Here is a 144179-nt window from a genome sequence, read left to right as displayed (position 1 = left end):
CATGGCTACACTCGCAGTTTTAACTCCGAGAGCTATCACAAATGCGAGTGCCTGGTGTTGATCCCAGCACTTCTAAATTTTCTGAATTCCCTGCTTACTGAAGGGTGAAATTAGACTCACGCTCACAACTTCCAGCTTACAGAAAGCAGCTCAGAGCAGGTAGCGGAAGGTATGGTGCACAGAGGATAAAAAAGATGATTGTGGGTGCAGAGAAATGTATTCCAGCAACAGACTTTGTTGTAGCAAAGTTCAGACTGGGAATTTGCATAAGGAAATTCTTTATGAAGGTACTCGTATTAACAACCTGAATTGCACTCTTAAGAGATTACAGCAGTTAGGGAGAGGTAAATGAGCTCTGTCAAAACAGGAACAGCTCTAAGTGATTCCCCAAAGCAGGATCGGGGCATGCACTGTGGCAGACTTCCTCCATATTCTGGCACTGGCTAGGGAAATTATGGAGGTGTTTCTCTTCTGCTTCAAAGCAGAGGGTCTGGCAGCAGTTCTTACCCAACAGTGTGGAGTTTGAAAGAATTTGAGTCAGAGCAGTGTTGATGCAAAGAAAAAATAAAGAAAAAGAGTTAAGGCTGTAGTTCAGCCACCACCAAATCACCTCCAGTTTCCCAGGTTCAAAGGCACAGGAGATGATGTGGTCATGTCCCTTCAACAGCCTCTGAGCATCAGAGAGATTTTAGGAGGAACAGAGCAGGGACAGGAGGGCCGACCCATGGGGTCACCTACAGTGGAGCACTGTGCTCAAGATGCATCTTCCTGTCAGAGCACCTTTGGGAGCCCTGTAGCCACACTTCTGGGAGCCTCAGCAAGACTGCAGCTCTTCTCCAGACAACCCTATGAGAGCCATAAAGGCAGCTGTTTCTTCCACTAAGTCTCACTCAAACATCAGCAAATCTTCGGAGCAGAATCCGCATGTCCCAAGTAAGTCAGGACCCAGGACAAATGGACAGTTGGAGAAGACCACTTATGCACAACACAGGGTTGGGGCATGGAGGTCTTTCATACCGTGCAGATTTGGCTGTTACCAAACAGTTTCAAATATTTGCCATTCCTTCTAAGTGTCAGAAGTTGCATACAGATACACATATAGAAAGTCCACACAGAGAGCTCTCTGATCTTCCTAATCTTCTCCCGTTTCTCAGAGAAGGTTATGTCTTACAGACCTCTGCAGTACACTTCTGGCCCGAAGGAAGTACAGCGGGTCTGGCAAGTATCAAGGGTTTAAAGCACTGCAGCCAGCTGCTCTTGCTGATCCCAAAACCTTCTCAATTCTGCCTGATTTCTGTTTCCTTCGTCCAGATCTGTGAGGGGGAGGCAATAATGACTTGACGGGTGTCCTGCTATGGTATGTGGCCTAGCAGATCAACTCCGATCAGCCTTGCCCAAGGGTCTGCCCCTGCACCAGGTTACCGATCTCACTGGAGGTGTAACACAGCAGATTGTGCACCTGTCCTCTGCTGAGTCTGGCATGCTTTGCTTAAACTGACCATACTCCTCATGAAAGAGTGAAATTGGGATGAGAGAAGTAGTAGAGCCTGTTTTTCTATGTAAGTAGTGTGAGCTGTAGAAAATGGACACTGGTAATGGATATAGTCGATGAATCTATGTGGTTGTTATAGAAAGGAAGAACCCCTGTTCTGAAGCCGTGGATGAAACAGGCTCAGAGAGAACAGACCTGATGGTGCCTATGCAAGACCCAGAGTAAGCACCACTGCAGACCCTAAGAAAGATATTTTTCACACATGGGGTGAACCACATTTGCTGCGGACAGAGGAGACTGCCTCAGGGTCCGTGGCTGTGCACTAAGGACAGGATTAAAGCACTGTGGGCTGGCACTGCCCCACGCTCCCACACCTGCAGGGAGCTTCCCTGAGATTCTTGCTCTTTCACGTCTTGCCTTTTAAAATTTCATCAGTGCTCTTGTGTGGTGCTTTCTGCTCTCAGGCTGCAAAGAAAGCATTCTCTGCTGTAAAAAGAGTCAGTCTGTTTAAATGTTTAAATCTTTTTTTTTTTTTTTTTCTCTCTGCTGAAATGAATGAATGTAAAGCATCACCCAGTGACACTCCCTACCGCTGAATCCATCGGCACCCTTTGTGTTTTCCTGGACATATTTTCCTTATAAAAACCAGTTCCATCTTCTGCGCTGCTATGTGAAAGGCTCAAACAAATGTCACAAAACTGACTGACAGACTGTACAGGCAAAGCAGAGAACCTGACTGTGTTCAGGGGCTGTCAAGTGCACAAAGTAAACAAAAGAATAGATCTGTGTAATTTTTCCTCACAAATCTCTTTCAACTACAACTCTTATTTTAGACGTTACTTGTGAAGGAAAGCATAACACAATGTCAGCGTATTTTAAATGTAAAGAGTCTCATTAGTTTTGACAAATATGTTTCTCTGATAAATTTTATTATAACTATCAGAGGCATAAAGCCTAAACAATATTGTGTTTTTAGTAACCTAAACAACATTGTGTTTTTAGTAACCATTTGAAAGTTACAGCTTCCTAAAACTACCACAACCACTGAAGAACCATAATGTATTATTGTAATGTCCTGGTTTTCTCCTTCCTCAAAGCCTATCTCCAGCTCTTCCCCCAAGTTATCTCTGTTAGAGGCTCAGCAGCCTTCCTATTCCATGCACAACCAGAACAGAGCACTAGGATCTTCCATGCTTTTGCTCAGCTGGCATCTCCCTGCTTGATGAGGTTGTGCTGAATACAAATATCTGGGTGAAGTATACTCGGGTTTTGCAAAAATCACCACCACCATGGATGACAGAGCTTACACAGCTTCCTGCTGCAAGACAGACTGCCTGCAGGGCCAACAGAGCCACCCTCCTCAACTGGGATTTACTCTCCTGCCCTGCCAGCGGACTCTCAATCCAAGCCAGCAAGAGCAAGAGTTGCGTATGTGGGTTAGATTTTAAATCCCTCTTTCTGACAGCATGATGCAGCTGTGTGCTGCAAGCACGTCTGACAGACATTGGACCCAGGGGAAGATCAGCTCTGAAAAACCCTCCCTGGGATATTTTTGCTCCCTTTACTTCATTCTCCACATTTCTTCTAACTCCTGGGGTGGGTAATTTTCCTCAGCCAAAAACCAGACAGAAGGGGAGAAAAAAAGGGAAGAGAGAGATACGTCGCAGTGAGTGGGCAGCCAGGCCACAGGTGGGCATGGCACACATAAGGGGCGCAAAGCAGCTTATTTCACAACGAGCCAGGGAAGGGAGCACGGGTTTTGCAAATGCTACGGGTCGTAGCAGGCTCGTCCAGCCTCTGCCACAGGGCAGGAGCAGCCGTGTGGGGCAGCTTTGCTGCGGGCAAGGTGGGAGAGGAGTGCGCCATGCCTGGGAGCGCCCAGGGGAAGGCGCCCGGGCAGGGAAAGCAGCTTTCCACGGGGTTCATAACCTCTTGTGCAACTAAACCAGTACAAATCAGCAACGCCCCCACAGCACGCCTTTGCCATTTGCTAACAATGAAAATGGAGCAAAACATCAAATGTTTGCACCCACAGCTTTCTCCTTGGCAACCCACTGCCTGTGCACGGCTCTTCTGCCTCTGGGCTGAGAGGGGTGGAAGGTGGCTGCTGGGGAGGCTGGGGCCATCCGGCTCCTGTCCACTGGCCCAAGCACCCCAGTCCGTCAGCTGCTGTACACCAGGAAGAACTGGCCCTGTGTCCCCCTCGCACCCTTCTGCCAGCCGGGGGGAACTCTGCTCCTTTGCCACATGTGCCGGGCAGCCATGCCGACAGCCACTGGCACCTGGTTTTAGATGAACGCGCTCGCAGCATGGCTATGCTCAAAACATTGAGGATTTCTATATTTCTGATTAGAGTATTCAAATTGTTTTAAGTTTAAAGGTGGGAGGATCTATTTATTTTCATTTTATTTTGTGTTTTTCCAGTTCTACCTGGAATTTAGATTTAGATAATGTGCAACCGAACGTGTACAGGTATCCGAAGGCTCAAAATGCACAATGCAATACTATAATATAGCTCTTTGTTATGCTAATCATTTCTTCCCAGCTGCTCCAGCAATAAGCGCCAGCCCAACCTATCAAAGGGGAACAAAACCTCTAGGCAAGCTTTCTGCTGCAAGGTCCCTTACCTCTGCGCTCAAGGAGCTGGGGCTGCATCTCTTCCGGCACCTGTAAACCAAGTCGAGAGGTAAAACAACACAATTTAATATTGCAGCTCCAACGCCACTGGGAACATGAGCTAGGAATTAAAAAGTGATACCCCTCTTGACAGTCAGGTTGCCATGATTTACATTTTTCTCTCAGGTCCCCTCCCCCTCCACATGCATCTTCTCAGCACTTCTGAGCAAAGGGGAAAAATGAGGCAGTGTGGGAAAACACCCAGTCAAACCTCAGAGGCTCTGCTGAGGTTCTGATTTTGGCACCCACCAGGGTAGCGCTATGTGATCATGAAGGATTTTTAGTGCGCGGGTGTCAGATTCATGACAGCCATAAAATGCTGTGGTTGCATTATTTAAATTAAAATTAAGTTTCCAAATATTTTTTTTTTAAAAAAAGGTTTCATATATTCAAAACGAAAATAATAAAATTATCGGCCTGGTTGCCTATTATTTATGTTGATGTTCAGTTAAAAGAGTTTGTCTTGTCCCTGTGTTTCTAGAGCCTAGAAAGATATTTTATTGATAGCACATGGAAATATTCAAAGGGAAAAGGGAGCTTTGGCAGCTGGAAAGGGACTACTGGGGGCCACCGGCAGCTTGAGAGGCTCAGAAGACTGCTGGATATGTGGGGCAAGCTTGTTAGCTGAATGTCTTCTTTATAATGGTCACTAGTGATATACCTCAAAAGCCGACATCACACTGTCGTCTTTAAGCCTCAGAATTAGCAAAGGGGCACTTTCAATGGGTGGATAAATTCATACAACAAAAATTCTTGTCTCAGCCTTCGCGCCAAATAAGGAAAATGATCTGACAGTGCCCTACTCATGTTTTAAGATTTTCTTCGTGACTGTGATGACTATACAGGTTATTTTAAAGTTCTGGTATTGGAGCAATTCTGCAACGAAGGTACATTGCAGGACTGTGATAACACTACACACCTTACTTCTCATAGGAAACATGAAATGAAATTTGCCTGTATTACACTAACTAGTCTGTTGGTAAACCAGAATCCAGTCTGTTATGCAGAGGAAGGGGTCAAAGAAGGAATAATACATATTCAGCCTCCACAGGTAAAATGTAGACTGCTCAAGATTTAAAAATTGGTCAAACTGTATTTTCAGGATAATAATAACATTAACAGAAATTGAGAAATGTAGTTTGCTTTGGTCATACTTGTTGAGACTCACAGAAGATAAATTTGAGGAAAACATAATATTGACAGTACATTACACTTACAGGGTAGCAACGCTTAATGTATGTGCGCTGTCTGATGATTTGTAATAAAAGGACAACTGCATTTTGAGCCAAAACCACGCTACTTTATTCAAAGGAATAAAGGGCCCCATGGCAGCTGTATGGCTAAGAGGATGTGGCTGGTAAGTGGGGCCTACTCACAGAAATAAGTACAGAGGATTTCACCCTGAAAAAGCAATGGATGGAGGGGAAAAAAAAAATTTACAAGGGTTTTTAGGGTTGATGAAGGAGTAGAGCACAGGTTTTACACATATACTGAGACAGAAATGATTTTGAAGACGGGAAATAAAACTGGATTTGAAAATAACCTGCTGCTCAACTCCAACTCCCACTGGCAGAGGCTTTCCCTAACTAAAGGGGTAAACACAGAATAGCTGGTACCACGCTGTATGGGGTGGAGGGTGGGGATTGCCATATGAAACTTGTTCTGATTAAGAAAACTGGGACTGGGGGGGTAAGACCAAACCAACAATGACCAAAGCAGAGGGTGGTCAGCTGACACCACCAGGCATAAATTCTCCAAAAATCAATAACACAGCATCCTCTCACACCAGCCGAGACTCTGATTGCCTATCACCTGGCTGCAAAAAGTCTCTGAAACACCAGCCAGCAAACTGCCAGAGAGCATCTGACACCAGCCATAGTTCAGAAGTAAAAATGCTGTATTGGAAATAAAAGGTGGTGAGTGGACAGCGGAAAAAATGTTGTGGGGTCCCTCGGAGCTAGATGGTTACGGAAGAGGCATGGCCGCTGACCACTGCCACTCTGACACCCTCCTTTGCAATAGCTAGAGCCTGCAGTTGTTTCAGGAGGCAGACATGCCCATGGCATGGAAAGGTGAGCCTAGCAGGGTATTCCACAGGGAGGTAGCACTAAATGGATGGACCTTGAGCAGACAGACCATTTATCTCCTTTCTGCAAGGCTAGTATGACGGGTTAGATGCTCTCTCTGCAGTGAATTGGAGAATGATGTTATATTAATTGAGAATTACTAGCCATGCAAGAAAAGTTATTTTTCAAATTCAGTATCTCCCTGTTTGGGGGCTTTTGCCAGGTTTGGGGCTTTTTTGCTCATTGTGGGTACTTCTGAGTGTACGCAGACCACACATCTGTGACTTCTCCTTGCACTCCCTGCATTCCTCAGAGGTGGAATTTGAGCACAGAGATTAAAAGGAATTAATGTACTTACCTACCTGGCCTTTCAGCTGGATCTGGTGAGAAAGCTTTGCATACCTTGCAGTCTGCACCACTTTTGCAAAGCTGAGAAACTGAAACTCCGCCTTCCCCAGCGTACACTCACTTCCCTGCTATGACTTGAAGACTAGGAAGAGCAACAACAGGCCAACTACAGCCCCAAAGGCAACCATTTTCACATGGTTATTCCCCTGTTGTTTACTCTAACTTTCCACACCTGACCCCAGGCCCCCTGACATGCAAAGCCACTGACCCAAATGGTAGATTCAGTCTGCTTTTACAGGCACAGCTGCTTTGCTTCATGCTCTCTCTGGAGAGCCAAGAGGAGTGAAGGTCTCATCCTAACACCACTCAGCCTGGTTTGCGTCCAGTTCTCCAGTACAGACCTGGCTGGCCCAGTACACCTCGCGTTAGCAGCCTTAAACTGAGTGGGATTAACTGCTGCAAAGGCTCTCGGCACCCTGCCACGGCTGTGTTTACATTAGAGAAAATGGACCTCACAGAGACAGTTTGCAAACACCACAAGACGAACTTTTGTAAACTCCCTTGGTTTAGTCATCTTTCCCCATCTGTCAGAGAAGTTAAAGTGAGATTGAAAAAACACAGGAAATTACTGTGTATTCCAAGTAGTTGTGACTGAGCGGCTTGGCTGTTACATGGGATGCCTTGTGGAAGATTCACATCTCCTAACATTTCCAGCAAGATCCTCTCCAGTGCTTCCCTGGCTGCGATCTTTTAGCAGGCTCTGCACACCCCGCCAGGAAAAGCCTCTGGGGTGCTTCTTGCAGCTGCAGAAAACCTCATACGAGTACTGAGGAGCCCAAAAGGCTACCTCCAAGAAGGCGAGGGCAGCCCCTTTCTTCGAGGTGGCGAAGCAAGGGATAGCTGACGAAAAAGGTTAGGTCCCTTTGGGAGGCTTCCATGTGAGAGTTACATTCCCTGAATAAAAATGCCAGATGAAATCCTTTACCCCACAGCGGTTTAAACCCTTCTCTGATGTGACTGGCTGGCTCTTTTTGTGATAAAACTTCTTTTATCAAGGTCTCTGGTATGTGTAAGCAGCAATTGCATTTGCTACGCCTCTGGCTACAGCCTGTATCTCAAGAGGGCAACGAGTCTAACACAGGCTGGAAATCACCTTCACATCTCTGCTTCGGCCATGGCCCTTTAATCACCAGATCGCTGCCATAGTGGCAATCTGAGCTACCAGCAGCTGGAAAGGCCATTTAGCTGGGTGGGTCCAACAGGCATGGCCTTCAAGATGGGCCACAAAGCAGCCGAGACACACTGCAGCCTGGTTAGTTTGTTTAAATTCCCCCTGCACCTCTGAACCAGCTCCCTGCTTCCCCTACACGGACCTGAAGGCACCCAGCATATCACCTCGGCAGCGTGGCGTGGTCTTCAGTGAAAGGAGAGTCAGTAGATGAGAGGGGTAAAAGGAGGATGGAGGGTGCACAGGAAGATTAAATGTGAAAAAAACATCTCTTTACCACAACTTTGCTTTGGGGTGTAACACCTTCAGGACTGAAAGAAGCACTTCATTTCTGCAGCTCAGCCTGCGTTTGTTTTCTCTGTGGAGCCAGCTGCTACGCTGGCATTGCAAATCGGTGCCAGCTGAGGCTATTTGAGTGCTGGGGATGCTTAAGTAACTGTGTTTAAACTGTTTCAACAGATTAGCTAATCCAGTAAAAATAGTAAAATTTTACCAAAAGTATTAAGTATATATGAAGCACAATGACATTGTGCCACATGTTTTGAAAAAGGAACGTAATTTTTTCAACTCAAATGAACTATGCACTTCCAAGGGCAATGTATTGCCTGGTGAAAAGCGATCCTGAAGATAAAATGACACTTCTGTTCTTACCAACAGTAAAATAGACCTGACAACAAAAACATCTTTTTCCATTGCTGTTTTCCATGTATTATTGAAGTACCATTATCAACTTCAGCCTTACACCCCAGGAGCAAAGTATCTTATGATAGAGAGTCTCCCTAGAGCGAAGCTCTTCTGTCCAGTTCTTCCAGGCAGGGGGGCCAGGATCAGGTTCGGGAGGATTCATTTCATAGCTATGCGTGGGACATACAGATGAAAGGCATTTTAGCATAATCTCTGAAAAGAAGTATTTCTTGAAAATTTGTGATACTAGCAAGATGCCTTAGTACTGGAGTGTGCAGTGGGGAAAAGGCCTATCACGTTTACACTCTTCACATGCTGTAAATCAAACCAAATTTAAACCATGAAACCCATACAGCCTAGCCCAGGCTGGAAATCCTATCAAGGTCTACTGCATTTCTGGCATTTGGACAAGGGTGTTTCCAACTCCCTTTTCTAACTAGAAATATCTCTGCCTCTTCTGAAGCAAACAAGATAAATCAGTGGACTCCCGAGTCCAATACATCTACTTTCAGTATTTTCTATTATTTTGTGAGGCAGGGTCCAGAGCAAGGCATAAGACCACTTAGGTCTTAGGCCAACCTTCATTAGATGACATTTCATCCTTTACAGACCCACGTGACACCCAGTAAGACTGTCCAGAAGCTGTAACAGGTTAATTTCTAGGTGTCCCTGGAACTAAAGCAGCTGCTAGAGAGGCCAGAGCAGACAGAGAGTTCTGCTGATCCATCACTTCAGCTGGTGCAAATTCAACTCAGACAACTCTGCAATGGGTTATGTGTGCAGGCTTGTTCTTGAAGACGAAGGAGCCCCTTAGGGTCAAAAAACTTTCAGCCCTCCTGTAAGTGTTAGCTGATTTGTGGTTTGGGCAGCATTTGGCCAGGCATTTTCTTTGGCTACATGTGCAAGTCTTCAGAGAAGTCTGTTGCTTCTCGTGCACCTTCAGACTGTCATAAATGCTCCTGAAACCCTAAGAAGGCTGAGCTCCGTCCTGGACTCAGCTTGAGGTGCAGAGTCAACCACAGTGTAACCTCTTCAGGAGGGAGCAGTTTGATTAAATGGCATTTTCTTGAGTGGGGGAGGGAAACATGGGGGGAAGGACCCAGTAGCCATTGGAGATGTGAAATTAAAATGAATTTTGGTCATTTTAATAAATATATATCAAGGAAATTTCACTTTACTACAACAACACATTCGTATACAAGCATCTAATATTTAAGCTTAAAACATCAAGTGTTTATCAAATATTGCAAAAGAGCAGACATTACTAGACTATCTGGGTATAACACAAGAAAAATCATTTTAAAAAAATTGGTCCTTGTGGACAAATGTCTAAATGATGATCCTACTCATACACTGTATGAATGAGATCTATATTTAATATTATTATTAATAATAAAAAAAGCTTCTGTCTTGGAGAAATCAGGTGGGACTTATACTTTCTTTCTTTGTTATTCTTCACAATGATAACCCTTACAAACTTATCTGTTCCAACTCACCTGACTGCATAAAGGTTATCATTGGTCTGCATCCTACTCTCTTTGTGGTCACTCTGCCTGGGAGGGTGAGCTTTTTCCTGTGACCACTGGGCTTACTCATGAAAACTGTCCAGTTTGCAAACGTGACTGTGGGGTGCACACCACCACCGAAAACAATGGCAGTCCCGGAGGACTCCAGCTGAACCCGTGAAACCCAGAGCAGGAAGATTCTGACCCAGAGTCCCGGCTGACTCCAAGACGAAGCTGAGTGCAGCCCAGGGCGGTGTCCCCCTGGGGACCCTCGTGCCCTGCGCCGAGCTGGCCGCTCCCCCAGCACAGAGGTGAATTTCACCCTTTGGACAAGAACCAAGCAGAGAAGATGTCGTTTGAGTGCATGATGCTGTGGGAACAGGCAGCTATTATGAGTCAGCCGTGGCTTGGATGTGGCTATTTTGCTGAGCACATCCTGCCAGTTGTTATGGGGACTGTGGGAACTAATTAATTTGGTGGATCCAAGACTCAAAATACTCTCGGTCCAACCCCGACTAATGTCTTCTGGGCATTTTAAACAGCACGCTTTTGCAGATGGTCTACCTAGGGCTGACTAAATGTTGTCCTTAGCTACTGAAATCTCAGCTCATTTCTCCAAAATGTTCTTTTTCAAAATTAAACCCCTTACATTCATTCAGATAAAATCCTGTTTATCGCCACATTATGGATTAACATTGTGCTTTTTGCTTTCCTTTCTTGTCTTTTTAAATCAACAGCAAAAGTCATAGAAAACTCCGGCATGCTTTTGCAATCTAAAAGAGAGAAATTATGCGAAACAGAATAAAGTATAAAACATGCCACTGGTTCATGAACTTCATTATACGAAGAAGGAAAAAAAAGAGCCCCAGCAACAGACAGTTGCCATAGTAACACTCAAGCATCGAATGCTTGTTTACAAGAGACATCTCTCTATTGTTTCTTAAATCCCTTCCTAAGGATGGCAAATCAAAAAGCAATTGAGCATCAAAAAGGAAGAACAGAGATGTTTGAATAGGAAGTTGAACTCAGTACTTCAAAGGTTAAAGGTTTCTAATAATATTGATCCACCCTGTGGGGTTGTGTTTTTTTTTTTTTGTTTTTTTTTTCTCTGTTTAGGTTAAATCCCTGCTGTATCAGTGATTTATACTTAATTTTCACGCTGGCAAAAATTAAGACAAAAAGTAAGGCACCAAAAAAAAACCTGCCCTGTATAACAACAAGCCTCATTAGTTGTTACAGCCGAGGTGAAAACATGCAAGTACTTGGGCTGCATGTTGCGTTTCTGATCAAGATCCCATAAACAGGTTATTTCTTTATGCTATGTCCTATTTTGTCAGTTGAACAAGACGCTGAATCCAGGAATTCAAGAGTATCAGTACAAACGTAAGGATGGTTTATTCCCAGTCCATGAAGACGGTCCTTTGTCAGAACAAATACTGAGTTACAAGGAGCACATCGCCCTTGCTGGTAGCATCAATTTGTTTACCAGACTTCTAATTCCTTGGTAAACATAATGGAGGTTCTTCTTAATTAATGGCAGACTTCTTGGGGGCGGGGATATATAAAACAATATGTTTTCCCCATCTGGCTGATTGGTATTTTCAGTAACGAAAGCTACACCATAGCTGTACAGACTACAGTGCTAAGCAGTAACGCAACTGCGTTCTTTATGAAGTCTCCATATTTATAAATAGCCCGCTGATGCAGATCATAGAGACGCTTTATGCAATCTGCTCTCCAGTCATTTAGAACTACATGTAACGTTTGTGGCATGATTGTATCATTTGTAGAAAACTATAAAAAATCCATTCAAAATAAAAATTTGATAGACAAACGAACATGCTGCGCATGCTTCAACAGAGCAAGAAAGATGCCTCATATTTTACTTCCTTTGCTGCAGCACATTTTATTACTTGGTAAAGGTTCCTTTTTCCTTAAGGATTTTTTCCAAGATTCACTTATGCTGCTCTTCTCATTACATCCAGTCTCAAAATAGTCGTAAAATTTGCCTTTACACTCGAGAGCATGGGTGCCTCTTACAGGTTCACAGTTTAGGACGACGCTCTCTCGCTCAGGTTCATTACCTCCTTTCTCATCATTAAATTTTGCCTTTTCCTGATTAGTGTGAGACCTGGCATTAGTGATGAATATTTCATTAGCAGGTATCTGGTCATCACTCCTGTAAGAAGAGGCACTGCCAATGTCATAATCCACCTGCTGGGAACAGCTTGGCAAAGAAATGGAGGGGGAAGAGGAGGAGGAGGAGGAAGAGGAGGAGGAAGAAGAGGAAGTATTTTCTGTACTAGCATTAACAGAGTAGGGTAGATTTAAATAGTGACTGCCGCACTCTTGATAGAAGCAGCACGTGTGGAGCTTCTCGTACTCCTCCTTTGCCATCCGAAGGCGTTTTCTGTATGGACAGTCCTGAGGCACAAACCACTCTTGCGGTGAGGTGCTGCTGAAGGAGCAGGCGGAGAAGCACCAGTTGTTCTGCATGATGATTTCTCCGTGGATTCTCTTCATTAGGTTGTTGATGAGGACAGATCTCCGCAGGTAGACTTCAGGATCATCAATGAATTTCAGCTTTTCCAAAGACATGTAAAGAATATGGGCCCGCTCCTCAAACACGGAGATTGTCTGAAAATGCAAAAGACAGAATATATGGAACTGAAGGCAACCCGTTTCGTTCCAGGCCAGGAGAAAGAAAATGAAGCAAAGTATTCCCCCTGCACTGCTACTTTTCCCATTCGCTTTCTGAGGCGCCTAAAACTGGTTTTTCATTTTGCACACCCATGAAGCCGGGAACCTGCTTTTTCCTGGCCACAGCATTCACCCAGGTTTAGGAAGTAAGTAGCTGAGCATTACACCCCTGAGGCAATCACAAGGCACGAATCCAGGATGGGAGAGTGAGATCCAGATGCACACATCTGGCTCTTTATTTGCATTTGGGGTTAGAACGTAAAATCGGTGTGCAGTTTTGCTCCAGTGATGGCTGGGGACTTTTTGAGGTAAATTGACCCAATTCCATCATCCCCTGTGGGGCTTCTACGAAGCTCAGAAGCCAAGTGAAGGTCCCCTCCTGCAGCCTCAGGGTTGGCAAGACGCAGCCAGCAGCCCTCGCCTCACGCTGCAAGCGTTGGAGCATTTCATCCGCTGCCAGTGGAAGAGGCCCTCCAGCGAGGAGGTCGCCATTTGCCAAGCTCCCTTACACTGCTCTTGTGTACAGAAGTGCAGGAAGGGAGGGAGGCAGGGAGAAACCCATCTCTCCAAGCATCCCAGCATCTGGAGAGCAGCTGTTGGCCTGCGTCCTACACCCTGTGCTCTACAGGACTGGTGGGAACGCAGATAGGCAGGGACAAGGTCAGGAAACGAGGAGTGGATAGGGATTTGCAGAAATCCTGGCTCGATGCCCACAGATTTGTTCTCCCTTCCATGGTCCTTCCAGGACTCCCTTTCTCAGCACTGGCAGCACGAGCAGGTTACTGCCCCCGGGAGGCCCCGGATTCTGCGCTGTAATCGCTACCCTGGGAATCAAAATAAGAGAGGGGGCAATGCATGCTACTGTAAGCACTATTAACTAATTTTCATTTTTAGTAAGAATTTGGTTTGCGTAGGAGGAGAGCAGCACAGCACAAAGAGAGACTGCTCTAAATCCCCCCCATCTGTGGCTTGATCATTCTTCCCTTTCCCACATGGTTACAGCATTTTTGCAGAGTGGAAGTCGTAGCTATGAAGACTGAAAGAGCTTAAAGCACAGCTGCTTTTCACATCCATTCAGCTCTCCTCGGCCCTCTAGCTCTTTCCACAGCCTGGTCCTGTCTGCAGGGCTTAGAAGCAGGCCAGTGCCTCGTAAAAACAAAAGTGGGCCGTGCTTTCATGTGAGTTCACAGCCGAAGCTCTTCTTTGTTAGAGAGAGTAATTTTCTGTAATAAATGACTCATTTTAAATCATATTAAGCCTATAGGTTAATTTGCATCCTTTATACCTGCTGCAGCAATAGTCAGTGAAGCCATAAAAGCCTGGAGCAAACCAGTAAGCCTTGAACTGTGATCCTCCTGGAGATACATCCTGGAGGGTCACCAGTAGGAACAAGTTGTCAAACTACAAACGTCTGCCAACAGCCCTCCGGAGAGGGGCCCTGGGCCCTCCCGTCATACACTCTATGGGACAAGGAATCTCAGAACATAACTCTTTCTTTACCGGGCAGCAGAGGTAAGAAATTCACAGAAATCTAGTGGGCATCCTCCCTTCCCCAGAGCTCAGTGCTGCAAAGTAGAAAACACACTCGTGTCGACCAGAAGAAACTGGTGACCCAGGGTTTCTGCCGCGATACACATCTACAACAGCACAAAATGATGTCTGGGACAGGTCTGTCTTACCAATGCCTCCACAATTGTTTTTTTATGCTGTTAGAAAGGGGTAAGTAACTATTCCTCCTCTTTGCGAGGAAAATAATCACCGATACAAAAATCCAACAATCTAGCCGAGAAAAAAAATGGTTGAAATCAAGAGCGATGTGACATGTGACATGACATAGGAGACACTCGCTAACAAGAGCACATTTTTTGACACCCTCGGTGCTATTTGTTCATCACTCTGGAAGCAGGCCGGACACCTTCTGGAATTAATGGTGGGGCAGGTTTCCACCTTCCTGGTCAGGTACTTATTTCCAGCCAACACTATTTGTAGCTGAAAATTCTTTCGGCTACTCTAAGGTCCTTGGGAAGCGAGCTCGGCGTTACTGCTCGCTTCTCCCCTGTGGAAATCCCTCCAGCGAAAACAGGATCCCACTGGGCAGACCTGCCCACCCAGTGCCCGCAGCAGGGACCAGGCACTCTGTTCTCCCCACAACTCAGAAGGCTGCCTCTGCGACGCAGGGAAAGAGAAGGTATAAACTCGTTCCGCATCTTGATCTGTTTTATCTTTCTGTCTCTGGGGCGCTTGTGGTACCACCGCCTCCCATAAGCTGGGTGTAAATCAGATCCTATGGCGGCCTCTCTATCGCCAATAGTACTTGGGTAGCACCGGGCCGCCGTGGGCCAGGTACGATCCAGCAAGGTAAGGATGGGATCTCAAGGCACGCGCTATCCTTAAGCACATCACTCCAGGCGCTCAGTTCCCTACAGGACTGAGCCCTTAATGAATGAGAGCATAAAATCTTCCATTAAAAAAAAGTTAGATTTCAATTTTTGCATTCACTGGCCTAGGAAATGTTTGCCCTAATCCCTCCCCTGACAGTATTCATTAAAAAAAAAATATGCTTTCATTTACTAATCTGTTCTTTTGGAGTTATTAGCTTTTTAATAAACAGGATTAAATACTGAAGGAGCTTGTACTCGCTTTCCAAGTCATTCTGTTTTTCTAGAGGATCTGTAAGCCATTTGGGGTACCTGGAACCTATTACTATTTTCTCCCCTAGAAAAAGTTTGGAATGAGTGGGGAATCGTGGGCCCTTTTTATTGATGTTCTTCCTTTCTGTCGTTCTCATGCTGTTATGGAGCTGTTTCTGTAAGCACGATATAAACTAGCTAAGAACAAAATAATCTGGAAAAAAAAAAGTTATTCTCAGCATTTCCATTTACAGTTGTTACAAATGAAGGAGCGGCTTTGCTTCTTAAGCAATTCGATGACAATAAAACAATAAATGCGAACAAGTGACAACTATTCGTTTCTGAGCAAACAGCTGGATCTTTCTCCTAATTTCAGCAGAGTGTTTCAGCCTTCTGGAAATGGGTCAATCGGGTGTTACTAAGCGTCTGAAACTCGGAGTAAAAATAACGACTATTAGAAAACATACTTTATGTGTACAGCTGCTGAGCGGTGGATGAAAATCCTCTTCTTCCACATATTTCCTTTTAAAGTATGTGATCTTGGATGTTGTTACAGGATTTGAAATTCCCCTGTAATGCGATCCTGCGGGTAATAAATCAGATATGACAAATGACATGCGGTTTGCCGGAGGTTCTCCAAACAAAATACTTTTCGTTTCCCTTCGCGCTACAGGAGAACTCCACCGCGTATTTTCCCATCTATCGGCAGCGATCGGGAATAAACCCTCACCTGAGTCCGGCACGGCTCGCCGGCCGCGCCCGCGCGGGGGGCTCCGGGCACCGGGGCGGCCTCGGGCACCGGGCGCCCCCTCCGCGCGCTCGGCGTCGGCAAAACTTTCGCCGCGGCCGGCCGCGGGCGCCTTCCCCGGCGCGGCCCCCGCTGCCCGGGCGCCACGGCGCCCCGAGAGCCCCGCGCACCTGCGGCCCCGCCGCGCTCGCCCGCGGGGGAGCCCCCGCCTCCCGCCCGCCCCGGTCCGCGGACAAACCCCCGCGTCCCCCGCCGCGGTGCCGGGGGGCGCGGCGGGGCGCGGTGCCTACCTGCGGCGGGGGGCCCGGCGGCCGGCGGGGCCGGGGGGGCCGGGGGCGGCGGGGCCGGGGCGGCGGGGCCGGGGCGGCCGCAGCAGGGCGGCTGCCAGAGGGCGCGGTAGGCGGCGAGGTCGGCGGCTCCCTCGGCGGCGATGGGGCGGCCCAGCCGCTGCATGGGCAGCACCAGGGTCATCGCGGGCGCCGGCACCTGGAAGCGAAGCAGCGCGGTCAGCGCCCGGCGCCCCCTCACCTGCCCCCGGCGCCCCCTCACCTGCCCCCCGCCCCGCGGCGCCCCCCGGCGCCCCCGCCTCGGCCCGCACCAACTGCCCGCGGGTGTATCTCGCACACACGCACCGGCGCTGGGTTGCGTTTTTTTTGTTTTTTTTTTCCCTTCTCACGGCAGGAAGGAGACCGGAGCCCTCTCCCACAAAGGGCGCGGGGTCTCCAGCCCCGCGAGTTCGGGCGCGCTGCCCCCACGCCGCGCCCCACACCGCGCCCCCCCCCGGGCCCGCTCCCGCCGCCCCGGCCCCGCCGCCGCCGCCGTCCCGTCCCCGCGGCGCTCACACACCGGCACGGATCCGCTCACTCGCTTCCCATTCTCTGCCGGCGGTGCTGGCACGGCGCGCTCGGCACCGCCGGGGGTGCGAGTCTCTGCGTGTGCGTGTGTGTGCGGTGGGGGGGTGTGGGTGTGCGTCGGGGTGTGCGCGTGTGTGTGCGTGTGTGTGTGTGCGGCGGGGTGTTGCGTGTGCGTGTGTGGGAGAGCGAGCGAGCGCGCCCAGCAGTTGGGGATCGCGTTTCTTTCTTCTTTCTTCCCTCCCAACCGAAGCAGACAGCAGAGACTTAGGTAGTTGTTTCCACTAGCCCCGATCGGACTGAACTGGATCTGCCTCCAGTCAAAACACTGCGAGACTAAGACAGAAAATTGGCTCCGGTTTCAAGCCGTGAGTTGCAGTCCCACCGGAGCCAAGCACAACATCGGCGGAGCAGGCGGAATATTAAGCAGGAGCGGGGACTCCGGGGCCAGCGCCAGGCTGCGAGCTGCCTCCTGCCGCGACAGCAGGCGGGAGGGGAGGGGAGGGAGCAAACTTTCTGCGAGGGGCAAGGGATGAGTTCATAGTCACCTACTTCTTGGCAGAGGAGCGCGGAACAATGCGCCCAGACACGGCCCGGCCCCTCCCTCTCCTTCTTCCTCCTCCTCCTCCTCCTCTCTCCAAGAAAGCGGGACGCAGTTTCCCCTCGGTGCAGCCCCCCCGGAGGAAGATGAGGGCCCGAGCGAGCAGCGGGAAGGAGGGGCCGCAGGTGGGCAGGTGGAATTTCAGCAACTGCTTGTGTTAGCAGCCGAGCGCTCTCTAACAAGAGGAAAAAATAAACCGCAGCAGAAGAGGGAGGAAAAATAAATCATTCACATCTGCCACTTGTTTTCTTAAATCCTGGAAGAATGCACAAGGCTGCTACTTTATGAAGAAATGGGCTTCCAGCGTGCGCTAACCCTCTGTTCCTTGGATGTGTGCGTGCGTGGCTCTGCCCCACGCTCCTCAACGGGCAGAAAATGGGAGGCGAAGGGGAATTCCACAGGCGTGCAGTTTGCCCTAGTAAAGGCCACCAGACCTCGCTGCAATCGTGCTGAAGGGAGCCTAAACCCCTTCCTCAGAATCGGTTCACTGGTCATGTGCTCATGTGGCCCTCAGCCCTTTTCCTGCAGTAGCCCATTAAGGCCATCTTGCTTTTCCTGGGCAAAGAAGCGATGACAGGCGCAAGGGCAAGCCACTCAACTGGCCCACTGGAAGCTATCCCTGACACAGACAATACTTATTCCCCACACCTTTTGTTACCAGCTGAGTACCCACACATGGAAAAACCGGTCAAAACAACAAGTGGGTCAGTCTGCTGACCTAAGAACAGGGCCAAAAAGTGGCCCAAGAACAAGCTAAAATCTCATATATTTTGTGGCTGAAAAGATTACGCCATCATTAGAAAGCACCCATGGACTCTTCTCATTAATCTGCACGGAGGAATCACTCACAGAGAGACATCAATCTTCTCATGTTGGCATGATGTCAACACTCAGTGTTTGTCCTTAGAGAATAAGGGTTGGAAGACGCTCACTGCTGCTTTAGGAAAGTCAGGATTTCTTTGCTCGTAATGAATTCAACATCTCTTTGTGGAATTTTTTATGAGAATTGGAGATTTCGACTGTGCATTTTTTTTTACCATATTTCATCACAAATAGGTCTTTCTATGCTTAAGCAGAAACGAGGGAGGGAGGGAGGGAGGGAGGGAGGGAGGGAGGGAGGGAGGAAGGAAGGAAGGAAGGAAGGAAGGAAGGAAGGAAGGAAGGAAGGAAGGAAGGAAGGAAGGAAGGAAGGAAGTGTTGGGATGCCTTCTGCACAGTTCTCTTGATTTATCTTGAAAAACTGAGTTCTCTGGACAGCTAGTAAAGTAAATGAACTGATTCTGCTATTTACAACATGCAAAATTAATAGAGGCAGACCAGTTAACTTCTATAAATGGCTACTGTCCATGCTCATTCTCTATGTTTTCAAACTGTATAAAAACCAGGCATAAATAATAGAGCTTCCCTAGGAAAAAGAAAAAAAAAAAAAACCAACAACAAACTCAAACCAAAAACCCAAGCAGAAATCCAATGCCCCAGACCAAGCTTGTAGGTCTCAGCATGTGTTACAAATCTGTATAGGTGGTACTGAGGTACAAAATAAGTCCCACTGTATAGCGAAGGAATTGCTTCGGCACACAGAAGCTGAGAACTAGGCTTTTAAAAGGCTGTGACTCTAGGCATGTCAGTTGTTCCCGTTTGATTTTTCAGAAGCACCAATTTCCAGCTGCTGCAAATGAGTGGGAAGGGAGCTGCGAGTACTCAGAACGTGAGAACAGTCAGCCTCCTCAAAGGTGAAGTTGGACATGGCAGAACTGAAAGCCTGAAGTATGAGATGAGATGGTATTTACTGCAAAAGTACTACTGGACCTGAGTCCATAAACAGGACCTCTGGCATCGCTCCTGGAGAGCCAGCCTACTGTTTTTCCCCATTAAGGGTGGCAAAATCCACTCCGGAGTATCTTGCCAGAAGTCACGCAGCAAACCAGTGTCAGAGCCAGAAATAGAACCAGATCTCATCATCCACCAGCCGTAAGCCCAACCCATTTATATTACATTATCGTGTGCAATGGAGGGATTTCATCCAAAATCCCGTTTGTTTCAATGAGACTTTGCAGAACAGCACACGCATTGTTACATTTCCATTAACGCCACTGGAAATAAAGGATGAAAGATGTACATTTGAGCATACAATACATTCACTATACAAAATTACAGCAAAAGGTTGACACTTGGGGCTGGATTCAATTTTGAAAAATCCATTTGGGAGCCTTGTGAGGGCTTCAGTGGCATGGAAGCCAGGCACAGTTTTTTATTGAACCCAGCCCTCCATCCTTAGGCTACCACAATTTTTCCATTTTGTCAGCCAAATGCATGCAGTGTGAGGACACCCTGAGGCATCTACAGCAGCCTGAAGGTTAAAATGTCAAACTTTTTCCGTATGCAGTTTTACACAGTAAGACTACTATACATTGCTATGTTACTCCATTTGCTGGGGTTTTCACTCACTATTCCTCCAGAGCTATTATGATGTTAATGAGAGAACTGTAATGATGCCATTCACATTATAACAAGCCTGATGCGATGTCAGTGAAAAGGGCTCTTTATACAGTTCCAGAATGCCTCTAAAAACGCAAACTTAAATATAAAATGCCTGTGACAATAATACTGCAGGTCCCACCAAGATCAATAAAGACAAGGGAATAGACTTAAGATGGCTATTCCATTCTTAACTCCTGGGTTTGTACCCAAGTACCGCAGCAGTTTCAGTCTTTATCATATATTCTGGAGCGTTTCCATTGTGTAACAACGTGATTTGAGAGGAGAATAGCGTTTCTTAACTGTACTATACCATTGTTAACATCTGGATTGCAGGGCTTAGAAAACAAAATTGCCATCATTTTGGTAGCTGTTACCTTTCTGGCATTATAGAAAATTTACACTGCAGAAGCAATCAGAAATCCCACTGCACGAGCACTGCATGCAGGCTGTGCAGACCTACAATCTAAGCAAGCGACAGCCAGAGAGAGGAAGGGGAAAGGCACAATCATCCACCCAGACTGGTGTACATACATTAAAAACTATAAAAGCCAGCTATATCAGATGTAAACAATTCCAGGCTAACCTCGTTGTAAACTATCTTCTCCTTATGGTTGCTGCAACAAAGTTTCATATCGCTAACTTAGCTGAGGGAAGCAGGGCATCATCCTGTGGGCAAGAGCATCGCAGAAGAGGGCATAAAAGCTCCCCTGGGAGCTGCAGATAAACGCACAAGCATCACTGGCAAGACAGCAGAGCCATACAGTAGGGACAATGGTGGAGGGATGACAGCTAAGACGGAGCTGTGACAGCCCAGCATGTGAAAATTAAAGGCTAGATGCAGGCAAAGGAAGAAAGGCAGGAGATAGATTGGCTCTGACCACAGCAGTGGACAGGGAAGAGGATGTTAGGAGCTTGTGTTTAAATAGATCAAACTGGCTGATATGTCACAAGTTCAAGGAGGAGGAAGTTACAGAGATGGGAGATAGCAAGGGCCTTGATTAAATTGTTTATTGTCTGGATAGTTATGCATGGAGCTGTAGTAACATTATGAATGAAGCTGTGGAAACACTGAATCACGGCACACTGGGGCAGCTCAATCACAGTAAATGAAAGCAGAGTCAAAGATGATCCCTGTACTCAGGGCTCTGGAGGCAAGGAAAGCAGCAAGGGAAGCAGCAAGGGCGCAAGAAGTGGAAAAGCATCTAGAATGGGCCATGTGGAATTAAACTGAAAACTGAACTTCCAAGAGACAGGCCTTGGGTTGGGAGCAGATAGAGAGATCTCCTCCTTCTCTTGGTGATATAAAATAGCTGAGAACTGCTGCAGTGTCTCAACATGCCCATGCAGAGTGGTCCCTGGTCTGCAGTGAGGGAGATGCTGAGCCACAAGCCAGAGGAAAGAGGGGAATGAGGACAGGCGGCAGCGAGACAGTGCGGGCCCTGGGCAGTGATGGTTTTCTGTTCATTCAGCTGCACCTCGTATCAGAAACTAGTATAATACCATCTAACATAAGCATGCTACAAGAGAGAAATGAAGGGGTTAAGGCTGGCTGAAATAACTAGACTGGTAGAACAACGGGTCTGTGTGCCAGCAGGGTCAATTCAGCTCTTCATCCTTCTCAGGTATAGATAAACTATATACCTGCCAAGACTAGTGTTTTTCCCTGTATTTCTTGGCCTTCACTTCAGGGAATTTTAAGGAATCCACTGTTTTTTTATTTTTTATTTCTTTTTTTTTCCCCTTCTTTTTCTAGAGCTGGACTTACTGTTTGGTGGAAAAGGAATTAACTTGAAATCAGAAATTGATTTCTGTGTCAAGATGCAGCCCTTCCATGAAAATGTTTCAGAGGTATCTTCACTTAACTTCTGTCCTAATGTAGATTATACAACTCCAGATGCTTGAGTGTCTCTTTCTCAAGACAGAATTCCACACAAATATTTCTCTAACTTTCCTAATTACCACATGCTAATTTTTTTCTTTTCATGCTTTTCAGTTGAATTCTTCCCAGAAAGACTTTTTGGAGTCTCTGTCCCAGTTTATGAGAGTCCCCTGATTTTCTTAGCATTTCTTCAGAGAAAAAAAAAAAAATTAAAAGTTCTTTTGAATTCTTAACTGTTGTGCTTTCTCCTGTTTCTGGTTTCTGTAAAGCAGAATAAGAGGAGGTTTCTATATTGTCAGAAAAGAGGTTTCCTCTTCTACTTTTTTGTAGGTATGTCACCTATCAGTAGCCTTGGTAGCCTATATGCAATGAACTCTTAAATGGTGGTTCTAACAGAGTTTGTCCCAGAATTTATGCAAATATATGAAAATACAAGCAAATTTAATTTGCTTTTTTTTTTTTTTTTTTTTTTTTTTTTTTTTTTTTTTAATTGCCACAGGGCTCTGGCAGATATGAGAAAAGGTGACATCAAGTTTACTGCAGCCATCTCCTGAAGGCTGTTTTGCCTGCCTGCTCTGGGAGAACAATAAAGCCCCATGGTATTTATTTCAGTAAGCATAAATATTTTTTCCAGTGTTCTGAGCCAAAACGTCTCATATGCTCTCTGCCTCCACCCCGCTGGTGGCTGTGTGGCCCTGCTAGACATATAAAGCTCTGTCCAGGATCCACTTAGCTCAGTGGGAGTTTAGTTTGCAAAACACTCTGGTATCCTGAGGGTAAAAGGTGCTCCTATTGCTGCAAACTATAACTGACAGTATTTCTGATTAGTTAACCTTTGTAATGGGTTTTGACACTGAATAGGTGCTAGATGTTGTTATTGGGACTGAGGTCTGAGAGAAAAAGGGGTCCCAGCAGTCCGGTAGGGCTGCGAAACTGTGAAAAAGCAAAGCCCTTCTGTTACATACTGAGACTTCCCAAATCACAAGGCAGTTCTCGTGACTTGTTCTTTAAAAGAGGTACCAATTAAAACCGCTTCCCCACTTAACTTTCACTCCGGTGCAGCAGCACATGCATGTCACTGGCACCGTAAATTAGATGGTTTATGAGGTTAATTATATTGCCTTCTTCACTTTTTGTCTGCTGAAGAAAGTAAACAAAACAAACAAAAAAGTGTTTTGGAACAAAGAGCAAGTTGTCTTCCACTTTGCTGTGTGCTACTTTCCACGAAGAATGAGAGCTATTATTATTCTTTTACAAGTTTCCTTCTAAGGGAAATAAACACCAAAGGTAGGATTCCAAGGAAATGACTCACAAATATTGGCAACAGGCTCTGAAAATTGGATCCAGTCTTTGCAAAAGCCTTTAGCAGAATACTAACCCCTCTTATTGCAAAATAAACTTTTCCCAGTCAAGCTGCACATCAGCTCTGCGCGTGTGCATGCTCATGTGTGTGCGCATTGGGAAGCCGAGAAGGGAACAGAACCCATTTCTCACGTCTCCCCCTCTTCCCTCTGGGGCACCGCTTTTGATGCCATTTTTAGCTGGAAGCTGGAAATCTTTAATAACCGACTGAGTCATCCTCGGGAGAGGGAGGGAAAGGGATGCGCCTCACCTTGCCGAGCAGCGTGCTGCCTGGTGGCCATCCTCGCCTGCGGAGACCCCTGGGAGAACTGGGCCGGGCGGCTGATTTCCTACAAGCTGACCTACAAGAGCTGGCAGGAACCTTTATCCTACAGCTGTAAAAATGAGGGGCAGAGTGGGGAAGGGATTTTTTTTTTTTTTCCATTCCCCTGACAATGCATTGAATTCAGCAGGGCATCAGCCTCTAATAATCTGTTTTCAGTCACTGAGTTACCTTTTCAGATGTGCAGAAGGTAACCATGCACCGTGACTCATATTTTATTTCTTAATCAGGAACCCCAGGAACCAGGAATGCAGACACTGAAAAATCAGACAGCTGAGCAAAATCAGTGTGGCAGGATTACCATCTGCAAACAGAACAACCTACTTTGCATATTTATTTCTCAGCTGTTTAAAATTTTGGATCATAAATGCATATTCTCTATCACTTGTAATGCACACGTTCTAAAATGCTCATGCTCTCTCATGTTGGTTTGGGGGGTTTGTTTGTTTGTTTTGTTTTTGACGATGTAAATCTGGTTAGACAAGAGCGACAAAAATTGCAAACCTTACACTGAATTCCTTTGTCGCTTGGTTCTACTTAGACAAGCCTTTTAAATGAAAGAAGCTGGTCCCCTTATTCATTTCCTTTGCAAATTCCTATTTAACCACTCCAAATCGAGATGAAACAAACGGGGATGCTGGTCCAGAGTCAGATTTTCTTTAGAAAGTCCCTTTACAGTGTGCCTAAAACCGACTGGCAGCCAAGTACCTACTTAAGACGCTAAAGGTTGCATTAGTGGAAGCTTTGCGTCTGGTTCAAGGTCTCCAGCATTGCCAGGTAGTTTCTAAAGCCTGTAATTCACTAAGTGCCCAACAGACACTTCTTCCAACAGGACCTCTAAGTAGGACTGATGTTTATATAGACTGTCTGAGACATCTGAATTTTGCTGAACCCCAGCCATCACTCAACCAGTTATAACCAGCTGTCAGGGTTGGAAAGAAAACCAGGATAAACCAGTGTGGTGTCACTTTCCCCAATATGCTGGCAGGGTGGCACAGCAAGCTGGGAGGTAGGAGCTCCTCAGACCCCACCTCACTGCAGTGTTAATGGGTGAACTTTAATCTCCGTAATTGCACATCAGTCATTTTTGTGACATGAAGAAGGGATCAGCTGGGAAGTGGTGGCTGCTGCAGGGAAGGAGATGCGGAGGGACAAACACCGAGGCAAGGAGGGGGAGAAACAGGAACAAGAGTGGAAAGAGGGAGGCAAAAAGTAGCAGAGTCTTGTTACTTCCCACGCTTTTCATCCTGTAATCTGTGGACTTCATAAAGGAGAAGAAACGACCCATCGCTAGGAATAAATTCATTATGCTAGCACATGATAGAAAAAACGTAGTTATGTATTATGTATTTTTTTGCCAAGTTGAACCAGATGATCCTTTAGGTCCCTTTCAACCTGGAATTCTATGATTATCCACAAGTCAAAAATCACAATAATCAACTGGCCTACACCCATTCTCAGACTCTTGCAATGCTCAGCTTTTCTCGTTTTCCAGAAGCGCCCCCGAGATGGCCAGAGCAGTTGCAGCCATGTGAGGTCAGCCAGGATCTGATCCAACTCGGGCACTGCTGCTTCTCCCCCTTGCTGCTCCGCAAAGACTGAACAAAGGGAAATAGCACGGTCCCACCATCTGGGTTGAAGTGCCCACAGGAAGCATTTTCCTAGGGAGAGATACTGGGAATCACTCTCACGTATTTTGTACAGGTTAGGAAGAATATGTTTAGTTACAGGATAAAGGTCTCCGAGCCGCAACAGCATGGCAAGTCTGCGGTGAGGAGCTGGGAAGGGAAGAGACGAGAGAGAGTCCACTGTTGTATGGGACATAAGGGGTTGATTTAAAAACCAGAATATGCTTTCTTTTCATAATAAATGTTTGCAATGCACATAAAATAAATCAGAAAAAGAGAAATGTCTAAATAATGAAAACATTATAAAATTATGGTACCAGTTGAGCATCCATTTTTTATGCATGACATAGCTCATGAGGCAACTGGGCAGCACAAATGGCCCGTGATTGGTAAGAGACACTTTTGGCAGGAATGGATTAGTCGTTGACCTCTGCACGCTGGGGACACCTTCCTAAAATCAGGCTTTCTGGGGTAGCATTACAAATTGCAGTGTTAAGACAAAATATTTTGATGCAGTACTTCATATCTGAATGAATTATGGGCTTCTTTGAGACTTACAGCATTCAGATTCACTCTTACTAACATGACTGTGTCCATTCATTTCTCAGTGTCCCTGTTTTCAGATTCCAACATTTATCATCTATAAAAGCAAACAAGCAAAAAAAAGATCAGTTTTATCAAAAAAGGCTTAATTTATATTTCAATTTACAATGCAGACCCAAAAAGACTAAGTTTTTTAAAAATAAACCACTTTAAGTTCAGTTTTTACTCTAAGTCTAGCATATTGATTTAATAGCTAAGGAAAAGTCACTTCAGAACCACGGAAAAGTAACAGAAAATACTTGTCTCATATAAAATGATTATGTAACCAAGGAAAGTGAAGGAAAAAAAGAAATCTTGTACAGACAAAATTGAGGTGATGAAAGCAGCTGAGGTAATGAGAGAGTTTATATAAGCAGCTCACAGACATTTATAAAAAAAGCATTCCTCTGCACAATTTGTCATTGCACAAATGGAGACATAGATTCTATGATTTCCACTGTCCTTGGGCCGATAATATTTTGCTAAGATCTGCATTCAGTTATTTAGCTGGTGCTACAGAGAGTGATTATTCCTTTTACTTGAACAGTAGCATTAAAAACTTGAAGTTATTCTGAGAATTAATTTTCATTTAGAGAACTGTTTTGAGGCGTATGTCCTCATCAAGGCTGGGACTCGTAGCTCTCTGATCTACACAAGTGGTTCTTCCTTTAGCACTGGAAGCTGGTCTTTATTAGCACTTCTTTTTTCAGGAGTACTTCTACTGACATGAGTAGGGACTATTTATAAGGATAGTGCCGTCCAACGAGGATGATGTTGCCAGGGACCAGGAAGGGCCACGTGTCCTGGAGGAGTCTCCTGTACACGGTCCTGGCACAAGGAGCAGATAAGGGTCTGGAGAAGGGGAACGCACAGGTGCATTCAAGCTAGAGCAACCCAGCTCTCTGCAGGAAGGTACCCCTCAGCTTCAGGTGAAAGGAGTCCAGGTAACCAAATGCTGGGCCCAGCAATGAGGAAGATGGTTTATGTTCCTCTGTCACAGACCTGGGTCGTGTCTCATGTCCTGAAAGGAAGACAGTGTTGATGTGTGGGAGGGACAGCATTTTAAGAGCAGGATCTGGTGCAACAGCAATTACCCAAAGCCATTCCTGCTTGCCTGCTCCAAAACCCCCTTGTAGCTACTGCACAGCTGTGTCAACCCTTTGACTTATCCATATGGCGTGTGCTGGACTACATCTAAGCTCCAAGCAATTGCTTTAGTTTAAACAAACCTGTGCAGCAGTATGCATGGTTTCAGTGAAATACACTCTTCCCCAAGTTTCAAAAAGCAGAAAGAGGAAGCTATGGGGAAGCATTTGTGTATTCCTTTACATTTTCACATTGTGTACAATATCTTGATACTCACTCCGGTGCTCATATCCACTTTCACCTTCATCTCCAGCAGCAATAGCAAAGGCATTGTATATCCAGTCCTTCTGAAGCAAGCTCTCTGGAGCTGAACTGGGACTTTTTTTTTGCTGAAAGGAGAGACATTTTTAAACTTCACTATCAGTTCATCCATCAAACCACAAAGAAAAAACTGAATAATGATCAGCTCCAATTCAGTTATTCAGTTGGTTCATTTTTGTCATTGCAATGAAATTGTAATATGAACTCTGAAATAAAATTTAGATATCATGTTAAATCTCTGAAGTATTTTTCAGCTCCAGCTTCGCTGCTGTTCCATGATAATGAGATAAAGATTCATTTCCTTCCCGTGTCTACTTCTGCTCAGCGCACTCTTGTTCACAATCCCTCTCTGTTACGCATGCTCTCTGCTCTTCACAAAAGGAGGAAAAGACTTTCCTCTCCCTGCTTCCAAGGACCAGATGGTGTCAGCCCAGCTCCCATTGAACATTTCCTCAAGCTCACCTCACTCCATGAATAGTTTCACTGAGTGCAGTGGGACTACTCAGCCTGAATGAAGCTGGCCGTGAGAAGAAAGGTCCAATCAGTCCAAAGACAAAAACAAGCTCACAGCAGCATCGCAGGGTGCAGCTCTGAGAGTCACCAGCCCAGCTTGAGGACAGCCAGAAGCAAGGTGCCAAGTTTCTGTTACAGCCTGGGAGAAGTTTGTGCAAGGTTACTGGAGGATTACACAGAACTGGAAGGGTGATTCGCTGGCAAAAGTATGCTCAAGCAATTTATTATTATGAGCTGGGGAAATACACCCCAGTTGTCTTTAATCAGAGTACATCACAACCTCTGAAGGATATATCATCTTAAAAAAGAAATCCCCTAAAAATCTGGATGCTGAGAAATGTACCATTCAATTACTAAGTAAATTATATGAGCCTCCTGTGTGTGGTTCTGCTCTCAAAAAGCATTAGCAGCTTCCCACTACTTTACAGCAATGAAAGCAATTTCTTTACTTAGAGAAGCACAGTAAATCAGAAATAAAAGGTTCTCAAGAAAAATATCTCGGCAGCAATTCCTAATCTAACGAGCACAAAAGGAGTTAAAAAACAGCAGAGCATAGCCAACGATTGAGAAATAAACTGGTAGGAGAAATTATTCTGGGAGCCAGAGTGGGTCATAGTAAGTTAAACCGTAGACTCTGTTTGTTGTCTGAAATTATTCCAAAAGCAAAATTATTCCAAGAGAGGATAAATATCCTTGAATAATCCAAACCAAAAATCAAATATAAAAGCAAGAATATTATTTAGTTGGATTCGAAGTCCATGTCATCTTGAAGGAATTAACCACTCACCCAGGTTTTGCTCTTTATTTGTTTCTAAGTATGGAGGCTGGAGAGGAAAGCATTAGGGGAATGCAGGGAATCTCAGGCAGGGCACTAAAATTAAGTTTCTTACTCGGTTTACGTATTGTATGTTTTTAAATACAGATGATTTTGCCTCTCAAAATCTGATTTGGTTAATACAGAATGCATACTATGTTTCAAAGTACTAAAAGTCCAAAGTTAAATATATAAATTTGAATGCAGACTTTAGAATTGGGGGTCACTCTCAGGGCCACTGTACTTTGCAGTAGGGTACTGGTTAGCCTGTCTCATTCACCTGGTACCACTTTAGCAATTCCACACACAGGTGTAAACATTGAGGCTTTCACTAATTCCAGAGTACGTAATGATATGTGGTTTGTCAGGTCCTTCTGTGCCTGTGTGCTGGGAACTACACACCCACTACAAGTTTAAAAATGTAAGTAAATGTATAGTTAAAGAAGGAACAAACAACTCATTACTTCTGATAGTTTAGCAAGAATTTAGCTTTAACAGGTAACATTACAAAACCTAAATGAATGGATTTGCTCTTTATTCATTCTCGTCAGTGAAAGTGACCAAGCTAGTTACCTACCATTGCTTCTCTGGGGCCATCCTGGTGCAAGGCAGCACAAGCTATCAACATTTCAAATTCCATATTAAAGGATTTAAGCATTCACCTAAAGTTGCACTTGTATATTTTTTTTAATCTCCGAAGTAGATACCTTCATATGCATTTTAGTGGCTGTTCCTTTCAAGGGACTTCTAATTCAGCTGATAAAGTATCACACACTAGAGGTGATTTAAAATAACAAAATGTAATCTACTCTGTACATACAGTAACTTATATTCTGGACTTCAGCACGCTGACACAATTCTTTTCACCCAGAGAGCTTCAAAGGCAAATAATTCTAGTATCTGTTAAGCATCAATTTTCCTGCATTTTTACGCTGATTTCCCCAACCATTAGCTATATTTAGAAATAAATATATGTAAGAAATCCAAAATAACTGATCGATATGGAAATATCTACCTATGGAAAACAGCAAGCCTGGAGACCTTCCTTTTGTCCAGTCTATCTATCTGAAGAGCTGAATAAACTTGTTCAAAATTATTCTGCAAATCAGCAAGATTTCTGAGACAAAAAAGGGAAAAAAGTACAACTTAGTTGAATTCAGTGTAAGTAAATTCAATTTTGTTAAGGATTTCTTTACTTGCTTAGTGGCTATTTCACAGTGTTGATGTGAGGGTTATTACTAAAATGCGTGAGCCAGCTACTCCTCCTACAGGTCAACATACTGAGATCTTTGTTGAGAAAACAGTTCTAGTGTTTCAGAAGGTGGTATATTTTTTTCAGTGCCCCAGCCTGATTACAGGCAGCATAGTATTTCTGGACGGAAATAAGCATTTTCTTCTATCCCTTGCAGAAGAGATGAAACTGTGATCTCAATTGCTTGCCTTCATTAAAGATCCTCTAATATATTTTGTAAGAGTAGGTTCCTTAACCTCAAGGCTTTGGCCAAATTCCAACTCAATTACTGTCTACCTGAAAATTCTCCCATTAAATTAGGATTGATGTATTTGCCTCCTCCCTTAAACTGGTGAGTAGCAGTGGCTTGAACTGCTAAGAGCTTTCTGGGCTTCATCTTCAAACTGGCTCCGTTCAGGGTTAGGTTAAGAATGTCACTACACTCCCTTGAGACAGGACTATATACTGCAATTAGTATTTGTTAAATGTTTCGATATCCACTTACAAAAGGAAATACTAAAGTGAAAAGCATAGCTCCACATTGTATCTGGAAAAGAAACCCGGTAAAATCACGTTCAATAATTTGCTGAGAAATTCACTGACAAATAGAGTTAGTGGCTACAAGTGAAGGCTGAAGATCTAACTGCAGACCACCACGATGTGTTAAATTTTTTTCAGATCCACCCCTTTGCATAAACTACAACATCTCTACTTTTTGTACAAGGCAGAAATGTTTGTCTTCCAGTGGTTACATGGACTATAAATTCATTGAATCATTTTACAGCTTTTGTTCCTTTGATTGCAGCATTTACTGGGGATGCTTAATTTGGATTGCCCAGAATGTCAATGAGCAGTTTCAGTGTATCTGTATTTCAGGCTGTTGACATAATAGATCTTATGCCGCATGTCTACCTTTTGAGAAAGCTTTCAGTGAAATACTATTCATAATTAGAGAGAGTAGGATATGCATTCAGAGAAGAACAATTCCTTGAAATATTTCTGGCAGTGAAATGCTTGCCCAAGGGCAGATCACCCCATTCCATGGAAAAGCCAAGGAAGTGGAGGAGCAAATCTGCACAATGAGACTTGCGGTGGCTTGGGTACCAGCATTCTTGGATCTTCACAGACTGTCTGGAATCACCTGCTTTTGAATTACCTTTGGCAATTGCTCTCTCTCTGCTTCCTGGTGGTGCTGGTGCTCCCACATCGCTCACACACCACCACCCATCCTCTCAAAGGGCTCCCTGGGGTACAAGCACCGACAGTGCCATCCTTCTGCAGTGACTCTTGTGTCAGATCACAAGGGCAACCTCTGTCCCTGAAGCAGATCCTGCCCCAGTGTTGTGGGGGTGGAAGAAGGGGGAAAAAAAATAAAAGAGGGAGTGTTGTCAGAGGTTTAGGAGAACCCCTGAAATAACATCAACTGTATTAAAAGTACAGAATTTTAAATGATGACGTTGCTATACATTTTCTAATTGATTTTTTTTTTTTTTAAAGGATGCATTATACCAGAACCAAATAGCAATTTCTGTCCCATTAAAATGACTAAGGTGTTTCAAAAGTATTCAGACTCATTTCTGCCTGCCCTTATGGATTTCACTTCTAACAATTTTTACAAGATTTTTTTAGAATGAGAAGTGGTTGGATAAACGCCTCACAGGCAACAGTCAGGATTGTGAAATGCCTCCATATTCATAACAGCTTTCTCAGGTAGTGGTTTCAGCATCACATTTAGCTGAGATAAGTGTGGTTTGCCAGGGAAAGGACAGCTCAGCTCCAGCTGTGCACTTCCACTCTCCCCCTTGCGCTGACACTGGCACTCATTTAGGCTCTAATTCAGTCACACTGGGGAACTGATCCCACTGAAAACTTTTAAAAAATCTTCTTAGGCTTTATCCTGATCCTTCAGTGACTCTTGTTGATAGCAATAATCACAAGAAGGCTGCATAACTAAGGTATTCGGCATACATATTCAGCATGTTTAAGCACAAGCAGAAAAGCATTCTTCTGACTATAATACCACATGCAACAATTTCTATATAGTAATGCTTTAGAGAGAGTATTTCATACTATCTATCAAGAGAAGAACAGATGTGTATTGGGTTTACAGATTAATTCAATAGTATGACAAGTCATTTAGTGCCTGGATGTATCAATGACATGGAAGAAAATGGGAATTCTAGCAATAAGGGCCAAGTAAATCAGCTCAGGCTACAAAGCCAGTCTGCATCAAATGTGGAATTACAGGGGTATTCCTGATTTCCTGTCCCATAGTTAGACCAACAAATGTCACCACGCCCTGGCCCTGCTTTACTGACAGGTATGCTCAAGAGTCTGGGAACAGCCTAACTACCATTTCCCAATCAATGCTACTACTTTACAATATACACCGGTGCTGTCAATGACAGTAGTTTGTATTCTCTGGCAAGCCTTCTGTGGGAAAAAAGCATGTGCTTGGAAATAAGGAAACATACAGGAACGACTTCATCCCAACTGTCAGGTTGGCTGTATGTATAACAGATGGTGAAGGCTGAATGGTTAATGCTATTGCTTAGCCTACTGGCCTGGCTTGTGTGCTCCAAAGTGTTCTACACTGCCTCAGGAAACTGCAATAAGCTTGGGGGATGATTTGTCACCAAGGGTTACTTAGATCTAGCTACATTTTCATGACCTTTAGCCTAGCTGACTGATGTGGAGCTTTTTAAAATAGCTGATTAAAGGGCTTTTCTTTTTCCTGCCTTTTTTTTTTAATATATATAAATATGAATGATCTCTATGTTCTATATCTCCCTGATTTCCTAAGAATGCCAGACATTTTCTGGTGAAGGCATTAATTAGCAAAGGCTTGTGTGACTGACATTTTAGTCTATTGGTACTTTAGGTCTTTGCGTAGGCAGATGAAAATGCTGTGAGATGGAAAATGTGTACTTAACTCTAATAAACAAATGGAGTACAAATCAGTCTCCTTTAGTGTGTTTGAGCCTGCTCTGCTTCTGAACTGTTGAACCACTGCAGCAAGAACTGAGATGACAGGATATAACTTAAGCTTTGATTATTGACTGATTATTATCTTTTATTCTCTTATTTGTTACATTAATAAAGCTGAGTTGGCCTGGTATTCTGAATTTCTGTTTATAGCTAACCTTTAATTATGAACAGCGGGCTACAGTGGTTGAACTATCTTCATCGCAGTTCTTGAAACCAGAACTTTCTCAACCGGGAATGAAAGATGATTTGAAGTTTTCTTATTTCACACTAGCAAAATTAAAAGCAGAATGTCATTTTTGCATAATGCAATGAAAGAATATGAAAGGCTATGAGGGGAGATTTTATTGCGCCTCTGAAATATACATATTAGTTCAACATGATCTTACACAATTTGACAAGGGGATTTTCATTATTAATAAGATGAAATGTAAGGCTTCTAATTAAGTGGAAAACAAACCAGTGTAAACTACACTCAGAACACACAAACATATTAGAGGTTTGAATTTAATAATAAATCATTTATCTAAAGCCCAGCTGATTTGTTACATGATCTTACTTGATGAGAGTTTATTTCATTTCTGCAATTTTTGCTTTCTTCAATCCTTACTATTCTTAATGCTGATACAACAGCAAATTTGTTTTTTAGAACTTCTGTACTGAAATGTAGCTACTCAAAATGATTAGCAGGTAACAAAATGCCTTAGTAATGGTCTCATTAATTTTGGGGAAGTTATTGATGACGAAAAGGAAATGTCTAATACGAACTGAACATTAAATTAGAAATGCACGGCTGGACTGTAAAAACAAAAATACTAGAGAAAGAAAATACATGCTATGAATTTCACCAGGAAAAATGCTAAATAGCCTGTACCCACAGGAGTTTTTGGAAACAAGGAACTAGTGACTTGAAAGCAATTTTAAATACTATCTAATGTGGAATTTGCCACATGAAGACAACTATTCAGAAAAAACTTTTGACAGGTTAAGCTGTACCTGCAAAGGAGTGATGTAACTTGGATTTACCTTTCTGAAGCAATTAGTGTTGCACAACAAAGTGTTTAACAACTATGAGCATCACATTTAATTCTGCTCAGCTACATGCATGAAACATGGGTGACTGAAAGGTGCCACACATGCACCATCTGAAAGCTGAATGTGATTCACAGGTGTATTAACTCTCTTTTTCTGTTATCTTTGAGTAGAAAATGGCTGTTCATAAAAGATGAACTATCACCATACATATAACATATCTATTTCATTTGTTCTGCCATGTTTTCACAGTTTCATATATCCTCATTTTTTAAACAAGTAACTAATAATTCACATTAAAACCTTTTCACAGATCTCATATAACCTGGAGAAAAAACATTTGGTTTTGTTTTGGTTGTTTCGTGTTTTGTTTTGTTTTTTTGTCTGATAGACAAGGGTACCAAATATCTTGCGACATCTCAAGAATATGGACACAACGTAAGTGCTCCTCTTGAAGTTTCTCAAGTACTAAATATATACCAATCTCCATATGGAATGATGTGTTATTTTTAAGCGTATAGCCTTTTGAAAATGCCAGCCTTAACAGCAGCAAGTAACACGTTATATTTGCAGAAGTCCTCCTAGAATTTGCACAGATGATGAGTCCAGATCATCAGGATCATATAGCAAAGAAATGCGCCCCTCTCCACTTTCAGCTGGTAAAAGTCACTGGGCTATGCTCCTTTCATCTGCAGAAAAGGGAAGAAATGATAGAAGCTTTTTATATTAAGTCTTCCTACATTTAGGATAGGAAAAGATGCTTTAATTGTTGTAACAATCCTTTTTTTTCATGTACGCTAATATGTATTAAAACATACATATATTCAGGCACATCCTAAAGCAGAGCTGCCATGACAGCCCAGAAAGTTTTTTCTAATGCATACCATAAAAGTCATGAGAGGATATTATAGAAGACCTAAGCTGGACCACAGTAAATTTGTAATTGTTACTTACGGAAAGTGTTCTTTCATGTTTAAATCAAACCTCAATTATTTCAGCCTACTTATTCCGTAGAAAGTGGAAGTGAAGCATAAATATGTTAGATGAGATCTTTCCTGAGAAATATATGTGGGACAAAGAAGCAGAGGGAATTGCAGTTGACCCCAGAAGAAAACTGTATAAAGTCAATCGGAATGATCACCTGAGTGTGTCTTTATTTGCCAGTATACACATCATATTTGTCAGAACGTTATCACACTGGTTAATTTAAAACTCTCTAAGTATAAGATTCATGATATCAACAAAGACTGTGAGAAACAGAAAAGGAACTGGGGAAACAGGACATTTGGAAGTGGAGCCAAAAAGTGTGTAAGGGCTAGGATTAGTTAGCTGGCCAAAATAAAAAAAGTTTTTATTTTCTTCAATGCAGACAGCAGTTCAAATGGTTCACCAAGCGTTACTATCTTCCGAACAGTGAAGCCTATTACATTTTTTTACAATCTAATGAATTCCAAAGGAAAGTGACAACAACCAGTTTTAAAAGTGATTTTTCCTTTTTTTTTTTTTTTTCCAAATACTTTCCAGCAATGAAGTTCACATGCAAAAAGCTGATTCCACATACAGAAAATACTTTGAAATAACCAAAGGATACCCATACCATTTCTCAAACTGACAATACATTTCACAGAGTAATCAATACAAACAGAACAAACAAAACACAAATCCACAGCTGCAAAGCTTCAGATATGCAAAATGACTATTTTAATGTTGTGACAGATCCATGATTTGAAAATATACTATAGCATGTTTTAATCAAACTAACATGGCATTAAAGTTACCTGTGCTGTACAGGTAAGTATAACTTAAACCAGCTGGTGGCATTCTGCCTCTCCCCAAAATCAGAACAGTAATGACATGCATGTGCTGAAAGTCCAGCTTTTTTTACAAAAAGAGAACTGACAACATTAAACCAACCTTGCGTACTGGAAACCCTCAAGATTAATATACAGTAGCACAAAATGATAAAAGTAGTTTTTTGCTAGGTAATAATAAAGAAAACAAAGCAAAACCACAAGTATCTGGTGACACACAACTGGAGATACTGTAGATACAATGTGACACTTAATTACAAATCCCTCTGGGGATTTAAAATCTGACACCCAATATGCAGGATCTGCACATTCATCACCAGGACTCCTGTTTTCACCTGCTGTGGACTGAAATGCCATGAAGCGTATGCCTTCATCTAGATTATGACAGTTTCAAACAAAGTCCTAAAACTTTAATAATCTGCATAAACAGTTGCAAACAGTCATTTGCTCTAATTATGTTACTGACAAAATATATTAAAAAATTTTTTTTTTCAGAGAATTTTAATTACTGCTTATTCAGCTTAATGTAGCAGAGAAGAAAAGCAGATCAAGGAATTCTGAAAATAGGGGTGAATTCAGTCATGGACATTAATTAGGGGCTCCAAGGTTCTGTACAGAAATGAAAGTATGAAAACAAAATAAGCAAATTCAAGAAAGGAAATAAAGAAAAAGCACTGATATTTCACCTCTAAAAACTTCAGCAAAAATGCTTTCTTAAAAATTGCATATCATTAGGAGCATGGTTGATAACATGACTGCAATAGACTCATTTTCTACAGCCTCTGATATATAAAAATAGTTCTCTGACTTCTGTGCCAAACAGGACTTGCAAATATAACCTATTCCCATTAAAACTGTGCTTGGTGTCTTAAATGTTTAAGGCTATACATGCACTGAAATTTAAGGAATTTCAAGTTGAAACAGTAGTTGAAAACTGTTATATTACATAAATTACACAACAAAGGGATACTGGTAGGAAATGTACATACAATGCAGCATGAGTCTGTTTCTTTAAGACCAGCACACACTAGACAGTTATTATATAATATCAGGACTTCAAGACACAGAAAAGCTGAATCTGTTCTCAAAGTTGCACACTTCAGATATAGGTATAAAATGAGTAAAACAAGCTATTTTGACAGCACTGACCGACTTATATTTTTGCTTGTGATGGGACTTTGATTCAAATGCACAAAGAAATACAACTCAAACACTTTGCTACTGATACAACAATGCACAACCAGTCAAAAAAAAGAGGTATCTTGAATTTTCAGCTATGAGTCACATTTACAGAAGCCTATTTTATATTTGTTCAAAAAGATCCATTTTATCATTTGTGTCTTTAAGTAACAGCAAGTCCAAACATCATTTGTCCAAAGAATTAGAAACAGACTTGGTTCTTTGGTTAACACCATGTGACTTACATCAGACACAGGAATCAATTAAGAATAAACAGTCATATGAGGAGGTTTCTTGGAAAGGGGGGCAAGGAAGGAAAGGGGAAAGCTTCAAATTCAAAGAAATGCATTGTGTTGAACTGAACTGCCGTTTGAAACCTCCTGTACTAGGAATAATCAGGTTAAGACATCTCTTCAGTTGCAGTGACATTGCTTATACACCATAACTTTAGTTTTCCTACGTATTAGTTTTATACAAAAGAAAGAAGGCACCGAGTGTATCGGTGGCATACAGGCAGTATAAAAGTATGCAAGAAAATGCTACATACTGTATATTTCATACTTTTTAAAAATACCATGAATGTGTGCTATCTCTATGCAATATAATGCTTCACAAAACCAATTCCTTATACCCCAATAAAAGAATGAATTAAAATGTGAAACACATTTTTAAAATCTTGCTGATAACAGCACAATCCAATATTTCTATTCACTATGATCAGTTATTAGCTTATAGTCACTAGAAAGCAAGTTCAAAATTACTGAAGATCAAGGGAACTATAGTCTATAACTATACTTTTGGGACAGAGCCAGCAGCCTTTACTGATGACAGATGTCCTGCTAAGAATGGAGAGGAGGCTCAGTTTTACCACTGTTACTCATGTTAATAGTGCCTTTCTCTTGAGTCCTCCTGGAGAAAGGGAGGGAACTGCTTATAGGGAAAGGTACTACACAGCATGAAAGACATGTGGTTAAACCAGGACCTGAGTAAAAGGCAGTAGGTTCAGGCCCTTAGTCGTTATATTAGCACTTTAGATTGCGTAACAGTGATATAGCTTGCTCATAGAGCATTTAATTTTACATTGTTAAATCATCTTATATAAAAATAGGTAAGAAAGCTCTGTAAGAAAGTATATATACTATATAAGGAGAAATATCTCCTTAAAAAAAGCAAAGAAAGGGAAAAATTCAATAAAAGGTTTCACTAATTACACTTTTTCATGAAAATCACATTAAAAACAGTTATTGTAAATGAAACAGTACTGAGCACTAATGAACCTTGTGGTTTACTGGAAAGGACAGCAAACTAGCTGTATAGTAAAAAAAGATCATTGCTCTATCTCCTTTTTTGTAAATATTCCCTAATACATTCAACTGCTTAGAAATTTCTTAAAACGTCATCATAAGCCATTTGAAAAATTTACTATCAAAGCTTGTTCAAAGCCCTGCTCCTTGCTTGCACTATGGCCTAGAGATTACATCTCAAAGCTATGATAATGCTTCCAGTTAATTCTGTGAACTCATTCAAACTCATGATTTGGAGATGAACCAAAAGTTATAAAGCAATCCACTTTAGACCCTTGGCATGCAGTGAATGTCCACAGGGGAAATGTCCACAACAAAAAAAACAATTAACTTGATACAACGGGCAAGACTCCTGTCTTGATATATGAGAAAACAAGGATGACGTTAATTACATCCCTGAATGTCCATGAGGTATTCCTTCAGTGGTATACTATTACTGCTTCTACACTCCTGAGCAGGGTCCTCAGAGACAGGCACCTTTTGAAGGCTTTATGTCAGCTCAACCAGTAGATGCTTCCAAGGAAGTGAATTAATTCTCCCTGCTATTAGGCGAGCCTTGCCCATTTTCTGGGCATAGCTGTTTCCCGGTCTTCATTCCTACAGGAGCAATACTACCCACTTTCCTGACTCCTGGCACATTCCTCTGCGTAAGGATCTTATTTCTGTATTACAACAGCATAAGCTGGCACAGCAAAACCTGATCCAGCACGTATCAGACCCATTTATTCAGTCACACCATGTTACGTGTGAACTATGCTTGCTAGCATTAATATAACTGTGCCATAGTCACAGGCATAATATAAGCAGATACACTGGGTGCACAAGATCTCTGCATAGTCTGCAGAAAGGAAGAAACCCTGCTTGAACTTAAGCAGAGGCAGTGATAAGTTCTTAAGGCTAAACTATGTAGGCCTGTTGGTACTCACCCTAGGCAAATAAACAGCACCTACCCTGTTTCCATCTGTAAAATACACTAGGTTAGAAGCCATGGAATGCCCACACAGGCTGGTGCTGCTTTGAATGTATGAACTCCCACAATTCACGTCACACTTTCTCTGAGTAAGGCCCTCCGAGGGCCACACGGCTTCAAGAGTGAATTTGAGTCACTGTTGCTGCCACTGTATGAAGCCATCTCTAATTTTAATGCTCTCGCTCCCAGATGACAACTCTTCATCAGGCATTGATTCACTGACAAGCAAATGCTCCTGTGACTTTCCCCTCAAAAACTACCATCGGAACAAAGTAGTCTGAAATCCAGCTGTGATGCACTACAAAATCTGGCAGTTGAGTTAAATAGACCAAAAATACAGAACATTCTTGATGGCTCGTTCTAACAATAAACTTTGCTGAATGTTCCAGTTAAAAGGATCAAGATGTTTGGGGATTGCTTCAACATTTTTAATATTAAGTTTTGAAAATATTTCAGAAGCTGAGGAAAAGAAGAAACAAAAATAAGAGATAATGATTAAATAACAAGTTTGTGACAGCATACGGATATTTGGTTTTTTACCTCCATTCATAATCGAAATCCCATTTGTGGGATTGTATTGCAGCTGCCATGCTGCGCCACTGCTCTAACCCACTGATCCCATTGCACTTCACACCTTCAGGGTCAGGTCTCCTCCCCTGTTGATGCCCATGGGCTCCTCTCATTAACATTAATGGCAGGCAAGCATGCACATCAGTGTGAGAATTAAATGGATGTTTAGCTGTTACTGAGAATTCAACTACAGGAGGAAGTCAGTCTGCCTTACAGGTGACAAGCCATAATTTTAAAGACTGCTTTAAACAGGACAGCTTTTTTTCCTCCAGAAAAGTGTGACGAATAAGTAAACGGCTCAGTACAACTTCCAGTTAAATGAAAGGGAATTCTGCTGTTAGCTTCAAGGTGGAACAGCCAGGCCAAAATGTTTCCCCTCAAACCTCATTCTCTGATTTTACTGCAGACTTTTTGTTAAAACTTGCATGTGTAAGAGCAATCTGTATAAAATTCCTACATTAAAACATCTCCTTCAAGGAAAAATATTTTCTTCTGCTTCACTATATTAAAACATTTCAGAAATCTTAGGCAGTTGGGCAGGTCACAGGAATTTTGCACCAATACCTTATTGTAAGTGGTGCAGAGTGCCCTTGACTTCTGAGGTCCAGTGACTGCCACAGACAGCTTCTCAGGGTGCTGGGGAGTTTGCAGGAGCAAGTCATTAGGGATAAAAGAGAACAAACCAGTAACACAAACACAAATTTTAGACAACAAAAAAAGTTACTCCAAAGGTGTGAAAAAATGGGAAGATACTGATGCTGGCACTGCATCTGCCATCAGGAATGGTTGCAAAAATTTACAGGTGAAAGTATTTCTTATGGTGAATGCCATAAAATCTGTTTTCAGCTCAAGTACTGTCTTAACTGATAAACGTTCAGCTCCAGTAAGAAGACACGCAGTCATTCCAAGGGCTCACCGTATTTCAACATCTAATTATTAATGAAGTTAGAGGACTTGAACTGGATTTAGAAATTATGTCGTATTTCTCCAGTAGCAGCACTTAAACCTTGCCTAACTTCTGTCTCTGCAGTCAGACCTCACAGTGTGGTTACAGCGTGGATGTCTTAAGTCCTGAGCGTGAGGCAGTGCCTTGGGGACCAAGCTTTGAATCTTACCAGTACTATCCTCCTTGCCTGTGCTACCTGGCTGATTGGGGAACAGAAGCATGGCTCTGCTGACTCCTTGCCTCCATGTGTGTGGAAGACAATGATGTCCTGCAGACACTGTACAACCTCTCATCCTTCTGCGCAACGGTTTTGTGCTCGCCTAGACTGCCCTTCACAATCTTGCCCTTACTACAGAAAGGAACTAACCAATTTTTTATATTCATAATACCTTAAGAAGACCCATGTGAAATGTTCTAAACATTAAATAAAATTGATCAAGAATGCAATATTTTCAAGAATAGAATCTGTAAGAATGTCATTGTTCTATAATTATTTAAGGCTACACTGACAAGAAACAGATTCAATTCAAGAACTTTATCTCTACATGGTATATTGGCACACAGCAAAGTAATTAGTTTGATAAACTCTTCCAAGCACTTACTGTACTTCTGAACAAAGGTGAACAACAAAAAGCTATGAAAAAAAAGCGCAGACGGCTCTGAGGAAAACACCAATGCCTCTGATTTGTTTCTGATACTTTGTTCTTTAGAAATTCTTTCCCATGCCTAAGACATAACTGAATGACCAAAACCATACTGTATGTATAAGCCCTTATGCAAGATTTAAAAAACCCCAATATCTAAAGGCAGATTTCAAATACAAAAGTATAGGTTTGCATAAAGCAGTATGAAAACAGAATCACAAACAAATCATAAGAACAGGATCTAGGGAGAAAAAATAACATGAAAGCTATTGATACTATAACTAACTCAAAAATCCCAGGGCAAATCCAATTACTGGTATTACTGGTTTTGAATGGCAAATCCATATTCTACTGCCTCAGAATTTAACATTCATTTCCCTTCTTTATACATTCAGTTCCCAGCCTTTGTACAGTATAAAACCAAGCCAAATCTCTGTGAAGCACAGACCAGACCCGGATACCTTGGGAACATGATCTAGAAAGAGATTCCTCTTCCCAAATGTGCCCAACACAGACTACTATAAATCTCTGCTGTGTTTAAACTAAGATTTCAGTGCCTTAGAAATCTGAATGGTTAGATGTAAAATTGAAGCAATGCAACCTAGTTTAGTTTAGTTCTGTAAGAGGTTATTTGCTGCACCTTCCAAACATGACTTCTTCATTTGCTTAGTGGTGATGTTAAGTATAGTCTTCACTGGAATTATTTTGTTCAGTTCTTACTGTTAAATACTGTGCATTATTTTACAAAGCAAAACCTGTACAAAGAGACAACTATCAAGAGACAACTTTCAGCTGTAGAAAAGAGCATCCAAATATCCACAAACAGAATGAGTGAAAACACTTGACATCCACTGAAAAATTGCTTTTGAACAGCTTCTGAGTCAGTGTTTCTATTGTATGGAAAGCTGAAAGAATAGGGAAAATCTGAGAATTTTCCTTATGCATATAAAGTTAATGTTCATTTTTTTGTTAAATTCTACACTCAACATTACATTTCACAACCTGAGCAACAAAAAGGACTGAGAGAGACAACTTGTATTGTATTACTGCAAGACCATTCCTGTTTAAAGAAAGTTTCTGTATTATTTGTATTTAGTAAATAAAGTTTCTGTAAATGAAGCAGCAGCACAATACCAGGAAAAAAACCAAAGCCTGTAATAATGTTTTAAATCTTTAAATCAACAAAACCTGAAAGCCTAGCTCTGCAAATAAACCCCTCAAAAGGCACCAAATAAACCAAGAAATGGAGTTACAACATACATCCTTTAAAAAGGACTTAATGAAATTGTTAAGTAGTGTGAGAATTTGAGAACCATATGAAATACCTTTTTCATAGCATACTCACTGTCTCCAATCTCACTGTACTTGACTGTCTGTATATGCTAAAGCCAGGATGGTTCAAAGGTATTATAAAGAAATTAAAGAGAAAAACATTGGTCCTAATGAGAACGCTCTAGGCCACCACTAATTCTCTCAACAAAATCCAAAATTTCATTATTTTACCCATCAGTTAGTGAGGACCCATATTAGTAATACACCACCATCATTTATAAGAAAAAAAAAAATCACTTGCTTTCCATACAGCAACAAATAAAAGTAAATGAAACTTACAATTACAGGCAAAAAGAGTATTTTAATTGGGAAGCTTTTTAAAAATATTTACTCAATAATCCACAATTTCAGTAATATGAATTAGATTCAGCAGTAAGTAAATTAGTGTGATTCCAGTTAAAGTATTTGGGACAAATAGGAATCTCAGAAGCACTGATATTTGCCTAATTTTGGTGGAAGCCATGAATGTTTATCTGATGGCAAACTTTTTGGTGATACTGCGGCTTCTCAATTGTGTTGTTAGAAAGTTGTTATTTCCCAACCTGAACATAAGCAAAGCAAACTTCTATTTTGGGTGTGAACATTCACTCAATTGCTGGCAAATCACTAGAAAAATACCTTACTGATGTTCTCTTCTCCAAGAAGAAAGGTAAAAAGTCCTGGTCTGCTCCCTACTTCTAACAAAGAGCATATGGTAGTCCCTAGAACAGCTCCAAAGAGACTAAAACAGATACCTATTTCAACAAAAGCCATAGCGTTTCACATTCGTTCAGAGCAGTTCAACTGTTGCTGTTTCCTTCAGTCTTTCAACCTAACTTCCAACTGGTGACATTTTAAAGAAAACCATATTGATTTGTTTAATGAAAATATATTTTAGTAAAGCCGTGCTCTATGAGCTTCCTACATTGGAATACATGAATACAGGAAGTGCTTTCAACAGAAAGTTACATAGTTTTACAGTACAACCTGTCTAAGGAGATTTGGAAGGGACCAACTAATGATCTGGTCTCTTTGGATTAGGCAGAAGTATGGGCAAGAGGAAAAACCCCAATTTATGCCATATATAGAGCTCGTTCCTGTCACAGATTGAAGAAACATTAGTTTGATGTCAAAGTTCACCTGATGCCCCAATGCTAATATTTTTCAAACCAACCACGTATCAAAAAATGCAAACTTACTTGCACTAAACTCCTGAAAAGAAACTCAGTGTAAAACAACAGTATATTAATATTTGCTATATCACTAAGTGTTCTCCACCAGTGATTTTTTTTTTCTTTTGTTCTACAGATCATCAACTTTTTCTCAGAGTGCAAATTATTGACCTTTAATCTGAATACAGGCAGGTCAGAAGCTACAGTATTAGAGCAATACAAAAAATACACAAGGAGGAGTTTACATTCATTTGGAGAACCTTACATAAAATGTTTGAATTGAAAACCACAAAACAAATCCAAACAAATACAGCATCAGGTGGATGGGGGAGGAACTGCTAACGTATCTGTGTACAGCAAGGCTTCTCTGACACCAAGGAAGTGTCTGACACTAAGCGAAGATTATATATTAAATCCCACCATTTTGCATGTTGTGCATTCTTTACGATGGAATGTTGACCTCAACTTTTGTTTTTTACTTCTACAACAAATCTGTTGATTGTGACGGGGGATGATCATCATCTTAAGAGACCAAACTCCCTTAAAACCACAACTGCACTTTATATTGTCCACTATGATTCTAGTAAAGTATGCCATCTACATACTTGCTGTCCTTTAGATTCTTTCATTTCAGTCCAGTGATTGAGTTCATCTTCTCCTGAGCTGTTGAGACCTAAGGAAATCCACCCTATCATCTCTTTTCGTTTCATGCTGCGCTTATTATATACAGACAGTATGAGCGTCACATCTGAAAGCTGAAACAGTGCCACTTGGAAAACGAAGGTTTCTTTGTATACTGGATTTGGCTGTCCTCGGCGGATTGAAGTTTTGCATTTGGACATTTCTTGCCCCATCGAGTTCAGCAGTGTTAACTTAACATATGTATCTATAAAATAAATAATATTTTGGAATGTCAGATATCTTAGAACAAAAGTTTTAGAGAATGAGATATTTAGAAGGTACAAGGATATGGTGTATACCAGGCTGACTGAACACATAGTTTGGACACATGGAAAGATGACAAGTAAGCAAAATATTACAAACACACTACAAATTAACTAGCTTCAGTACTATGTAAATGGGTTAAAGGTATACCTCATAATCCTCTTCCCATTGTCCCCCCTTATTTGCTCAAAACAAAATTTAATTGCATTAACACTTAGCAAGCTTCAACAGCCACAACACTGTAAAGCATACCACTGAATTTTCAGAGAATAAGAATAAACAAAGTGGAATGAAGGCAACTAATGAAGAGAAAAAAAAAGATATGATGATACCAAAACAGCCAGAATGAAATGCTTATGAATAATCTCTGCATGGATGTGGTTCTCACTTTAGGCTTTTCAATTTTATTTACTTTTAAAACCAAAATAGAGCAAAATGCATTCAAAGGTGGAAGCTTACACAATACAAAACCCCTCCTAATTCCTAGATTCATGAAGGAATACATTTAATACACCTTTAAAGAGAAATAAGTTTTTTCATAATTCAAGATGGTTGCTTAAAACATAGTTTCTACAGTGCTCTTAGGAAGTACATTTAAGAAGCTGGTGCAAGTAAATGTGGTTAGCACACACTGGGTGTGTTAGTATTTGGGTGTAAACCCTTATTCTTGAAGTTCTGTTTTCATTTGACCAGAAGCACCAAACTATGCTCCTGCAGAAGGATGGGCATTAAGTTAACTGATTTTAAGAAATATAAAACTGTATAAAACAATCTAGTGTTTCATTCTTTATTCCTGCTGTATTCATGTTAATGAATAATATTATTAAAAGATTGGAGTTTATGTAAAAAGAAATACAATGAATATTTTCACTTTGCAGGTATGCTGAAATTCCAACATCCATAAATCAGAGATAAATGCAACTTTTGCATTAGAGAGTACCACAAATAATAAGCATATACTTTTATAAACCAATATGGTAGGCAGCCATGGATAGCTTTACCGCTGGCAAGTTTTCTTTTGCATGAAAAAGACAACATCCAGTTAGTTTCTACAGGAACTCACCTCGGATTATATAAACCTGTCCACCTATCAAGTGTTTTAGACAACAGAACAGTCCGTCTGACAACAGGGGGTGGAAAGCAGTAAAAGAAATAATGACCAGATGTCAATAGTTGGGTGAGAGAGGATCAAAGGTTAAAGTTTAAGAGGAAACACTATTCACTGGAGTGGAAGAACACAAAACCTTGGCAGCATAGATCAGAAAAAGGATTGAACAGAAGGATTGTTGGGTAAAATTTAATGAAATGAAAGTTTTGTGCAGTTTTTGTGTAATCTTTAACAAAAATTACACCACTTACATGATGTGTTATCTTAGCACTAATAGCTACTGGGTTTTAAAGCACACTCAACATAGAAAGAATCATGCAAACGATTAGGTTATAAAAGACTGGGGAAAAAAAATCATCACTGTAGCATTTTTACCAAACCTTATGCTTTTTCATGCAAACTCCAGCATATTAAGAAAAACTGCACACAGTAATAATACTTCATATATTAAAAGCAGTAAAATGAAAAATCACTGAACTGAAAACTAAGCTGGCTTTGCCTTAGCTTTTATAGTTACAGATATTTGATTGTAATACTTTAGTTCTTGAGTAGTGATGGACTTGGGCATGAGAATGATTAATCTAATATCTAAAAATAGCTGAGGGATGCTTACATCTGAAATTCAACTACATCTCTCTAATTAAAATGTAAAGATCTCATATGTATTTATGGATTTAATGTGCGTGTGCATGCGTACACATACATGCATTTAATGTGCAAAAGCTCATACCCTATTTCAACCAAAAAAAAAATTTAAATAATATTAAGAAGCACCTTTTCCTCAGACAAAATATTAACTGTCACACAGGGGAACGAAGACACGTTCTAACATGAGCTATTATTGCCTGCAGGATTTGGCCTATTTGCCTGTACTCTTGCTAAATGAGCTACTACGTAACATATAAATATATGACAGAGGAGCATGTACTGTGAAGAAGCAGAAATGTAGGACTGGGTCATATTTGCTGCAAAAGCATTTCACAGAAATTGCATAGGTTCACAACCCCTAGACTACAGAAAGGATCGCATGTGGGAAAGAATAATTGCTTCCATTTCCATCATAGTTTCTAAAGACCTGAATGAAAACTGACCTGTGCATGTACTTTGCAGTACTTCTCAGGACTCCGGACCACTGATGGCCCCAAAATCAAATGTGATCAGAGCATTTCATCATCATCCCTAGAGGCCTTAGTTTGCATTTGGTAAAAATGATGGCACACAGAGAGGCTGGTATGTGTCCCCGATGTACTTGACAGGGAGTTAGGAAATGGCAGTGGCATGGACCTGAGTCCAGGAGTTCAAATGAAGGTGCTACCACTGCTGGGGGGAGGGGGACAGCACATAGAAGAAATTTGGATTCCACAATATTCTGTGCATGGTCTTACTGGACCTAAAAAGTGCAATAGTTTCCAGCTTTCTAGAAACAACAGAACTCCAAACCCGCATTCACCTAACCAGAACTGGAATATTATTATTATGAATATCAAAACTTCCCCCTGTCCTTCACAGGGAATGACAAAAGGTAACACACAAGATCTTCCCTCCAAAAAAGGTCAGACAGAACATGGTATCACAGGGCTATACGCCATGTTCTATACCTCTTTCTTGGAATCTGAAACAGATTTTTGACCCCAGTGACACACACAACAGTTAGCTAGACAGCATGGGCCCACAGAGAACATTTTGGGAATTAACATACCAGGGAATGAGCAGATCTGTCTCCAAAACAAGTACTGAATCCCCGTTTAACTTGCATATTCCAAATATTAAGAAAAACTTGGCTTTCTCTAGAGATTCCAGAAGGATAAGCATAAGCCACCTACCGTTTTTGCTTGAAGGGAACACATGGTCCCTTCTCTCCAGGTCTCCTCTCCTGTTCATTTCTTCCCCCACCCCAGTGTCCTTGGGCCTTCCCCACTATTTCTACGCTTTGTCTCCAAATAGGTGACTCTGGGGCAGCTACCTAATCATATAAAAAGTATTAGAGATTCTTCTTTCACCTTCCTTCTCTGACTGTTAACAAAGTCTGGCTCCATCAGTGTGAAAAGTACAGAGAAAGCAAAGCAGAGTAAGGATGAGCCAAATGTAATTAATGAATAAAATAAAACATGGGTCAAGAAAGAAAGAGAAGAGCATCAGCCTCAATTTGTTTGGCTTACTTCCTGAACTCTAAAGACAAAGTGAGATGTGCAAACCACTTATAAAATGTTGGCAGCCTGCTACATAATCGAATAGTGCCAGATAATCTGCTAGCGGCATACAAATCTGGGGATTAAGAAACAGAAAGAGGGACTAAAACCTGAGCCTGCGGACAAAATCAAGAGGAGCAGGTAGATATGTCTGGCTACAACTTACATAAATCAGACTCATCGTCTAAAAACCAATAAAAAATAATTTTAAAAAAGTTAATTACTGAACTTGCTCAAGCTATTATATATCAAAGTATTAGAGACAGTAAAAACATTCTGTGTGCATGACATTCCATCTGGCTCCAGTGTATAAGTATACAAAGTTCACAGATATTTCAGATAAATGTATTTTTGAACAAATGCTTGAATACACAGTTCAAGTCCTTTCTGATGATGAACATTCCTTCTGCACAGTGAATATGTCAAAGGTCTCAATTTGTTTCTCCACCGTCTTCACTGTCATTCCCAAGTTACATATAATATATTAATACCACATATACACAGAGACATAAGCAATTAAAGACTGCAGTATCAACCTCTCTAGGAAGAGCAATAACTGTTCAGAGTGTTTATATTAATATTAGCTGGCATGTACTTTCTCTTTAAACACTAACTTTGTATTTTTGGCCTGTGATGTGAGGCATTAGTAATTTAGCAATTAATCATTATGATAAAGGTAATTTATTAGTCAGTCATCATGAAAAATTAAAACAGTCTTGTCAACTTACAATTAATATTTTGAATTTTAGATTTTTGCTATTTCCCAACTGACTAGAAATGTAAAACATGAAACAGATTAGTTGATGATTGCTCTATTTCATTTTGATTGGGTAAAACTAAATGATAGTATTGAAGTCCTTGCTACCAAGAGCCCCACCAGTACAGAAGCATTAGGATGAAAAAAGATTTTCACTCACTGGGTGGTCTGTTCGCTGCCAAGTTTTTGAAGTGGCTGCCTTTTATCACTTCTGCTGATAATCTTCCAGTTGTAGCATTATAAAGGAGGCCAATGAGGATTTCTGGAGCTGAGCCATGTACCAGAGACTGACAGGAGGAGGTACTTTCACTGCAAGACACTTCTGACATGCTCATTTGAGAGTCACAACCCTATAAAACAGATAAAAATTTCTACATATTTTATGGAATGATGTTACTGGGAAGTCAATTTTCAGAATAACACATAGAAAATTAGGAAAGCAACTTTACTGACAATAACAGAAGTTCCATTCAATCATCCAATAAGAAATGTACATCCTTAATATATACTAAGTTGACACATGTCAGAGGTAACAAAGACTAAAGCAATTTGAAAATAATTCTTAATTTTGTGTTTCTGTTGCTTCCTAATTCAGGAGAAATAATAACAGAAGATGAAGAGCAGCTGTTATGGTCCCTATTTACTTCAATTGCTAACATAAGACCTGTAACGTAATTTGTCAACATCCCGGAGAACATTAAACCTTGGATCTTTTACTTCCAAAAAATGGAAAACACTAGTAGAATTATGAATAAAATGCAGGAAATTCTTATTCATCCTTTGCAAAGGTTGTTCTCTAGACTGAGAATTTATGAGTAGCAAAATAACAGAACACATGCAAATAGAAAAATGCACTGTCTAGAATAAATTAGCTTACAAGGAATTTAATTGATCTAGGGATACAGAGATACTAGAAAATAGACCCTTTATCTTGGGTGGCAAAGGAAGAACACCATCCTAAAGCTCACCAAGTGATGCTTTAACTTCCACCTGAAAGCTTCCAAAAAATTCAGATCTCTTATGCATTCTCACCACATCACCTCTTTGACAGGAGATTCTAATATTAATTTTCATCATTTTAATCCCTCATTATTGGCCTTAAAAAAAAGAAAAAACCCAATGCTTTCTTTACGTTGCCATGCTAATCATAACATAGTTCCTACTTTCATTTCTTGCTTTCATGAACCGGCACATAGAGTTGCAGCACTGAAAACAAGAAACTAGATGGAATCTAGCCAATGTCACAGCAATTTGCTTGGTAGCAGAGAAGAAACTTCTGAAAGAATCATAAAGGGATGTACTGATAATTCAGAAAAAAATATAAATTGGATCCACAGATTTTTCAAATATGGCTTGACTCATTTGGGAATCTGGCAGCACTTTTTCAAGGAGTTATCATGATTTTATGAAGCTGATTCTTCCAGATTCCAAATGTCTCTATCATTTCCAGCAACAGCTGACACGAGTGGAAGATCAGTTCTAAAACCTAAATAGCACAAATCCTCATCAAGATAAAAGTTAACTTTAAAAGCAAGTAACTTAATCTGACACATAAAGCCCAAATGCATTACAGAATCTCACATTAGAGAGGGCATGATAACTACTACAAGAAATGATGAACCTACAATAATATCCCTCATACTGACATTTTAGCTAGTTCTTCTCTATAGAACATTTCCAAGAAGTTTGGCAGATGTTTCAAGCAGCAATCCACTTCCTCATTAATAAACATTCACTTTTGTTAGCAAATATATTCTTACTACTAAAGAAGGACCTCAACAAAATTCCCCGACTTCCATCCTCCAAGCTGAAAATTCTGAATTTTAGATCTTTGGTTATTTCTCCAGAAGTTCTTTATACAATTCTAAGAATAAATTTAAAATGGGCTGCAAATTGCTGAAAATTAATTACAAGCATACATTCATTCTCTGATTTTTGGCACTTACAAAATGGGAAACTTTTGATTCCTAACTTCAACAGTAGAATACAAAATGGGAAGTTTAAAAGAAAGATAACTTGATTCAACAGTCAAAGTATACTGCACACTTGAAAGCTTCAGCCTGTCTCACAACTGCAGCTATGATGTAAGCTTTCCAGTCTTTTGAAGTTGTAACACTTTATACCTATGGTGCTTATTCATCTTACTATTTTGTTGGGCCAGAAATTTAACGACAGTCAACTGGACACTGTTCAAAGCTTAGGTCTCAAGTTTTATTCTGATCATGCTGCAAATCCACAAAAGAGACATACAAAGCAAGCAGATAGGTAAGACTCCCCCCCAAACCCTCAGAGGGCTTTGACATCTGTACTGAGAGAAGGTGATGATGGCACCTTTTCCTAATTGGGACATATTTGTGCAGTTTACTGATCTTCTAATAGTGACTCGGTGTAAATCAGTTTATAACAGTTAAACTGATTACAATGGGTATCAGAATAATGTTTAGAATGCTAAAAATAGTAAATAAGGAATGAGTGATGACTGAGTGGGAATGAGTCCTGAAGTACTTTGAAAGGGAAGAGAAGTAGCTTCTGTGTAATATAATAAATGCGGAAAACAACTGAAAAATAAAACAAGTGTGATACTACAAAGTTACCTAAGGATGGGCTAGAAATACCATTCCTTTACAGCAGAATCCTGATGGATGTGAGGAGGACAAGACTGTGTTTGACGGCCAGAGAAAAGGATCTCACCAGCTGAATGGTGGGATGAGACCACCTCCGTCATGCTTCAGATTTGTAAGTGGATGGAAATGCAACTAAGTGGCTGTACCTTAGAACTGTTGCACAGAAAGAACTGGTAGATGTAGCCTTGATGAAAATCTGGACAGAGGGTCTAATTTAAATGTTTTGTTACAATATTTTCTAAGACAAATTATTTTGCCTTTTGTTTTGAGACAGGTGGTAGGTTTGAAATAAACAAAAGGACGTTTAATCCTTAGCGTATAACCACCTTACGAATCTCCTTCCTACAAAATGCTCTGGTGATAGAAGTTTAAAGACATCAAATACAGCAACCAAATTCACTGAAGAAACAATCTAAACAATATTTTGTTTTCCATTTCATATAAAAAAAGACTCCAACCCATTTTGTTTCATGCTGACCCAAACATATTTTTAAAAATGCTTTTTAGTTATGAACTGGAAAATTCTAATATAAAATGAAGTGAGACAGAAAAAAACCGAAACAGTGAGATGTGAGGCAGATTAGAAAACAGACATGTTACTGGGTAAAAACAGTGTTGAACTACATAAGCCAAAGTATAATTTCTGTGTCTATGATAAGGAAGAATACAAGAGAATTTGGTAAGTAGGTAAAAGACATAAGAAAAAGGGGAAGGCGAGGTTGCATTTTGGCAGTTTTCTTTTGAGAGAAAACAGAAAGATCCTATCAGGAAGAGAAGAAGAAACAGGAATCAGGGAAGGTAACGAGAGAGCTGAAATCAGCAGGGATCAGATCAACAACTGTAGAAAGACTTCATTGCAGGACAAAGTTAAAATCGGGGATATTGAGTACAATTAGATGGTTTCTCAAAAGTATTTTCTCCAGCAAAGAGTTTACTGTTCACACTGTGGAAATCCATTCATTGTTTTAAAGGTGTTCTGTAATAATGATGTCTGTTGGTAAGCAACCTGATTATGTGTTAAATCTGTAAGCTGCACTAGAATTGAAAATAACAGTTTTTCAAGTCTCTGTTTAGAGGGATTTTGTTTACATAGTCAAAATTCAAGAAGAGTGCTAACAAACTCATCAAGAAAAAAGCAAGATAAGAAATTACATTTTTACCTGCTCAAAACACAAGCTTCATGATCACGTGCCAAATTTAAAATATTAACACTGGAATTGCTAATTGGTACAACGTGAATATAAACTTAGCTACAACGAAGCTTTCATCTCATGACATCACAGTGCTACCAGATGCTTTTCATCTCCACACAGATCTGCATTGAATCTATCTGTAGGCCACTTTGATTCTGCAGCTTCACTGTGGGGAATGTAATATTTAGACCAAAAGTTACTATTTGTTTGAAATAATCTGTCTACATAAGTTTATTTTTATAACTCTTCCCGTTCTGTCCATAAACACTGTGCGGATTTTAATAAGCATGGAAAAAAAGAACTAAGGTTCCATAATAGGAAAAGCCTTTCAAGGTCAGTGATGCACCAGAATAGCCTAGTAAGAAGTGTTGTAGAATCTTAAATTATTTTTAAGAGCTTAGATGAACTGTTAAGGTATTGATGATCTAGCCACAGTGTGAGAAGCTGTCTCTTGAGGTTGTCTCAAGGATATTAATGCTAAATCTCTATTATTGTCAATTTATCCATAACAAAAATAGATTATTAACAGTAAACACAAGAAAAAAAAAATAGGTAAAGTTTATTCCAAATACTTGGTTCAAAGGCTTGTCTTACTACAGTAAATCACTTAATTTTCACCTTTTTGATTTTATAACAGTGAGCTCTGTGCAAAGGACCTAAGCCTTTCCTATATATGCCACAGCATAGTACTTTATTGCAAAGTTAGGTGGATTTTTGATCAGCACTTAAGAGAATCACTGCTTTTCACTGGATAATGTAAGTAGTATGTGCTACATTCTACAAAAACTTAATTACTAATTCTCCAAACTACTGTCCTTGATGAGTTCTTTGCATATTTTATCTAGGGAAGAAACAACACTTTTTTAATAAAAACATTCCCATTAAGCAGTATTTATATTTCACATGTTGCTATTGTACAAAAGTTGGCAAACAAAAAAAGAACACTCTTTTTTCCCTAGTACCAATGGAAGTGAACATACACAATGCAAATTAGTCGTGAAGCCCTAAGAAATATTTTCAATAATCTTTTTCTCTGCTCTCTTATAACGTAGAGAGTTCTCTATTCGCAACAATGACGATACATGTAAAATGTATTTAATTGTCTTTCTTCAACAGAATTCCATGGAAACAAGATATTTATTACTTACATATTCATCTCCTACTGTTATTTTTCTATACCCTGAAGTTCTGCTTATAGATTCTGCTCTTAAGCCAACCGGAGTCACACGGAATAATGTGGCCATGCTCTGAGGGCAGTATAAAAGTTCATTTTCCTCAATCCACAGGTTAAAATCATGTGTCTGTAGGCTTACGAAACAAGAACATCTGATTCTCTTGGCTTTTCAAAATATACACAAGAAAGATGAAGCCTTGCTGACAATCCTTCAGCAACAAAAATCTGATTCACAGCATGTTACTTGTCAAAATGTCTCTCTCAAATTTTAAATGTTAATGTTATACCACTAATCTCTTAAAGAACTTTTTTGCACGTTATTTTCTTTTACTTCTATCTCAATACAACTGAGAGGTTAGGGAAGGAAATTTGAATCCTAGTAGGCAAAAGAGGGAACTGAATCCAGGTCTCCAACATTTTAGATAGAAGTATTCATCTCTCAATCACCAGCCCAGTGATGAACCCTGAAGCTATTGTTTCACTTTGAGGCAAAAGCTCACTGAGGTGATGAGAGCACACAGGCACCAAACAGGCTCCAGACCTGCTCTTTGCCTGGAGCCCATCCTCTACTTCCCTGAGAGCCAGAGAGGGGGAGAAAATTGAACCTATAGGCTCCACACTCCTCATTAATGGCTTAAACTCCTTATTAGGGGTTTAAGCACTAGATACTTCATAAAAACATGTTTCAAATCTAAAATATTTTTTATTTAAAAAATCAAGATCATTCCTGGGAAGAGAACTTAAACCACCTGATGAACTCAGCCCTGAAAATATAGGGACGTAAAATAATCAGGAATGTCAAAGAACAGAGGTTTATAATTTTGAATTCTGGCATCTAAATCCCACTTATGTACTATACTGGATGCTTTGATGCTATTGTGGAGATGTTTGACTCAGTTCCTCATCACTTTCTCTTCTGTTTCTCTTAATTCATGGGAGAACTCTGAGGATCTATATACTTGAAAAAAATGAAGTCCTTAAAAGTATAATACTGATAACAAAACAGTTCCTTAAACTAAACAACTGACACTGTTTCTGTATGCTAATACCTGCAGGAAGTATCAATTTTTTGTTTCTAAATGCAGAACTCAAGTGTTACATAATGCTCAAAACAATACTAAATGTTTGAAATAATACAATTCTTATTAATAATAATAAAATTTAGCAAAGATGTTGCAAAATAAGAAAGAAGAAGCAAGTGCCAAAGAAGGTAATCTTTGCTGTTGAAAGATTTCTTTCCGGACTGTATGCCATTCTCATTTAGAGGCTTGGGCAATTTAAAAAAATACCTGATTTCAAATGGTGTCAATCTGGATGTTCTAGGGGGATTTTTGTTTGGTTGCTTTTTGGGGTTTTGTTTGTTTGTTTTTAAAGAAAACCAATACTTCTGAAATCATACAAAGCTACCTATTTTGACAACAGGTTAGGGAAGAAATTCCAATTCTTATTGTAGCTGTCTGTCCTGTATAGTAAAATTAACAGAACATACAGTTATCAGTATTTTGCTTTAAACTAATATCCTGAACCTGCAAACACAAACATATACTTTTACACTTACATCTTACAAAGATTCAAGTTTAGGAAAGCATCGTTATTTATGACAGGTAATAATTTGGGCTTTTTTGCTTAATATCTTCCTTGAAGCATGTTCCAATTAAGTATAATGTGCATTTTTATTCAGGTACTTCACACTTTACAGTATTAATATCTAAATCAACTTAAATCACAAGCATGAAAGTAAATATTCTAATAATATTTCCATTATGCAACTTGATTTTAGGAAAAAAACCAACCATGTTTATTTTGTGTAGAATGGCATGCTTTAAAAGTTATCAGGATTTCCTATTCACAAATTCCAATTTAAAAATCTTTAGCAAATAATACATTCAACATTGATGGTATTCACATAAAATATGGAATTGTTTTGATTATTAAACTGTTATTAATGTAGAAGAAAATGAGATTATCTGAAGTAATAAAATTCACATTTCTTATCAGAAGCTTCTACTCTACTTTGGTTTTTATTTTTAAGAGAAAAAAACTTCTGGATGTAGAATTTTACAAAGCACATTGTTTTCTCACAGATGAAACACAGGAAAATGGATCTCAAATGAAAGATAATAATTCTTTCATTCACTACAGTCAAGGCACTAAAACCTTAAAAATTCTATATGCAGTTTTAACTTACCATAGCTACTATAACGTACAGAGCTATAAAACCTCCTTAAATACATGATTATACTACAGAAATCTCAATTTTGAAGTCATTTAAAATTAATTAATTTTAATAAAAATTAAAACCTTTGTGGATTTTCTAATAAGAATACAGTATTATTAAAATAATGTTTGTTTTCAAACTTCAGGATATCATAATTTAGTCATAAAATTAAAATGGCAAAAATAAAATTTATATGTTCTTAATAATGGCAAAACAACTTCCCACTTTTCTGAAATATTTTGAACAAGTTCACAGCGAGACTTCTGTTTTTCATATTTCAAAAAAATTTGCTGTTAGTACTTTCTGTCTAAAAGTTTTTGAAATTATCCGCTCTGCAGAGCAAAACATTAATTCTCCATAGAAAGGGAAATATTTAAAGTTTTCTACAACTTCTATCTGTCTGCATTTAAATTACAGCTTTGGCTTTCTTGCCAGATTATGAAAGGTCACCCTGTTGTTACATAGATTTAATGGGTTTGAAATTTGCACAGCAAACCTGACCAGCAGTGGAGGCAATTGGAAATGAATGGACAATGGAATTTACAGCATTTACAAAAGTGCTGTTTTCACATTGCAAAAGTCTACCAGCTTTTTATACTGCCATGGGCAAAAGGAGTAAAAGAGGCAAGATGCCTTTTATTATTGCATTCTGTTTTCTGAAATAAGACATGTAGCATCAAGAAATACTCAAGCACTAAAAGCTGTCAAGATGTTTGCGCTAGCAATTTAGCTAAGAACATCCAACATAAAATACAGACATTTTACCTGCACTCCTGATGAAGCTATGCTAACAGCTCCTACCCAGACTCACTCACACCTCCCCCTCTTTTTACACCTTGTCAGACTTGTAAGACCATGGAGATGTTACTGTGGGACAGCTTCCAAGACCACAGACTTTAAATTACAATGCTCATTGGGGAGATCAATGGCAAATAATTTAATTTTTCTCTTTTCTCTCAATTACACTTTTTCAAACTGGGAAAAGAGAAAAAGATTTGGTGACCAAACAGTAAATATAATTTATGAGTAGTCAATCTATGGACTAGTATTGGATTGCATAGACATTTGTGCAATTACTTTTTCACAACGAACAAATCCATTAGCATTAAAGGTATGTTTCTATATCGTTTGTCAGTTAAACTATTTGCAATTAACAGTTCACCGAGAAATTAACAGTTCACCCAGTTCTAATTTAATCTGCCAGTGATTAGTTCACCCTTTTGATTTGTTCAGGTCATGTTTAATCTCATGATCGAAGGATTACCAGGTGTTTGCAGCTGGAAGGGATCTCTTTCAGTTCTCAGAGCTACCATACACACCACAAAGAAGGGCAAGAGGTGGAAATAAATAGGATTCTCCCGGGCCCAGATGACAGCTGATTAAACCCAACAGAAAGACAGGAGCTGTGAAAGATGCAGCTCAAGGTCAGACAATGTGAGGGCCACACCTGACAAGAGGCTAACGCACTGAGGCTAAAAGAATCTCTTGCTAAAGGCACCCTATGAACAGAAATACTCATCTGATACCAAATACAGGCTGCTTGAATATACAAAGAAGTGATTACCTGGAGATCCTCAAGTCTAAAATGAAGAATGCTAATGAAGAACACTTAAGTGTAAAGCCCAGGAGAAGAAAAATCATCCCGTAAGTAAACCAAAAACTAAAATTAAAAATTGCCACAAACATGTAAGTTGTAAATTTGCAGAGTAGGTAGCTTCATCTGCTTGAGCAACATCTCTGACCAGGATTTCCCCCAGTGGAAATAAATAGGAGGAAAACAATGCAAATACTTTTGCTGAAGGGTGCTCAATCCTGCAAACAGAACTGTTTCTGTGTTTTTCCTTTTTCCTGTTTCCTTGAAAGACAGTAACAAAAGTGAGATGATCAAACCAAGTTTGCTGTCTCTCTAAACATCTGAGCACTGAGTAAAATAACAATTAAAAACTGGTATCTTGGCTTTAATCAATGAGTTGCTTGAAAAAAAAGTGCTTTACTTGCTTTGATCCCTACAATCTTTGAGATTTGGGTTATCAAATAATGGAAACTATGTTTCAGACATGGTATTACTATTTTGAGTGTATGATGATGCTTTTCAGTCTCTAAAATGACAGGCTGTGAAGGACTATTAGCTGTTGGATGGGCTGACCAGAAGTCCCCATCCCTGGAAGTGTTTTAGAGTAGAGTCGACATAGTGCTTAGGGATATGGTGTAGTTGAGAACTGTCAGTTAGGTTAACAGTTGGACTAAATGATCTTCAAGGTCCTTTCCAACCTAGATGATTCTGTGATTCTGTGAACTGGTCAACCATTTTGCTCCCAAGATGACAGAATGGCTGCAGTCACCTGAGACAAATTGTGATTTTAAAAAAAAAAAAGAAAAAAAGAAAACTGTCTAAAAGTATTCTACAAAGTATCAAGGTTATTCTATATGGGACTGAAACAGTCTCTCAGTCTCAATGCCTAGTCCAGTGCTTCTTGGATGAATAGACTAATTGTATGACAAAATTTGCCATGAATGATTAGACATATGTACATAAGAAAAAAAATCAGGAGTAAATAGCACTGATTTGGAAAGCCAATTAATTCTTAACTTACCATCTGGTCAGATTCTACCTGAGTTCTTGAAACTTGCATCTGTCAGAACAGTGCAGACACACCACTGGCTTTAGAGCACAGTAGCCACAGCTGTCTTTGGGTTCTTTTCCCCTCCATATCCTGATTAAGACCTGAGCAGAGCAAGCCACAGTTTGGCACCTATCTTCTCAGCTGCCAGGAGAAGTGCTTGGTGAACACCACACAAAGAGGCATACAACCTGAGGCAGTCATGACACAGAGAAGACAACAGCTGCTTCTTGCCAATACTGCCATGAAATGCTGCACAACCAGCGAAACACAGGGTGACTGCTTCATTTGCCAAGCGCTGTCAAGTTCTCCTGCAGCCTCAGTAACATGATCACCATTTTCCAATCACCTAATGATTTTCTTTCTTGTGTCAAAGGATTAATTCTGATCTTCCATGTTTTACACCACTAACTGAAATGCAGCAAGCTATTCCCAAGATAAGAATGTGCTCAATGTTTAAAGATAATTGCCCCTTACTTTCATGAACATAATTTTTACAAGCTAACCGGTAAGTAGAATTCTAGTTAAATAAAATACTATGAACAAAATCTTTTGCGTCTTTTTTTTTTTTTCCTAGACAAGTCTTAGTCATTTTTATTAACCATTTTAAAGTATCATACCAGTACTCAGTAAAGATCTGTTCGTACATATGAATTTTAGTATCCAACTTTCCAAATGCAATCCTGAATAGACCATGCCACGATAATACAGTTGTAAAGTCACCAATGCACCTAAAAGTATAAGAATTTGCACAAAACCTAACAGCTAGACTCTATAATGGACAAGAATTCCCAAGAAATAAAACCTCTTTTTCTGAAAAGTTTATAAACTGATAAGCATCCATTACAAAGAATACTGGACATAGGCCACACATGAAGGGCAACATGGAACAAATGCCTTAAGCACAATGCATAAACCAATGTATACTAGACGGTTAACCATTGTCCTCAAAGTAGGAGCGCACCCATGTGTGTGCAAGAGTGAGCATTTTCATACACTGCACCCATAAATGCCTTCAATCAAAAAAAATGTAATTGAAACAATTCTGATATTCTAGGTATTTATAGTAAAGATATAAAAAATAATCTTTTAAGCACATATGACTGCCTATACCATCCATTCTTTGTTACGGGGATCGCATCTGAGAGTTCAATATGTTAGAAATGGAGAATGTTAGAGAAAGAAAGAAAAATAGATTTAATTCTCCACAGTAAACATCTTGTTATTGAAAATACATAATGAGCAATTACTAGATTTGCTTGGCAGGAAGAGGTATGCTTTGGTTGTACAAACCGTACTTCCGAAATCAATCAAAAAATAAAAAAACATTATTGTTTGTTGTTATTCTACACCAAAAAGCAACCTATGGGATGGTGGAAAGATTACACTTGTTTTTTTTATCTTTTTCAAACTGATTTTACTCAATAAACTGCTTATACGTTTTTATAATCACATACTACTGGAGGCTATTGTTCACCGTCAGGAAAATTTTTTGGGGTGAGAAGAACAAAGAGCAACTAAAAACAAGTCCACAGGGATCTCCTGAAGAAAAACAAACAACATTGCAATAGATTCTGAACTCTAAGACGTGTGAACAAAAATTTGTCTACTATTGTATGAAGATTTCCCTAAAAGCATCAACAAAGGTCTTCCTGAGCAAACTACACTCAGACAAAACCACAATGTACACCCTGCTATTAACTTCTGATGCAGTGAACAGTTTTTATCAAATTTGAAAGGTACAGTCTCAGAAAACACTGACAACTGCGCTGTGGCTAGCCCATATTGGTTCTGCTGCTTCCTTCTCACTCAAACTTATACTGAACTTGGAAGAAAGTGTGTGATAAATAAGGGGGCTGAGGAGGAATTCCCTGTTACGTGGGAGAATGTAACAACACAGGACTGTTAAAGACAAATTGCAATAGGACTGGGGATAATAGCTGCCAATGCAAGACACTGCACGCAATGTAGGAAGGTGAAGAACAGGGTGAAATCTTGGGTGAGAAAGATAGCTTGTGAATATATTTGTAAATTTGAAGCCATGTGTAGCTTTGAAACCTATTTAAGGAACATACTAGTATGTACTCACCATGAGGGGGCTTGTCCACATTTTCACAATAACCAGAGAGTTGCAGGCCCCACTCGTGAGCATGCACTGTGTCTGAAAGGACTGAACTTGCAGGTCTACCTTTAACCAGATTCCCTTCTGAATAGCATTAAGGTATAACTGAAAAAAACCTAAGCTTCACAGGATACAAACTGTTCGTATGTAATCAGAAGGCAGATGATTAGCTAATAAATACATTAATATCAAGCACATACAGAAACAAATAAAATGTTTCTGCAGAAGAGATTAGCATAGATGTTTCAATGGATTAGGAAGTTTCAGTGACAGAAGGTATATTTAATATATAAAATCCATATAATGAGAAGCAGTGGAAAAAAATAGGACAACTATCATGTGTCCAAGAAATATCTTCATAAAAAAGCTGTCAAATATAAACAGTTCTCAGCAACAAAACACTCTGGTAACTGAGTAAGACAAATTTAATTCAGAATTTACAATGTACCTCATAGTGGATTTTATCATTACAAATATTCCTGAACAACTGGATGTCTCCAAATTAAAACATCACTTACATTCTCCTGTTAAATAACTCCTGCATGGCACTTATGATTAGTTGGACATAAAGATTGTTGTTGGTTTATTCTAGCAAAACGACAGTTGAAAAGTACAACCAATGTGTATAAATAGACCCAGAGGCAAACGCTGAGAATGGTAAGAACTAATTAAGCTCAAGGATCATGCTGGCATTAAGAACAACCAGTAATAAATTTGCCATGAAGAAATTCAGGTTGTAAATGAAACAACCTGATGTTTTCAGATGAAAATTCACAAATTTGTGATCAGGATGACATGGCTGTTTGCAATAACAAGGGCTTGAACTCAGGCAAGCCAGGATGCCCCCCTCCTTCTAGTCATATACCCTAAAACCACAATAAATTAACTATATGTAAAAATAACTATATGCAAAATAACTATATGTTTAATCCTTTAATAAATCTGCTCACTGAAAAAATATTATCATAATAATAGAAAAATACCTATAAACTCATATGTGAATGAATATCCAAAGACTTAAAAACTGATTTGCATAGTTCCAAAAAACCACCGATCCTCATTCAAGCTACTGAGACTATGAAGGTTCCTTTGCAGCAACAGGCAGGGCTAAGATAAATTTGCCTAAACCCCATTACAGCAACAAAGTCTAGAAGATCCCTTCTCTTCCCATTTTGTTCCTTCCCCCAAAAAATAATGAGAGAAAATGCAGACGTGACACCCTTACCATCTCAGAAAATAAATAGCAATCTTCTGATCTTTGATGCCTTCCGGAATTTTTTTACTCTCCCTGCCACAAGTGCTCAAGAAAATAGTACAGAAAAATAACCAACGCACATATGAGATACAGCAATCAGTCAAAAGCCTGTCCCATCCATTGGCCTCCTCCACTACTTCAGTAAATTTTGTACAAGAACCTACCGAAAACACACACAAATTTAACAAGTACATTTAGAATACTCAATGTTTTGTTTCATGGGGTGCTTTTTTCCCAGCTGTGAAACTGGCAAAATCTGCATTAGGAAAGTTCATACTAGGTAGATGAACCCCTTTATCCTTGGAATAGACTGATTTGTACTTCTTAAGGAATCATAAAAAAGCTGTTCTATTTCAGTTGATACTCCATCGGAGTCAAGCTTTAGTCTCAGCTTTTACTGATTTTCATTAATATATTTTTAGTCATCAAATATGATGGCATTTTGAGTGTCTTTTGTAGTACTCATGTTCAACAGAAATGCCATTTCAATCAATCCAAACTTTTTTTGAAAATGCAGAACAAATTAACTGCATTGTTTCACCGGAAAAAGTATTTTCATTTTGGTTCCTCTCCTTCTCTTTTTTTTTATTGTTTAAAAAACCCACAACATACACACAACATCCAAATTAGGATGTCCTTGCTAACTCACCTTCTCTCTCCCCCAGAAGTCCATTATTTGGCATACATGCAGCTCTTAACCAATGAACATTCAAGCACTCCTAGTCTAGAAAGCCCTCACCGCAGCATCACAAACATTCTCTTTCTGGACAAAAGTATACTTAAATACAAAACAGAAAAAGGAGATGCTGATGACTACCCATATAGTGATCTGTGGTTTTTGACAGTAATACTGAAGTTTACCCTTAGTTACTGTTGCTTTATTAAAAATATTGAAATTAAATTATTTTGGATGACAAAAACTTCTGTTCATCAGGTAGTTTTTTTCAGCAAAGAGAAATCCTTTTCAGTTTGAACCACTTTTCACATTATTTTTCACTTCAAACTGAACCCGAAATCAGTTATTTACTAGGTTCTAATCTGAAGTTATTAAAAACAGCTTTGTGCTCTCAGAATTCCTCCTTCCTATCTCTATTTCTTGAAAGGGAAATACCTTTTGCAACCCAGATAACTGCAACAAAGGGAGAGCACTTGCTAGTAGATCTTTTTTCTTTTTTTCTTTTTTTTTGGTAGTGAAATGCTGTGGCTAGCAGTGTAAGGATTTTTTTATTAAATATATATACAGATAAGTATTTGCATGTGTACATATATGCATACATTTGCCACTATATCCCTATTTATAGACTGGAAATATCTAAGTAGTTAAAAGGAAAAATATGGGCAGCTTGTCCAGATGGAAAGTGAATGTACTTACAGAAACTCTATGGATATTACCATTGTGCTAATACAGTGCTATGACTGTTGAAAAAAATTGAGTGGATGTGATGACTCTATAAATATACACACTACTATTCTTACAAAATTCAGGACAATGTATATCACTGCATTCTTATTCTGCCCCTTTTAATACTCACAGACAGACTGTAAGAAGGTTCCAGTATCACTGGCACTGACATCTTCCCTTGAAGATTCAATTTTGTTAAGTAAAAAATCTTTTCTCCCACAATCCTCTCTTTTTTCACGCGACGTACACTGTACAGTCTAAAGCGAACTGCATAATTCCCAATCATCTCAGACTCAACGTGATTAAATTTGAATGTCTCTGTGAAGACAGGGCATGGTCCCCGCTGGATGCTGGTTTTTGCTCTCTGCTTCTTTATAGGGAGAAGAACTAGGTGTACTTGCCATGAGCTTCCACCTGTCCTGCTGTATGTGGGAATGTCTGTGACAGCTGTCACTGTCACCAAAAGCTTCTGTTCCTGTGAGTCATAGTCAAAAGTCACATCCAGTGTGCCATATTTAGCTACTGGCTCAGGATCAAAAGGTTTAGGAAGCTGTGAAGATGATCCTCGAGCTGACATATCCTGAAGAAGAAGAAGAAAAAAAGCTATTTATTTATTGTATTCTATTATTAAATCTAGTGTGGAAATATATGGCTTTCTCTAAGCAATATGAAGGGACTATGATCTTTATGTTCATTTCATAAACAAGGTAATTAAACACCAAAATCCAAGGAGATGGCTGACTAGCAGCCAAGAAATCAAAAGGCTTTACCTAGCCGATACAAAATACAAAAGCCAGGAGCCAATCGGAGTTCAGATTAAATTAGGCTGTATTTATGATCTATTCTTCCGGATCCCACATTAAAATTTATGTATATTTGTTACAAAGTAGAACTACCTTATTTCAGTGTGAGTATGCACATAGTTTTAAGTTAACATATTACAGTGCTTTAAGAGCCAGCTACTGATTGAAAGCACAGTGAGATGTCAGCAAAGAATATAGGCATTACAACACCTGCATGCACATGCAGCTCTTGTTGCATGAGGGTTGTATGAATGTGCCAAAAATTATCATGGCTTTAGTAATGTAATTTTACTGGAAGTGTGTAAGATGCATCTGTGTTGAACACATCTTCTGAACTTTCTGTAAACTGCATCAGACTTAATCCTGTATTTTAAACTTAATTTTAAGATTGTTTATTGTCACTTCAAATTTTGAACAAAATATTGATCCCCTATACTGTTGCAAAAGCTACCTTGATAGTGATACTGAAGCATAAAATATTTACAAGTACAGGTTAACCTATTGTTCATATAATAAATTATTCCAAGTATGTAAACCAAATGCATCTCCTGTGTATTTTCATATTATAAAAGATACGCTTGTTCATGTAAATGAATAGATGCCACAATAAAGCTTTCTGGATTAAAAAAATCTTACATTCTTATTTTAAAGTGGTTGCTACATAGCTATGGGAATTTGTTTCTCTGAAAGCTTCACTCTTCAAGTTGTTGAGTGGCTATAAAAAAATTCTGGCAGTATTCTCAGTTCTTATTGAGTATGCTTACATTAATGACTGGTGTGACACAAAACGGGAAGAAGTAGGATTAGATTTGCTGCAATCTGTTAGTGTTCGAGGGCCATATGTACAAGCTATGTCTTCACCAGCAATGAACTTCACACAGACTGCAGTCCTAGCTCATCGTGAGGTACATGTAGACAGATAGCTACTGGATGACCTTGCAGCTGGGCCTTCCAGATGTTGCACTAACATGCCAGGTATGCAACATCAATTTACCAGGAGGTCTACTAAGACAGAAACAAACGTTGGCACATCAAGACTGAGCCCAAATATGGACTTCAAAACTCCAGGTAGAGACAAAAGACAAATTTGTACCAAAGAGAGCCTCTTCTGCACGTGACATCACTAATGTAGACTTACCCACAGATTTCAGTGCAGTAACTGGTTGTTAAAGACATTTCAAGGAAATATGTCAGAAAATATTTCTTCATGGTAAAAATAAATAAGTATCATTACAATTTATAGCAGAAAAAAGGAAAATTAAGTGGACCAAATCTCTATATTACCATCAGCAATTAATTTTTTTTTTTTTTGGTAAAAGATGTTCTACAATATTGGGTGTTCAGTTTGAAAAGTGTTATGTTGTTTGAAAAATTATATGGAAGAAAAAGATTTTTCACTACAGTCCTTATAATGTGATGAAGTTTTCTGAATTGTTTAAAAAATAATTCACTTTTACTGGGAGCTTGTTTGAAAGTACAGATACGATAAAGATAACTATAAAGAACAATCTGAAATCCTCTTGTAGTATCTCCTGACTAATTTTGGTTTTAATTATCTGCAGTATTAGTGTTCATATAACTGTGCATTGATCTTTAGATAAAAAAGCTCTAAAAATGTTGCACTGCATGATGCTTCAGAACACTCAACTGTTTTCATTTACCTCTGGACTAAGGACAGCTGTACTATCACTTGGTACATCCTCTTCATATCCTTTGTTATGGAAGCTTTCTATTTCGTGTCCCGTGCTTCCTTCACTTGGGCACTTGTACGAACATCTTGGACTGTTGCTACACTGGGAAAATTCACATTTACTGTCTCCAACTTCAGAAGGCGTACATGAAAGATGAGGAGAACCACTATCATCCTGGTATGGAGGCGGCTGCAGTTCATCTAGCGGAGGTGTTCTTCTCATCCTCTGAATGCAGTTCGCTAAGAATAAGGGAAAATACTTTACTTACTTTCTAATTATTTACTGTTGAAACAGTTCTGTGGAAAATAGTAAGTCTAAATATCTGGACAAAGTGTTTAAAAATCTATAAATGTATTTACATTTCAAATTAGATAAAATTATAGAAAAATATTTGTCAAAAAATAGAAATGAATGATCTCTCAGAGATTTAGATAAAAACAAAGTATTAAGTCACAATGGATTGTATAAACCATATCTAAATAAATATAGCACAAATATGACATGACAAAAATTCTAGGCTTGAACTTCTGGGATGCTTACCTTACAAAAACCTTTGGCTATCTTAAGTCAGATTCTGTGCAGGTGGAATGTAGACCAATTAAAGAAACAAAATGCACTCCCTAAAGCCATATCAAACTTCTGATTACCTCCCATGTAGTTCTTCACCCAGGAAGATATTAAACTCTGAAGACAAAAAAGGTACTAAAAAAGGCAGACACAAGCCTTTTCACTAAAGTGAACTCTGCTCACTAGTGAATTTAACAAGTGAAGCAGGGTCGCAGATTCTTTATTACTTGTTAAGGAGAGCTAAAGCATATGTATCCAGTGTCTAGAAGTTAGACATTAGGTCCAGCCACCGAAGACAGTGGAAAAAGGATCATGAGCTATCTTGTGTTTGCGATGAATACTTGACACTGACCATATTTGCTTCTCATACTAGACAGACAGACAGAAATGTGGTTATATATCTCCTTGGAAAATAAACATGATGCATAGCTATGGATATAGAAAGTTAATTCAAAATAACTGCATTTCAATTTTTGATCTTACATTTTACTATGCAGTATTGTGCACTTGACTAGAATTGGGAAGAGACAGCAAAGCATACAGTAGCTGAAAATAAAGGAATACCAAGGATAGGTAAAAACCCATATCACATTTTGTTTACATCTTCTGTAGAAGTTCTGAAGATTTCAATGCCCCTCACACGCAAAATTAACTTCTACACAACAATTTCAAAGCAACAATGCTTCTGGTGTCAGACATACCACTTTCATTCACAGTAAAAACTACCAAACAAGGAAGTTAACAAAAGTATTAACATTAGAACAATATAAGCTTTGATTTCAGATTCATGTAAGAAATAAACTGATCTTCTTTCCCACATGACAAAGGTGGTACATTTTAGTTTCACTATCAAATTTTTACATACAGGATTGCCCTGCCTGTGTCCTAAATTCTCACCAAGTACATCAACCTTTTAACTGTTTCAGAGGTAATTAATTACCAGTTGTTCAACACAGCATATAAACAGAGTATGCTTAAGAGTTGCCCTGTATGGAACAAGGCTAAAAACACAGCAATGTGGCTCTCCTGGGAAACAACAGTCTTAGCGAAAGGCTCCCTCTTGTTCTCCTTTCCTTTGGAAGTCTGGGCTGTATCTGACTGTGGCATACTGGAACATTTCACAGCATCTGGGACTTGATGTAAGCCCAAACCACCATGGTTTCAGTGCACACTGTCTGTGGGAAGCAAACCCAGACACATTGGTTAGAATGGAGGCAACTGGGTAAAAAAAGTTGGGTAACTGAAGGCCAGGGACAGGACAGCTCATTGTGGAGCACATGTACTGCACAGATAAACAGAGGATAAATATCAGTGATAATTGGGGAATGCAGGGCTCTCTTCTATTTCACCAGGCTCCTAATGGAACTCCTCTTGGCTTTAGCTAAGGTAAATGAGTAATTAAAACACTCCTACAAGATGATACCACTGTCAGGAATCCTCTCTTCTCTGATAAATCCATCAGAGCCAGCCTACCATTCAGAGTGATTCCAAATTACTGTTACAGCACTCCTGAAAAGCTCTTCTGCTGTTAGTTAGCCCAGTGCCACTAACTCTTGAAACTCCAGTCCCACTGGGCTGGAAAGGAAAACAGAGCAGGCAGGGAATCCTATATGTGAAACATAGTTATCAGTCTAAAAAGACAGAACCTTACGTATGAAAAAGAGTTAAGTGGGACAGTCAGAATCTTGAAACCGCCATGCAGGAATAGTGAGAAACCATTATTTGCAAAACAGAGAGACATGGGAAAGCACTTTAAAAAAAAAAAAAAAAAAAAAATTAGGTATCTTGTGCCCATGAAACTAGATAGACATAATTTTAGAATCTAAACATGTTTTAATTACAATAAAATAAGAATAAATATCCTTTAACTCTCTATACAATGAAAATATTACTTCCTTTTCATAGTTTATACAAATAAATATTCTAGCAAATTTAGAGCAACACCATTTCTGCTCTTCGTTGCTGAAAGACAACAAACAGAATTAAATGAGACAGTAACCACCATGTATCTATGACTTAATTTCTTTCTTTTCACATGTAGTCAGGTCTCTAAAGCCCCAGCTTTTCCACAACCTAACGAAATGAAAGCATGTCCGGGTAACTATCAACACCATTATTGTCTTACATGAGTAAATAAATGACTGTGTGACTCACTTTTTTCACTTTGATGAACTCCATTATATGTCCCTATGGGAAAAGTGCACAGGCTGTGTGACAGAAAAGGTACTTTTAATGTAGGCGGGGAAGAAGTGAATAAAAGACAATTCTTATTAACCAGCTGTGACTCAAAAATCCCAGCAAATGCTGAGACACTGGGGCAGGTTTTAACTATTATTGAAAGTTTAACTTAGCAAACAGAAATAGCATGTAAATTTTAAAAACAAATATCCAGGTTTAAAAACCTAAGGACACTGTCCAAACAGGTATAAACTGGTTTTGAACAAAAGGTTTCTCTACATAAAAAGATATAAAAGTTTTCAAATTTATTTTTAAAGTCTCATTTTAAATTCATTTCCCCCTCCTCACAATAAACGGTGCAATAAAATGATGATTTCATGTTATAGCTCTCTGAAAATACTGCAAATTTTAATTACATGAAGACATTCTAATGACTGATGATATCAGAGACAAATGGTATCACAGACAGAAGTGAATACAGCAACGCTGAATATCTGATACCCAGTATTTTCCTGAAAAATTACACAGAAGTAGCAACTACAACAATCAACCTATCAACAAAATTTTGCATATGTATCAAAAGCTTAAAATAAAAAACCACTGCTAATCCACGCTGGACTATCACTCATTGTATTGGAGAAAACCATTTGAACCTAAAGGAAAGCATGTTCTGAAGTGTTTGCATATTTACATGTACAAACACTACCTATATATACCTTGTAACTTCCATTTAAGGTATAAACTTAAGACAGTTACTCTTGTGCATACTTGTATATTGTGACAAAGCCAAAAATAACTTCCAAAGACCACTGAATGTGGCTAGTAAGATCTGCTAAAGAGTTACTCTTAAAAGCAAGTGGTTATAGTGAAAACCTAAAATTAATTGTTGCATCATTTCTATGCAAGCTTCCCAAGAAACTTTTTGCTCTCAAACCAGAGAGAAAAATAAATTTTGCCAATTCCCCCAATTAAATAAATAATTTTAAATTACCATACCAGTTTGGACTAGACAGGGTGTAAAACAAGCCAACATATATTCCAAACCTGGAAGATAGAAATAATCACAGAGAAAAAGAATTGGGTTTAGTCTGAGGTTCCTACCAGACAGAAAATGCCAAAGCAGAGGAAAGAAATAGAAAGATCGCACACTCAGTTTTTCACCCAAACTATGTGAAAGAACTATTCATTCTCTAACATAAACTCAATTGTTTAGTAACAAATATTTAGTAAACTCTGAATTGAGAATATAGTGTATTGCTGTTGATAGGCAGATCTGAATAAGCAAATGATTTTAATAATTAACTGATTTAATTAAATTTTCATCTTTCTTCAGCGGGCTGCAAACACATATAGCAGTGAAGTCCTTGCTCAACAGCTGAAGAAAACAGAACTCGAAGTGAAATACCTGACAAAGAAGCAGATCAGCATTTTGCCGGTACACTCAGAAATTACAACACGCAAACTGCCACTAGCACATCTAACTCAGAAGTAAATAGATACCTTCTTTTTAGTACTGTTTGTTAAACAATGAAGGTTAATCTGATTTCATAATTCCCAGTACAGGAGACTGGTTGAAAGCCAAGGGGAGGCGATACAGATCTTGCCATCAACGTCAAGGAACCATCAATAAAATCTGACACAGCAACCTAGGCCAAAATGAGCATTCCTGGGACATACAATTGATAACTTTGACAAAATACAGAACATTTTCACTCACTTTTCTGAGTGGAATCACAGTTTAAAGATACATGATCTTGAGTTTACTATAATAAATGCTTTTCTTTAGGTTTTCAGTTACTATTTGAACTTTCTACTTTCAATGCTCCTCATTTCTCCCCTGTTGACCATGTCAGGCTGTACAACATTTCACCATCAAGCTGGTGATGGTCCTTTCCATGTTTACAATGTTTAGACTTTGCTGTCTTAATTTTCCCAAAGGCTGTCGGCAGCAGCAAAACCTAGCTTTCTTTAGCCTGTACTACCTGGCAATTCCAAGAACATCCATCTCTCAACAAACAGAAAAAGAAGCTATCCTTGTGGTTTTAATTCCCCTGCCTCATAAGCAGTAATTAACTACATTTTTGTGACTTTGAGTTTCTCATATATATTACTACTTTAAATATTCATACTATTGTGGGAGGCAGCATTACAACAAAACTTATTTGGGAATCTCATTTCCAGTTCCTTTAAAATAAATAATCACGAAATATTTTTTGTGAATCATATTTTGTAATTATTGGAATATCTTCATTCTCAAAAAGTGCCTTTCTTCCTCTAACATATTGCCACATATACTATGCTTCATATTTATTTATTTATTTAATCTAATGTACATTTTCAAGTTTTCAAGCCTTCAAGGGGTTCTATGTAAATGTTAAGACAATTTAAATAAAACATAAAATGAAATGTGTTTAAAAATTAAAGAAACCTTTCTTATTCTGAATGATTAAATACCCTTAGAGATTTCTGATATGTAGCACAGACAGTCCAAATGGAATTTTCGTGTTTGAACTTTTCTACCATCCAAAAATATTACGTTGACTGAATTACCCCACATTATGAGAGGTATAAAATATAAACATTAAATATTGAATGAAACCTCGGGGCTCTCCTTTAAAATGAAATGCTTATATGCATTTTTGTGAGGGGGAAAAAAAACATTATCTCACAAGAAAACAAATCCTCTCTGCATTATTCTATTTATTTTCCAAAAGAGTTATGGCACAAGTGTTGCTTAATGAAAAAAGGCAATATAGGGGTAGTATGAGGTCATTATGGACAACAGAAAAAAGTTATCAGTTTTCTTTTTGCATTTGCCACATTTTAGACTTTTATTCACAATTGAACTGTGAATAAGCAATCCACCAGTAAACAAGTATTCATATCCATTTGTTGTGGGTTTTTTAGTAAAATACAGTTCTTTTTCCCCCCCAATATTTCGAAAATTCCATACATTACCAGCTTAATCCCAGATTTGTGGAAATCAAAACAGCATTGCTGTCATTTACACCTGATACCACATGAAGCTCTTAACACTGCAATTTCCTCACCTTCTAAGGCCAATTATTCTGAATATTAATGTAATAAAAAGGTTCTCTTTTGTTTTTTAATAAAACTAATCCAAAATTATTGAATTATATTTACATCCTGTCCTTAAAGCTTCAATTTTCTTCCTCAGGAAAGGTCTAAGACCAACTGAAGTTACTGACGCTCACTAGTAGTTTTTTTCGTATTTTTATTTGTCTATTTACATCATGAGCCTGCAGAACTACAGCTTGGTTTTGTTTGCTGACAAAAGAAATTTCCTCTTTTCTGCACTTATGGAGCACCTGTGGTTCATAAGAATTTATGGTCTGTTTTACAGAGCAATACAGAAAAGCAGTGAACTGGTGAAAAATTCCAACCTTTCTCTTTCCAAAATTAGCCCAAATTAGAACATTTAAACTACAAATACATTATTAAAGCATTATACTGAGCTAACTGTCAAAGACATTCTTTTGTTTCCTTCCCAAATATTTTGGTCGTCTTTCATTGAAAATTATACATTAGCATCTCCTGAATTCATTTTCTTTCAATTTAAGTATCATTCTCTGATTTCTTAAACAGTATTTCTATTAATTTGAATAGGAAGGAGTTCTGCTACCTGGTTCTGTATTTATACTTTCCAACTGTCCAAAATACATCTAAATACTACTTAAAACATATTGGTTCAATGTTTTAATCTCTTATTGATGCAAGCTTTCCATAACTTTGAGGGGTTTTTTTTAAATTTATTTTTAAAAGGAGACTTCAAAAAACTCTTCTTCTTTTGTGAGATGACATCCAGCTGTAAAGCTTTTTGGAAGCAGAGATCTTTAAGAACTGAAATAGTAAAATTTTTTGCCTTCTCTTCCATAATTATATTTCCTTAGGTAAAGCATTTGTATTAAGTATGTTCATTCAAATTCTTAGGTAGAAAAACTTATTTCTTTTTCCATTTAGACGCTGGTTTCACTTTTACTGTTTTTATAAGGACACAACTTCTGTTTACATCACTTTTCAGAACACTATGTTGGCTAACTTCATAAATGAACAGGTATTCCTCTGCATCTCTATTCACTTTTTCGAAGTTATCAAAACTGTTAGAAAAATACCAATTCCAAAAAGATAGTAATTTAAATTAATTCAGATCTTCCCCCCCCTTAAAAAATACACTAGTAGTCCTGCTTGCTAAAGGTGATTGACAACCAGCTTTGAAATCTTATGAGTGTCTTGGTGACAAGGAAATGTCTTATCTCTGAAAATGCACCCAAATTCGGCTATCTCACCAGCATTTACGGATGCTTAACAGAAATTCAGAGCTCAAATTAAAAGCTTTGAAAACTCCACCCACTGTAAACCATCTCAGGTCCCTGAGAATCCCCATGTCTGACCACTGTGCGCTTAGTAGCATCCTCTCATACCTCTGGACAGTAGCAGCTGGATATGGGCTTATAAAGTATCTTTCTGTCATTGCTATCCTTCATTTGAGTACAATTTTCACTTTAAATTATAGTTCAAATTCTAATCCAGTTTAAACAACTACAGCTGCAGTATCAAGCACAGGAGTCAAACAGTAGGATAAATTGCTGAAAATGTGAAAAAGACCTCACAGAGGTCTAAAATCAATTCCCAGTAAAGTATCTGTAACACACAGCTAATATTCCTGTAATGTTACTGCTCTCATTCTATTTGGTCTCAAATAATGAAAGTATTTTAGCTGTTTATTTACTACTACCCTTAACTGATGAAAGTGAACCAGGAAAGGTATTTTCCATCAAGAATAGGAACATGAAGCTTGCTTTGATTCCTTTGCCTTATTTTCACAGCAATTTTGAGTGCAAAGGTTATTCCGCTGGAGTGAGTCACTAATCCAGAGCAGCACTACAATGACTCTGCATGAACCATTTCAGTAGACCATGGATTAAATTTTCTGCCCATCTACTCAAGATATCTATATGATTCCAATTTGGGTATCTCATAACTGTTTGTATGTATGTATGTATCTATCACACTGAAATACATATTACAGTAAAACTATAATAGAAGTTAACATATCCAGCATTTTAAAGATGGAGAACTAAACCACAGGTTTAAATAAGAGGTTATAAAGATTACTGTGAAGTAATTACTAGCTCAGAAGTGCTCATAATCACAGAAAGCTTCCAATACAGTGTGGAACTGAAACCAAATTTTTTAAGACAAGTACCCTAGCTGTTTCTACCAGTTTTGTTTTGTTTTTTATTATTTTTACTTCAAACCTTGTAAATTATTATTAATCTAAAATTCACCTGAATTGTGTACCACCACCAACACGGAAACCTCCAAGTCACTAGCTTCTTAAGAGATATACCCCCACAGAATTTTCCATTATCATCAGCTCTGTAGTGGAAGAGAAGGAAGAAAAGACAAAAAATAAAATATTAGGGTGGGGAAGAAAGGAGGAAAAAAAAAAGGCAGAAGGAGAAAGTAGGTGCAATGACTCAGAAAAAAGTGATAGGTTGTTGGTAAATGAACAAAGGAAATAAATAAAGGGAGAGAAGCTTAGTAGATCTATATAGAAAATGAGAAAAAAAGCAAAGAGGAATAAAGAATAGACAAGATGCAAACAGGAATGAAAAATTACAAACAGGTAAAATAAAGCAAAAATGACAGAGGAAGAAAGGTAAAGGAATGGGGAAAATAAAACAACACATGACATGCAAAAAAGTGGTTCAGATCTGAGAAAAAAGCAATGTCAACAGAGCAAAGAGATAAAAGATAAATCAGTGATGTCTGATGGGTGCTGAATATCTGTATTTGTAGGTGAAAGTCTGCACAACCTAGAGAACACATCTAGTTACATTCCAGGAAAGGCAAGACATTTCCCAGAAGAAACATTTATTTTTATATTTATATATTAGATCTATTTTTCCTTTTGGGTGGGGAGACGGTGGTAATTATTTATTCAAATCCTGAGATTCCGAAGGACCTTGCTTTCTCTTATCTGTTCAGGCACTTGTTCCCCTTCTTTCATCGACACACTGGCTCAGCTGATTTACCATTGACTTGCTTTGGTAAAATGGACTGTATTTCCTGCAGTATATCAGAGTATTCCTGTAGTATATCAGAGTATTCCTGTAGTATATCAGAGTATTCCTGTAGTATATCAGAGTATTCCTGTAGTATATCAGAGTATTCCTGTAGTATATCAGAGTATTCCTGTAGTATATCAGAGTATTCCTGTAGTATATCAGAGTATTCCTGTAGTATATCAGAGTATTCCTGTAAAAAGTTTCTAGAAATCTCAGATATTTTTTTTGCTTTTGAAAAAGCCCTTATACCTTTACCATACAAAAAGCAGTTAGAACTCAGAAAAATCAAGGATGACATCAGCTTGCAGGAGTATCCAATAGGTAAACAATAGAAGAAAATTGTCTACACACACTCAAGAACTCCCCTGAAACCTTTCACGTATTTGTGTCTGTAGAAAGTATACTTAGAAATAATGGCACTAGTACCACTTTTGGAGCCAACTGCCCAGAAGAAGAAAGGCAAAACAGATACTGCAAAATCACAGGAAATGTATGTTTTGAAACTAAATTATGTTCCCTTCACACACCTGGTAAGAGACCTACAAATTCACAGAAAAGGCACGGATTAGGCAACAGGAAGTATGTCAGTCTGTTCCAGTCACTCCAGCAAGGCCTCTAACAAGTTTCTCCAGGCATAAAGGAAGTTACTCTAAATTGCACTTTGTGGCGCTTATGAGACCTCCCACTGTCACAGACAACCTGCTTTACTAGGCTTATATTTAATATATGATGTAGTTGTTCCTATGTTTCCATAGTAGTCATATAACACACAAACCAGGCAATTTTCTGCACTTTGATGGGACTAAATGAATACAAGTCTGGCTGTTGAAGATATTTTCAGCTATAGCACTGGTCATAAGAGCTATGTAAGAGCTTACAAGGATGAGACAACAGTGGCCAAGCTGCATATTGCATAGAGAGCTCATATGGTCTACAGAATGATGCTTCAGCCCTCAATAAACAATAGAAGAGGAACTGGTCTTCCATGTCATCCACACATAGAAACAATAACACTGAACAATCAAGGATCAGAGTGCAGCATATCATTCTCAAACCACTTATCTTCCCAAAACACTAACCAGAAAATTGTGTTGTCATGAACATTGTATTATACCTACAATATTAAATTTACTAGCTGTTGTGACAGAATGAAAACATGTATATCCATCAAAATGTTTCTCATACTAGCAAAAATGTATACACCTAATTTGAAATTACTGTTTGATGCTGCTTGTTGAGTAAGAGATGTAAAGGTGGTACACAGCGGCTAATTAGTAATCAAAGTCTGACAGCTACAGCTGCAAAATGTTTGTATGATAATTTCAAAATTGAAAATTATTTATTTCACTCTACATGAAATTAGTGTACACTCATTAGAAAGTCAGTGATTATCTTGAAAAGTACTACTGGAACATTTCAGTAGCTTGCTACAAGATCAGATAGTACACAACATGTCTTCAGAACTATTAGAATCCCACTCTTCGTAATTTAATGTCAGCAGTTTTTAGATCTTAACATTACAATTGAAAAAGTACTCAGCAGAATGATGTTTAACATGGTTTATAACAGAATGTTAATTTTTTTAAAATCTCGGCATTAAAGAGTTTAAATTACTTTATTCATAAACTACTTTATTAAGCTATATATAAAACTGATGTATAACTGATATACATGTACATTGCAGCAAAGGAAATTCTCATTAAATATAAGGAAAAAACCTTTGAAATTAGAGGGCTATAGACTGGAAGAGGTTACCCAGAGAGGTTGCGTAATTGACAGCCTTGAAGGTTTTAAAAGCTCTCCTGCCTAGGGCCTTGAGCAGCCTGGTCTAACTTTGAAGTTATCTCTCTTTCAATCAGAAGATCAAACTAGATGACCTCTACAGGTACTTTTCAACCTGTTACTCACTGATTCTACAGTACATATTAAAGAACTCGATTCAATACTATAACCACCAAGGAAGAGGATTCATCTCAAACACAAGTATTTCAAATATCTATAAAACTCCTTCTATAATTAACAACAGTTTAACAATTAAAAGGCAAGTATAGCTCCTCTGCATATGCTAGTTATGTTGCTGCATCCTGCATTAAATATAAACCCACCAGCATAGTACTTTCATTGTTTAAAACAAACAAAAAACCCCACCATAAACCACCATGACCACAAAAAAATCCCCAAACAAAACCCAAAGCCAACTCCAAAGAGACAAATAATAGAAGGAGCAAAAGAGATTCAGAATACCTTGTTAACTTGTGACATTCTAATACAGTATACCTTGTGGCTGACTAGCTTTAGACAACGTAGTATCACTGAAATCTTTATACTGATAAAATGAACATGCCAAGATACAGACTTTTAAGTTAAAAACATCCTAATAATAGTTTACACACACACACAGACATATATGTAAACACACATATATACATGGCCCCATGGCAATGTATCAGTAACAGGAACAATTTAAGGTTTATGAAATATAAAATATAATTAAGATTACACTGAGAAAGTAATATCCATTACAAAATGCTGATGTTAGACAGCAAATATTGACCTTTATAATTTATCAAGTGAAAAAACCTTAATTTGCTTGTTATTCAAACTTTAACAATAAGTATATAGCTTAGATGGCAAAAAGGGAAAAAAACCCCACATCACAGCATTTGCTATCACTTCTCATTAACATTTTGACCAGTCAACAATTCAGCAGTGATGAAATGTGCAGTTTGATTCAAAGTAAGACAAGGCTATTTAAATAACTCAAAATAAGAAATGGGTATTGAAACATTAGAATTTTGATAAGCGATCACAGCTGCACTAGAATTAGTTTCTATAGCAACAGAGGAAATAATGTGGAGAATTGCACTGCAATACAAGATGGATTCCTTACAAACACTGCTGTTCAAATAGAAAACTTTAAAATTATTCACTGTATTAAAATATTTCTATTAGAATGGTTATTCAAATATCCTATACTTTGTACTTCATGAATTGTTCTATTTTTGTTCTCCAGGATTCAAATCTAGTCCATCCATTCAAGTTTCATATTACATTTTCACATACTCCCCCATTGCTTACCTTCCTATTTTAAAATTAATTAAAGTGACTTATTCTGAAAAATACTGTAACTTCAATCTCAAACTAATCTGCATTTTCAATCATTTTTATTATCCCTACATAGCAGCACTCATCCCATTTATTTTCCAGCAGTGCACTTGTAAAACGTAAGAGAATGCTTTGCACATGCTATTCATAAGAAGCTGCATCACAGCCATGAGAATTAACATCACTATAGAACTTCTGAAACTTGTAGTCATATGAGACTTGCACTGGCTTTTATCAGTGTGCACTCTCATGTCCTAAGCATGATTAAGAAACCATAGCAAATCTATTAGTATTCATGGACCAAATACCCATAAGATGGTAAGATAAAAGCCTTCCAGTTGAGCACATCTTTAGATTTCAAATGTTGCTCATTTCTAACACTAAGAATTATTGTTTCATTACATCGTCTCCGATTGTAGCTATTTTTGGCAACTAATTAAAAGCATATGCCTGAACCTTTTATGTATTTTGCCCTTATAATGAGACCTATTACTCTGGCTTATTCTATCCTTTTGAGTTCCAAAGTATCTTTCGAGTTACCATGGATACAAGTGATATGCTTTCTCCCACAACTGCTTTGTGTGCCTTATCAAACACCAGAAAACTGACACAGTAGGAATCTGAGCCATCTACACAGGCTGAATATCTAACCCCTTGGAAGTGCTTTCCCTCCCCCCCACCCCCCTCAAAAAATTCAAGTATGCCATATATTAATATTTGTAGTGAAATAAACAAGCTGGTTCTTTTCTATCTGAAATCTACTACTTTTGCTCAAGGAAAACAAAAAAGGTGCAGACATAAAGCAATTTAATCTGATCAACTCTGAAACAGTGTTAAAATGAAAATGGGAGTAGACAGAATCATTCTGAGTTTGCTGTTTGAGTTGACAGAGAGTTTAAGTGTTTCTAGATCAATATATCCACTGAGATGTAAAATGCAGCAAATTTCAGCAAGCATTTCAGAAAGGAGTTGCAGAAACACTGTATGCAACTCCGAGATTACACATAAACTAGAGTAAATAAAACTCCCTTAAAGAGAAATTGTTAGGCCTCTTTATACCAATTTATTATGGGCATTTTCAAATGCAAATTGCATTCCAACAAGCTGGGAATAATTTGTACTAATCAGTGAAGAAGAGGGCAGTTAGTAAACTGATTTTCCCATTATATTTCTGTGTTCTGACCTCTCAAAAACAAAATCTCTCTCCCACTCAGACAGCAAAATTTACACAGGATTCAAAAACTGAGTGCTGATACTAATGTAATCTGAGTTAATGTATGAGAAGTTAACGGGAATAACCAGAAGGAAAAATAAATTATTGCAATATGAACTTGATATTGACTCATTCAGAACCGTCTCCCAGCTTTCAATGCATTAAATCAATGGAAAGACATAAGCTACATAAATGAGTGCCACAAAGGCAATTAAGAGCTAGAGAGACAGAGAAGAATGGGTAGATAAATGCTGCTCTTGCCCCTTTTCCTCAGATATCTAAAGTTCTCCAAGTATTACAGCAAAACACTCAACAATAAGTTACCTGACTTGTTCATATCCACAAGCTCAGCTCTGCTTTAAAATACAGAGATTTTGAACTATAATAGCTGAGCCAGAGACACAGGCACATAAAAACCAGACTCTTAGCCTTAATTAAGTGCAAAGTGGTATTTTTAAAGAAATAACTACCACTGTTACCATCCTTCATCAAAAGGGTTCTTAAGTTCTTCCTTTGCAGAATCCCAAAGTTGTGTGGAAATTGCCACTGTTGTTCCCTAGACTTTTAAAGCCAAGAGATTGCCTTTAACACTAATGACAACTTATATTTTTATTTCCAAAGGTTTTCTTCTTCTAAGGCCCCTTCTTGTTAATGGGAAGGAAATGGCACGAGGAAAAGCAGGTGATTCAGAACACTGGTTCTCATTGCCAGTGAAAGGAATTTTGCTCCCGAAACAAAGATAACGGCCATTATCACACAGGATGATGAGTTTCTCTGAAGAAGAGCATTAGACACTAGTCTCTTAATAGATTAATTATTCCTCAGTTACAAGGGAAAATGACCATCAACTCAAAACACCTATTCAAATTTTACCAGATCTACTCAAGAGTTATCTATTGGTCAAATTTTGTGTGGAAATACAATTTATGATCCAAGATTTGACAGTAAAAGAAAAATAAGATATCGGAGTAGTACAATCAACTTCATCTTCATGAAGAGCTTTTAAGTCATACTTGCAAATTTTCATGCAATTATTTCTATACTAAGATGTAAGCGAATAAATACTGTAAGTTCTGGGGAAAAGACATCATTATTCTCTCTTGTTATTCTCCTAATCTAAAAATAGTTCCATTCTGGCATTATGTACAGAATTTAACATAGCCAAATATGAAGCACTCCAAGCAAAATAATTTTGAGAAGGTAGTTAACAAATTAATGCAAAATTAGAGTAGTTTTCTGGTTTGTATCCATCATCTTGAAAATAAGTGCAATAGATTTTTTTTTTCTATTTTCACTCAACTGCCACAAATGCTACATACGCAACAGAAACACTTTGGAGTATAATAAATCTTAATAAAATGTAACATAGATGGCATTGTGCTTTTCATTTCAAAGTTGTCTTCTTTCATATTAAAATTCACAGCAACTTGGACAAAATTCTAAAAAGGTATTATCTTTTTAAAATCTTACTAACACAGTGGTTTTAGTGCTAAGGATTTAAAAAAAAGTTTCCTAAATTGTTATAGGTAATACCAAACTACAGACTGCTAAAATACAGAGATAATCAAACAACGGATCAGACATAACAAAAACAAGAACTAGGAGATACTGGAAGCCACAGAAAGTTTGAGCAAAATCAAGTAACATTCTAAACAAGATTCCTTGAAGATATGAAGAAATTAGTCTAGTCACTAGCATTCATCTTGACCAATTTAAACAAGAACAGATATTGCTCCTCCTTTTTGCCAAAAGATTAGAGTTGGCCCTGACCTTTTGGTTATGAGTGTGTTTTCTGGTAAAGATGTCAACTCTTTGCAGTAAACAACAGCAACTGTGTCACCTGTTCAAGTCACACGCATAAGCTGTATTTGTTCAGGCTGAGCATTTTCAAAGAAAAGAACATCACACCTGAAGTCAGCCTCTTGAAGAGATGAACCTTTTGTAGTTTCATTCTCTAAGATTTGGATTTTTCAGATACACATGCTCTTATCAGCTCTATTTTTAACCTGCCGCTCATATAGGATACTTAAAATTCTGAACATGTTTACATTATCCATCCAGCAGGCTAATGGAACTGCATACCAGACAGTCATGCATAATTCAAATCAATATCCTCAGGCTTGCAACACTAAGTCAAAGCTGCCTTTAAATAAGCTGGGTGTGACTTTAACATGAATAAAATGTATCTAATTTTTAACCTTTATCTGACAAATTGATATATTTGCAAAGGAATGTCATAAATCTTCTTCAAAAACTAAATAGAAAATCGCGATAATTGAAAATCTTTTTAAAAACACTTTTAAGCACAAAATTTAGAATGGTTCAACAAGACTGAGAGCAAAGGTTTCAAATAGAGAGCTGGGTAATTTTTGTTTTCTTTTTTTAAGCAAAATGTACAAATATATACATAAAAACACATGCTGGCAGATTATTAAGTGGTGTAGAGGGTGAATGTAGCAGAATTCCTATTTACAAATTTAAAGATCAAGCTCTAATTGAATTGGGCATAGATGACTCCACACAGAAAATCTTATACCCACTTAAGCATGTCTGCTAGCTTCTCTCTAAGGACTGGAATCAGAATTTCCATAATAAAATAATTTTCCCTTTGAGTTTTCCTATGTGCTTTCATGAGACTGATTCCAGCACAGCAGCACCAACATACATTTCACCTTCAGCCATACTGAAATGACCAGAAGCATGGCAACGACACTAGGTATGGATCTATTTCCAGCTTGATTGTAAATATAGTAGAGGAAAGGTAATTGCAAACCCTCCCCCACACACCCCCCAAAAAAACCCAAAACCACACCCCAAACCAAAAGAACACACACACACACAAAAAGCTAAAACAAAAAACCAAGGACTTCAAGTTGTATAAGATCATGCTTTTCCTTTCCCTCCAAGGAAAATATTCCACTAATTCCTAAAAGTTAGGACAATTTTATAATACAAAAGTGTTGTAAGTAGCATGTTAGAACTTATTTTAACAAGAACAACAACAAAAAACAGATCTTTGCCTCTACAGAAGCTACAGACACAATTTCGTGCTGTTTACTCAGACAGGATACAGTCCCAATAAATAATATATGCAATTAAAGTAGCTACGAAAACAGTCATCCTAACAATAACATACATGTTATTAGATAAAAATGGTAACATTGTTCATCTTGTACAAGGACAAAATATTAATTATTCTAAGAGAATACTTATGATATAGTTGTAGCATATCTATGAAATTGATACATATGCATAAGGAAAATAATCTACACTGACTAGGTAACAGAGTTCAATTACAAAAATAACCCGTCATTCTTCTTTTACCAGAGAGACAGCCATGATCAGATTATAAAAACCAGTCCTAACGGTAACTGGTCTTTAACCTAGGGGGAAGAAGCACAACTGGGAGGCAAACATTCGTCTCTGACTAGAGTTAAAAATCTTTTGATTTCAACCTTTACAGGTAAGAAGATTGAACCATTTATCCACAGGTGCTATGAAGTAAGAACAGATAATCAGATATAAATTCTCATATAGCAAGTACTGCTCCATTCTGCTGACCATGTAGCATAACTATTCTCAGCAGGTACTGGGCATATGCAAGGTAAAATTCCTTCTTCCAACACACCTAATACATTGTGTACACAGAGATTTCCAGTCTACTGTTTAATCCTGTTTCTTAGTTATTCATTCCATGATAGAGGCATGGGATCTCTGCAATTAGGGTTAAGATTAATGAAAACTGTACCTTTTTTTGGTCCATTCTGTGGGGGTCCTTCAGAACAAGTCATGTCTCATGGTATACATACATAAAGATCAAAGAAACTGCTCCCCTGTATCACTAGATCATACTGTAAAACCAAGAAAAAAGAATGCCCAGACCCAATAGCTTTTATATCATATTAGTACTAGTTTTCAACACGAACTCTCAGAATCAGCAAAAGCACTAAGTTCATCAAGGAATTATTCCTTTCTGCTGATAGAGTACTACCTGTTGGGTTTACATCACATATCAGTTCTACATTTTATTAATGCAGAACATCTGTATCAAATACATTGCCACGAGGAACTATTTCAGCCACAATATTTATGTGAACTTCTCCCAGCTAATGATAGATCTTGATCCTTTCATAAACTCCAGATTCAAGCAGATGAGAGACTTATTAAAATAGTAAGTTTACAATAAAATGGAAACTTTCCTGTAATTATTAATGTATGATTTACATCGCTTCAGAGACATCCCACTGCTAAGGGTGACTTTACATCAACTCACATCAACACAAAGGGTATTTCTTCAAAGACTTCAAAATGCTAGCAGAAGGAACCTGATTTCTGAAATTGCTTTGTTCAGTTGTGCACATCAGGAAAAATAACAGCCCTTTCCCACTGAAGGACAGTTTTTCCTACTCTGGAGCTAGTCCAGCCAGAAAAGAAATTTTCCTGTTGAAAATCTTATCATCATCACTAACTGAGTTTTATTCCTAGATGCAGTAGATGACATGGATGCTTCAATAATATATTTTTCCAGCATCGTTACTGTTAATCATGGGGTAAATCCATGCTTTCAGAACTATGCAAATTCATTCTATCAAGCACTTCTATGTGTTTCCTTTTATTATGCATAACTTGGTATCATCTATCTGGCTTTCAAATTCAGAAATTCTCAACACAAATTCATTCTCTTCCAAACTCAGACACATAACTCCTTTGCATTTAAATCCCATGTTTACGTTGTGCCACCTCTATAATATTCCTCAAGAAAATTACAAAAGTAATAGTGAATTACACATGTACTTTCTACCCCTACCTGTGAATTCTGTCCATTTCAGGTCTCCCAACTTTGTAAACACTATGCCTGTCTGGCATTCATGTAGGTAAAGAACGAGAACCACAACACAGCCTAATACATGAATTACACAAGAAGTTCCTTGCTATCAGGAACTTTTCAAAAGACAAAGGGTAACTCTTTTTTGGGAAGTAAAAAATACCTGAATTCTGTAAAACTGAATAAAAGACAGAGCAAAAATTAATCTTTAAATCAATGCTCAGTTGACTATATTTTTTGGAAACACACATCATCATTTCAGATACTTAACAGAACTGTCTTCCACTATATGAAAGAACAATAGAGGACTGTCATAATGCACTAGGAAGCTAGTTTGAAACTCTTAAAAAAAAAAAAACACAAATTGAGTCAGCTCTGGACACTGTTCTGCAGATCCTCAAATTACCAAAGTATCTTTTGTATTTACACAAAATTATCCCTAAAACATTCCCCTGATACAGCTATGGATGGAACTGCTACATTCCCCAGAGGCTTCAAAACCACAAGAAATTCTGTTTCTCAATTTTTTAAGGGCTTGAAGCCAATGAAGACTTACTCCAATTTACCAGTAAATATGAGACAGACAAACATAATTAGGGATCAGAACCTTGTATCATTAGTATTGCATCACTGCACTTTCTCCTGTACTCCATGAAGATTTCTAATTACTCTTAAAATGTGTCAAGCAAGCATAAGGAAGCTGAATCAACTAAAGAAATATTGTAATTTTAAAATTTTTCTCTCCAAAAATATCTCTAAAAAGTGCACCAAGGATAATTTCAATTTATAGTACACAAATACTATCAGCTGAGATACACGAGTATGGAGTATCTCATAGCTGTAACAGGACTCAGCTTTCAAAATACACCCTGAAACATTTGGGAAATACTGCTCTGAAGATTACTTAAGAATTGTCTTACGTGTCTTTACTGAAGACTCTTTCAAGGTATCTTGATGAATGTACTATTTGAAGCCCTAGGTCTGTGCAAAGCTGCAGGCCAGAAAGAGTATTTTCTTCCAATAGGTATTATACCAGAGAAATCTCACAGGTAACCAGATAAAGACACATGGCAGAAAAATGGGTGGACACCTTCTTCCTAAATACTCTTTCCACTGTATTTCTAAGTAATTTATTTAAAGCACATCAGAGGAAACAGAAGAGAAACAACTATTTACGTTATGATATTCAGTTGAGCTTTCAGTCCTCCCGTCTGAATACTAGTTGACAGTTCTTATTTCATGTAAGCCATCTTCTTTACCTGTAATTCTTAGCATCTGAAATGTATGGACAGATAGACCAATTCTGAGAGAAGTTTGTGGCCTTATTTTGCTGAATACAATACAACCATACTGAGGCCCTCGCTCTACAATTTTGAAACATTAAGTCTTCATTCACACTTGGCTTGAAAATAGATCTACTTATATGCAAGGAACTAACAACAGAAATTGAACTGGAAAATATACAGTTATCATGGGATTCACTGAGTGGTCCATTCTTCCTCTTCCAGACTGTCCAGTGGCTTTCACCTTAGCTTGACAAGCCTGAAGAAGTAGGATCCTGTTTTACAGGAGGTATTTACCAAGGAAAACTCCCATGGGTTGCTTTACTCCCATGGGTTGTTTTAACAAACTGGGGAGATTCACCTGCATACCAGTTTTGAGGTGCCTATGAAAGAGCTTTTAGTGTTTATGTTGGGAAGATACTGAAAGAAAACCTCTATATATACTTCAAGTAGTTCTATGAAGAGACTCATCCCAAGACACGAAAACTAACAAGAGAGAAAGAAAAGGCAAAACGCTGCATAAAGAATCAGATCCAAGAGACTCCAGAAGAACAGTCGCCTTCACGTGCAAAGATTGACACTGAGGAGCAAGGCAAACATATGTCCAACAGACACATCAACATAAAGTGCCGAAAGCCTAGAGAAGAATAAAAGTGGAGAAGATAAACTACAAAAATAACATCATACTCTACCTTCACAATATGGAAAAGATGGATAAAATCCAGTAGCATATGCCTGCTAGAGCAGCAGATTCTCATTTGAGAGAACTTATGTTTTCTCACTGCAGTCTTTTAGTGCTTCCATATGTTTCAAAAAAACCTTGTGAAATGTAAGGCACTTGGGCCAATCTCAGAAATAGAGCCTCTGAGCAAACATGTCATCAGCCATGGGGCTTTATCAATTGAGAAGTTAGGAAAAATACTTCAAAATAGGCTGGAGATAGAACCTGTGGTTGTATGGAACTGGTAAACTGTAGCTAAATAAAGTACATTTGAGTATGCTAAAGTAAACAAGTGAGCTTACTGCTTTTTTCCATCATGTTGTCCGTTACTTTGCCTCAGAATTGGGATCGTCCCCCTTGCTTGCTTCCTAATCTGAAATTTTGCACACCTGTTAAAGAGATGATTTGGGCAAGACATGCTTTAAGAACACCTATGACATCTATAACATTTAGCTATAAGAAACCCAGACTATTTTCTTCCCCTCTTCTACCTTGCTCATCTCATGGGATTTGGAGAACCTTGATTTCAAAAGCAAAGAAGAACTACAGCTTTTGATAGCTGCCTGCAAAACTGTAATTTCGCTATATTTACCCTAACATTTCTAAGTTTAAAAATGTCCATTTTCAGGAATTTAAGGGACTGCTTCCTACAATAAAATGTTTTGTACTTGACTATGAATCTTACAGAGATAACAAAGACAAAACAACTTGCCTATATAACAGACGAGTTTTTAAAGTTCAGGAAGCAGCCACTACTGGAGACAAAAGAGGCTAGTTTAATAACATTGTATGTTTTTTGAAACTGAAGTTATTAAGAAAGCATTGTCCATTTAAAATCACAACAGCAGAGATACTAAAAAATATTTCCAATTATCAAAGTACAAAGAATAATGCCAATTTTAAATTTAAAGTTTGTACACCTCCTTATTTAGATTACTATTTCAACTCATAATCTCCTTGTTAGCAGAAATATCTTATGTTGTTAGCTTTGCTTTTTTGTTGTGTTTGTTTTCCTTACTTTTGTTCTTTATTTTCTGAAACAGATGTGTAATACCACAGCCTATATTAATCCCCTCTTCCAAAATATTACAAATAATTGGAGCACATAAAAGAAATACTGCATATTCAACAGGATAACAACAGCATTTGAAATGGTAGGGAATAATACAAGAAGGAGGATGCACATGATAAAAAAATGAAAAGGAAGTTTTATCAGGGTATGTATCAGGGAAAAGGAAAAAAAGTCACTTCAGGTAGTAGCCATACTTTACTGGATAACATGAGAAAGAACACAAAGAATATTATTCACAAAAATAAGAATTCAAACTTTGAGCTAATCCTAGAACTCTGGGCCTAAGCATAAAGACCTGGTTAAGTCCACACATAGATATCAAGAAATACTATAGTTCTACAAGTTTCTCTCTTCTGTGATTAACAGTTTGGGGTCATTTATGCAAAAGTTAGAAATTTCAGGTGTAAACCTATCTTCTGTACCATTTTGCCATCTGTACCATTTGCTTTTCCATTCTGTATCATTTTACTTTTGATGGTCATATTTGTCATCATCTTGATTTTCTAATGAATTAGATTTTCCTTTAGAGATACACTGGAACTAAGGCTGTCCATGAGGAGCTCACTGCAAGAGTTATATTATTAACATGGAGTCTGTAGAAATTACTGGCATCTAAGCACAATATATTTTTCCCCCCATTTACAATATATACTATAACTCATCAAAATCTAAGTGCATCAAATGCACTATACAAATATATAAAGTAGATCAGACACTGATCATAAGCAGGTATTTGTGAACAAAAATTTAAAAACCTTAATTTCAAAGAATGAACTAAAGTGCTACTAGAAAATTCCATCATCAAAATACACCAACAAAACCCACAAAATATATTGCTTTCTTCATTTAACTATTAAAAGCATTACACAAAATGCTTTTAATGTCAGTTCTACATAAACATGCTGAAAAGAAAGATTAATATGGCCATCTAGAGGAGAAAAGAATGATGTGAAAGTGTACCACACACATTTTCAGGCTTCAGAATAAAACATTTTGAGAGTCATACAGCCAGAAAAGAAATGTAATAAACTAATTACATAACTGATAATAAGTGAACCTTAAAATAATATGATCAGACATTTCAATGGTCTTAGTAATGAAAACATTTTAATATTATACATGTTTTTAGCAATGCAAGCAAAACTTACAGGGTGCATTAATAAAGAAAATATTGTATTTTTGTCTCGTTAAATTTTTTCTGTGCACTGTTAAGTGCAGACACATCTAAACAAATTTAAAAAGTGAAGATTGGAGTGTAAACAGTTATTAGTAAAACTGTTTGACTCCTTTGAAAACACACAGCACATTGCTGCAAGATACAACAGGTGACAGATTAACTGCTGAAGAGAAAATAATACAAAATTTTCCAAAAATGAAATATAATTTTCATTGTTCATAGTACTCTACCTCTGACAGAATTTTTAATGATATCATCAGAGGCTGATTTACTAGCAATGAGCAGAAGGGAAATAGAGATGAGGCAAAAATTAATTCTCTCCTCTCATCACTTCACTGTAACACTATCAAGTCCTGCTCAACATATGGGCTGATTGGCGCCTTAAGCTGGAAGTACAGCTGAAACATTTAAGTTTTAGAAGTAGAAATGATAGAGTACGTATGAGGAAACAGAAGTACACAAAGTCTCAAATGTACTGACCATTGTGTCTCATATTAAATAAAGTACATAGGAATATACTGCTTGCTCCCTCTCCCGAATAAACAATTGAAAAATGGCTTGACCATTTATTTGTCTTCACATTTCATACAAAAATAGTTCAACAGTCATAAACCCAAGTATTTAATGAAAAATTTCAGGATTTCTATAGCATCAGCCTTCTACAGATTTATTTTGCAAGTTTAAGGAACAGTAAAGCTTTGAATTTTTAAATATGACACTGAAACATCTAGAAAGTTGGAATCGGACATTTTTAACCTCATCTGCTCAGTGAACTGCTTCTCTGAACACATATGAACTGTTTGATAGCAATAGCCAGTTTCTTGGTTATTTTTGACTGCAGGCTTTCCTCGTGAGGCTTCCACCTTCTCTTATCATCAAAGTTCTAGGTTGGGCGGCTTTCGCTCTGTAATGATCATGTAACATAAAAAGGCATACTCTGTTTTTTCCTCTGTTCTAACACACTTTTATCATTGTGCAAAGATTCTTTTATGTTTGAAATAATTTAGGAAGAACATAAAAAGTTCTAACACTAATTATTCTAGTATTCAGGTCACTGAAAAGTGAAAATTACTAGGTTGTTAATCTCTTGCCATATCCAATACCACAAAACTCTAGTATTATTGAACATAATTTTGTTGAGATTACTGGATTACAAAAATGAAACAAAATCATCAGTCTAATTTGCTAGCATTTTACAGAAAACGGTAGAATGATTGCAGGCTATCAAATAAATAATATTGCTGATTCTCCACTCCTTGTAAAATGTGGGTAGAGAATGCTCTCATAAACAGCAGCACAAGCAAAATGTGAACAGTATTATTTTTGCAAGTAGAAGTACGTGGTTAAAAATTTATAATTTTCTAAGTTAGAATATTTTCATAGTTTTTGCTTTAAAGTGTTGTTTTTTTTCTAAACTCTGAATGTTCTTTCATTATAATAAATCCAATTTGCATACTAATTTTAGAGTGAATATGTGTGTGCATATATATAAATGGGTTTTACATCCAGCCAGCTTCCTGAATGGAAAATGCATTGAGAAGGGATAGCAGCTGGTTACAGATATCTTTAGCAATATACGAAAAACACAAAAAAGGAGTGAGGAAACAACTGTAACTTTCCTGATGCAATACTTGGACTTGCCAACAGGGTTCTTTTAGATTCTAACCATGATACAGATTTCCATACTAGAGTTCTCATTCCCCAGAAGAGGATAAAAGTCAGTGAATATGAATTTCGATAATCTGAGAGGATTATAAACCAGACAATTATTAAAAAAAAGAACCAAACTGGATACAGGCTAGAACAAGGCCTTTGGAACTTAAGTCTTACAGGGCCAAAGTAAAAAGCTCAGACAAACTGACAACTTCTCACAGAGAAGATGAACTAGGTAGGATAAAAAAAACTCTAAACAATTGTGAAATAGAGGAATGTCACATGTTCCTTTCAACATGAATTATTTTAGGACTATTTCAACAACGTGCCTCAATAGTTTGAAGAGAGACAAATACTTTATTCTAGGTATCTGAAAGTAGTCTTCTTGTATAAATTGTATCTGGTATTATCTGCTAATAAATACAACTGAGTCTTCCATCTTCTGTTAATGTATATCACCATTCTTTCCCAACAATGACATAAAGTATATACAAAAATAGTATTTTATCTTTCATACTCCCCCCCACCAACACTGTTGGTAGGTCTCAGTAGATATAAAATCCAAACATCACACTTCCACTACTCCCTACTCCTTGATGTCCTTCTCCATCACAGTGTTTTAGCACCTAACCTCACTTCTACATTTCCCTCCATATTCATTGGAACTCAGACTCCCAACATTCCTACAATGTAACAATAAAGGAAAGAACTGAAATTTCTGATGATCAGAAAATAATCTTCTTACTCTGCAATTTATTCAATTATGGTTTTCATGCCCCTTATGTCTTAACTTGGAATCAAGAGTAAGCACACTAATTTCAAATTTCCGTGGCAAATAGACTTTTATATAATTGAATTACATCACATAGTAGAAAATTTAAAAATTTTTAAGCACTTCTGGACTGTATAGAACATTTAAGAACTAATATATTTTAATTACATGCATCCACTTTTTATTAGAAAATATCAATCACCAAAAAACCTTTGCATTTTAACATATTAAAGGGAGACCAACAAATAACTTACTATAACACATCTATATTAGAATCTGACTTACATGTAACTTCAACAAAAGCTTACTTTTCATACTAGAAAATGGCTACACAGTTCTCATGTACAGCTATTTTCACACACAAAAAGCATACTGACAGCAAACTTCTCAGCCTCTATGTCAGGTTGACACCCTAACTTAAAATCAAGAAATATATACCACAGAAAAAAACATCTATTGTTTACATCCAACTTTTAAGGCCATGGAAAAATTGTATTAATCTAATCTTTTTTATCATTTCTTTCTGTGATTTCAAGAGAAGACAAGACATAGAATCCAGTAATGCACACTGCAATTACCACATGCACTGTAACCAACAACCAATTCCATTTACTTTGCTGTTATGACAGCTTATCAATAGAGGAATAACAGGTCTTCTTTGTATTTATAATACCACAGAATTCATCAAGAGTTACCATGTTTCCTTCCTAAATTAAAAGTTTAAACTCCCCAAAAAATCAAATGACTAATGCTAAATTGTATGAACTTAATATAACAAGATATCATTTGCAGTATTTCTGGAAGAATGTGCACAAGTCTGTGCCATTTTTTTTTTTGAGCATGCACAAATATAAAAGATATCTGGATATTTCTTGCAGACATTGACTATTTGCAAGTCAAGCTGTCCTCATCTAAAACTTACATATCCAGAACATAATTCTGAAATTTGGAATAAAAGGAATGCTTTTAAATCACTCTTACCTTCATCTATTGAGGCTTCACTACTGTATCCATCATATTCTGCAGACAGGGGACTATATTTTTGTCTGGTTTCCCATATATAGTTTTTTTGCTGTCTGCCATCCACCACTGGCAGCCTGGAACTCTGGGTTCTAGACAAGGCCTCATGATATTTACCCAGTGCTTCATCTTCACTCTCAGATGATGAACCATGCTGGTCTTTACTCATATAAGAGTTGTCTGTTTGAATAAAATAAAGCAAATCGACTACAGCTCAAAATAGCATACAAGAAAATAACCATAAGAGGTTATCACTGAAGATATTTAAGCTATTTCAATTAAAAATTCTGTAATATTTTAAAAATATAATCATGTTGTAATTATAAGTATTACATGATTTTGTAATTGGTGAGAGCTATTTTTATTTTCTAGAAAATATGAAAGATCATTAATACCCCCAAAAACATTCTAAATCTTATTCAACAGAAAATGAATCGATTTTTGTAAGGCAGCATACACTGAAGGTCTTGGAACCCTTCATTAAGAAAATGCTTAAAAGAATTTCTGTGAAGTGAATCCAACACTGCTGCAATATTACATGTGGATACCTAACACATCAAAAAGGCAGCTCCTGATCCTCCATTCCCACCTGATTTTTGCTGTGAGCATGGAGTATAACAGAAATTAAACTGATTTACAAAGAGAAGCCTACAACAAAATTGTCTCAGGATATTTATGTCAGTAGTGCTTAAACTCACAATAGTAATTGGGAAAATGCTAGTGAAAGATGTTTGCATGCACAATTTTAACTTACAATAAACAGCCCCTTGTTCAATAACTGAAATTAATGCAGATTCTCACTATAGACATCTCGCAACAGCACAAATTGCACAAAAGAATCCATCTAGTTAATTGTTTTATACCAGTTCTCGTATAATGCCCACTCATGTGGTCAACTTTTTCCAACTACTTCTCAAATATGAAGTTCCCACAAGTCAAAAATTCAGCTGCATTTTTATTTCTGTAAAAGGAAAGCTTCTTCCTCCCTTTTCCAAACCTCAAATGGTTTCTGTCCAAATTTAACATGCCATGCAGACATTCTGTAGATCTCAAACTCCAACAGGCATTAAAAGTTCATGTAAACTCAATAAAGGTCAGCATTACCACTACTCCATGAGCAAGCCTATGGTGTATGATTTGCCAATGGATTTCCACCACCAGCAGAGCTCTGACATGTCCATAATACTGTTTTTCAGCTCCTGATTCTGAAAGGGAATATTGTCTAACATGCTATGTAGCCACACTCAACTGTTTCTCCCCTCCCTGCTTTTATGTTCTCCTTCCAATCCCTCCCTGTCCCTTAGCTCTGGCTCTGCATTTCAACTCCCATTAGTCTCTGCCTTCAGGCACAGCCAGTCTCATGCCTCTGCCTGGGTATTCTGACTAAAGGAGGGATTCAGCTTACTTTAATTTAAAATGGCTGACTTTTGTGTAACTCAACCTATGCCAGCGATCTAGGCCTCTTTCAGAGTCAAGTGTTTGCTTCTTCCAACTACAGGGGTCCTTCCTTTCCACTATCAGATAAGCCTCTAGAGCAGATGAGTAAAATCACTTACCATACAGGTCTATTTCTCACTACCTACTCATACAGAAAAGCCTATGCTGCAAGTTTAGGCAAGATATCTTCTGCAAAGTTATATTTATACAAGTAGTATCTTATAAGTTACTGTCTCTCAGCCCCATACTCCACATTCCTGCTCCAAGCACTCACTTTTGGTCTCTTATGGGGGATTTCCTCTTTATTCTGTCTATTCAATCCCAAATTCTCTTTACTTGCATCTAACCAACTACTCATGTAACCTCAATCTTTCACCCTTCGACTTTCCACCTTCCTATAACGTTATCCGTTCTCTCCATAGCTGTCACCCATCCTACTTCAAATCCCAGTCTACCACTTGCATCGTATCACATTTGTTCAGGAAGTTTCTGTCCTCACACAAGTCATGTTTACTCTCAGTTCTTCTGTTCAAACTTCCAGTGTCCTTCTAACCATAAGTATCAAAAGCAGGATAAGACATACTCTCTTCTTCAACCCCTACAACGAAGCATGTACGTGCAAATGGGATGGTCAGTGAATTTGACAAACAAATGATAAAAAGTATTTACTATGCCTTTTCAAAAAACTAAGTTTCCGAAGATTTACAACTTGGTCAAACTGACATGTTTTTTTCACAGAAGAACATGGGCAACTTTGACATGGGAAAAGTGCTCTCCCACATTTCAAGTACATACTCTAATACACAAAGGTGCCAAAGCATCTCAGTGAAGCAGATGTGCAATCTAATTTTTTCCACAGATAACCAGCATGTTTTCCCCATACTCTATTTCTGGAAACAGCTAAAGATTTTAAACAGTATATTAAAAAAACAAAACCAAAAAAAAAAAATCAAACAGAAAGCATGCCAAATTTGATCCCAAGTATTTCAAATTTGGCCCAGTTTTAAGAAACTGAAAATAAGGTCTTGAAATGGAAAATGACAGGGAACTGTAACAGCAGACAGTGCTACCAGCTCTACACGCAATGGGTATGTGATCTTAATTTAGTATTTATAGGAAAACTGGTGCCTTAAAAGACTACTAATGAGCAACTAGATCTTTCAACTTTAGGCTATCAATTTTAATTCAAGTGTAACAGATATGGTTCTTCTCATTGTATGAATGGCTATAAAGCAAGTTCAATTTCACTGATCACTTACTGAGAATTATCACACCAGGTAAGATATATTCTGGCTAGCAAACTCACTGCAAGATGCTGCCCAGAAAAAGGAGCCTCCTTCGCTGGTACACAGAGTAAAACCAGACATCAGTATTAGATGCATCATTTATCATCACAAGAAATGTATCACAAATATTAAATTAGGTTCATTAATCAGTCTGTATAAAGAATGGAATAGTATAAAACATGGTAGCAACATGTTTGGAAGAAGTTCTGAAAGTTATGCCTCTAATACTACACTGATGTTTGTAAGCATCCAGTAGTTCTCAATGATACCAGACATTTTTTCCTCCAGTTCCTAGCACGAAAGAAAAAGAATGAGGATGTATACTGTTATTATGAGTCATGAAACAAGACCTCTTCAGAGGACTTAACCTCATTAAAGTTAAAACAAACTATTCATGCAAATTTTTTTAAAACAAACATACAAATCTGTTTCAGTTTCTTGGGGAAAAAATAGGTTCCTGCACATTAAAAAAAATCCTCAGGGTTTTAAGCCTCGCCTTGCCACTTCTCTTTTCATTTTTATAACAACTGGAAACTTGCCTAAAAGAATTCATGTTCTTATTAAAAACTTTATTTTGCTAACACAGATCACGTGTAATTATTGACCTACAGAAACCTATTATTAGCCCTAATATGCCATTTTTGATAGAAAATATACTCTACAAATATTGCATTACATGAAGAAATAACAGATATGATGATAGTTTATCATGTAAACATGGAAACCACCTCCTAAATCAAATTTAAATTAAGAAAAAAACAACAAACAAACCAAAAAACCAAAAGAACTAATAACTGACATTTTCAGATTAGGGGAAACACACACTGAAAAAAAAAAAAATTTATATTATGAAATCAATAATTTCTCTACAGAAGCAGCATCACCAGAAAAGCCTGTGTTGCTTTCTAAAAATTAACAACACAGCATGCAAGACAATTGTATAAAAATGCAAGGTTTTACTTCTTGTTCACAAACTATGATTGCAATTCCACAGTCATATTGTTTAAGATTGGAAGTTGAAGACGGCACACACAGCATCCATATCAACAATACATAGGTTTTCTTTGTAAAACTACAACTACAAGACAAGTTTCATTCAGTTCTTTCTATACTTAAAATCACTTGCCACTTTTAATTGAGTTTTGTGTTTTAAAATTATTAACTCACATATCCCAGAAATATATTCTGAAGATCTACTATAATGTAACAGAAGTTGGGTTTTTTTTCTTTATCTTATCATGTTTTATGCAATAGTTTTAAAATACACAAAATAAAAAACACTTTCACAGAACAAGTGTTCATTTCCAGTATTAATTATAGTTTTCAACAGAAACCACACAAGGCACTGTAGAGAAGGTAAGAAAAACTGTATATAGAAAAAGTTAGAACATAGGACAGGCATTTATTAATCAGTTCCTTTAAGTAATACTTTAAAGAATAATTAACTTCCAAGAAATATCAACATAATTAGAGAATGAAGCATGGACAACACAGACCTACTTTCACCCACAGGAAACACTATTCAAATGTATAAATTAGATTAGGAAGGATCATAAGTTTCAGGAAAGGTTGAAGAATGCAGTTTGCGATGGACTCCTCACCTTTTCCTGCTGTCTTCTTATTACATAGCTCTCTTTCTGATTTCTTTGAGTTTTTCTTTTTACCCACTATTGCAATTGCGGTTGACATATCATCCTCATCCTTTGATACGGATTTTCCTTTTCTCAAAAAAAAGGTTTCAGATTTCTTTTCTTTGATTTTATTAATGCAATTGGGATGGTCACTGTGCATCTTCTTCAAGCTGGAGTCTGGTAACTTTTGCTTTCCTACTTCAACAAGCTTTGTTTCTAAAGCTTGGGGAACATTCACATCGCGCGTGTCTTCAGAATCTTTAAAATCAACTCCAGGTGACTGTGGTTTGATTTTTCTATGCGAATGATTCTTAGAGTTATCCGATACTGCATGGAGGCAATTATTTTCTTCCTCAATAGATTGCTCCATTGTAGATTTATTAATTTTCAGATTACTGTCCTTCAAAAACTTATCATTTACAAAATACTCATTTCTTCCTACTGCTTCCTTTTTAAAAGGTCCTCCTACAGTGTTTGAATTCTGAGGCACTTTTGTATCACTTAAGTGATTATTGCTATCTGTGCCTTTTAACTGGCACTGGTTTTTGTCCACGACATGCTCAGATGCTCCACCGTGACTTGTATCTTTTTTTACAAAATCTATCGAATTAGAATAATGAGTCTCTCTCTGTTCTGCACTACCTCTCTTCGCTTTCATACTGATTTCCTGAGAGTGAGTTAATGATGGTGTAGGTTCCTCTTTCTCTTCCACAGGTTTAGCATTCTGTATTTTGGAGCTTTCATCTTCTGCACGAAGGCCATTTATCATGCTTGTGACTTGTTCTGTTACTGAATCAGCTACACTGTAGCCAACCTCTCCAACAACACTGGTCAGATCATCCACAGCACTGCTAAGCGTGTCGACCAGAGAAGATACAGAAGGAAGGTTCAGATTTTGGTGGAGGTTTCTGAAAAACGCCATTTGTCCAACCTATTCTGCAACAATTTTTAATACTGAAAGGTCCTCTGTTTCACGAACAGATCAACTCCATTTCTCAAAGTTCAACGTCAGAGCTATTTGCTTTGCTATCAAACTCAATACATTTACCAGGGGAAGTTGCAGCTTCACTCTTTCCATTCAATATGCATTGAAAATAATAAGCAAGCAGCTAAGAAAATATCTTGAAATGAAGCCACAATCAACCAGCAAAACCATAGTCTTTCATCAACTGCAGCATCAACTAGCCATAATGAAATTCATTATTTTCAGAAATAAGACAACTGTGTGAGGTGGAAATACGTTTTTTTTATTCTAACCTGCAAAGAAGAAGTTGTGAGACATTTAAATTACGTCCTTTCATCAATGTCACACTAAAACAAGTTTTAACATAACAGCTGCACAAAAACACACATCATGGAGACTTCTTCACACCAAAAATATTTGTTGTCTTTTACATAAGGTAAGGTATTTCAGAACATGAAGACTTGTTTTGTAGCAAAAAGAAAGTTAAGATGACAAACTTCATTTCCGGGGGGAGAACCTTTTCTGTCTCCAAGAAAATTGAAAATAAATATTTAGCTGCACCTTTTAAAGAGGCAGAAGGGAAGAAAACCTCTCAAATTTTTAATTGTTCTTGGGTGCCTGTCTCTTCCTCTCAAGTCAGCTAACAAAGCCCATTCAATTTCCACAGTCCAGAAGTATAAAAGGGTTATTTTAACAACCCTCCATATCTTTTCTGAGGTGTATTTTTTTTTCATTTCATATTATCCTTAAAGACCTTGTTCTATTAAAAAAGTATAGAAATAATTTGTTAGTCAGAGATAAGACATCTTCAGTTTCTAATGTTTTACTACTTTAAAATTATTTTCCAGGCGCATAAATGCAAGACCTTCTCCAAAAGGTCGGTGAAGGATTTTAATAGTGGAAACCAAATAAACCCATTCACAAATTTACTTGAGAACATTTAATTATACACAGTTATGGAATGTTTAAAATATGTTCAAGTGTATTCTCATATGGGAAGATATTTCTCTTGCACGAAGTAAATGTCAGCTCTTTAGTTAAATAGCTACTGAATTTCTGTGGCTTGTTAATACAAAGGTTTCTTCCTTTCCCCATACCTCACAGTCACGGGAAAAGTCACCATTGTGTGTTTTCATGATTCGAGTAAAGTGATTATTATATATCCTTGTAAAAATGTGCATTCTTATAATTTAGTACACCGTATTTCAGATACTTACAAAGTTTATCTTGTGAGTTCTTTCTTGTAGTGTATCCTGAATCGAGATCTGGGAAACTGCTAACATTTTCAAAACACATCTTCTTATTAATATATAGGAAAAGTAGCAACATGAGAATAATGAACACCCCAACAGCAGACAGGAATCCAATTGCTTCAGGAGATACTAAAAGAAACAGAAAGAAACAGATTTTTAGAAGTCCTGTAAAAGTTTAACTTGTGAAAGCTATAATATTTATCAGAATTGTTCATTAATAAATACTACTAAAGTTCCAAATATATATGCAAGATGTAACTAAAAAAACCCACCATTTAAATCTGGGTTAATATTTAATCATCTTTGCAAAGAACAGAAAAATATTTGGTCCTAATCTAAGGGAGGACTGACATTGTGAGCAAGAGGTTCTGCCAGAGTACTGGACCCCATAACAAGACAGGATCTCTGCAGAAAATGGGGATACTATCAGCAGATGCCAAAAGGCTGACGATTTTCGATGGAACATCTGAGAGCATGAGCACTGGAAGGATGCTAAGAGCATCACCCCTTCCTGGAAGGGGCTGGAGGTTTGGCTACCTGGGCTCAGGGCCAACTCTGAGATAGTGCTGCTGGGGAGGGACTGAGCCCTTGCTGATGAGGCCACTGCCTCTGCGAGACTTATGCTCAGCTCCTGACTCCTCTTACCTTCGGGAACAGCTGGCCCTCGCTGCTCCCTGACAAGTAGCAAAGAGCAAAAAACAGAACGAGAAAAAGCACATAATAGTATGTTTCTTGCCCTAGTACATGTGCCACTTGCATATAAACCAAGAAAGAGCTAAGCATAACAGAGATAAAGCATACTTAAAACAAGGTAGAGGGAAAAGAGGCTGGAGCAGACTGACGTATATAGAAAGTATATAAAATAAGGACATGTAACGCTACTAAGCAGATAACTGAAAGGGAGTATCAGGCATCTTTTGCAGGGGTAGAATCTTGAAAGTCTGTCAGTACCTAAGTAACAACATCAGTAATACCATTTAAGGCCAAGATTACCTTGGATATGGTTTTAGAAACATGAAATCTGGGAATGGATATAGCAAATTGGATCAAGGGGGAAAGAGTAATTAAGGGCCAACTTGCTTATTTGAAAGGAGACCAGGCAGAGAAAGGGATATAGAAGGGCAGCAAAAAAAAGAGGGTCTACAAACATAAGAAATAACAAGCAAGTTATAAAAGCAGTTCAAGAGAGGGCAGATCTTTTGACAGAAGGACTGCAGATGCCCACAGACTATAATGAAGCTGAGCTGCTTTATTAATCAAGGCTGCCAGAATGTCAGAAGGAAGCCCCTTGGGCAACTCACTGGACTCTCCACTGGGTCTACATCTGGAAGACTTGATGTAAGAAGTTAACAGTGACAGAATTGCAAATTTGTTACTAAGTAGTGTAGGAGGTTAAAGTGAACAGTTACAGAATTAAAATCCAGTAACATTTGGGTGCAATTTATAAGAAAAAACTGATAGAACTCAATGACTGCATGCAATTAACAATGATGTGTTATAGAACTGTGATTCAGAATCATATTTTTATTAGTTAATTAATCTGTTAACTTATTAAGTTATTAGTAGTGTAATCAGTTAATAAACACTATAGCCTCTTATATCAGTTACATCTCAAACCTGCATTCTAAAGAGAAAGAGTAAAACCTTGAGATAACAGACCCCTTAACACTTAAGAGTGGGTTTTTGGCCTCAACACACAGATTTGCGTCTTTCAGGACTGAACACAGATGCATTTATCTGGATGAAAGCTAGGATTTCACACATCTCTTTCTTTCCTCCTGCCTTTTTTGCGAGACTAAGTGTCCCTCTAGTCACTACCATAAATCTCGGGGGTTGAATTTTTTCTATTTATAAAAAAATTACGAAGATTTATCAGATTTATGAATTCCATTTGCCAAGATCTTGGCACTTCACTTTAGGAGTATAATGCTGCGTGGCAACATCTTTTACTATGTAAAAAGGAGTGGGATTAAAGAAAAGTTGGCAACAGACTGAATTCTCAGAGACAAAAGGACAAGAGGCAAGAGTCCGAAGTAGCAACAGGAAAAATTCCAGTTGGAGATGAGAGGAAAAAATTCCAGAATAAAAGGGGTTTGTCACTGGAACAGATTGCCTAGATCAGTTACAGAATCCAATTTGAATGTTAGCTCTGCCTTGAGCAGGGGGCTGAACTGCGAATTACTTTCCCAGAAGCCTTCCAAATTAAATTATTCTCTGAGTCTACATATGTCCTTTGTAAATCTGGGCTCATACATCTATGTAAAAGTGCTGACTGGAAAACACATGCAGTTCCACAACCTCCTGTTTATTTTGCAGGATGACAGGAGTAATTTGTGTTTGTGGTGCTGTTGTTAAATAATTACACAGGTGTGTTTTAAAAACTGGAAAAGATCAAAAGAAATACACCTTCCATCACCTAAAAGGAATTAGTCAGATTTGCACTTCTGTTTTGGGCTGGACATCCAGACCTATCTGAAATGGTGAAAATTATTTTTGCTTTACTTTTTATCTCTGACCAGAAGAGATGATGTAACATTGTGCCTGAAACCCTGAAAATATTCAGACAGAAAGAAAACTAAAGAAATATCAGAATGGCAACTAGAGAAGTCCCAAAAGGATAAAACAGAAACCCCAATTATACTAGAACCTCTACTTAGTCAATATCAAACTTGAGCAATTTTTTTTCTTATTACATAATACCAGAAAAGCTAGGAAAAACATAAGCAACTCTCAGCTGAGTTAAGCTTGGGACACTGTCTTCTGAAGAACTGAAGGCAAAGCTATAAATAATTGGAAACCTTGAAAATCTGACCTTCGCCTTCCAACCCACTAAAGCCCAAGAAAGAACAAGAAATATAAGAACACAGTATAACTGCTTAATAGGGCCATAATAAAACAGTGCAACAGGGAGGAGCAAGCACATGCTTTTTTCAATTTCAGACAGTACAACAGAAACACAAAGAACCATAGAATTACAGCATTCCTCATCAGTCTTTCAGGATGAGATATCCTACTGCATCAAGCAAAGCAACCAGGTGACAAACATAGAATTCTATTCTAGACCAGAGAGGAAAGAAAGTCAAAACATTTAAAAAAATATTTTCATTATCATGAACAAATAGAAGAAATAAAAAATTCTTCATTCACAAAAGACCTTGGTTGCACATCCTATTAAGATTACCTGATATTCCCTTCACAAGTCTGGAGTTGCTCGTAATTTCATTAAAATCACTCGTTACAGCTGAAGTCTATGGCAACTCTGCCTAACACTGAAGGGTTTTTGTTTGTTTTTAAGATGACAAAAAATATTTAAGCCATGACCAAGAATGAGCTGAAGAAAAAAAAATTACCACTATAGTGCTGACTAATTAATTTTTTTAAAAAGCCCTAATGTTGCCCAATCAAGAGCAATGAAAGTTTGGCATGTGTCAGGTGTTCATTTATAATTTGTCAGGCATCCATTTACCATTTCCATGGCATCTTCCTAAATATGGGAAAGTTCTGAGATTTGACAAAAGTCTCAGTTTGTGTATATTCATTTTTAACCTCAAAGTTTAACAGATGAAATTTCCCAAGGTTCTGCTGGCAGTACGCATGCTTCCTCCCCTCCCAAGACTGCATATTGATAACTGAGAATGTCTGAGGCTATTGGAACAACATCCAGTTTTCTTTGAATTGTTGTTCCTGACCTAAATGAGACTAGAGACCAGGCCAAGAGCAGAAAATCCTCATTCTTCAATAACTTCCAGTTCTAACACCTATCAAAATAGAGGCAGTGGCAGAAAAAGGCAAGAAGAATAAACTGTGATTCACCAGAGCACAGGGACCAATAAAAGTGAGAGTGAAGTGGAAGGTGGCAATTAGGCACAAGTTAATGATGTCCAGTGAGGAAATGGAAAGTATGAGTTATGAAGAAGGTGCAACATCAGGATGGAGTACACAGAACAAGCTGGAAAATGAAGGCAGAGTAATATGACAAATTAGGAAGGCTAGACTTATAAAGATAATGGGACCACAGAAATTTATCTATGAGGATAATTGTTTTATGATTGAAGCAGGTTGTCCTAAGGAACTCCACCTGAATTCAGTGTCAACATTGCTTTGAGCAAGAGATTGAACTGAATTCCAATCATTTTGTGATTGACAACAAAGGACAGTGAATATTTTCTTTTAATAAGGAAATTAACTGTACAACACCTTCAGAAAAAGAGTGTACTTCTGAGTATTTCACATTTCATCTTTTAAAAATGTAGGTTTAAATTATTTTCCATACACTTATATTCAGCAAACAAAGCTGCTTTGATCCATCAAAATATGTGCTTAAGGAGGTTAACCACAACCTAAAAGCAACTTGAAAACACAAGGTTTGGATTTCTTTTTTTTCCCCTCAAGTACTTCCTGGATACTAATTAGTTTAAAAAGTCACTGTATGCAAACTCTATAGTTCTCTATGGAAACATAGTATCTGATGACATCTTTCTGGAGTGAAAAAAAACATTGGCTGATACCTTACAAAAAGAATGAAACTTTAGCTACAGCAAGACTAATTAATTATTTATGTAATTCAGTGTGAACATAGGACTTGAAAATTATATATCCGTATCAATTTGCATCCATGTAAAGAATCTTAAAATGCTTGTTCACAGATTAAGTATATTATCAAGTTAAAATCCTTTAATATATTACCATTATAAAGCCGGAAAAAAAATTGTACTTCAATTTTCCACATGTAAATGCATACAGATTCCCATCTATGAATAGTTTTATATATCACATTAATCCTTCAATTAGTTTCTCACAGCTGAAGTGTCAAGCAGTTACACTTCATAGGCAGAAAAAAAAAGAAGTTATTTTTTGCATATAAAAATACATCTGTGCCACATGCAGCACCAGAATTATTTTGATTCAAAACTCACTGTTATAAATTCTGATTGGTTTGGGCATTAATTGTACCATGCAAAGCATTTTAAAAAACCTGAGGTTCCCAGTGGTTTCTTTTACAATTACAGACAAGTAGAAAGACAACACTTTCTCACAGTCATATTTTAAATTCAAATGTCCTACTTTTATAAACTTCATAATTATCCTCAGTTCTTAAGAAAAACAACAATGCATGTTTGAAATTCATAACACTGTAACACAGTTTTAGAAATGCTAAAAGAACAAATGTCTTACTGCAAAGTTATTAAGACTAACTGAATTGACGACTATGGAAATGACATAGAAAGTTATAGTCATTACAGAAGTATTACATTAACATCATTTTAATTCTCTTTAGTTATCATCACTACAATGAGAACACAGAAACTTACCATCTCTTCATCTTACTTATCAAATTAGCAGCTCTTTCTCAAATAATAACTTCCCTGTTATTAAACAACTTTTATTTTCTAAAAGATGCTTCAAACTCATCAGAAAATAATGGCATCTTTAAGTAAATATCACCAAAACAACAGAAGCCCTCAGACATATTAAAAAGCATTCAATGTTTTAATATGTATCTACCCACCAATTATATTAATATCTAGTCAATTATTTTTGGAACTCTCACACTCCACATCACACTGTTCACTTAGCTAGTAATGTACAAAGCCACATAGTTATCTTGGTGATGTTTTAATTATTCATTTACAAGTGCGATACTATCTCTTCTGTGCACAAATTAGGGGTATGATCCAAAGAACCTCAATTACCTTTAAGATCCTAGCACAAAAACATCTGAAAAATGTAAGCTTGTTTTTATTTATATCCCTTTCTTTTTTTACAACTTGATCTAAGATATTTTAGCCTTTTAAATTCTTTTAAATAGACAGCACTCTTGTTTTGTATTTAGACCTGAAGAAGAATTATTTAGTTACTAGTTTTTACACCATTACATCTTGACATTACATGAAAATAACCTATGCTGTCCAGCTCAGAAATATTTTTATCCAAGTGCTATTCACTGACGCTTGTCATTTCATACCAACTTTCCAACTTGCACAAGATATTAACATATTTTCAGAAAGCTGAATAGGTTACTGAACCACAAAATAAGATTCATGCCTTGATTGCCTTTTCTCCATGCTTGAATTATTTATCTCCAAACAGCACATATTTATTTCTCACTGACAACTCATATCATAATGGAAAAAAACTAATAAACAAAACCCTCTGTACCTCAGAGTCAGCTCAGAAGTAAAATACTTTGGTCTGACTGATTACTCCACAGGAATAAAAACTGTACTTTTGTATGTGTCAGTTTATCCATAAATATCTTTTTCTTTTATGACTACTTACATAGGATGGTCTCTTCTCTAGAAGTGTTTGAACTTGAAGGCTACCTAAGACTTTTTAAACAGCTCTTCTTTGACAGGGTAAACTCAATACATAATATTTCACAGTAATTTAGCAGAATTATTATCTTCCTGCTTGCCAGAGTAGTTGAAGAAGCATCACAAGTAAATAGAATCTAGTTTACCTACACAAAATGCTACACCTACAAGGGGCAAAATTTTATCCAGTGTTGTATTAGAACACTTTAAATATTAAATTCTTGACTACCTGCCCTGTTTTACAAACAAGATAAACTCTATGTGGCAGCTCTTATTATTCTTCGAATACCTTCCCATATGAAAAACAGAAGAAACTTTATGACAAAAATGGACTAGCTGATGTTTCTGCTAAAAATTAATTACAATGAACTCAGAATTCCCTCTAAACATTTTATCAAGCATGTCAAGAGACAAAATTTCAAACTTATTTCCTATGCTTCCTGTTATATTTTGTATTAATCTTTTTTCTTTCTCTTACATAAAACATTGAAACTATGTAATTCATCGCTACGAATTGACCTATTTATGTTTTACCAAAACAAGCATCAGAAAAAGTTTTAGCTCAATTTAAAGCATGCAATTAAATCTCATCTATTAATGTTTTTAATTTTTTAGCTACATATGGGCAACTGAAACTATTCTGCATAAAGATGCTGCCCCCATCAATTCAAACTTGTTATTTTGTCTTTCTTCTGCAGCAGACACCTTAATTTAGCCCACTACTATGGGCTACATTTGTTAGCGTATTATGTTGAATACCTGTTATACTGCTAGTCTTATGATGTTCCTTCCTATGTGTTTGTTTCTCCTGCATCTTGCACTCTGTTATACAGCAAGTTTACATACTCTCTGCTACAAATTACAAGCACAAGCAGCATGAGCCACCTGTATTTCAACACTTTAATCTATATCCAGCATATTACCAAGTGACATGCAATTTTAAATTAACATAAACCTGAAATGACAATTGAATTTCAAAGCAGAACTCAAAAGACCATTTCCTAAACAAGAAAATTATTAACAATTTTTAGTAACATGAACCTTTCAGAAGTTTTGAAAGACTGACAGAATGAAATCAGGGTGAAAGGGCTTATTTAACTATTTGGAATAACAATACCCTTTAAAAATCTGTTTATAAACCTTTCCAAGTAATACTGGGGAAAACTGAAAACTTACATTATCTGAAGTGATACATGATGCCATTTAAAGGTTAATTTATAAAAAACATAAATTTCAAGTGAAAAATAAATGTGCTTGTTTACATGAAAAAATGTACTGGAATTACTGTAACAAGACAGCTACACTGGTCTAACCCCACCGTCACTTTTATTCCAGTGGAAAGTTACCAGGAACAATAGCAACTTTTTTCACCATTTGGTTTATATCACTTCACACTGGCTAAGGGATAATGTGCACTGCTACAGAGATAAATCAGAACTTCTTTTTCCCCTCATTTTCTTAACATCTAATTACAAGGACTAATAAGAAAAATTATGTCTTAACATCTAGATTACAGGACTTCCTTCACACAGGAAGAAAGTCTAGAACGCATTTTTATTAAAAAATTCAATTTATTTGATTTTATTATGAACAATTAAATTACTAAATATTTACATCAAACAGTTCAATATACTTCATAAATTATAGCTTGTGTTAAAAAGGGCTTGGTTCAGCAAGTTAACTAATCACATACATAACGCACAAAAATACACGTAGCAGCTCTAGTACTGCCTCTGCAGGTTGGCATTTATAGGATTCCTTTCTTTTAAAATACCATGCTGAAACTGTGTTTTGGAGATAAATTTAATTACATGAAAAAGAGGACCCTGGGCTCCAAAATATCGCTGATCTAAGAAAGAATTCAGGCATAACAGAAGCCACAGTCTAAGATGGAAATTTCAACTTCTGACAGAAATCTTTTAATTCCTAAATTCTTGTGGGCTGAGGAAGTTGTCAGCCTACCACTCCTTCTGATTTACCAGTCCCTCAATGCCTTTTCTCTCTCGCATGGAATTCATCTCCTATTAAGCAGTATCTCACAACAGAAATCTCTGACAAGGAACAGCAAAAACAGCATCGCATTGCTACTTGGAATAAACACAGATCATGGACTCATTCTGATTACCTCCAAATCCCAATAATCTGTTGCAATTACACAGCATATTACACGACTGTATTCTCCATGCACTGGGTAAGAAGAATAGCAGTGATCATAGATTTTTTAATGACAGCCTCAAATAATCCTTGCAGTGCAAAGATCTGCAGGGGTCTAGAGACTTGATGTTCAAAAGTTCATAGCTACTGCAAAGTAGCTCTCCACTATTGAGGATTAAAAAAAAAAAAAAAATCTACGTAATAAAAGTCATGGTTTAAAACCATGTTTTTCCTATCAGTCATTACAATTAACAACGAAGTGTGAGACAATCCAGGATAGAGATTTCTGAACAGCACAGTGACTAACTAGGATACATAGCAAAGTACTGTGCAGCAAAAATGATTGTATGAACATTTTAAGTAAAGAAATGCCAGGGTTTGGATATAGCGGAGTTCTTACAGACAAAACTTGCTACAGAAGAAAAGATACTGCAATAGCTGGAGTTAAGTGACCCCAGTAGCTGCTGCTTTCCAGAAGACTCCAAACACAGGTCAACAAACAGAAACATAACTTTGGTAACTGTATGGACAATAATTTTCAAGAAAAATATTTACTTCGTATTAAAATTTTCTCTAGTCCAAAATGTATATAAATACAGGTTAGCCTTCCAACAGAATGCAAAATTTAGTACATATTCCAGTGTTTTGAATTCTAACATTATTACTTTAATTTTTTTAACATGTGGCCATACTTTTACAGTATCTCCCAGATGTATTAAATATAGTGTTCATGGGATAAAGGACACAATTTCTTCTAGCCTGGAAAAAAAAAAAATATTTGTCTATTTAAAATTAACTTGTGCACAATTATGAACAGATTAATTACTATTTTATGTGTATTAGTTTTAATTCTGTATACTTTTTAATTAAGCTTTTTTTCCTATCTCTGTAAAAAGAGAAAATGCACTTTACTTTGTACTGTCCACATCTGAACCCTTAAATGAGTAAAAACTACATATATTTCAATGTTTTACATTAATGTGAGGTTACCTAATTTAAAGAAATTTGCTACCATCTGTGGTATCACCTTTCTCTTGACTGAGAACAAGAAGTTCCACCAACTTGATGACAGGAAAGAGAAAGGGGAAAAATTATTTTGCTTCTTTTTCAGAAGCACTTACTTAGACTATCATAAAAACTAACATAACTGGAATATCAAATGCAGTTGACTTCCAATGAAATAACGTTTCTACTTATAAAATGAAACTCAAATATTTTTTTTTTCCATTTGAATTAAATGAAGTCAGCAACTTAACATTGAGATACATGCAAATGGATAAGGATAGCTGACCAAAACAGTAAAGAGGACATAGTTCTACTTAAAATATACTTCTGACAGGACAAAAATTCATACCTTATCTTTTCAAAATTATTATTACAAGTGACATTTTTCATTGTCAGCCAAAGACACTGCCTTTTTGCAACTTCTTTCTTTTGCATATTAAAGAGCACTTCAGTTCCATTATTAGTCACAAAGGCAGCTTGCTGAATAATTTCCTTTGTTTAGGAGACTGCCACAACAATAGAAAGAACACCTTGCAAAAGAGAAAAAGATTTAAAAAATAATTTTAAAAATCTGTGCCACTCAGACCTTACTCAGATATTTACATTTCCATGGATTAAATACAAAATTCATTGCTGAGTTAGAAGTATCACTTTGCATTACTTCAAAAACACACAAATGAACAAAAGTGAGACCTACAAAACAATATGGCCATACATTTTCTGCTTTAAGTCACTTCCATGTTGTACAATGAATATTCTACATATCAGAATATATTAGAGGGTTTTTCTTCAGTTACAGCTCAATATCATAAACACTCATCACAAGTCTGTCTTGCCTGTACCAACAGAACCTGAAAACAGCCTTAATTAAAATATTAGTACAGTCAACAACAGCCAATTCCAAGTTAGACTAGCAGCCTAGCTACAGTGCACTACAGACAGAAACAATACATTTTCTGAAGTCTGATCTCAAGTTCCCTAAATTCTTTTATGTCCGTAGTAAGTAACCAAATGAACAACTTAATGTTACTCTCATGACTCTCTCAAAAACAACTGCATGTTAGGAAAATAGTCAGCAAAAAGGCAAACCTTTAACTGAATAATTTCAGAAAAACAGTTAGCACCTTCTGCTGTCAAGAGTGGTTAAGTGACTGAATGAAATGACTCAGTCACTACTAACTAAACTAAGCAGGACTCTTCTTTCCTTAGCCAAGTCTTCAATTTGTATTGTCAGAACAGAAGTAAGAATTTGAATATGTGTGTGTACATAAAATAAATTTGCATTAAACAGAAGTAAACAAGAAGTTCATTTATAACAAAAGCAAAAATATATTTTTCCTATTTTCAGAATTCAATAATGAGTAAATACAAAACCACACAAACAGCTCAACCACTTTGTAGTGTTAAAACACGAGTCACAAGTTTCAGTGCTATATTACCAAACTTCTGTAATAACTGATCATACTTCTTTAAAGTTCTTTTCTATAGCTAGAAAAGTGACTTTTTAAAATTTTGTAGCTATTAGATGTTATATAACATCCACAAAATATGCACATTTTCAGGACACACATACCCTGTATTTACGCATTTATACGAAGCCTCTATTTAAAAATACATACAAATTAGTTTCTAAGGCTTTCCAGAAAAGCCTATCAGTCTTCTTACTCCCAACCAGCTCTTTGCATATTCTTCTCAAAAATGTATGAAACTACTAAAAGGAAACAGAACAACCAGAACACTACAGAAGCACTGTAATCCTTCTTGCGCAGACCAGAAGTGGACCCACCACAATCTATCTTGGGCAACTATAAAGCTATAACAATATTATGTGACATGGGAGCAGGCCCTGTGCTAGTCAATTGCTACACCTCTAGTTAGCAAATCTGAGTTCTGTACTGATACTGTATTGGTATCATATCTATACTAGAATTCAGATAATCGCACATATTCAATAAGCATTGTAACTGGTACTTGTAAACCTTGGAGTCTTAGAAAGCAAAAAATAAATCTACAAACCAAGTTAGTTTTACTTATTTCAGTGGAAGCATTGTTAACATTGCAGATGCTTTAATGATGCTTTTAAATGAAAATGCAGCTGTTTGCAGTCACAGTACTGCAGTCTAGAGTACCTAAAAAACTGAACATCTGGAACGTAAAGAAGAAAAACCCTCCATGGTTTTGGCTAATTTGAGAATTGCAAACTTCAAAAAAATGAAAAGTGAACTTTCAAATTATTTTCATTGTAACAGCTGAATATTTTTACAACAGACATTTCCTTTTTAAGCCTTTGGTTTTGCTTTTACAGTTACACCTTCGTATATAGATATGAAGTTTTCATTAAATAATTCGAGCTAAATGGTGTGGTCACACATAACAGAATCATCTAGGTTGGAAAGGACCTTGAAGATCATCTAGTCCAATCGTTAACCTAGCACTGACAGTTCCCAACTACACCATGTCCCTAAGCACTATGTCGACCCTACTCTTAAACACCTCCAGGGATGGGGACTCCACCACCTCCCTGGGCAGCCCAACAACCCGTTCTGTAAAGAAATGCTTCCTAATATCTAGTCGAAACTCCCCTGGTGCAACTTGAGGCCATTCCCTATTGTCCTTACTTGGTTAAAGAGGCTCATCCCCAGCTCTCTGCAACCTCCTTTCAGGTAGCTGTAGAGGGCGATGAGGTCTCCCCTCAGCCTCCTCTTCTCCAGACTAAACACCCCCAGTTCCCTCAGCCGCTCCTCGTACGACCTGTGCTCCAGACCCTGCACCAGCTTCGTTGCCCTTCTCTGGACACGCTCGAGTCATTCAATGTCCTTTTTGTAGTGAGGGGCCCAAAACTGAACACAGGAATCGAGGTGCGGCCTCACCAGTGCCAAGTACAGGGGTCAGATCCCTTCCCTGTCCCTGCTGGCCCTTGCTGACACAAGCCAGGATGCCATTGGCCTTCTTGGCCACCTGGGCACACTGCTGGCTCCTGTTCAGCCGGCTGTCAATCAACACCCCCAGGTCCCTCTCTGACCGGCAGCTCTCCAGCCACTCCTCCCCAAGCCTGTAGCGCTGCTGGGGGTTGTTGTGGCCCAAGGGCAGCCCCCGGCACTTGGCCTTATAGAAACTACTCCAGTTGGCCTCAGCCCATGGCTCCAGCCTGTCCAGGTCTCTCTGCAGAGCCTCCCTACCCTCGAGCAGATCAACACTCCCACCCAACTGGGTGTCATCTGCAAACTGACTGAGGGTGCACTCAATCCCCTCATCCAGCTCATCAATAAAGATGTTAAACAGGAGTGGCCCCAAAACCGAGCCCTGGGGGACACCACTCGAGACCGGCCACCGACTGGATTTAACTCCGTTCACCACAACTCTTTGGGCCCGGTCGTCCAACCAGTTTTTTACCCAGCAGAGCATGCGATCATCCAAGCCTCAAGCAGCCAATTTCGCCGCAAAATGCCGTGGGAAAGAGTACCAAAGGCCTTACTAAAGTCAAGGTAAACAACATCCACACCATTTCCCTCATCCACTAAGCAGGTCATCCTGTCGTAGAAGGAGATCAGGTTTGTCAGGCAGGACCTGTCTTTCATAAACCCGAGCTGACTGGGCCTGAGCATCTGGTTGTCCCGCACGTGTTGTGTGATGGTACTCAGGATGAGCTGCTCCATCAGCTTCCCATGCACCAAAGTCAAGCTGACAGGCCTGTAATTTCCCGGATTATCCTTCCAACCCTTCTTATAGATGGGCGTCACATTGGCTGATTTCCAACCTGTCAGGACCTCCCCAGTCAGCCAGGACTGCTGGTAAATGATGGAAAACAGCTTGGCGAGTACCCCAGCCAGCTCCTTCAGCACCCTCAGGTGTATCCCATTTGGTCCCACAGACTTGTGTGTGTCTGTATGATAGAGTAGGTCACTGACTATCTTCTCCTGGATTGCGGGGGGTCCTTCTCCCAGTCTCTGCCTTCTGGCTGAGGAGGCTGGATTCCCTCAGTACAGCTAGTCTTGGTATTAAAGACTGAGGCAAAGAAGGCATTAAGCACCTCAGCCTTCTCCTCAACACTTGTTACCATGTTTCTTCCTGCGTCTAGCAGGGGATGCAGGCTCTCCCTGGTCTTTCTTTTGCTACTGACATACTTAAAGAAACATTTCTTGTCCTCAATTGCTGAAGCCAGATTAATTTCCAGCTGGACTTTAGGCCTCCTGATTTCTGCCCTGCATAGCCTCACAGCATCTTTGTGATCATTGTGAGTGGCTAGCCCCTTCTTCCAAAGGCTGTAAACTCTGCTTTATTCCCTGAGTTCCAGCCAAACCTCCCTGTTCAGCCAGGGTGGTCTTCTCTGTGCTGGCTTCTCTTACAGCACCTGGGGACCACCTGCTCCTGAGACATTAACACTTCCTTCTTAAAGAGTGCCCAGCCTTACTGGACCCCTATACCCTTCAGGATTGTCTCCCAAGGGACCCTTTCAAGCAGGTGCTTAAACAAGACAAAGTCAGCCCTTTTGAAGTCCAGGATGTCGGTTCTGCTTAGCCCTCTCCTGGCCTCTCTAAGAATAGAGAACACTTATTTCATAATCGCTGTGCCCTAGTTGTCCTCCAACCACCACATCATCCACCAGTCCTCTGTTCACAAAGAGGAGATCCAGCAGGGCACCTTCTCTGGTTGGTTCTCTCACCAGCTGTGTCAGGAAGTTCTCTCCCACACATTCCAGGAACCTCCGGGACTGGTCCCACTCTGCTGTGTTGTATTTCCAGCAGATGTCTGGGAAGTTAAAGTCTCCCACAAGTGCAAGCGATCGTGAGATTTCTCCTAAATGCCTACTGAATATTTCACCAACCTCTGTCCTGGATGGGTGGCCTACAGTAGACTCCTACTACAATATCTACCCTGTTGGCCTTCCCCCTGGTTCTAACACAAAGACACTCTACCCTGTCTTCCCTACCTTGCAGATGTTCCTGGTCTCTTTCCACATTTCATCATCTGATACCCTAAGGTTCCTTTCTTCCTAGCAAAAATGAAAAGACAGGCAAGAAAAAACAATTTAGGCATGTGTTGCTTCGCTAGCCAGAAAGAAAAATTAATCACCAGCAACAGGTGTTCAAGTCGTATAATCCCCGTGTAAATTCTAATTACACTCCATCACTTGAAACCGGAAAGTTTTCCTTTGCATTATTCATGGAAGACACATGCTTGCTTACTTGCTTTTCCCTTTTCCTTATTCAGTACAGGACAAATACAATGGAACGTCGCCATTTATCAGTTGCTTCTCAACAACGTACCTGGAAGGACTATGAGAAAGATGGACAGACAAGCAAAGTACAAATGTACACTGAACATCTCTAAGAACTCTACTTACTTATGCTGGCTACTTACTACTAATCTTTCTTTCAGAGGTTCCACACGGGCACTCTACCTACAGTCACATGGCCGGAAGCATCAGAGGCTTTCAGGACAATAGCAAATGCAGAACCATTTTGTCAAACACTGTACCAGTTCTCAAAGCCTCACAGTCAGCATTTGATGAAAATAAGTGAATGAATGCTAGGAGGTGGGGTGTACTATCCAGGTGCCACAGCCACAGGGCCACCAGTGAAAAAGGAGAGTGGGACAGTGCAAACCTACCTAGCACCAGACAAGACTAGAGGGAGTTATCCATGTGCCAATCTCAATACTTAATTTGTCCACCAAACTTCCACAGTGAGCTCACAGACCAAAAAAGGCTTGGCTTTCATGGTACAGCCAAGAGATGGTGAAGAGGAAGATCTCTGTGCCACAAAACTTTTTAAATCAATCCTGTATAAGCTTGGAATGAGCACCCAATGGTATTAAGGACAGAGCTGATTTGACCAGCTCAACTGCTGGCAGCCAGGAATTGTCAGCTTGGAAAGCCCTTCCTATTCTGAGGAGGTCAGTATGGATCTTGACCATGCACTCTGATCCTGGCAAACAAGCAGGCCTAGTCAACTAGCAAAGAAAGTAATTCGTAGGAGCCTGGCCATTGGTCAGACAATAAAATCAGCTTGAATGCATGTCAGATGATGTAAAGTCTCAGAGGCCAAAACACTACACGACTGGAAGATTTGTAGTACGATGGCAAGCACCTTCTGCCTTATATGTACACCTCAAGTAGGGAGAGAGGACAGAAAAGAAAGCACCCACTCCACACACTACAAGGAGAAGTTTGTCAGCAACATGGCTGGGCACAGGGGCACACAAGGTTAGAATAAACATGGAACTCATATGAGGAAAAAGGGAATCCAACATATTGCGGGTATAAATGGCACTAAGAGGATACTTCTCTTTTAATCACACTTACCTGTAGGCTAATTTATAACCATCAATGCTAAAACACGGGTTCCATGCAACTGTTATTTAAAAAAAGTTTATAATATCATATCAATGACAAACAAAGCTTAGAATCTAAGGTTCAAACATAACATAGAACCTTAAAAAAAAGCACCTTTTCAATTTAGTTTCCCAGTGATAACATTAAAAACCATACAGCACTGCCTCCAAGAACGCAGAAAAATTGTTTTACTTAAAAATCACTACAATACCCTGAAATAAATAGGGATTCGCAAAATTAATAGATTTTGCAACTTTATCAGTAGGCTTCTGAACTTCCAATGAGTTTCATAATTCAGAAAGAAAAACAGAGCCTATTACAGAAGGAATACAGAACACTATGTGTACCAATTTATCCATTGACAGAAAAAAATAGACAGCAATAAAGAAGTTTTTTCAAAAACAAAAAACCCCAACACCGAAACATAAAAAAGTAACATCCCCTCCAAAATGAAAAAGTAGTAATAAAAAAAAAAGCAAGAATGAAATGATTCACAGTTTAAAAAGCAGAAAATTGTTTTTAATTATAATACTGTCAAACCACACACAACACTTAATTATTCTTTTAATAAATATTTGGAAAAGATGCCTTGTGACCATAAAACTATTTTTCACGTTAACTGATAGACCTAATTCTGAAGTTAAGAGATACTAAGTACACGTTTAAAAAAAAAAAACAAACTGATTTTCCTAAAACCTTTAAGTGAATGCAATGGAAACTAAGCTCTACTCAGAGGCCAAAAAAAATTTCTTCCTACTAAGTATGTGGCTGGACAATACTACTGAACCAGTCTAACAGCTGCTGTCAAAGGAGTCTTGCAGCCCTCCTCCCACCACATATCCTTTTGAAAGCACTGAGACTCTTCTGACCTAACAGTGAGTCAATTCAAGGAACTAATCCCTGAAGAAACTATTTTTTTTAACATTAGCTTTCAGATCAGAACACAGAGATTCAACAGCAGTGCCACAGAAAGGAACATAGGACTGGCAAAAGGGACAGAAAACAGAAACGTATGTAGTCATTATATCAGCTGAGCTGTTCTGTCAAACTCCAATTTCAGTCACTGTAGCTCAGCTTTAAACCTATAAAAGTCCTCTCTTAAGCACAGGTTTGTTCCATGATCTGTCAATTACTGATTTTATTACTGATACAGGAGTTTTCAAAGAAGCTTGAGTCATTAGGATTCAACTTAAAACACATGCAGAGATTGCCAGTCCATTACATCAGTTGTTTAAAATACCCTCACAACTTTCTATTACTACTAAAGATCAAATCATTCTACAAATATCTGGACAAGGCAAAGATCAAAGTTTTTGTGGTTTTCTATCACAGCTGAACAACATTAACAACTTCCACGTAAGGCAGTGAATATTGGAAGAGCACATGTTTCCTTCTTGCAAAAAAATAAATTTCATTTTGGAATTTCACATGTATATTTATTTTACTTTTTTCATTGACAGTGTCAGCATCAAAAGATTTTGCAACAAAAAGATGCAACACTAAGGTCCAGAAAATGTAAGATTGTAACCTGAGGTAGCAGATTTCTCACCAGTACTATTCACAAACTAAGAAGTTCACTTTCACAAATCATTGCTTACCTTTCCTAATGCAGATTAACTCATGTACACCACAAGTTCGTTCTCCACCTATGTGGAAATAAATTGTTAGAAAACAGTAGCAAATAAAACGTATTTGTCTTTTTAATAAGGCTTATAAACAGTGTAAAAGAAAAAGCTGTAAAACCATGTCATTTAATAAAAATGCAAGATTGATTTAACAAGTTTTCAATTTATACATGACATCCTTTGGAGAAAACAAATGTTCCTTTGGCTTAATATTGCTAATGACAGTGCAGTTTGAAGAGTTTTACATGGAATTTACACAGATAAAACTACAAACACAAGCAAATTAACTGAAGCCATACTAATCTTTCCCACATATAAAACATAATTTCCTGTTCTGAGGGAATTACTGTCTAAAGAAAAGTTCTCAAAATATCAATATTTGTAACAATGAAATGCCAAAATAATGTTATGATTATCTTCCATGGTAAAAAAAAAGAGAAAGCCTGTTACTAAAGGCTGGGTTTACCTGGAATTTCTCCTTAAGAGATTTTTTTTTTTTAATTAAAAAAAGGCTGAATAGCATCTGAGACATTTATATGAGAATAATAAAATTTGTTTCTAGAAATATTAAGCTTTAGTTTACAGATTAACAAAAAACATTTTAATGTTAGAATTACAGCTAGTAAATAAAACACCAACATATTATATACCTAGTGAAGACAGCGAAGAAATCCACAAAGGAAACAAAATACATTTAGTCAACCATATTGAAAGAGGAAGCTGTGATACAGGGGTGGGACACGAAACAAGCTATTGCTAAGCCTTATAGAAGGAGGAGCAGACAAACTGTTGAAGAGATTCTTTTCATGGTGTCTAGAAATTATTGGAAGAGGGTTTTTTTAATTATGATTATTTTATCATTAATATGTTTACAGTATTCATGATCCTCTTATCCTTTAAATTAATATACTTTGGAATGATATGCCCCGTGGTCAAACCTTGAAATTCCAAGCCACACCAAGCTATGGCCTATCTTAACCATACCCTAACACCTGCTAAGCCTTTTTCCACTGACAACAGAAGACTGCATTTATATTAATACAGAAGCAGAAAGGAACTGCCTGCATTTTCATACCCATATCTCATGAAACTACAAAATAGTTGCAAAAACTCACAAAACATCTATTCCATATGCATTATTCACTTCTGGGCTCCAAACACTTCACAATACACTAAAACAAGATTTAGATAACAAAACTCTTTCCATCTCAAAAATGTGGAAATACATTATATAGCACTTATTACTCTACTTCATTCCATAAGAAAGGAATTATGCCTTATAATAAAGGATATTATAGTATCAGCTCATATTTAAAACTCATAATTGATAACACTAACAGATGGTGTTATAAATGTTTTAAGAAGATACCTGTATTTGTAGTTAAATTTACATTTTAAAGAAATAACTGTAGGAAATACAGGTATTAGAGGGAAAAAGGATAAAAAGGATCAGATACATGGAATAAAATGTAACTTCTAAAAGCAAATGTCTGTGAGGTATGAAGTTAAAAAGAATCCTCATTTTTTGTCAACATACTTTTTTTTTTTTCAGTCATATGAAATACAGGCCTCAAAAATACTCCTGAATAGGAAATAAAGGATCAATGAGTCTGAGGATCCCATCAGTTTTGTACAGTCATCACACTTACAAAACCCAGTTAGAACAGCAGTATAACAACTGCCTCTTTTCAGTGTGTTCTAGAAGTTGGACAATACATTTTTCATTCAGAAAACATTTTGGAAGGAAAACACAAAAAAAAACCTAAGTAAAAAAAAAAATCTGGTTTTAGGACAACAAGGTGCCTTAAAAAAAAACAAACAGTGGGAGAAGATTATAATCTTCTTTAAAGTCACTGCAGTCATCGTCATGCTACAAAAAAGAAACCAAAAGCAGCATCAATGAAAGAATAATAATTAATAGAAAAAAGATTTTTTTTTTTCATTACACAGATGCTGGACATTTGGTTAAAAATAAAGATTCACCTAGAAATGACTGAGAGAACAGTGAGTAGCATTAGATGCTAACTAACTAGGTTTGGAATTTCCATTGCTACCTATTGTTTTCCACGGAAAGGTATCTTTTTTCCAATCATTTAGACGTTAAAATATGATGGTGTTCCACTAAATAAAGCCTTTGCATTAATTCTCATGTTACTTTTTATTGACCACAAGGCTACATAATGAATTTATACAATTTAACAACAGTTCAGGATTGTCATTTTTCCCTTTTTATTTTGTTAGAAAATGCCAAATGCTATTTCTTATTAAATAGATGATTAATCTATTACTCTTTTTCCAAACTGCATTTGGATGGAAAACAACTGTCAAATACAAATACATCAAGTGACCTACATGTTTTGAAAATAAAGTTGAAGAAAGTATCTTTTAAATTTTAAATTAACCAATTTATTAACCACCGATTATTCTCAAGTGATCTGGCCAGATTCTTTTTTCCCCAGTGCTCTTCAAAACTGTGGAAACAATACACTATGGAAACCTTGCTTTTAACTCACAGATTAACAAATGAACACAAGTTTTTCTGTCTTTACAACTCCCAAGAAGTCTTTCGGCTTTGAATAACCTAGTCATTAAAAGAAACTAAACTGAAAATATTAAAACATTTTGCATGACAGCAAGATGTCAACTGCTAATTTAATATTTCAGTCTGAAAAGAGTGGTTTTGTGTCAGTTAGTCCACAAATCCCAAAGGTTCTGTGGTATGACCCTCTTAAATTTTAGCCTTTAAATGTTACTTTATGGTAATTGATTCTCATATAGTGGTAGTTCACCGTACTTTTGTAATTAATTAAAAATTAAGTTTGATTTAGATACAAATTTATTAATTCTACTGCATCCTGACTATGAACATGATCTCCTATTTAACAGCTTAAACTTTTAAGTGAGTTTGCATATAAAACCACATAATACTTTGTCCAATATGTAATCTGAGAATACAAAAAACCCACCTGGGGACATAAAGCTTTTCATAATTTCAGACAGTGGAAGTAAAATGAGAAATAATGAAAGATTAAGCCATTTCAGAATTACATATTCAACAAAACATTTGATTTTTCTTGAGTAAAAGGACCACCTAGTGGCCCTAAAATCTAAATCATTCAAACACTTAGCACAAACAGAATAGCGAGATGTTTTACAGAGTCAGCTGAAACACCTGCTGTTTAATTTTTCTCGATTTAAGACAGAGATTTTGTATACCAAGTCTCTATATGCCAAGGTGACAGTTACACCACAAAGATGAAAAGTTGTGCATCAAAGAAGATAAAAGCACCACCTGAATTTTGTATTGATTGAATTGTAAAATTTTATGTCTTTCTAAAATTAGTACAACTCAAAACTCAAAGTTCTACTATGTTTGGACTTTAGCTGAAACTCCACTACTAGGTGCTGAAAATAACTGGCAAGGAAATTTAACACAGGCATTATCATAGGATGATTTAGGTTAGGGAATGACCTCTGGCGCTCTGAGAGACTTCAGAGCAGGATCACCTTTACAGGAGGTTCCTCTGGGCCTCAACAACCAAGTTCTGCAAGGACCAAGATTTCATGACCTCTTCAGGCACCACTGGTTCCTAGGGGAAATTAGGGAAGGTGTCACCCCTCTCGCTGTGAGCACTTCTTCCTTATAGCCAGTCAGGATATCCCTTGATGTAGCTCACACCCATTGCCTCACGACCTTTCACTGTACACCTGAAGAACTCATCCCCATTTCTTAGACCCCCTTATACTGCAGCCATTTGCTATAAGAGCCCCCTTTCAGGTTTCCCCAGACTACACAAAACACATTTCCTAAGCCTCTCTTCATGTGCCATGTACTCCAGTCCCCCACCAGCTTAGCGGCACTTTGCTGGACCCTCTCTAGCTTGTCAGTCTCACTCATACTGGGTTAACACAGCTGGATACACGACAGAGGCACATGGCTGGTCTACCAGGACCCTCAGGTTCTTTTTTGCAGAGTTGCTCTTGGCCACTCTGTCCACAGCTTGTAAAGCTGCACAGGACTGTACTTTACATTTGTCCTTGTTGCAGTTCATGTGGCTCCCTTCAGTCCATATTCCTTCAGCTTGCTGAGCACCCGCCAGATAGCAGCCCTTCCCTCCAGTTTATTAACTGCTCCCCTATCTGGTATCACCCACAAACTCAGAGAGGGTGCATTCCATCCCTTCAACGAACACATCCCATGATCTCAGTTTCAGTATCAATACTGTGGTACAACTTAGGCTCTGCGTATAAAATACATTATTCTTCAGATCAGCAACAAATCCATGTTAGTAGCTGCAACAGACCATTACACTGTTATCACAGAAGTCTTTGTCATCGGGTGTAAGTTTTGGGACATACTTTTTATATGATAAATTACTTACCTGCTGTATTTTAATTAGCATTTTCGTAAGTTTGGACTACATTCAACAAACATTCATTTAACATTTTATTCAACACTAGGCAACTATTTTTTCCCTTGACAAATCCACAGAATTCCAGTGCAGAATGACAATACCATGCAGATTGAGTAGCACGAACAGGGCGAGGGGCACAGCATTCATTACAGCCCTTGAGAGCCCACCTTGTCAAAGGACAAGAGTAGCAGCTGCTGCTCACAGACAGTAATGGCAACGGACATGCATTTCAGCAGAGTTCCTTCACTCCTGTTTTGTGACCCCACGTCAGAGACAGTCATAGTCAATCTACAGATCACAGGTGAGGCTTCCCACCTGCCTTGAGCACGCAGGATCATCAAATGAGAAAGAAACAGTGCTGTGCAGCAGATGCATGAGATAGAGGTGTTACAGTGCAGACACATAAAATGAGAGACAAGTGATAAAGCCTAACACAATGTTAACATGTCTGAAGCATGCGGAAATACTAATGCTTTCACTATGAATACAAGATACTTCAGGAACCCATTCTTACGCTAAGCCATTTCATATAATATACCACAAATTTATTCTAAAAGACAACTACAATTAAAGTGTTCTGGCTTACATATACCAACAAATCCACTCCTTGGAAAATTGCCTCATACTATGAACTGAATTTAAGGAAGAATCTGGGTTTAGATGAACAAACAGCTAACTGTAAAGAAAAATAAAGCTGAAAAGTCTTTCACAGAACAGCAACTCTACAGCTGGCATCAGTATGGTATTTTTCCTTAAAAGCTTATATATACTCATTAGCCCATCCTCACCCACGGTGTAAAATCACCTCTACGTTCCTTTAGTATCCTTTTTACAATTTTAATCCACAAATGATATTGCACATGCAAAAAAAGAAATGTTTAAAGTTGAATGCTTGGGAGTAGACAAAAAGCAAACTAAAAGAAAATAATGTTTGGATTTATTAGGAAAGAGACAGCAAGTTTAAAAAAAAAAATATTTGCTCTTTTATATACTTATTATGTGCCCACATCTTGTATATTTTGTGCAGTTCTGGTCTCATCTCTGTCCTACCACCTCAAAGAATAAAATAGAAGCACAGAAGTCACAGAGAAAGGCAAAAAAAAGAAAAAAAATCAATAAAAATAGTTAAAACATAAATGGTTTCCCTATGAGAAGTGATTTAACAGACTAAGACTCTTGGACCTGAAAACAAAAAACAAAAGACAAAAACAACACATGGTGGATGTAAGCAGGTGAATAAAGAACAAATATTTACTGTCTAACCCACTAATAAGAGAAATAAATATCAGATTAAATGAGCAGCTTCAAGACCAGAAGTTTTCAAGAATAAGAGATAGAAATCAACATTCTGGTTTTATAATACAAATTCCTACTGTAAAGACTGTCTTCTCTACTAGTACCATTTAAAATGATTGCTATTAAGTAATTTCTTAGCCTAAGGTCATCTACTTGTCCTGACTTAAGAATATTTTGTTTATTTTTATCTGACCATAAAAGTATTAACAAACATTAAAACTTTTTTCACATGGAAAATATTTAACTTTGAATTATATTTGTAATCAACAGAACCAATTACACTGATCAACAAATTAGCAATCAGTGACAATTAATCAACAATAGCATAGCCATTTCTGTTTCTCAAACAAATTTTGCATCTGATCCCACCCACACTGACATAAACGGGAGCATCTCCATGGACGTACAGAAGACAAAAAGAAATGGAGATAGCACAGATTTTCTAAGCTGACTATATCATAGAGAGGTTCTCAGGGACCTTGGCCCTCCATCATGAAAATAATATTATCTCAGCTTCATTTCTATCCAGAATGACTAGATGCTTCTCTTTCCTTACTCTTGAATCAGGCTGGGAATAAGGTGAAGAAAAAATATGACCTAATGGTTAAAGCAGGTGAAAGTTTTCCAGAAAACAGAAAGACTCTTTCCTCTCTTATAGATCCCCTGCATTTTGATGGGCGGTAATATAAGCCAACATTTTTTTATCGGGTAGCAACTGTGTGTTTGCTTTTCTGCATGCCCATCTTGAACACCAAGAGTTCCAATTTACGAAAGTGCTAAGCATTAAAAATGAACAGAATTCAAGAAGAATTTCACTCTCAACACATCAACTGTTCTTATATCGAGTATGATAGTTTCATCTCAGCCCACAGGGAGCTTGTCAAAAAAAGTCTGCAGAACATTAGAGACTAGATTTATTTTTTTAAAAAAGGTAGCCCACCGTATTACCTAAAAGGCGAAAGAGATGTAATGGCTTACTTTATATCAATACATCCATAACACAACAGTGATGATGGTGTATCATAAATCCAACCAGGAAATTGATAATTTTGCACATGGCACAAGGCTTTACTGTCATCAGCAAATAATGCAGGGAATCATCCTTACATTGACAATAAAAAATTTAATACCAGGTCACAGAATAGTTTCCACAAGATAGTGAATGATTATAAAACAGCATTAAACAGATTCTGTGTGGCTGATCAAATCTGATACCCTGAGATTTGGTCCACCCCACATTTAACAAATATGTTTAAAAGTGGGCCCAAGTACAAAATACAGCTTCTCATGTTTATGCTTTATTTAATACTACTGCTGCTGCTGCTGCTCAATCCCTGCCCTGGCTGCACCAGCTTGGATTGAGAAGCACTACCTCCAGTTCAGGTCAGTGCTAACTTGAGGATCTCTATGTCATCTTACGCCCTTATAGTATACACTGCAGTGACACCTGAACACCGCAGGTAACCTGGAAGTCAAGATAAAAACTGTTCCCTAGGCCAGATTCAACCTAAGAGACACACATATGATGCTCCTACCTAAGCACTGTATGCAGCTCATTGCTCTTTTGTTTCCTTTTCTGGATTCTAGAACTTTGCAGCTGGGCATAGTTTTCATGCAACCTGTATGAATGAAGCAGTGTTCTAAATCCTCTGTCTTATATGCATAAACAAGAAGTAGGTCCGTTCAGTAATTTTTGTCTTTGTTTCCCAAGGAAATGGGGGTTATATAATTAAAGTTAGTTTCCTGCCCCATCCTTCTATTGCTTACAAATTCACTGGCTAATTTAAGCAAAAATTGACAGAAAGTTTTAAGAACTTAGTATTTTCAGGATTATATGTTTCATGAAAAATCAGAAAACATAACACAAACACAGACCCCACCAAACATGGGTACAGACAACCAGCTGATAAATCCCTGCACAGCACACACAGCTGCAGCTGCTTGCTCCCAGACAAACAGCTGGCAGATGAGGACAGAGAGGGAGAACAATCTTGTCAGAAACATCAGAGCGCTCAGGACACTTCAGAGACACTCAGGAAATGCAGGGACAAAATGAAAGGTATTCAAAAGCCTAGATAAATGACAAGGACCTTGGCATACTGCACCAGGAAGGGCAAGTGTTACAGTGGTAGAATTGGGGGAAAATATGGGAAGCCATGTTCATAAGCCTCATTACTCTAGCAATAACTAGATGACAGCAACATCCGGCAATTCTTTCTTCTCTATTAGACTCCTTTTATTTGTAAGGCTCATTGTTCTCTTTAATACTACTTCCCAGTTCTTAATCAATGCTGCCATGAGGAACATTATCATGGCAATGTTAAAGGATTCTCAGAACTAACTCTTCAACTCCCCCTCCTCCCAATCCCAGCAAACTGCCACAAGATCCCAAACCAGGGCAGCTGTAGGTGAGAGGATCTCAATCTCAGGTTGCCTACCAGTCTGCATTTACTACTGCTTTCAGTTTGGCCTTACTCTCCACCGTATTTGCCATCCTCCCCATTCTGATACTCTCTATATCAGATTAATTTACCCTTTCCCTACGAAAAAGTGGAAATATTAAGCAATAAATAACCTTGCATCTTAAAATAGAGCTCCTACTTCATATTAGCACTAATTTTGTTTTGGAATAAGAAATAAGAAGTGTAAATACAGTTCTTTAATCTCATTTAAGCCAAAACTTTTCCAGTCACATTGCCCTCTGCTCTTTCCTCACAAATGTGAGATCGCCTGACCTATGCAAACTATATACCTGATGTCTTTATAAAGAAATAAAAAAGAACATGTTTTACCATGAAATTAACTTTCTAAAGAAAAAGATGTAATTGTTTCTGCAATCACTAAATCAGGGCTTTGAATTTGGTCACATGAAAAAAAGTCTGTCAGTGATCATAACACATAAGAGTAACAAAGCATTGTCACCGACCAAAGTAACAATGGCCATTGGCCATGGCAAATGGCTCCCTGGCTCTCTATGTCACTTGATACAACAAGTCTCACTTTTACCAAAACTTTGGGCTTTAGTGTTTGAACCAGTGTAAAGCAGTATGCTGACAAAGTGACACTAGAAACAGTACTTACAGATTTTTTAAGAACAGCCAAAAGCACTTACTCATCGCAGCTAACAAATCCTATTTTAATTTGAACTTTCAAAATTCTGTGCACTCTTAACATGTCCTGCTTTGAAGGTGTTTTGAACTATTTTATATTTATTCTTCAATCAGAAGTTTATAGTCTTGTTTATTTCCCATGCCTTTACCACAAAATAAAATCAAAAAGATCTGGACAACTGCAGTCTCTTTAACACTGAGCAAAGTATTTTATCTGTTTACTTAAATGCATTTACAAATTTACTTGGACACAATGTAAATTCTGTATTTTGATATTTTAGACTAGAAGTCCTGTGGTTTGATCCTGACTTCAAGAGTTAGTATTCACCCAAATAAAAGTCTCATATTTTTATACACTGCTGACAGTACAGTTAAGGCAAGGTACTTTTGCACAAACAGGAGAGAAAGAACACCAGATGAGGAATAAAAATTGTAACAGTTACTAGCAAATCTACAGTCATCAGCTATTCAGTTGAAAACAAAGAGGATGCTGCATGCCTGCTACAGATGACAGCAGAAAAATGCATTGCATTTTCTGTCTTCGGGAAGAGTACTAAATCAAAACCTAGCAAGTCACTTTCATGATTGGATTTTTTTTTATCCTGCCTCACATTTACTGTAAACTAGGCACCCAATTTTCTCAAGAGCTTAAGTCCTGTTTTGGCAATTTCACACAAGTGTGTACAAGACAGTTGGGCTATTTCTAAAGTCTGGCCCTCATAAGATGTGTTGTATTCTTTCCAAAGGCTAGATTGCTTTATTCATTCAAGAGTTTAACTTTTAAGTAGTAATACCCTAAATCCTCTGAAAATATTAAACATGAATTTCACATTTTGTGAATACTTTCAGATCTAACAAAATCTCACAGATTTCTGGGATAATGCAGCCTAAAATGAAAACAGAAACAGATTTCAAAGGACTGATAATTTTTTTATTTTTTTTTTTTACCAAGCTTGATGTAAAAAGTCCAGACCCAGCAGAAATTTCTGCTATCTTCTTGATAATATGAAGAGGGCTTTTCAGCAGAAAAGAACCTAGTCAACTTAAAGCTGGCCAGCTCAGACTCCTGGTGTGCACAGCTTCCAAGACAGGGTGAACACGCAGCTTTGCTTGCGCAGTGCAACTTCTCCTTACAGAGGCCTGAATTACTAATTCAAGGAACCTGACAGCACAGAAGCATCCCACACGCGAAAGAAACACCAACAGTTTGGGTTTCCCCCCCTCCCCTCACTGTTTTCCTTCATTCTGTCAGTTATAACAACAGATGCTTTCAGAAAGAAACACCACGTTCGAGGCAGCAGCATACCTTAGGACCTTCTTTTGTTGGAAATAAAGTTCTGGAATTGATTTATTCTTAAAGGATTTTAAACGAGGTGTAAAATTACTCTCTCGGAATCGAGAGGGAAGGTTCCAAAACAAAGCTCAGAAGCCCTGCGTTTTAAGATGACCATCTCCCAACAAACCCAACAAGTGTCTAGTACATCTCACTCCTTTGTTGTTGTCGGTTTTAAGTGATGAAAGATCTGCGGACACAAGCTTCCATACAGCCTGTTAGCTCTCAGCAGCTGGGCAACCGGCAGAGAGCAGGGAACCTCCCTCGCCCGGGGAATCAGGAGAGACTTCAGGGCCAGGAGGGACGATTACTTTTAAAGCAGTTGGCAAAGTCTCCGCGGGAGGGGGGGACGGAGGGGACGGAGAAGGCTGCGCACGTTCCGCGACTGACATTCACAACCGGGATGCGGGTCGTTCCGAGACGCCCCCTCGCTCCAGCGCTCTCGGAGCCGGCGGCGGGCAGAGGCGGCCGAGCCGAGGCGGCCCAGCCCCAGCCCCGGCCCCGCAGCTGCCGGCCCCGGGGGCGGCCGCCCGCGCCCGCCTCCCCGCCAGAGCAAGGGCGGCTGACGGAGCTGGGAGGATGGCTGCGTCCTCCTCAGCTCCCCGCCGCGGCGCCCACAGGCGCACGCCCGGCATCCCTGGGACAGGCGGCGGAGGAGGGAGACGAAGGATGCCGGCTCCCCTGATTATTCGCCCCTGCCCGACTCCGAGGCGCAGAGACGGCAGGAGGGAGCAGCGACAGTCGCCTTTCCCCCACGCACGAAACGGCCCCTCCGTGGCAGCCCCCGCCGCCGGGCCGGGGGGAAGAGGGAGAGAGAGAGAGAGAGAGAGAGAGAGAGGGAGGGAGAGGAGGCGCCCCCCTGCCGCCCTCCTCAGCCCGGCTGCGGGCACCGCCGGGCGGGGGTGCCGCTCGGCTTCGGGGCGCGCCCCCCACCCTCACGCCACGGTGGGAGCCCTCCTTCCCCCCCCCTGCCGGGGCCGCCCCCCTCCCCGTGCCCGGGGGAGGAGAGGGAGAGGAGGGGGCTGGGGGAGGGGAGCGATTCGGGGCGAGAGGAGCCCGTTATTGGCCTACTTACCATCAATCGCCATGATCCCCGCGGTGGGCCGTACCAAGTGGAGCGCACGCAGGAGAGGCGCTGGCAGGCGCCGCGGCTGCGAGACGGGAGCGCCGGGCGGGGGCGGGGAGGGAAGGGAAGCGGGGGGCGGGCCGGGCCGGCGGAGCGTGCCGGGGCGCGTGACTCCTCCCCGCCGCCGCCGCCGCCGCCCTGCGCGCGGGCGCGCTCCCGCCCGCGCTCGCGCGGCGGCCGTTGGAAGCGGTGGGGTCTCGCCCGCCTGGCGCGCGCGCAGCCGCCCACCCGCGGGAGGGAGACGCCCCCGCCCCGCCCCGCCCCGCCCCGCCCCGCCCCGCCCCTCGGCGGCTGGTGGTGAGGGGGGCCCCGGGCACCTCCCGCCGCTGGGGAGAGGAGCCCGTCCCTTGCCGTGGTTCTGTTCCGTGGGTTTTCTTCCCAAAGCTATGGGGCGAAACAGGAAACAAACCTGATAAACCGCTCGTTTCAGCCAGGCTGGGGTTCCATAAACATCTCCAGAACTTCGGGCGGGCGGCACCTGCAGTCAAGTGCGCGCAGCTTCCTTGTGCTCGCACGGGTACGGCCCCCTAAAAACGCTGGGAAAAAAAGTATTAACTTCTGCTAAGTTAAGCAGCTGGAAGACAGGAAATGTCAGCGTTAAAATTACCCCTGCAGCCTTCCCTTGCTCCACACACATCATCACAGTGTCGCTGCACCATCACAGACTATTTCTTTTCCTCCCATTGTACCTCTTGACTGACTCGGTGCACAAGACAGATGGCATTTGAGAGTGAAATCAGGACCCTGTGGTGAATATACGTACCATAAACCTCAGGTATGGTGCCTTCCGTTTCTAATCGTAACATTCTGTAACTGTGCTGTCCAATTTCCTATAGTTTTGGGGGTGTAAAACTAAAATAACATTCTGTCATGTGGAGCCACATTCACAAGCACGCTATGTATCTTCAGAAGGGCTTGACACCTTCGAATTTATAGGAACCTTCAACAAATGCTTGAAGTTAATTTAATGCTAAAAGGGATTTGAAGATATGAGAAGGGATTAATGGATTTGCAGTACTTTACACAGGGAATTTTTTGGGTGGTGGGTGTTTTCTTGTTGAAACTTGGCTATGGCAGGCACCTTCCTGTGGCTACACCTTCTGTTCATTTCTCCTTTCCGACCCTCAGGTCCTGCCTCTGTTGCTACTCTTTCCTCTGTCCCACAGGTCCTTCTTCTCCCTTCCATGCCTTTTCCTCAGCTCCCTCACACTTGGACCAGCCTCTCTTCCCCTGGGAGTCTGCAGTTGTTGTCGCACCCACGACATCCTTCTTCTGTGCTCTCCTCCATGCCTCCCAGAAGCTCCACGCAAAAGGAGCAGCACGGTGAGCAGAGGGGACAGGGGCTCACAAGGCCCCACAGCGTTTAGCACAAGGATCCTGGGAGCCAGAGGGAAGTCTGAGCCAGACCATGCACAGCTCCTCTGACTAACAGACAAAACAGATCGGTTGGGTTATGGATTTTATATTGCGAAAGACAACAGGATGTACCTAAAACTCTTGCTGTGTAGGAAATTCCCAACTAGCATTTGGAGCTGTAAGGAAACAGAACACGTTAGTACATGCAAACAGGTTTTTTGGACACATATGGACAGGCCAAACAGGAAAATTTTCACAAGATCGTCAGGAGGAATATCTTTGGTACCACTAAAATCTTTCTGCCAAATGTTAAATCACTGTTCAAATCCAGGAAGCATTTATCTCTTTCAGCCTAGCAGCCTTCAGAAATGTTTTGTCATACGGAAAAATCAATGTGTTTTCTCAATTTAATTCTTCACCTCAGTTAGAAAAAGCAACTTAAAAGTGAGGAGTTTAAAAGCAAAGTCAGCTTGAGCAAAATGGCCACCTTGGAAAACACGAGTCCCAAATGAACAGACATTTGTCCAGACAAGAAGCAGCTGTAAAAAGGATCTTAAAAGAGAAAATGTCAGCAAAGCTTAATGGCAAATATATTTCTCTGTACTGGCACTGACATTTACCTCAGATACCCCAATGATTTTCTGTTCGTTCATGGAAAGTGTTCCAGCCCTGAAGTTTTCTGTACAATTTGTCTTGATAGCCATCTTTCTGATGGTATTACTGGATTGATCACGGGAATGAAGACTCCTGTGGGATCAAATGCATAATTAGAGTTGTTATTATTATTCTCTACCATTTTTTTTTTTTATTTCTCCCCCTGCTTTTGGCAGCATCCCCATACGAAGGAACTACCAGGCACTGATGTCAGCAAAACTTCCCAGTGCACAGACGTCCACCCATACAGAATTCCAGATTCAGTTTGAGAGATGTTTAAAAAGTCATCTAATATTTTTGGAGAGCCTCACATGTCATCACATTTCTATGATTCATGTATGCAATTAACATAGTGGGATGCAGAAGTTTGTATCATTGGACAAACTCTTTTGAAGGGGGAGGAATGAATATGTGATTGTGAATTCGTAACATTATGATTGGAACTCTTAGTCCAGGCTTTTGGTTTTCAAAACACAAAAGAAACACATACTTTCTACCAAAGTAGTGATTTGCTGTTTAGAAAAACAGTTTCAGGACATGAGGAACAAACACATTTCTACATCAACAAAGAGATGGTATGAAAAGTATCTGTGAGGAACCAAAACATGACTTTTCAGAGCTATGCTTAATCAAATCAGTTCTGTTTGTGCTTTAGTTTCACAAGCACATGTTTAAAATTTCTAAGCCTTATTCAAACATCAGACACTCCTGCCCACCAGCATAAGCGTCTCATTTTACGTTACCAGGAGGAACAAATCTTGAACAAACTTTCCAGATTCAACTATTTTTGTTTTGTTCCCATGGTATAATTGTGACAGCATAAGCTATAGCTTCATCCATTCCCTGCATGAAAGGAGCACAACTGGTCATTTTGGATGTGTCAGAGGCTTTCTCCTAAACGCAATCGACAATTCATTCCCCTGGAAGCATCTATATGTGATCCTGCAAGTCTGCCATTTGCAGAAAAGGACAGCTGCAACTGCAGCTCAACACAAGACCTTAAGTAATGGTGGTATCAGTAACGTACAAGCGTACAAACAATTCACAGGTTATCAAGAGTTTCCTACCAAAGGGAAGAACTATCACTTGCTGTGATAACAAATTTGCTGCAGCAATACAGCTAACTGACACATACAGGATAAAATTTATCCTGTAAGCCCTAAAGTTTTCAACAAACTACCTACACAAGAGAAACTTCTCCCACTGCACTGATGTGAAGCCACCTTGGCAAATAAAACTGAAAGCTGCTAGAAACTTTGGTGTGGGGGCCATAGGAAGATAAATACATTAAAGATCATGAAGGTCTCAGTTACTGGAAAAACAAGTACTGTAACAAAATATTATATTAATATATGTATGAGATACAGTATAGTTACATAGATATATAAGGCAAAATAATTCTAAGACCAAGTCTATTTAACTTATCTTAGTGCCATTGTTTATATAATTTTTTTGTGTGTGTTCATTATATAAGAATGTTTACCTTTTTTCAAGTAGAACTCTGCACTGATTTTTCTCAAAACCAGCAAATATTTCCTGTAAGATTCCCTCATAGCTCTGAGTTATCTGATCCTTGTTATAAACTGGTTCTTTGCACATCTATGCCAAACCTATTTGGATTTTCTCTTCCACCTTAGCCATAACTTTAGTATTAAAACAGATATGATTAAAGAGCCTATGCTTAATGAAGACATAGAACATATGAAAACCATAGCATATATTAATTAAAAGACTAACTGAAGGATTAGAAAACACAGGCTATCAATAACCAGAAAGGTTGAAGTCCTAGGTTAGTAATCTGCTAATTAGGATGCCAGACAGATAAGCTATCTATAATTGTCATGATGTGAACAAAATGAGTTCACAATTAAACAAACAGTGGAAGAAAGCTTCAAACAGCTGGATGTGAATTTCCCAGTGGAATGTTGCCATTTCATTCAGATGTAGGTACTTTGCAGAAACAGTGATTTCACTGAAATGCCATTGTGGAGGGGGGCGAAATTAAGAGCATATGCAAGGTCTTTCATTATAGAAAAAACTTTTAATCTCAAGGCTTTTTACTTCATAATATGTTTTGATATACTATTGACATTTAAATGAACCATCTTGATTTTATCAATATAAAATCTTTCAGTTAGAAAACGCAACCCTTTGTTGAAATTTCACTTAACGGGCTATTTCCAAGAGAGAGTGAGAGAGTGAGAGAGAGAGAGAGTGTGTGTGTGTGTGTGTGTGTGTGTGTGTGTGTGTGTGTGTGTACGTACCCCTGCACCTCTGTGTGTGTGTGTTTGTGCGTGCCCTTTCTCTGGTTGTATTTCAGTCTGGAATGAAAACATATTTTGAAAGAATAGATCAAAGCTCCCACAAAACCGAAAACCTTCTTTTTTAACCAGGAGCCTTACAAAGTCCCAGCAGGAAGAAGAATGATGTGCAGTTCTATGGTATTCTGCCCTTGCAGATTATTTGTAGGAATGCAAAAAATTCTGGCACAGCAGTGTTGAAACAAAGAGACAGACAAACTCAAAAGCTCTCACCCATAATGTTGAAGTTAAAATATGACCTCTGAAACATCTTCAAGAGATATCTCCCAAATATATTATTGCTCCAGTAGATTAAAAGATGGCTAAGAGTTATTAACGGTGCTGTGCCTTAATTGATTTGGGATCAGTTTACAACTTTCCCTAAGATTTTTTGGCAGTAGTTTTGTGAACACTGCCAATCAGATTTGCTATTTAACGTCCATCCAGATTAGTTTCTCACACAAAGCGTTGTTTATTAGGACATTAAATACCTGACCTTTCAATATTAATGTTCACATTATCAAGTTGTTGGCACTAAGTGAATAACATGTGACTCTTACTTAGCTTCTCATAGTTTTTGAAAGCTAGGAAAGACAGCCTGGGCCCTCTGACAGAAATTGTGTAGCTACATCTGGTAAGAGCGATCTACCAGATGCCCTCAAGTCTGCAGTTATTGGAAAAGGATCATAAACCTGCCTCTTAAAGCAAATGATTTGGCCAAATACCACTCGGTATGTAACTTTGTATTCATGAATGAATGATTGAGAAACTGGAAAAGAGTATTTCCAGCAGCACCTTCCTTCTGCCAAAGTTGGGACTCCACAAGGTAAAATTTCTAACTAAGATACAGTCAGAAAATGTCCTGTGAGCTAAGGCAAAAAGCAAAGATTTTTGTTCAGTTTCACGTTGTTAATCTATGGGCAACGCATCTGCCACAGAAATAAAAACTGAAAAATAAATAAAAACATTATTTGGGTGTCTAATTATTCTAGGTGATGTTCAGTTAGCCATGAGTCACATGCAAACTTCAGAGCTGGATGAATTAGATAACGACTCTTACTGGTACACTCATAAAAAACTTAAATGGCTCAGTTACTAATGTAAACATTATTCTAGTGTGTTGCTTTGCACTGTTCCAAAACAAAAACATCATAAAGATAAAGCTAGGACTGTTAAGCGCAATTCCAAAGAAATGTGCCTATCAATGAGCATGTGTGCTCATATAAACCACAGAAATCACAAAACAAAACTATGCCAAAAAATCCTGTGCCAAATTAATTCAAAATCCATGTGGACATGCCAGTTTTCTATGAGAAGCTGAACTAAAAGAGCGGGTTTCCTGTGGACCTAGGTCTTCACCTCTTACCTCCATCCCTCTTCCGTGGGACATCCCTAGATCACTCCCATCACATCCTCTGTTACACCCTTGCAATACCAGCACACATTGCAATTATTCCAGAGCTTTGCACATGCTGTTTGAACAGCCACAAAGCCACTGAACAAAAAGTATAAATGTTGAATTGTCATAATTGATTAATTCTCTTGACCTTTTCTTCAATGGGGGCACGAATTTCATTCTCTTTCCTCTATACAGAAGTTAGTCTCCACGAAACTAGGAGGAACTTAATTATTTCTGAGACCCTGATGAACTTGACCAACCATTTCAAAGCTGAAGCTTCCCTCAGCTTGGCAGGTTGAAGTATTTGAAAAAGAGCATGTTCACATGCGCCTCATTTGCTTGACAAATCAGGCTAAAAATCTCGAAGACCAGCCAATGGCCTACACAACTCTGGCAAAATATAAAAAATGAGCCATTCAGCTACACTTGCAAAAGAAAACGTGCAATTTAATACAAATTAACAGCACACACCTGCCCCTTGCTTTTTCAAAGACAAGCATCATATATGAATCTCTCAACATACAAGTGGATGGGAATTACCGCACTTTCTTACAGAACAGTTATAACTATTATATAATAAGTTATATATAACATATGTTATATATACATTCTCCTAATTAGAGAAACCATAGCATACAATAATGATATGAAAATAGGCCAATACAAGGTATCAACAAACAGCCATTCAGGAAGTCGTGTCTATTTTTTAAACGGAATAAATCATCTTCATCAAAAAGCCATCAAAGTTAATAGGATGGAACAAAACCAAATTCAATTTCCGTTATTCATACTTAAAATATTAAAAGGGGATGGGAAGACATGATCCAGCTCTCCTGGAGGGCTATTTTTAGAAAAAACAAGATCCTGGATGCTCACAGAACCTACTGGTCTTGTTCATGCCAGCACAAAATAAATGACCTTGCTCTCATGACCTGATTCTGATAGAGATGAGAGGCTGCAAATGGTTTAAATGGAGGCTGAGCCGCATCAAACTGTAAAACCAGAGCATACACAGAGGCAAAACTGTCACAGTGTTGGCTACTAAAACATTTTCATCTCAAATTGCTTGAACAGTACGAAGGTTTTTCTGTCAGGGTGTTCTTAAAGCTCACCAACTGGTGCTGAGAACACGAGTGTGGGAGAGATTTGCCTCCCTGTGGCCCAGGTAGCTCATAAAAGTGGTACAAGCTTAGGCGGCGGTGGCAGCACAGGGAGTTAATTGTCCTCCCAAGGAAGGGGAAATGATAGCATATTCACAAAGTGGTTTACGGTGTTAGTTACTTACAGCACGTAAGTCCTGTTTTATTGACTAGTCCTGGCCAAATCTACCCACAGTTGCTGTTCTTGGCTAACCTTGACAAAATCATTCCCGTTGCCACGAAACAGCTTCCTTCGCTCTCACTCTTCATCTCACTCTAGTTGCCTTTAGTGCACTCTCTGATCCACTGCTTTGTTCCTCTGCCCTCCCACCTCTAACCTGCTTAGCTCGAAGCTGCCACTGCTGGATTGCACGGAGTACTTTTGTGTAGCTGCTCTGCATGTAAAGGAGGAGAAACTGGTCTCTATAGAGAAGGATGACAGTATCTAGTAACAAAAGAAAGTGCTTGACAAACACTGCCCCCTTAGCAACCGGATAAGGCTGTAGCCATAGCCAGACCTCTTAGGGTGTCTCTAGAACGAACTGGTATTCTTAACCATTCCTAGCGGGAGGCTTGTGCAGAATACATAATCTGCATTTAATTTCTTTCTAATTGCAGTGATTTATTTTGTATATGGTCCTGCACAGCTGAGAGCTCAAGCCTGTGGAGTACTCAGTACTTTCCTATTGGACTTAGCTCCTGGGAGCAGCATTGTAAAAATTATTTTTAAAGTAATAAGGGTTCCAAATGCATCCATCTAATTTCATGCTTCTTTTTACTGATATAAGATTTAGCGTGCCTTTTAATTATTTCAACTATTCCAAAGGTATACAGTAACATATGATCTACTCTGATTTTTGGACTTAGCAGAGCTGTTCTTAATGCTGTTTCTGAACATATGTTCTGTTCTTACTTCTAAAATAACTACCAGAATATGTCATTCATTCTGATGGCACCACAAATATTCTATTGATACATTAATGACACTACTGAATCTAAAGAAACATTTTTACTATAAATGTATGCAACCTGCAGAATTGTTAAAATCACTGTTAAATGCAGGAGCCTATTTAAATACATTTTCTGATTAACATTTCTATTGCCTTACTAAAAGAATTCCTTCCATGAAAAAAAAAAAAAAAACACATTAGGTATAAACTGAAAGTATAGTCCTGGCTCTTTTAAAGATTACTCCTTTATACAATTACAGCAAGATTAAGAATTCTACAGAAGAGCTGTAGAGTCACAAAGTTAAAGTATTAGTACTTGGGTTTTATCTACATCTTTTAAGGTAATTAATAAAGAGCTACTGAATTAGTCCATTAAAACCATTTTGTATTTGCTAATTTAAGCACGTGATTTTGAAAATTGCCCAACTTTCAGTCTAGCTGTTATTTAGCAGAAACTTCCACAAAGATTTCTGAAATGCAAATATTCCTCAATGGAGAACTTCACAGAGGCAGAAAAGATAAAAAAAACACAACTTCAGTAAGAAATGAATCTGAGGTTTGTACCTGAAGCGTATAAAACAAGCTGTTTAAAAACCAATTAGCTAACCTGTTTTCTCTTTCCCCAAGACCCAGCTTCTTCCATTAGAAGAAACAAAGTCATATATATTGTAGTCTGATCTCCTTAATTCCCTTCCAGCCTGAATCCTCTGATCCTACCAATACCCCATGGTAAAAAAGAAGTCAAGTACTGCAAACTTACATTTAACTGAGGAGGTTGTCTACAGAGAAATAGCTCCAACCAGAGAACAGCAGCTAAGTAAACATGATTCCCCTGAGGATGTTGGCACTAGGCAGAGCTGCCAGGGCATGATGGCACTATAGCGGGATTGGTTTTGTAGAGGATTGGATGAGGTGTGTTTGTAATGTGCAGAAAGATATGACAGGGACAGTAACACTTTAGCCATATAGCTTTAAAACCTTTTTTTCTGACTGATGTGAGTTTGACTTTGGCAAATTTACTTTAGCCATCCAAATGTTTTTCACAAAAAGGTGTGTCTTAATTTCTCTGCTTTTCAAAAAGCTTAAGGTAGACATATTGAAAGGAAGCAGTGTTTAATTTCAGATGTATTAAATGTCCATGTAGTACTCACATCTTTTCTAAGAGAGGCAGATACACAAGTACCTTTGGGAAAAAATGTAATGGAAAATTCAAAGGAAATGTGAAAAGTATTCACAAATCCACTACAAAACTTAAAAAAAAAATCTTAAAAAAACAAGTTACTGTGCTGGGGGGGTTCATTACAATATTGTTAAAACTGTGAGGCAACGGCTGTCTAGAATAGTGCTGTCTAACTTTCTGCCTTCTTTGTCCCTTTCCAATATTAAACTTATTTCTCATTCTTTCCAGCTACATGTATCCCCGCATCTGGAACCTCTCCACTGCTGATCTCAATCTACACAATTACTTTGCCTTGGCAGTGCTTGTTGGCTTCCAAAATTGTTTTCAGTCCAAGAGGTGGTCCAAGTGAAAGCTGTATTCTCCACCACCATTTTCTTTGCCAATTCTCCCAAAGTCATTGGTCTTTGTTGATGGTTATTACCCATGCACGTTATTCCCTCTCCTCTACACACACTCAGTGTCCTCGGTAGGTCATTCTTTGGCTCTGCGTTTCATTTGAACCTGCTCCCATGCCTCACCTTTGACATTCTTCCAACTGCAGCCTGTGTGACTCTCCAAAAGAGAAAAGTACTCCACTGAATTATACCACTATAGTTTAGGACAGGATCTGGCCCTTCTTTAAATTATTTAATGCGATTAATCATTTGTTGCATAACAGAATATTTTAGTCAAAGGGAAATCAAGTTCCTTTGGTTGTATCTTCATTGTATCGACCCCCACAATACTATTACAAGGTAAGGAAATGAAATTTCCTTTATTTTACAGATAAGTAACAGTGATATAGAAGCTGTAACCACATTGCTCAATGAAACAGGACCAGGGGCTGTTCTGTGGCTCTGGGGTCAGTTGGCACAGCCTGGATGTCTTTACACTGTGTGTGACCCTGGGTTATATTTTGGTCTCGTGAAGTGCTTCTGTGGTCCTAAGACATTGTTACTGTATACATGATTTTTTTCTACTCAGAATGTCTTAAATAATGTAAGAGCTACATGCAGTCCATCAGAGTGCATATGCATGGCACTTATTAATACGTGGGTAGGTGTTGCATGCCATTTGGCATGGTACGATGGCACAAAGAGGTAGTTAAGGGTGAAAACTGCTGGGAATGCACTGGAGAACGATGTAGGGTACAGGGACCTGGTACAGGTTTTTCTGTGCCACCCAGAGGCAAGAATTTTGGTATGACAAATGGCTTACAAATTTTTTGTGAGGCTAAGGAGTGGTCTTCCCTGAAGCAGGGTTCTGTATCCACTAAAATAAACATACTAGGTTGTCTAGATGTACTACAGTCACTTTGCCCAGCCATGAAAATCCAATGGATTAGATTTTTCTTACACTAATCAAATGCAAGGTGCATCTCTAGGATGTAAACTTACACATGACAAGTTGTATTTCAGGGTATGGATAGCACGATGACACTGGCACTAGCCAATTCATAACATGGAAGATGACACCATTGTAAAACAATTTGGCTTTTTTCATTCTCCCTGTGAAAAAGTTGCTTCCATAAGCCATTAGGGAGTTTATTTTCAAAGAGATCTCATCTTCGGCAATGCTTCTCTGGTGGCTGAGTTCCCTTGGGCAAGTATTTTTTTTATGAAAAGTGCACTGGTATTTCTATTACATGTCTCTAGCCTAAAATATGGTTTGAAACAGAAACAAATACTCATTTTGCTCTTAAAGTAAGTTGATAAGATTCACAATTCATGAACTGTGAATTAATATACAAACTGAAGTAATGAACTTACAGAAATTCATAGACTTATACTAAATGAATTCATATACAAACTGTAAACAGAGATAACATATGGGGCCTGATGTTGCATGGAAACACCCAACTATATGTTAACATTGCTATCAGACACAGACAAACAGAAATTCAGCATGTTCAATCTAGCAGACCAGTGCCATCATTTAATCCATGCAAATGGCTAGTACTACTAGACCTTTTCCTTGGCACAGAGTACAATTCTCTTAGTTAAGGCAAATCTGCCTGTCTAGACAGCCAGGATTCAAACAGAAGCTTTTTGCCACCATGATAGCATAGCTGCTATGAATGTAATTTACTGTTTCAATAATGTTCACCTATTAAATGCAGTTACTGAAGCAGTGGGGCTTTTTTGTCTTCTCATACTCCCTCAATTATAAAACGTGCCCATTAGGATTATTTCTTCCCACTGGTCACCAGTTTTATAAAACTACCCTGCTTCATTTTATCAGCATACTGAAACTACAGCTCTCTGAAGTCAAGGCTGTTGCATCAAACGAGAATTAGGAAACTAATTGCCTTTTGCAATAGTGACACAATAGAGGACAGCTGGTCACAACAAAATCACGACATACCCTCCTGCCACTCATAATTAACTTTTCCTTGGAATGAGAGGAACATGCTGTCCTGTTCCAAAAATAACAGTGTGCTTGGTTGTGAGCCAGAATCAGTGATAAATACATTTCTGATTACAGCCAGCAACTTCATTTACAAGCATCTGATTAAAAAACCCCAAACCAACCAACAAACAAAACCCAACCTTACAGAAAATACAGCGATATAAACAAGGCAATTGTGATCTAATGCACCGAGCACAAGGCTGGAGTCATAAGACTTGGTATTCCCACTGCTGCCACTAACCTACTGTATAAGCATGAGCAAGTCGTCTATCTCAGTTACTTTGAGCTGGTAATTAGCTACCTTTGGACACAGCTTAGAGATCAAGGCTTCAGCTGTGATCTATGAATAAAGTGTCCTGTTTATATAGAAAAAGTTTCCATAATTTTAAGGAGACATTTACAGTTTCAACGGCTGAAAGTCCTTAACTGAACTATACCTTGTCTGCAGGTATTTATACTGGGGAATTTTAGCAGAATTACATACCCACGTGATATGATTAAGGCCAAAGAAGTGGAGATAATCCAGATTTATGCAAAATATTAAGATCCATGCTGTACAAGTCCCACTCACAGGTTTTGCCACAAAATACACTGGTTTTCTAAAAGTCTGCATGTGTTTCAAGCCAGCATATTACAACCCTATGAGACCAGTCAGATCAGCAAAATTAATATAATTTATCTTCTGAGTTAATGATCAGACATTTATTTTTAAAGATAATGTACTGCTCTGTGTCCTAATGATCCAGCAATACGTGATTGAGCAGAAATATGCAATTACGTGCTGATGTTCAGTAAGCAGAGAACAGTCCCGAGTGACTCCAATGACAAATGTATCATTGTATAAAAAAAATGCACGAAGGCATAACTTCAAAGTTAAATGCCAACCTTCTAAAACTTTCTGCTTCTGAAAATGAAATAAGCAAACATTTGCCCTCACTGCCTGAGAATGACCATATAAACTTTTTAGTAATAACTCCAGCAGGGTGAGCCTTTTAGCACTCCATTATTTTGGCTGTGCAACTTTACCTATAGCATCTTGTTTTCCATTGCCTATTGAGTTGCCAAATTTAAAGCATTTGCCCAACGTTTTCCATCTTTAGTCTCAGATTACTAAGAGTAAGATTTTGGAAAGTTTAGACAAACTTTCTGCTGTTTGTGAGAGCATGCTTAGGGAATAAGATTGTTTCACTAACGTCAATCTATTAACACCTACCTTTCCCCTGCCTATTGGCTCTACTACTTCCCTGGTTCAGTACAGGGATTTGTTACAAGCCGAAGTCTAAATCCAACATACTTTTGTGGTACCCTGTGGAAGCCACAGTAAACTACCATTTGCACAGAAGGAGCAGAATCTGGAAGTTTGCTCTGAAAATGTCAGTGCATTTCATTAAATGTGCCCACATCGTTCTGAAGTAACCAAAGGCACCAAAACACATGAGGAATGGATCTCTGCTTTCCTGGTGCAATCTTGTTTTCATTGGAGCCTTCTCTGATTCAGAGCACAGACTGAACAGAGCTCTTAAGTCAGAATCACGCTTATTTTTTTAAGGAAAGTCTCTCTTAAATCCAATGTCCTTTATTCCAGAAACTGTAAGATGCACACTGTAATAAATGAGGAGCTGTAGGGAGAGAACAAAAAGTTTTCTCAATAAAGAACCGGGCAGACATTGGAGAGCTGTGTTTTATTGCCAGCTCTACCACACGCTGCTCATGCTATGCTAGACAAATCAACATTTTTTTAGACAGATATTCCTTATACAGATGATAAGAGAAAGAAAACATAAAGCTCATGTTTTGTTTTAAAATTGTTTGTCAGATCAGTTTTTCATGGGTTATCTTTCCAAATTTTCTCAATTTCAAAAACAATTTTTAAAACATTATTGGAAAAGATTGTTTGGGGTTTTTTTTATGCTTTGGATAGGAAAGAGACAAGGAGAGAAAGCAAAAAAATGTTTCACTTTCATATGTGCATAAATTAAGATCATAAAGCAAAAAAATTGAAAGGATCTGACTTTCAAGCTTTCAAACGCATTATCCCATCTGGCTTACATTTTGCCCAAAGAAATAGATTCTACTGTCTGGGGACAGGGAGAGAACAACACTTAGGAAGCATGTTCAGCAGAGTATAACCAGGCTTTGACCTGTGAAGCTGTGCTCCTACACTGAACCATGATGACAGTACAAAAGGGTGCGTAGGAAGCAAGAGGAGGTGTACGGTTGATGAATCCATGCCAGTGTCATTCCACTGGCAAAATCCCCTCTCGGGGAAGGGAAGCTGTTGCAGAAGCTCCTGCACGCTGGAGGCTGCAGCTGTGTGCATGGAGTACTTATGCTAATTTTCCCCAACCTGGGAAATGATCAGGGGCGGCTTTATCACCAACACAGTATATACCTCTGCTAAACGCTCCCATTCTTGCTTGGGGCAGTGAGCAGAATTAATCTCCAAGAACAGAATCTATTAATATGAATGGAGAGAAATTATCAGTTTATTTGCTACCACACAACTTGGAGATACCAGTTTTTCTACTGCGTTTTAAGGTTCTGTTGCCATAGTAGGCATAGAAGTTCAGAACAGTGAATTGCTGTTCACAGAGGGACTGGCTCTGCAGAGTTACAGAACAGCAGTTCAAAAAACGACATAAAGGCAATTACAGAGGCTGCAGAGAAATGAAATAATTTTTCTTCTATCACAATGCTTGCAGTTTCTGTTTTGACGCTGGTGGCACAAGAATAATGCCAAGGAAAGAGATTTAATCTACGTTCAAAGAAATGTGATTTTAAAAAGACAAATCAAACCGTATTCTCAATACATGGTGACAGTGTTCTCAAAATCAAGGACTGCTTCATGTAAAAATAGTCACGGATTAGACCTACCTCCTGAATTTTATCCTAGGATAAAATTTTATAGAACTACAAAAACTGATATATTTTTACGTAAAAAAGAAAAAACTGTTTATCTGGTAGTTCTCATTCAAGGTAGTTAATGCACATAACAAGACACTGTCTTTAGATGCTGCTTTCTTTTGAATCCTCTGTTACATAGCTTTATAGAGTTAATTTCAATGCCTGGCAAGCCAAGAGAGACTGCTATTGGGAGACCCTTTTACAGCTTGGGAAGACAAAGTTAACACACATGTAACTTCTAAGTACTTACACCGGGAGTCCATTTGCAAAAGAATTACATAATGCTACATTTGACTGCGCTCATTCTTCTAGAGCCCAAGCCAAAAGATCTTGTTCACCCAATGCTCAGTAAAATTTTGAATCTTTAACAGAAGAAGGATGGGATCATTACTATAAAATGATAAAAAAACATATAGACCTTTGATTCTGGATATATTTTGCATCACTGAAGGTAAATCTGCTTTGCAAAAGCAGAATGAATACGTCTTTATATCTCTGCCAACACCCACCTTAGTTTAGTGCTGCTAACAAGAGAGGCTATCACACTGTGGTTTGTAATATAAGAACAAAAACCTCCTGGGTCTCTGGGGTGGGGAACTGCAGTAACAATTATCAGCTTCCAATCTTTGTTCTCGTGAACTGATGCGGTGACACATATTTGCATTTCTCTGATAGCAAATGATAGGGCATGCTAATAGCTATTTAATAGCTGAACAATTATTTAAATTCAGGTTAACCCTAATTACATTTTCTGTTAAATCCAGGGAGTCATTTCCCCACCTCCAATGGAAAGAACCACATGGTGAGGCTTACATGCAAAGAAGGGTCTCTAAAGCTTTTCTCATCCCAGTTCCTGAGGGGGGGAGTCCTGCAGAAGCTGTGGCTTTTGAGTTCTTGCCTCTTTTCCCAGTCCTAGGAAGCTGAAGGATCAGAAAGCATCAGGACAATAATTGTCCTAAAGCAACAATATTTAGCTTTGCTGATCCTCTTTGGCCTGACAGCCCACTGGACATCTTCACCTGACCCAAACAATAAAAATAACCCAGGGCCCAAACTCTGCTGTAAAAGCTGGGTGCAGGGCAATTAGCAAGACTGCAGGAGAGAGCACACCACTATCGTTTTTTTGTGGAAACTGATATGACCTGATGAAACTGATATGAAACAGCTGAACATGAGCCAGCAGTGTGCCCAGGTGGCCATGAAAGCCAAGGGCATCCTGGCTTGTATTAGAAATAGTGTGACCAGCAGAAGTAGGGAGGTGATAGTCCCCCTGTACTCTGCACTGGTGAGGCCACATGTTGAGTATTGTGTCCAGTTTTGGGCACCTCAATATGAGACATATTGAGGTGCTGGAGTGAGTGCAGAGGAGGGCAACGAACCTGGTGAAGGGCCTGGAGAACAAGTCCTGTGAGGAGAGATTGAAGGAGCCGGGACTGTTCAGTGTGAGGAGGAGGAGGCTGAGGGGAGACCTCATCACTCTACAGCTACCTGAAAGGACATTGTAGAGAGGTTGGTGCTGGTCTCTTCTCGCAGGTGATTAGCAATAGAACAAGAGGGGATGGCTTTAAACTGCAACAGGGGAGGTTTAGACTAGACGTTAGGAAAAAAATTTTCACATAAAGAGTGGTCAGACGGTGGAATAGGCTGCCTGGGGAGGTGGTGGAGTCACCATCCCTGGATGTGTTTGAGGGTCATTTAGATGAGATGTTGGGGGATATGGTGTAGGGGAGAACTTTGCAGAGTGGGGCTGATGGTTGAACTCGATGATCCCAAGGGTCTTTTCCAGACTGAATGATTCTGTGACCCTTCAGTGGAAAGCTGCTCAGGCAATACCACATCCTCAGTGCAGAAGATGTCTGTGGAAGTGTTATCTCCTAAATGGCATGAGGAAGCCAACCAACCCAGAGGACCTCTTCTGCTGAGCACAGGTGGGAGGGATTTGCTCTTCAGACTCCCTTGTTTATTTTTGTTCAGAAAAGAAGAAACAAAAGCATGTAAGTAAAAACTATTTCCCTCTGCAACCCCCCAAAAGATTAAATGATTCCCTCACATCTTCTGAAATGTCTGCCGTGGTTCTTCTTTACCCTCTAATTACTTTATTACTAATGGATAGTTATTGAAACCCACACATGGTTAATCTCTATTATGTAAGTAAAGGTTTTATTTGGGAAACCTTGAGACAGTGTAATTGGAAATGCAGCCATTGTTCATTCTTACTGTTGACTAATTTCATTTAGCTTTAAACGTGTGATTAATTTTAGTACTATGGGAAATTAATTATGTTTGTGTTCTAATGATCAGTATTAACCTAATTAGTGACCATGAAAATTCCCAAGCAAAGCACTTAATTATGTTAGAATTAAGATTGTAAATATTTTCCTAACGGAAAACTTCCAGTAAAACACTGATGTGCTCAAAGGCTACAACTATAAGAGAACATGCAGCATTTGTAAAATGACTTCCATAACTGCCACATGAGGTAACAGTGTTTGTAATATGATGTTAGAAACGTATCCATACATCACAAGTAAGCTCTGCAATACTTAAATCAATGCTTTTAAGCTTCACTTCATCAGATATAGTAGAATCCTTTTCAAGAAACAATTTCTCTAATACCCAGACAAAAGTAGTACCTTGTCCCTATCACCAAGGCCACCGAAAACCATTTTGGCGACAGGAGCAAATCCTTCCCTCAACCTACTTATCATTCACGTGCAATCATTTTCCTGCTAATAACCCCTGAGTGTCCACTTCCAGGCCCCCTCCCATTCACTCTGTTTTCCACTATTCATGTTTTCTGTAGCATTTTTATGCACAGCAAGTAACTCATAAAGGAGCTGCTGCACCCTGGAAAACACAGACCAGAGATGCAAATTAGATTGGTAGAACAGAAAACACCACTGACAACTGTTTTTGCAAATAAAAGGACAATCTCCAAAAAGGCAGCATTATCGTCTGTCTTCCAGGAAACATATGACATTCCTAACCTAAGCACAAGTCTGTATTAAAGAGTTTGTGTATACAGTGCCCACAGAAAATATCTTAAGTCCTTTATTTTTTGTTTAAAAAGTTATGCTGTGCTGTGTTATTGTACACAGCCTTTCTTGTAATTAAATACCACCAAATAACCGAAAGAAACATTAAAGTTACCCTGGAATAATATAGTTATTCATA

The 144179-nt window shown here is 38.5% G+C and overlaps 2 protein-coding genes across 5 annotated transcripts; both read right to left on the bottom strand.

Moving 5' to 3' along the window:
* Nucleotides 1–9705: 9705 nt before the first annotated feature.
* On the bottom strand, nucleotides 9706–17505 carry SERTAD4 (SERTA domain containing 4). The gene is made up of 4 exons (XM_074926048.1): nucleotides 16924–17505; nucleotides 16368–16563; nucleotides 15797–15912; nucleotides 9706–12636 (listed from the first exon to the last, which is right to left on the bottom strand). Exons 2-4 carry the CDS (start codon nucleotides 16546–16548, stop codon nucleotides 11875–11877), a joined length of 1059 nt encoding a protein of 352 aa, XP_074782149.1. The 5' UTR covers nucleotides 16549–16563; nucleotides 16924–17505; the 3' UTR covers nucleotides 9706–11874.
* A 17406-nt stretch (nucleotides 17506–34911) lies between these two features.
* Nucleotides 34912–126758, bottom strand: SYT14 (synaptotagmin 14). Of its 4 annotated transcripts, XM_074897145.1 has the most exons (9): nucleotides 126685–126758; nucleotides 115429–115476; nucleotides 97988–98152; nucleotides 91414–91632; nucleotides 65745–66013; nucleotides 63411–63860; nucleotides 48832–49021; nucleotides 45681–45737; nucleotides 34912–44558 (listed from the first exon to the last, which is right to left on the bottom strand). In XM_074897145.1, the coding sequence occupies exons 1-9, from the start codon at nucleotides 126695–126697 to the stop codon at nucleotides 44245–44247; spliced, it is 1725 nt and encodes a 574-aa protein (XP_074753246.1). In that variant the 5' UTR covers nucleotides 126698–126758; the 3' UTR covers nucleotides 34912–44244. The 4 variants fall into 4 exon arrangements, with proteins under 4 accessions (XP_074753246.1, XP_074753248.1, XP_074753249.1 ...); XM_074897147.1 differs by lacking the exon at nucleotides 45681–45737; XM_074897148.1 differs by lacking the exon at nucleotides 91414–91632.
* Nucleotides 126759–144179: the final 17421 nt, after the last annotated feature.

The sequence above is a fragment of the Athene noctua genome, chromosome 1 (genome assembly GCF_965140245.1).
Source record: "Athene noctua chromosome 1, bAthNoc1.hap1.1, whole genome shotgun sequence".
Classification (NCBI taxonomy): Eukaryota; Metazoa; Chordata; class Aves; order Strigiformes; family Strigidae; genus Athene; species Athene noctua.
Note: the sequence above shows the minus strand (reverse complement) of the source record. Positions and strands in the feature narration are given on the sequence as shown.

Coding starts and splice junctions, on each gene's coding strand:
- SYT14 (XM_074897144.1), bottom strand. CDS start 96,728: ATGGCGTTTTTCAGAAACCTCCACCAAAATCTGAACCTTCCTTCTGTA. Junction 91,633..95,776: donor TAAGAAGACAGCAGGAAAAG/GTGAGGAGTCCA, acceptor TTATTCAAACAG/ACAACTCTTATATGAGTAAA. Junction 66,014..91,413: donor TGAAGCCTCAATAGATGAAG/GTAAGAGTGATT, acceptor CCTTATTCTTAG/CGAACTGCATTCAGAGGATG.
- SERTAD4 (XM_074926048.1), bottom strand. CDS start 16,548: ATGACCCTGGTGCTGCCCATGCAGCGGCTGGGCCGCCCCATCGCCGCC. Junction 15,913..16,367: donor CGCCGGGCCCCCCGCCGCAG/GTAGGCACCGCG, acceptor TATTACCCGCAG/GATCGCATTACAGGGGAATT. Junction 12,637..15,796: donor TCAGCAGCTGTACACATAAA/GTATGTTTTCTA, acceptor TTGCATTTTCAG/ACAATCTCCGTGTTTGAGGA.